The sequence below is a fragment of the Bufo gargarizans genome, chromosome 2 (genome assembly GCF_014858855.1).
Source record: "Bufo gargarizans isolate SCDJY-AF-19 chromosome 2, ASM1485885v1, whole genome shotgun sequence".
In the NCBI taxonomy this organism is placed as follows: Eukaryota; Metazoa; Chordata; class Amphibia; order Anura; family Bufonidae; genus Bufo; species Bufo gargarizans.
The window spans coordinates 685,902,725-686,046,903 of NC_058081.1; the positions used below are offsets into that span (position 1 = coordinate 685,902,725).

The following is a 144,179-nucleotide window of genomic DNA, read 5'->3' on the forward strand; positions in this document are numbered from 1 at the left end:
GTGCAGTTATATTCTGTAAAGCTTCTTGTGGCGTGTATAAGTGGAAAAATATAAGGGCCTGTTTGCTGTTCAGCGGTGCAGTTACATGTTCTAAAGCCCTTTTTGGCATGTATTAGTGGAAAAAGAAAAATATATTTGCCATTCCGTGCTGCAGTTATATGTTCTTAAGACTTTTGTAGCGTGTATGAGTGGAAAAAAAATATATATATTTGCCGTTCCGCGGTGCAGTTTTATGTTATAAAACCCTTTTTAGCTTGTATTAGTGGCTCCAAATAAGTATTTGTCGTGTGGTGAAGTGAGACAATTACAGTGCTTTTTATTTATTTATTAGATCTAACAGTATGTCAGACAGAGAATTGCCAGGCCCTTCACAGGGGTGTGGCAGAAGCCTTAATGTTTCTGGTGCAGGCAGAGGTCGCAGCTGGGTAAGAGGGCAAGGGAACAGGAGTCCCAGTGAGAGGCCTGAGCTCCCGGTGTCATCTAGCGGTCGTGTCTTGACCAGTAATCCATCAGTTCTTGAATGGTTGACTCTGTCATTCACTTTGTCCCACATGACATCAGACACCCCCAACAAAGAGTCGGTGGGTTTGTCAGCCACAACCCTTAGTTGGCCTGTCCTCAGCCTGCCCCAGTCCTTTTTCTGTTCACTCAGCCTGAGATGTATTATATGCTGTGGGCTCAGTTCCACTATACAGCAAGGACAAGCTACTAGAGGACAGTCAGCAGCTACTGCCCAGCCAAGATGTGGAAGAGACATCCACCGTTTCCTCCGCTAGGTGGGCAAGTAGTGATGAGGAGAGTGGCGTGGGAGCTGGTGTTGCAAGCGGTGAGGCTTCTGACCCAGAGACCACTGAGGAGGACATCAGCGACATGCAGACAATAATCGATGGTGATGTAGCTGATCACACTTGGGAGCCGGGTGACGAAGGGGCTTCATCATCGTGAAAAGGGAGTGACAGCTTGCCAGTGAGCTAGCAAGTCACTAACATGGCTGGGAGTCAGCATGGTGAAAGCAATGGGAGGTCGGTAGCCAAACGTGCCAGGGGTAGACCACCCGCTTTGCAGGAACGTACCTGCCCGTAAAGTAGTGGTGCACGGGTTCACAGAAGCATCGGCTGTAGCAATCTGTCTGTGCGTAGTATTGGGGGTAAAATCACCTACTCGGCGGTGTGGAAGTTTTTTGTTAAGCCGCTGGAGGATGTGAACATCGCCATATGTAGAATCTGTGGGCAGAAGGTGGAGAGTGGCCAGGGTGCCAGTTTTGGCACCACTGCCCTGTGTCAACATATGCATCGTCACCATAAAGTAGCCTGAGAGAACCAATGTTATGGTCCAGCCTCCCGCAGCAACTGCTGCATCACCCAGTGGTACGCACCCAGTTTCAGGCAGTCAAGGCTCCACCACTTCAGCTGAAGGGATCTGTCTGTCCTTCACATCATCTGCTGGTCCTGATTCTCCTGATTATAGGCAGAAAGTGTAGGAGAATCGCCACAATTAATAGTCAGGAACAATGGCAACATTTCTATAGCAATAGTAACATTTTAATAAATTACTAGCAGGCAGCAGTAGAATAAGTAGCAGTTCTACAAGAAAAGTAACGGAATCTATATACATGTGTGGAACTGAGTGTTGCAACATACAGCCACATTAATAAGGGCCAGACAAATAGTAGAAAGCAGTTAGTTTTAGAAGTAACTAAACTGCTCCAGCAATCAAACACCAGCCTCAAATGACTATAGTTCACAGTAAAAGGTTATAAATAAAGTACCTTTACAGCCATTAGTAACAACCATTAATGGTCAGCTACAAGAGAGTGACTGCAATCAATACACTACACTACACTACTGCAATAATAGTGCTAAAAGGGAACAAATAAATAATAGGGTGTCCAGGAGATAGTTTTATTATAGTAGGTTAGATAATAAAACGTCTATCATTTATTATTAAGAAAGTAAAAATAAAAGTTACATTTTAAACAAATAAAAATATAAATGTCAAGAGTAGGCAACCAGTAGTCTATGACTAAATGTAAATATAATAAAAGTGCCTCTACACGTGCAGGGTATATATGAATGTAATATATGTTCAACAGGTAAACTCATAATAAAATGAAACATTCCTTCACACATTATCACACGTTTTTCTAGAAAACCTCAATGTCTGGGGCTTGGTATGTGGTTCACTTACATATCATAGAGTCAGGGACATATTTATCGGATATTTATGAGAATAGTCAATCTGTGTCGAGGTGTGGGGTGGGGGCAGAGAAATTAATAAACTTAACTATGTAGCAAAGAATGTTTGGGCCCACACCTTTTTTGCAGCATAGTTAAAGGGTTTCTGTCACCAGATTTAACCCTATTAAGCGATGTGCTAATGTCAGCTAAACCTAACTAGCCTATTCCTACTTTTATCAGTGCCCCCGTTAAGCCAGAACTTTTATAATATGCTAATTAGCCTCTAGGATCGGGGGCGTTATTCCTGCTCCTAGAGGCTCCGTTCTCCCACCTCTGTCACCTCCTTCCATGTCCTGATTTCCAGGGCCAGGCAGCGCTCGCATCCGTCTGCCAGCCCTGTGCTCTGGTGAAATCTTGCGCCGTTCAGTATTCAGTGCAGGTGCGGTGAGGGAAAGACGCTCGCCGGCTGCCAGCTTCCTCACCGCGCCTGCGCCGAATACTGAATGGCACAAGATTTCACCAGAGCACAGGGCTGGCAGACAGATGCGAGCGCTGCCTGGCCCTGGAAATCAGGACATGGAGGGAGGTGACAGAAGTGGGAGAACGGAGCCTCTAGGAGCAGGAACAACGCCCCCCCCCCCCCCCCCCCGATCCTAGAGGCTAATTAGCATATTATAAAAGTTTGATTTCTGGCTTAACGGGGGCACTGATAAAAGTAGGAATAGGCTAGTTAGGTTTAGCTGACATTAGCCCATCGCTTAATAGGGTTAAATCTGGTGACAGAAACCCTTTAAGTAAATGTATTGTACAAGTATAGAATTGATATGATATTTAGGGAGGAATAACAGATATATGGCTTTTATGGATAATACATTGAAATTTGCATCTAAATCGCACCAGAAACGCATATGCGTTTTTCCATGATCTGATGCGTCTTCTTGTCTGTATACTTATGACCTTAAATTGGTATTATATATAAGATGCTCCCAATTTAGAAAGCTTTTTTACTCACCTTAAAAGCAGATTGAAAAGAAGACCTTCTGTTCCGCAACACGTGGGACGCCACGCCAGGCACCATAACCTTTGAAACCTTACCGCTTCAAACAGTGAGTAATATAGCTTGAATAAACCGCGGTGTATTAGCAGATGAATACGGTATAACTGCGAATATACGTAACATTTTATAGACGTATTGTTAATAGATTTTTATGTACCCAATAAACATCTAGCAGTATCATTGGCTAGCGTTCTGTGTGATCCGGATGTAGGTGTGCCCCTCTAATTAATGCTTGTAATTGTCTTCCTTTAAAGATTGGGGTGTATCTATTTTAGGTGGAGCACCCAACCCTTCAGAATACCTAATTGAATATAGTCTTATTGAGCAATACCAATTTAGGCCTCTTTCACACTACAGTATGTTGAATTCAGTGTTTTGCGTTCTGTTTTTAACGGATCCGTTGTTCCGTTTTTTTGCTTCCGTTGTGGTTCCGTTTCCGTTCCGTTGTTCCGTTCCGTTTTTCCGTATGGCATATACAGTATACAGTAATTCCATAGAAAAAATTGGGCTGGGCATAACATTTTCAATAGATGGTTCCACAAAAAACGGAACGGATACGGAAGACATACGGATGCATTTCCGTATGTGTTCCGTTTTTTTTGCGGACCCATTGACTTGAATGGAGCCACGGACCGTGATTTGCGGCCAAATATAGGACATGTTCTATCTTTTCAACGGAACGGAAAAACGGAAATACGGAAACGGAATGCATACGGAACACATTCCGTTTTTTTGCGGAACCATTGAAATGAATGGTTCCGTATACGGACCGCAAAAAACAGACCGCAAAACGGAAAAAAAAAAACGGTAGTGTGAAAGAGGCCTAAAAGGTCATAAGTATACAGACAAGAAGATGCATCAGATCATGAAAAAATGCATCAGATCATGGAAAAACGCATATGCGTTTCTGGTGCGATTTCAATGTATTATCCATAATAGACATATATCTATCACTGTGTGTCCTTCAATGAGGAGATTATATATATATATATATATATATATATATATATATTTTTTTTTTTATTATTATTCCTCCATAAATATCATATCAATTCTATACTAGTACAATCAATAGCACTACATACGTTATTATTCTGGAGAAATAAATTAACTTAAAAGGGTTTCTGTCACCAGATTTAACCCTATTAAGCGATGTGCTAATGTCAGCTAAACCTAACTAGCCTATTCCTACTTTTATCAGTGCCCCCGTTAAGCCAGAATTCAAACGTTTATAATATGCTAATTAGCCTCTAGGATCGGGGGGGGGGGGGGGGGGTTGTTCCTGCTCCTGAAGGCTCCGTTCTCCCATCTCTGTCACCTCCCTCCATGTCCTGATTTCCAGGGCCAGGCGGCACTCGCATCCGTCTGCCAGCCCTGTGCTCTGGTGAAATTTTGTGCCGGTCAGTATTCGGCGCAGGCGCGGTGAGGAAGCTGGGAGCCGGCGAGCGTCTTTCCCTTGCTGTACCTGCACTGAATACTGAACGGTGCGAGAATTCACCAGAGCACAGGGCTGGCAGACGGATGCGAGCGCTGCCTGGCCCTGGAAATCAGGACATGGAAGGAGGTGACAGAGGTGGGAGAACGGAGCCTCTAGGAGCAGGACCCCCCCCCCCACGATCCTAGAGGCTAATTAGCATATTATAAAAGTTAGATTTCTGGCTTAACGGGGGCACTGATAAAAGTAGGAATAGGCTAGTTAGGTTTAGCTGATATTAGCACATCGCTTAATAGGGTTAAATCTGGTGACAAACCCTTTAACTATGTTGCAAAGAGGGTGTGGGCCCAAACGTTCTTTGCTACATAGTTAAGTTTAATAATTTCTCCGCACCCACCCCACACCTGCAAGTATGCTCAAATATAGATGTAATTGCTGACACATGACACAGATTGACTATTCTCAGAAATATCCGATAAATATGGCCCTGACTCTATGATATGTAAGCAAACCACATACCAAGCCCCAGAGATCTAGGTTTTCTCGAAAAACGTATGATAATTTGTGAAGGAATGTTTCATTTTATTTTGAGTTTACCTGTTGAACAGGACGCCCCAAGAAGTACATGAGCTTCTTTGGGGCGTCTTGTCGCGCGTTCCCGTACATAGACTTTGGGTGTTCGCTTGTCTCTGTATGCGCGATTGCAAACGCCGGTACAATCGCGCAAACAGAGCGCTCCATCGCGAACGCTCAGGTGTGAACCCAGCGTCACAGGAACGTATTTTGTTTCAGGGTCTGTTCCTTTTTTTTCTTTTTGCGGATGGGAAGTGGATCTATTCATTTCAATGGGTCCACAAAAAATGCAGACAGCACATCTCGTGTTATCCACATCTGATTGTCCGTTCCATAGCCCTGCAAAAATAAATAAATGTCCTATTCTTGCTGGTTTAGGCATTGTTACAATGGATCATCATACGGACGTCATCTTTTTTTTTTTTTTTGGTGACCCGCAATTTGCGGGTCACAAAACACATACGGTCGTGTGAATGCAGCCTTGGGCTACTTTCACATCAGCGTTTTGGCAATCCAATATTTAGATTGGGCAGAGGATCTCAAAACTGACCCAGAAGGGATCGTTTTGTCCCCATTCATTGGCAAAGGGGACAAGACTGATCCGCATGCATCAGTTCCGTTTTGCAGTAGTGTTGAACCATTACAAAAAAATTAAAAAATAAAATAAAAACACAAACACCACACACGGATCTGTCACCCATTGACTTATAATTATTTTCATGATGGATCCGGTTTGTTCTGTTTTGATTTAATACAACCAATGGAACCAGGGCTGTGGAGTCAGAGTCCATTTTGGTGGAGTCGGAGTGGTTATAAAAATGGACTGACTCAGACTCCAAAAATATATAATAAATTGGTACAGTTAGTTCAATGCAGTATGTGCTGAATTTTGGGAGGTGACAGGTTCCCTTTAAAGAGGTTTTCTCACTAGTTACAAAGATTATCGTTCAACAGAAAGTTAAAAGAAGACATTTTCTAAATCCAGCTCTGACTGAGGTGGCAATTAGGATGAGTGGCTACAGGACTGCCAAGAGCAAGAGGAATTGGGTCCTGACAGTGCGACTGCTACCATATCTTCAGCCTCATCAGATGAGGAGTTTAACTTGACAAGTATTTGGATAACATAATTCTATTATATGGGTCACTATGAGTGATGGACGAACATCTGCCGGGACGGTTCGCAAACACAAGTTTGCGGCGGGTCCCATTCATTTTAATGGCAGGCAAACCTGAAAAACCTTCAGCTCATATTTGCAGTCAAGAAATAATTACTAGAAGAGCACAAATAGTCCCACAACATGGACAGCGACATATCAGATGTATTATTTGAACTTGCGATCTCCATAAAAAAAAAAATATATATATATATATTTTCAATGCGAAATATCAGCAATAGAATAAGGGATCGTATCTTATTCGGGGTCATTCTCAAAATGATCTTCATCGACCACAGGGTTAGGGGCCAAACATTGCTTTTATTTGACACCTCAGCAAAACCAAAACAAACAATACAAATAAAACACCTGCCCGGCTGGGCTCTAACTAAACCTGAGGACCCCCTACCTCACTGAAAGCCCCTTTCACACACGGGAAGAACATGCGGCTTTTCCCAGCCTAACAATCCAGCATATCCATGCTGTAACAAAGTCCAGTACCTTTTGGGGGATTGTGGCCCAGAAGTCCTCCTGACTCTGGCCTAGCGACTGTCTATTCCAAGACCTCATGGAGTCCCCCAAAGTTCAGGCTAACACCTAGCCCCGTGCCCCTCAGCCAGCTCGGCTGAGCCCCCTAGTACAGAGCCTTCCCAGGCCTCTGCTGCTCACAGACTCTCCAGAGTCAGACAAACCCAAGATCCAGTAGCAGGATTAAATAGGATCCCTGGACATGAGCATGCCTCAAGTCCCGGACTGGAACCTGGTGTAACAACACCTCAATGTTCACATTGCCTCAGCGCATACGCAAATGCACTATACAGAACCCAAATACACCATAAAGAAAGTATATTGTTATATAACACCCCGCTTCAATCAGTTTTTTGAGGGATGACTGGTATATCACACCAGTAGAAATTATTTGTTCCAATAACGCTTGTCCCTCTATATACCTGCAGTATCGCAGCAGAACCGCACACAACTGCCGCACAATACAAATGCACTATAATATACTGTCTAACATAGAAAGTATATTATAACATTGTACAAGGAAGGCAATTCATTAGAATACACATGAAGATAAAACATAACCTTTAATAATGTTACTATGAGGGTCCATTCACACGTCCGTTTGCAGATACGCACAACAAGGACACCGGCAAAGTGCATTCCGCAATTTGTGGACCGCACAGTGCCGGCACTATAATAGAAAATGCCTAATCTTGTCTGCAATTGTGGACAAGAATAGGAGATGTTCTATTTTTTTGCGGAAACGGAAGCACGGATGCGGAAGTGCGGAATACAGTAGTTTTGAGGACGCAGGTATATGGAAAACCTCTACCACTATTTTGTGGAAGCTGATAGATTGCAGCCCTCAATCAGTATTTTCTGGAAGCATACAAATGCACATAATATATTTTTTTATGTTAGAAAGTATATTATAAGTATATCAATGTTACCAGTCCTTAAAATGACTTTTGTGGCCCTATTAGCTAGTGTTTGGTGTCCCTAACAGCCTGTCCCTGCTCCACAAAGCAACTTCTCCCTACACTGGCAAAAGACAGAATGTAAAATGTCTGTCACGGATGGTGTAACAGAAAACAAGAAGTTACAAATAAGGATCTGACTGGCTTGATCCGAAACTAAGGGCCCCTATTAAAGCCCTGAAGCTCTCCCTTTCTCCTCAGCCCATGCAAAGATCTCTATGATAGATAATTGCATGCCCTCGTGCCTCGACTGTATGACACCTGAACACCCTATAATAGTGAGGGGACACGACCACTGGCTCCCTACACTTAATACGGAGGGAGTCAGGGTCACTTAGGATCAAGGCAACAGGAAAACACAAATAAATGAACAGACTTGTCTGTAGAAGCATCAGTTGCAGCATGAGCACACTCCAGGAAGTTGTATAAACCGCAAGGTGAGGCAGTATGGGGAGGAGATATATAGGGAGGCAATCACTGCTAATAGATGACAGCTGGGAGAGGGAGGAGAGATGTCAAAACAAAAGAAGATCATGCAGGAGGTACTGAAGAACGTCTATCAGAACTTCTCAAAAATCTGGTGGTGACAATGGCTGCCAGATCGGGTTCTTTTTATAGGGTGGTGTGTCCATGTGCTTACATGTCTCAATTAGCTGTCCTGTCCCACCTGATCGATGTGTCATGGATCAAAGTTCGGCACAATGCAAAAAATTGTTTTTGCATGTTCGGCGAATCACGAACGAGCAAAGTTCGCCACAAAGCGAATGCCAGGCAAACCACAAGGCCATCTCTGGTCACTATATTGGTGATAATGGCACACACATTTCCTTATATTTTCTCTCCTCCGGCTGCCTGTCAGATCTGCAGCTGCTCCCTCCTTCTCCTCCACACTGACAGGGGGAGGAGCTGCTTTAGCTGCTCATATCTCTGGTTTGGTACCAGCTAAAGATTTGTATTGGCTGAAATCTGACATTCCAATCTTTCCGACAATACCAGAATGACAGCCATATGTTCAGTACGGGGAAGATATCGCTGATACAAATCAGGATGCTGTGAATGAAGCTGAAAGTGAAAATAAAAGCAGGCTTTACCCGCCATTATTCCCGACTCAATTTCTAACAGCGATTTCTCCTCTGTTACTTGGACTTTAGCTGTCATTCTGATCTTGTATGAAAGCCTAGAACATTCAAACAAGACCAGTTGCATGTTTCTAGCTGCTACCATCCACGAGAAAGCAGCATCTAAAGCAGCTCCCCCCTCCACTTTCTGCCCAGTACTCAGGGCTGTGCTCCTCCTCCCAGTGCTCTCCACGCAGTGTCGGACTGGGGTACCTAGGGCCCACCAGTAAAATTTATTTTAGGGGCCCACCGTACGGATACATTCCAATATAATAAATAATTGAACAAGTTTTTTATATGAACATAGGCTGGTGGAGGTGCTGTACATTGACTATATGTATGTAGTGCAGTAAGTCTAATGTGTAATGTGCCACTTGTGCAGGGGGTGGGAGGCTATGGGCCCACTTTGCCCAGTGGCCCACCGGGGGAATCCCTTGTACCCCTGTGGGCCAGTCCAAGCCTGTCTCCCCGTCTCATGTTTATATCAGAGAGGAGATGGCTGCACGTGACAACGCTGTGAGGAGAGGCTGCTCAATGTGAATGTGACACATTTCTGGGTGTTATTATGAGATGAAACTGAAAAAGATTAAATTCGGGTACTTTCATACTAGCATTTTTCTTTTCCGGCACTGAGTTCTCTCATAGGGGCTCAATTCCGGAAAAGAACTGATCAGTTATATCCCATGCATTCTGAATGGAGAAAAATCCGCTCAGGATGCATCAGGATGTCTTCAGTTCATGCATGCTGCGGTTTTATCTCCGTCCAAAATTCCGGATCAGTTGCCAAATGCCAATGTATTAGTGCCGGATCCGTTTTTCCTGTCTGCGCATGCGCAGACTTTTAAAAATGTGGAAAAAAAAATGCCTGCCGGAATCCTCTGCCGCAAGTGTGAAAGTGCCCTAATAAAGCACAAAATCATTTATACAGCAGGGTGGACTATACCATTAGGGTATAGACCCTTGTGGCACCCAAAGACCCTTGTGGCACATAAGAAGACACTGGTATTATAGAAAGTGCATGCTCGTCTAATCACACTTCTAGCTGGAGGGAAGGGGTAGGTCATGAATTTGGCATGGGGGGGTGTCATTTTTCAATTTTTGCCTCAGGCAGCACAAAGGTAATATCCTTCCCTGCCTCTGGCCACAAAGTACTAAGAGTAGGGGGCCCAAGCTGAATTTCTGCACCAGAGCCCATGAGCCTTTAGCTATGATACAATGTACTAGGCTACAGGAAGTGGATATCTCAACTAGGAAAGCTGGGTGAGATATCAGAAATCCAGGAAAGATGGGTTGCCTTAGACCTCTTTCACAGGACCATATGGCTTTTTCAGTGTTTGCAGGCCGTTTTTAACAGATCAGTTTTTCAGTTTTTTTGTTTCTGTAGAATTTCCGGTTCTTTTCCGTTTTTCCGTTTGGTTTCCGTTTTTTTTTTGAAGATTGCAAATAGCAACGGAAGCATAGCATATACAGTATACAGTAATTACATAGAAAAATTGGGCATAACATTTTCAATAGATGGTTCCGCAAAAACGAAACGGATACGGAAGACATACGGGTGCATTCCATATGCATTCCATTTTTTTTGCGGACCCATTGACTTGAATGGAGTCAAAGAATGTGATATGCGGGCAATAATAGGACATGTTCTATCTTTCAACGGAAAGGAAATATGAAAAAAGAATGCATACGGAATACATTAGCTTTATTTTTGTGGAACCATTAAAATGAATGTTTTCGCATACGGACCGTATACGGAAAGCAATAATGGCCCGTAAACGGAAAAAAATAATGTTCGTTTGCAAGAGGCCTTAGCAAAACATTGTTTGCTGAGCACTTTGGTTAATGGTGTTGTCGGGCCTGGATTTTTATGGAATGGTGAGCAGGTTGGTAGTGGGGCTCCTCATTCCCTTCCTGTCCAGAACAGGTTTCCTATATAAGTAGCTCTCAGCCAGGTGATGGAGCTCAGCTCATTTCTGGGCTATAACGATGTGCACTATGAGCGTGTGTGTGGGGGGGACTGGTGGAATAGACTGTCTATCACCCTTACCGCTGAAGTCTGCTAAAATGACAAAAAGGACACTGTAAGTTTACTCTGTGTTGTGTCGTGTGGCTGGTAGTCGGCCGCCCGTATAGAAAGGGTGATCTTGAGTAGTGTTGATCACGAATATTCAAATTTTTATCGCAAAAATAGGTACACATGATCCCTCCCTGCTTCTATCTTGTGGGCCAATGAGAAGGATGCAGTATATTTGACTTTAGGAGTAGTGTTGTTTGCGAATTTTTGTAATGCAAATTTTCGTAATACGATTTTTTTATTGCAAATTTTTAAACTTGCAACTATTAGACAAAGAAGATTATAGCACAATATTAGCTAAATTGCTCTATATTCGACTTTTTTCGAATATTCGCTATATTGCTATAACTTTGTTTTTTCGAATAGTCGTAATATTCTAAAACAAGAATATATAGCAATATAGCGAATATTCGAAAAAAAACGAATATAGAGAAATTTAACTAATATAGTGCTACAATCTTTTTTTATAGTTGTAATTTTTTTCCAATCTGAACTTCAGATGAAAAGAGGATTATAGCACTATATTAGCTCAATTGCTCTATTTTCGTTTTTTTTTTGAATATTCGCTATATTGCTATATATTCTTCTTTTAGAATATTATAAATATTCGAAAAAACTAAGTTATAGCAATATAGCGAATATTTAAAAAAAAACGAAAATAGAGCAATTTAGCTAATATAGTGCTATAATCCTCTTTGTCTAATAGTTGTAAGTTAAAAAATTTGCAATAAAAGTTTGCATTACGAAAATTCGCATATTACGCGATTATTACCTTGCTGATTTTTCAAGTAAAAAAATCATAGAATATAACGAATATTCAAATTTGTGAATATTCAACAAGTATTCTACAAAATATTAGCGAAATATCGCGAATTCGAATATGACCCCTGCCACTCATCACTAATCTTGAGTTTAGTTAGTGCTAAGCCGAGAAAGAATTTATTTTCTGTTTTTGCCTGAATGTAAAGGCCTTAGATTTTTGCTTGTGGATGAAAATAAAGAAAACGGGCAAATCCCTGTGTGAACTGTGCCATTGTGTCACTGTCTCTGACTGCTGTGCCTACCACCACTGAGCTGTAGTGTTGATTGGCACTTCGAGAATTTGCGAAGATGTAGAATATAGTGCTATATATTTGTAATTGTGAATATTCTAGATTCTTTTTTTCAACAGTAACCTCCCTTCTTGCTTGTGGGCCAATGAGAAGCTGCAATATATTTGTCAGAGCTTAGCAACATCCCTAGCAACCAATAGGAAAGCTGCCTCCCCCTTACTATATAAGAACCTCCCCAGCAGCCATTTTCTGCTGTTTTTTTTCAGTTCTGATAGAGAGAGCAGTGACATTGCTGTGCTCTGCGCTTTCATCTGGATCCTATTCCTTATCCAATTACATTAGATAGTTAGTACGCTTATATATATATATTACATATAGTTAGTGGGAGATAGTCAGTGTAGGTTAGATAGTGATACAGTGCAGGGTGTTAGGTAGTGTGATAGGGATTACTGTTTCTCTGCTGTCCATACGTACATGCTACAGACATAGAGCTGTGATGTCACAACAATACTTAGTGCACCAATCAGTAATATCTACTCAGACCTGATAAAATGTGAAGTTGCATGTATTGCACCAACAAATATGCGCATCATTAGTGCCGATTTGCGCAATCGTGAAAATAATGACTGGAGATCGCAAATTTATTGTGAATATTAAGGGAAAAATTTGCAAAATATTGAGCAAACGAATATTGCCTATGCCGCTCATCACTACTGAGCTGACCCCCACAACACACATCAGTTTTTTACCACGGTCCGTGTTTTTAGCACGGAAACATGCTCTATTTATTCCATGTTCATGGATCCATCACGCCCTTTATAGTCTATGGGTCCGTGAAAACCACAGATGCAACACGGATGTCATCCATGTTTCACGGATCATTAGGAAGAGATGCTTGGAAAAATAAATTTCAGCCGGATGACACACCGACCGCAAAAAATGTACACACGGACCCAACACGGATCCATCACGGACATTTTCACGGAGGCGTCACTGACCGCCTTAACGGATTTAAATGAGGACGTGTGAATGAGGCTTTACAATAACATTTGTGTAAATGCAACTGTCTGCTTTACAAACGATGGAATATGTGATTGAAATTTAGATTTTGTGAAGGATAATGGGCGCATCTAAAGGGTGATTGTAAAAACATTCACTACACCTAACGACTCGTTTGTCGCTCATCGTACCTATCATCGCCTCATGTAAAGGAACCTTAAGTTAATGTTTTTGGCGACATTACTAATTACATGTGTTTGGTTCTCGAAAGAAACTCCAAATATTAATTTGTGGCTCAATATAGTGAATAAAGTGAAGCAATAGGAATGTATCCTTTATAATGAAAGAAACAACTTGAAAAAATATCAGTCTTTTTTTTTGGGAGGGGGGGATACAATTAGTGAGAGGGTTTTTTTTTTTTTTTTTTTTTTTTGTCTCTCCCCCTTTCTTTCGCTCTCTCTGGAGGAGCTAATCTTATTACTTTATGTTGTGCCGCTCCTTTATTATTTCTGCTAGAAGTTTATCTGAAAACGGGGATTCGGCTCACCTGTGTGCTCCTGGGGATGCACAGAACCACTGCAGACCTGCAGCCAGGGGCACAGCTATAGGGGGGGGCAGGGGTATCAGCCGCCTGAGGGCCCCAAATACTCTTGTGCCGCATAAAAAGACACTGGCATTCTCAAAAGTGCATGTTGGTCAAGTAACTCCTCTGGCTGGAGGGAAGGGGTTAGGTCAGGAATTTGGCATTTTTATTTTTGGCTCAGACAGAAGGAAGGCTATGTGCTCCCCTGCCCCTGGCCACAAATCACTGAGGGGAGGAGGGCCCAAGCTGAACTCTTGCACCATAAGCCTTTAGCAACACCCCTGCCTGCAGCAATGTCAGAATACAAAAAGAGAGATGATTGCAGCTTCCAGAAAAACAGCGTATTCTTTATTGGCTCCAACAGAACAAACACGTATACACATTGTCCCATTTCAGGCGGTGCTCTACCCCTTTTAACCCCTTGAGAACCCCCACCGTACATGTACTGAGGAAGTCTGGTCTTCAAACAGTCTTTTAAATAGCAGACAGCCGCGGCACATGTATGAGATCAGCAATAAGGCTAATCGCATACATTTTCCCTTTCAGATGCTGTGGTTAAATGTGACTGCGGCATCAGAGCAGTCCGGATGCGAAAGCCATGAGCTTCTGCTCAGGTAACAGCGTTCCCCGGCTGAGATGGGGGAACCTGTTACATTGTGCTAATAGACTAAACCCTCAAGCAGGCTTCAAAGTCCTATAGAGGAATATACCAATACAGGCCACTAGGTGGCAGCACTGTATTGTTATATTGAAAATTAAGTTTTCAATGATGGCTATATAGCCATCAATGAACACAGTGTGCAATGCCAGTTATAGTCACCCAGGGTGACTTTCAAAAAGTATAAAAAAAATCTTTTAAAAAAATAACCCCCTTTCCTTAAAAAATAAATAAAAAATACTTAAGCAAGAAAAAAAAAACATCATGGGCATCACCGCGTGCGAAAATGCCCATACAATTAAAACATAACAATATTAATGGCATAATGAAAATGGCGTAACAGGGGGAAAAAAACTAAAACAGCCAATTTGCCATTTTCTGTCACTTTAACTTCCCAATATTTTTTTAAAATAAAAAGTGATCAAAAAGTCGCACATGATTCAAATTGATATCACTGAAAAGGATAGAGCGTCCTGCAAAAAATCATTCCTCACATAGCCCTGTAAATATAACTACAAAAAAGCTATAGGGGTCAGAATATGGTGGTAATTTTTTTCCCTCAAAGTTTTTTTTTTTTTTTCAGTAATAAAATGCAAGAAAAATGATACAAATGATACAAGTGTGGTATCGTTGTAACCATACTGACCTGGAGAATGAAGATAACAGGTCAATTGTACTGCATAGTGTACAGGGTAAAAATAAAATAAATAAAAACCTTTGTGAGAATTGTGTTTTTTCACAAATTTACCCCATTCGTTTTTTTTTTTCTGGTTCCCACTACAATGTATGCAACCGTAAACTGCGCCATTAGAAACTACAACTTGACCTGCAAAAAATAAGCTCTCAGAAGGCTATGTGAACGGAAAAATTAAATAGTTAGAACTATGGGAAGGCAAGGAGTGAAAACGCAAAAATAAAAAATCTCAGGGTCCTCTAAGAGTTAACAATGACTAAGCGCTAGTATATAGCCCAAAATGCATCAGTTGTGTATACGTGTTACTGGCGCTAATAAACAATATGCTGTTTTTGTGGAAGCCACAATCTCCTCTCTTTTTGTATTCTAGAAGTTATATATGATTTACCAACAGTCTGCAATGAAGGTCCAGCTGAGTGATACCAGTTGGGGGTGTCCCTGCACAGTCTGACACTATACAATCAGTGCTGCCAGAGTCAGACTGTAGAGTCAATTTTACTTTAAAACCCAAAACTCATGCAAAACTAAAACCTTAGGGACACATACAATTGTATAGGGCTGAATTAACAAATCAATGTCCTGGAGGGTTCCCCTGAAACCGTACAGGAGAAATTCCTACCCACCCAGTAATTGAAATGCTAATTTGCCCAGCCCCAAACAGCTTCAGATTCATTTGACCAGAGAAGCAGAATTTAACATCGCAAGGTCCCCAAACCGGTTTCTTTCACATTTTAACCGTTCATTTTGTGATATAAAATCCGCTTCATTGATCCAAGACCTTGGCTATCCCTGGGTTCTCTGCCTTTGCAAAGAAGCATGCCTGGGACCATTACCCCACCTTGCTGAATAAACCACTTCACTTCTAGGTGTGGTTCTGGGGTACTTAACAAACCTGTGTCTGTTGCCATTAGCAATGTCACAATATCGTGCAACGTGCCCGTATTCCCTGCATGCAAAACAAAGGATAGCTCGCCTCCCTCCACAATAACTTGCACATGGCCATTTGAATTGGCGCACAACATTAACCATCCTAGCATGAGTAGCACCGACATTACGATCTGTATTGAGTCAACTTACCACGGACTCATCTGAGGAATCTTCTGGCCTTGTGTTAATACGTCCAACTTCAGGGTCAGACACATTGTCCATCTCCATCCCTGAGTCGGTTCCACTATGTGACCCACAGTCCTCAGACTTCTCCATGCTTTCAGACCATACATTGCCTCTAACCCCAGACACATTACTCTCCAACGGTTGTTTCAATAACTCTGGCAATTCCCTTACAGCACCCTGTGCAGGCCTCAGGCTTTCAGATAAACTTTCATTCTCCTTGCACAGCTCAGTATTACCCCTCACAGTACATTCATACTCAGGGCTAGCTTCAGCTGCCTGCTGGACAAGAGATCTCAATTTAACAATTTCCACTTTTAAATCTTCCACTTCTCCTTCCAAACTCAGCTTCAGCCTACAAGACTCCTGATATTTATCTGCTATCCACCCAGCAGCAAAAATCAGAACATACTTGCCTTTCCTTTTGCGCCATTTTTTTGTACTGTTCAGGTTTTCTACACAATTCTGAGCCTGCAGCCATGGATCAGTAGATCCCTGCATAGCCTGAAGAATGGCTGCCGTGTCCTTCAACTTTGCTACTTCTTTAAGAACACTTTCCATTGCACCAGAAAACAAATACCACAATGGTTGTTGCAAAAAAACAAAACACTAGTACCAATTTCTAGGAGTTGTCCCAATACTTTTGGCACAGAACCTTTCTACACTGTAGTACCCATATTAATTATGCCAAACAAGTCTACAATTCAGTGTAACAGCCACAGATATACAGACATTAAGCAGAATCATCAACCATAGGACGATTTCACCACTAAACTGCCACTAATGTTTACACAATGGTTCCTGTATCTAGTGGTGTCGCTAGAGGGGGGCGAGGGGGGGCAATTGCCCCCCCTATGTTGTTCCTTGCCCCCCCGCTGATTCCCCCGAGTGAATACTAATGAGCGCTTCCATTATGGAAGTGCTCATTAGTACAGAAGGACCAGGAAGTGGTGAACGCTCTGTACTCACCACTTCCTGGTCCTCGGCTGTCGGCTGTGCAGGGCTGCGCTCAGCGTGAGGTCGCTCTGTGACCTCACGCTGTGCGCGCCAGTTTAGAGCACAGTCGACTGAGGAGGGAGAAAATGGCAGGCGGCGTCCTTCCAGGAGCAGGAGAGGCAAGTGTGTTTTTTTTTTTATAAAAAATGTGGCTACTGGGGGCATTATGGGGGCTAATAGGAGGCATATGGGGCTAATTGGAGGCATATTTGGGGGCTAATTGGAGGCATATGGGGGCATTTGGAGGCATATTTGGGGGCTAATAGGAGGCATATGGGGCTAATAGGAGGCATATGGGGGCATTTGGAGGCATATGGGGCTAATTGGAGGCATATTTGGGGGCTAATTGGAGGCATATTTGGGGGCTAATTGGAGGCATATTTGGGGGCTAAATGGAGGCATATTTGGGGGCTAATAGGAGGCATATGGGGCTAATAGGAGGCATATGGGGGCATTTGGAGGCATATTTGGGGGCTAATTGGAGGCATATTTGGGGGCTAATAGGAGGCATATGAGGCTAATAGGAGGCATATGGGGGCATTTGGAGGCATATGGGGCTAATTGGAGGCATATTTGGGGGCTAATTGGAGGCATATTTGGGGACTAATTGGAGGCATATGGGGGCATATGGGGGCATTTGGAGGCATATTTGGGGGCTAATAGGAGGCATATGGGGCTAATAGGAGGCATATGTGGCTAATAGGAGGCATTTGGAGGCATATATGGGGGCTAATTGGAGGCATATTTGGGGGCTAATTGGAGGCATATTTGGGGGCTAATTGGAGGCATATGGGGGCTAATTGGAGGCATATTGGGCTAATTGGAGGCATATGGGGTCTATGGGGCTAATTGGAGGCATATGGGGTTAATTGGAGGCATATGGGGGCTAATTGGAGGCATATGGGGTTAATTGGAGGAATATGGGGGCTAATAGGAGGCATATGGGGGCTAATAAGAGGCATATGGGGGCTAATTGGAGGCATATGGAGCTAATTGGAGGCATAATGGGGGCTAATAAGAGGCATAATGGGGGCTAATTAGAGGCATAATGTGGGCTAATGAGGCATAATGGGGCTAATAAGAAGAATAATGGGGGCTAATGAGGCATAAGGGCTTATAATGGGGGCTAATGAGGCATAAGGGCTGATATGGGGGCTGATATGAGAGGCATAATGAGGGCTAATGAGAGGCATAATGTGTCATCCACAGATCCCCCATAACACTGCGCCTGCGCACTGACAGGAGACAGAAAGAAGGGGAAAGAATCCGTGGAAGCAAGCAGAGGACGGCACAGCAGACGACTGAACAGCTTCTTCTGTAAGTAAAATGCTTTATTATAACTGTATCCCTGCAGACCGCAATTCTCTCGTATTTTATAATCTTATTGATATATACTTATTTTGTTTTTGCCCCCCCAATTTTTGACTGTGGTATCTTTGTGCCCCCCCTATATATTGTTCCTAGAGTCGCCACTGCCTGTATCAGACTGGTCACCGAGCTATACCATAACCGAACACTAAACCGATATCCAGCACAAAACTTATCAAAACAAAATCAAACTGTACATAGAAAGGTTACAAAAAGACAAGATAACTATTCGACAAAACTAACATTTCAGGCAAAAATAATTAAATCGCTTTCCATAGCAAACTAACTAAGGTGGCCGACAAACTTAAAGATGGCCGACAAGCATGGTCAAGATGGCCAACAAGCACATGGTCATACACACACTAAAACCAATTGCTGCCTCTATAAAATCGCCTCTTACAAAATCACAGTAACATAAAAGTTAAGAAGTTACAAAAAACACAATACCCTGTACTGCTCATCATACAATCTCTGTACAATCAACACAATGGAAAAGCACTTACCTTACTCCTTACACCCCTTGATGCGGCAGACAACAACCACATAGGTTGTTTAAATAGATTTTTTTTCTTTTGATACCAGCAGATTGGAGTACACAGATTTCAGTTCACAAAGAGCAAAACTTTCTCAAAAATGAGAGTAAAGGAAAATAATATTACCTTTTGCTGGCATTTTTTGCTTTTTGAAAATTAAACTGTGTGTCTCCCTTAAGTTCTGCTGAAAACCGGGAAAAAAATTATTTCCTTCCCGAGCTCGCCATCTGTTGTAGACAAATTAATGGTTGCAATCAGCTCGCATCAAAGTTTGTGTAAGGAAAAAGGTAAATCCATCTTCCCTCAGCTGCAGCTAGAGAACGACCCAAGTGCTACCATCTTGATTGAAATCCTGAGCAACTCCCCCCGACCTGCTCAGTGTGTACACTTTTATTAACTTACAAAAGGTGTAAAATGGGCTGGCCCAAGACAAGGATACAGGAAGTGATGACATATCAAAGGACAGGGAGGGGCAGTCAATGTGGCTGGGCAGACAATGGACACACCCCATCCATGTATAACATAGCCAGCTGACAAACACATGTATACAATAATTACCTTTACCACTGAGAGACATGATGACAATCTATAAAACACACACACACATCCTAAGATAAAATGTCCGAATAATAAAATTTCCACAACACCTCCAATGTTTCATACGGTCTGCTCAGCTGTAGGCCCTAACCTACAATGTTTTATACGGTCTGCTCAGCTGTAGGCCCTCAATACAATATTGTATGGGGTATCCTCACCATAGAGTCTACACCTTCAATGTTTCATAGTCTGTTCAGCTGTAGGCCCTCACTACAATGTTTTATAGGGTTTGCTCACCATATGGCCCTCGCTACAATGTTTTATTTAGTTTGCTCACCTGTAGGCCCTTACCTACAATGTTTCATACAATTTGCTCATCTGTAGACCCTAACTCCAATGTTTCATACGGTCTACTCAGTTGTAGGTCATCACTCCAATGTTTTGTATGGTCTGTTGTGCTGTAGGCTCACCTACAATGTATCATACGGTCTGCTCAGCTGTAGGCCCTCACTACAATGTTTTATGGGGTTTGCTTACCATATGGCCCTCATATCCAATTTTTTTTTACATCTGCTCAGCAGTAGTCCCTCACTAGAATGTTTTATGGGGTTTGCTCACCTGTAGCCCCTAGCCTGCAATGTTTCATACAGTCTGCTCAGCTGTAGGCCCTCACTCCAACGTTAATAAACATCTGCTCAGCTGTAGGACCTTGCCTCCAATGTTGCATATGTTTTCTGAGCTGTAGGCCCTAACTACAATGTATTATGGGGTTTTCTCATCTTCAGGTCTTTAGCTCCAATGTTTCATACGGTCTGCTCAGCTGTAGGCCCTCACTACAATGTTTTATCGGGTTTGCTTACCATAAGGCCCTCATCTCCAATGTGTCATACGTGTGTTTAGCTGTAGGCCCTCACTACAATGTTTTATGGGGTTTGCTCAACATATGGCCCTCACTACAATGATTTCTTTGGTTCGCTCACCTGTAGGCCCTTACCTGCAATCAGTGGCGACTCTAGGAACAATATATAGGGGGGGGGGCACAAAGATAACACAGTCAAAAATGGGGGGGGGGGCAAAAACAAAATAAGTATATAGAAATAAGATTACAAAATACGAGAGAATTGCGGTCTGCAGGGATACAGTTTTAATTGTTAATAAAACAATTTACTTACAAAAGAAGCTATTCAGTCATCTGCTGTGCCGTCCTCTGCTCGCTTCCACGGATTCTTTCCCCTTCTTTCTGTCTCTCGTCAGTGCGCAGGCGCACTGTTATGGTGGATCTGTGGAAGACACACTGTTATGGGGGATCTGTGGATGACACATTATGCCTCTCATTAGCCCTCATTAGCCCTCATTATGCCTCTCATCACTCCCATATCAGCCCTTATGCCTCATTAGCCCCCATTATAAGCCCTTATGCCTCATTAGCCCCCATTATTCTTCTTATTAGCCTCATTAGCCCACATTATGCCTCATTAGCCCCCATATGCCTCCAATTAGCCCCCATATGCCTCCTATTAGCCCCCATATGCCTCCTATTAGCCCCCAATTAGCCCCCATATGCCTCCAATTAACCCCATATGCCTCCAATTAGCCCCCATATGCCTCCTATTAGCCCCCATATGCCTCCTATTAGCCCCCAATTAGCCCCCATATGCCTCCTATTAGCCCCCAATTAGCCCCCATATGCCTCAAATTAACCCCATATGCCTCCAATTAGCCCCATAGACCCCATATGCCTCCAATTAGCCCCCATATGCCTCCAATTAGCCCCCATATGCCTCCAATTAGCCCCCATATGCCTCCAATTAGCCCCCATAGACCCCATATGCCTCCAATTAGCCCCCATATGCCTCCAATTAGCCCCCATATGCCTCCTATTAGCCCCATATGCCTCCTATTAGCCCCCATATGCCTCCAATTAGCCCCATATGCCTCCTATTAGCCCCATATGCCTCCTATTAGCCCCCAAATATGCCTCCAATTAGCCCCCAAATATGCCTCCAATTAGCCCCCAAATATGCCTCCAATTAGCCCCCAAATATGCCTCCAAATGCCCCCATATGCCTCCAATTAGCCCCCAAATATGCCTCCAATTAGCCCCATATGCCTCCAAATGCCCCCATATGCCTCCTATTAGCCCCATATGACTCCTATTAGCCCCCATAATGCCCCCAGCAGCCACATTTTTTATAAAATTAAAAAAAAAACACTTACCTCTCCTGCTCCTGGATGGACGCCGCCTGCCATTTTCTCCCTCCTCAGTCGACTGTGCTCTAAACTGGCGCGCACAGCGTGAGGTCACAGAGCGACCTCACGCTGTGCGCAGCCCTGCACAGCCGAGGACTAGGAAGTGGTGAGTACAGAGCGTTCACCACTTCCTGGTCCTTCTGTACTAATGAGCGCTTCCATAATGGAAGCGCTCATTAGTATTCACTCGGGGGAATCAGCGGGGGGGCACCTGGGGGGGGCAAGGAACAACATAGGGGGGGCAATTGCCCCCCCTCGCCCCCCTCTAGCGACGCCACTACCTGCAATGTTTCATATGGTTTGCTCATCTGTAGACCCTCACTCCAATGTTTCATACGGTCTGCTCAGTTGTAGGCCCTCACTCCAATGTTTCATACGGTCTGCTCTGCTGTAGGCTCTCATCTATAATGTATTATATGGTCTGCTCAGCTGTAGGCCCTCACTACAATGTTTTATGGGGTTTGCTTACCATATGGCCCTCACATCCAATGTTTTTTTACATCTGCTCTGCTGTAGGCCCTCACTAGAATGTTTTATGGGGTTTGCTCACCATAAGGCCCACATTACAATTATATATGTGGCTCGCTCACCTGTAGGACCTCACCTCCAATGTTTCATACAGTCTGCTCAGCTGTAGGCCTTCACTCCAATGTTGAATACGGTCTGCTCAGTTGTAGGCCCTCATCTCCAATGTTGCATATGTTTGTTCAGCTGTAGGCCCTATCTAAAATGTATTATGGGGTTTGCTCACCTTCAGTCCCTTACCTCCAATGTTTGATTTGGTCTGCTTAGCTGTAGGCCCTTACCTCTAATGTTTCATACGGTCTGCTTAGCTGTAGTTCCTCGCTCTAATGTTTCATACGCTCTGCTCAGCTGTATGCCCTCACCTCCAATGTTTCATACGTCTACTTAGCTGTAGGCCCTCGCTACAATGTTTTGTTGGTTTTGCTCACCTTCAGGCCCTCACCTCCAATGTTTCATACGGTCTGCTCAGCGGTAGGCCCTTACCTCTAATGTTTCATATGGTCTGGTCAGCTGTAGTCCCTCACTACACTGTTTATACGTCTGCTTAGCTGTAGGCCCTAACTACAATGTTTTATGGGGTTTGCTCACTTTCAGGCCCTTACCTCCAATGTTTTATATGGTTTGCTCAACTGTAGGCCCTCGCCTCCAATGTTTCATACGGTCTGCTCAGCTGTAGGCCCTCACTACAATGTTTTATGGGGTTTGCTCAACATATGTCCCTCACCTCCAATGTTTCATACGCCTACTCAGCTGTAGGCGCTCACTCCAATGTTTCATACGGTCGTCTCAGCTGTAGGCCCTCACCTCCAATGATTCATACGTCTTTTCCTGTTCACACAACATGTACCCCTGGGTCTGTATGCAGTTCAACAGGCAGATATCACCATCATACTAGTTAATAAGATGAGACTTGTTTCTGTAGTCTGTGGTTTTTATTAACTGGCAGTAGATGAGGTAAACTATAAGAAAATGAACATACAAGAACTCAATATACAGCACAATGTACACAAAACTTATGCAAAAATATTAATTATTTACTTACTGACGATGCTTTAGTAAGAGACAAACAATGTGCAGCTGCTCCTTCCATAAGGTGAAGGGACAAGGAAGAAGGCGCCTATCTTTTTCCCAGAAAGCGCTGTGAGCAGGAAGTCAGGTGACCTAATGAATATGCATAGTTTACCAAGGCAGAAGATGCACTTACAGCTAAAGGTCACTAGATGGTGCTGAAGGCACACATATGAACACATATTAACAAACTATGCAATAGCAATTAGTGAAGAGAAGACAGTACACGTCTACTTAGCTGTAGGCCCTTACTACAATTTTTTATGGGGTTTGCTCACCTTCAGGCCCTTACCTCCAATGTTTTATACAGTCTGCTGAGCTGAAGGCCCTCACCTCCATTGTTTCATACGGTCTGCTCAGCTGTAGACCCTCACTAGAATTTTTTATGTGGTTTGCTTACCATAAGTTTCTCACCTCCAAAGTTTCATAAGGTCTGCACAGCCGTAGGCCCTCACTCCAAAGTTTCATACGGTCTGCACAGCTGTAGGCCCTCACTCCAATGTTTCATACGGTCTGCTCAGCTGTAGGCCCTCACTCCAATGTTCTTTTACGGTCTGCTTACCTGTAGGTCCTCACTCCAATGTTTCATATGGTCTGCTCACCTGTAGGCCCTCAATTCAATGTTCTTTTACGGTCTGCTCACCTGTAGGCCCTCAATCCAATGTTTCTTACGGTCTGCTAAGCTGTAGGCCCTCTCTACAATGTTCTTTTACGGTCTGCTCACCTGTAGGCCCTCAATCTAATGTTTTTTACGGTCTGCTCACCTGTAGGCCCTCACTACAATGCTTTATGGGGTTCGCTCACCTTTAGGCCCGTACCTCCAATTTATCATACGGTCTGCTCAGCTGTAGGCACTCACTCTAATGTTTCATACGGTCTGCTCAGCTGTAGGCCCTCACTCCAGTGTTTCATACTGTCTGCTCAGCTGTAGGCCCTCACCTCCAATGTTTCATATGGTTTGCTCAGCTGTAGGCCCTCACTACAATGTTTCATAAGGTAGGCTCAGCTGTAGGCCCTCAACTCCATTGTTTCATACGTCTACTTAGCTATAGGCCTTCACTACAATATTTCATACGGTCTGCTGAGCTGTAGGCCCTCACTCCAATGTTTCATACGGTCTACTCAGCTGTAGGCCCTCACTCCAATTTTTCATATGGTCTGCTCAGCTGTCGGCCTTCACTACAATGTTTTATGGGGTTTGCTCACCTTCAGGCCCTCACCTCCAATGTTTCATACGTTCTGCTGAGCTGTAGGCCCTCACCTCCAATGTTTCATACGGTCTGCTCAGCTGTAGGCCCTCACTACAATGTTTTATGGGGTTTGCTCACCATAAGGCCCTCACCTCCAATGTTTCATACGTGTGCTTAGCTGTAAGCCATCACTACAATGTTTTATTTGGTTCACTCACCTGTAAGCCCTTACCTCCAATGTTTCATAAAGTATGCTCATCTGTAGTCCCCTCGCTCAAATGTTTCATACGGTCTGCCTAGCTGTAGGCCCTCACTACAATGTTTTATGGGGTTTGCTCACCATAAGGCCCTCACCTCCAATGTTTCATACGTATGCTTAGCTGTAAGCCATCACTACAATGTTTTATTTGGTTCACTCACCTGTAAGCCCTTACCTCCAATGTTTCATAAAGTATGCTCATCTGTAGCCCCCTCGCTCAAATGTTTCATACGGTCTGCCTAGCTGTAGGCCCTCACTACAATGTTTTATGGGGTTTGCTCACCATAAGGCCCTCACTATAATGTTTTATTTGGTTCGTTCACCTGTAGAACCTCACCTCCAATGTTTTATACGGTCTACTTAGCTGTAGGCCCTCACTTCAATGTTTCATACGGTCGGCTCAGCTGTAGGCCCACAACTCCAATGTTTTATAGTCTGCTTAGCCGTAGGCCCTCACTACAATATTTTATGGGGTTTTCATACCTTCAGGCCCTCACCTCCAATGTTTCATATGGTCTGCTGAGCTGTATTCCCTCACCTCCAATGTTTTATACGGTCTGCTCAGCTGTAGGCCCTCACTACAATGTATTATGGGGTTTGCTTACCATAAGGCCCTTACATCCAATGTTTCATACGTCTGCTCAGCTATAGGCCCTCACTAGAATGTTTTATGAGGTTAGCTCACCATAAGGCCCACACTTCAATGCTTTATGGGGTTCGCTCACCTGTAGGCCCTCACCTCCAATGTTTTATACAGTCTGCTCAGCTGTAGTCCCACACCTCCAATGTTTCATACGTCTGCTCAGCTGTAGCGCCTCACTACAATGTTTTATCGTGTTTGCTCACCTTTAGGCCCTCAACCATAATGTTTAACAGGGTCAGCTGAGCAGCAGGCCCTCACCCGTAATGTTTTAGAGGTAACCAGCAGGCCCTTGCTCCTAATATTTTTTGAGGGTCAACAGCAGGCTATTATTAATAATTTTTAAAGGGTGTTTATGATACCCTCCTTCTGTTTAATAAAAGGTGCATTTGAGATCCTGTCCCTTGTAATTTTTGGCAGGCCTTTTACTTTGAGCATATGCTGTATGAGTGTAGGAGTCCCACTACTTGAGCAATTGTATCACCATGTGATTGAGGCTCTCCTTTATGTGATATAGAGACTGTTTCTCTTTTTCATTATAATTTTTGGCATCAGTTACACTGTATATACAATTGAATCTACAGGAAAGAATGTTTCTTAACAATGTTTCCTCTAAAAAGGATTTTTTTTTTTTTTTGTGGGGGCAGGGTTTTGGGTGTTTTTTTGTCAGTCTGTAAAAGTGGCATACAACTCGGACAACGTGGTTCTCAGCAGTGACATTGGTGTCCTAGATGCATCCAGACATGGTCCCCCTGATGTTCCTGATCGATTTCAGAGGTGTTTCCATCACTTTCAGAACTTTTCCTATGAACCAGGCACCCGCCACTCATCCGAGCAGGTGGTGCCTGGTCGCCTCCCATTGACTTCCATTATACTCGGTGCTCAGCCGAGCGAACGAATATCGCAATGTGTTGGGACCGAACACCCGAACACACGAACACTTTGGTGCTCGCTCATCACTAATATTTATACATAGTAATTAGATCTCCCCTCAGTCATCTTTTTTCTAAATTGAATAACCCTAATCTTGATAATCTTTCAGGGTACTGTAGTTGCCCCATTCCAGTTATTACCCTACTCTGGACCCTCTACAGCTATGTCTGCCTTGTTCACAGGAGCCCAGAACTGTACACAGTACTCCATGTGTGGTCTGACTAGCGATTTGTAAAGTGGTAGGACTATGTTCTTATCTCGGGTAGCCATCCCCTTTTGATGAAACCCATTATCTTATTGGTCTTGGAAGCAGCTGCCTGACACTGGTTTTTGCAGCTTAGTTTGCTGTGTATTAAAATTTCTAGATCCTTTTCCATGTCATTGTTACCGAGTGTTTTACCATTTAGTATGTACGGGTGACTTGCATTATTCCTTCCCATGTGAATAACTTTACATTTGTCAGTGTTAAACCTCATCTTCCCAAGCCACCAATCTATGGAGATCCCTCTGTAGTAGTATACTGTCCTCTTCAGTATTAATTACTTTACACAGTTTAGTGTCATCTGCGAAAATTGATATTTTACAATGCAAGCCTTCCACAAGATCATTAATAAATACTTTGAAGAGAATAGGGCCCAATACTGACTCCTGAGGTACCCCACTAGTGACACTGACCTACCCAATCTGAGTGTGTACTGTTAATAACCACCCTCTGTTTTCTATTAGTCAGCCAGTTACTTACCCACATACAGATATTTTCTTCCAGTCCAAGCATCCTCATTTTATATACTAACCTTCTATGTGGTACAGTGTCAAATGCTTTGGAGAAGTTCAGATATATACGACATCCATTGATTCACCGCTGTCAAGTCTAGAACTTACCTCCTCATAGAAACTGATTAAATTAGTCTGACATGACCGATCCCTCACGATGCCATGCTGATATGGTGTTATTTGCTTATTTCCATTGAGATCCTCTAAGATAGCATCTCTTAGAAAACCTTTAAACAGTTTACCAACAACAGATGTTAAACTTACCGGCCTATAGTTTCCACGCTATGTTTTTGGACCCTTTTTTAATTATTGGCACCACATTTGCCTATGCGCCAATCCTGTGGAACATTCCCTGTCAGTATAGAGTCCACAAATATCATAAATAAGGGTCTGGCTATGACATTACTTAATTCCCTTAGGACACGGGGGTGTATGCCATCCGGTCCTGGCGATTTGTCTATTTTAATCATTTTAAGTCGCTGTTGTACTTCTTCCTGGGTCAGACAGGACACTTTTTTTTTAAACTTGTTTTATTGAAAAAGAGTAACAAGGCATTTTTGTAATACAGTCATGTAAACATGATACGATGTTATACAACAGAGCAGATCATGCAGAATAAGAATAACATTCATACTCAAGTAATTCGGTACAGAGAGGGCAAATCATTTTCATTGCATATACAGTGGAAGTACAATTAAGATCCAATAGAATCTGCTGATCCCACTGAAGTCGTCAAATGAGAATCGCACCATAAACCCCATACTTTCTGAAATTTATCAGGACATTTTCTATTCGCATAGATCACCTTTTCAAAGGGAATTACCTGGTTAACTAGCCTTTTCCAGACCCCCAATGTTGGCAGATCTTCCGCCATCCACTTAAGAGCGATTATCTTGCGGGCTAGAAATAAAGCTTCGCTTAGAAATATCTTGTTATAGTGGGACCATCCATCATTATCCAGGATGCCTAATAAACATATCTTAGGGCATAATGGAATAGAGCCTAGGCCCAGTGATGAAAGTATCCCGAGTATCGCCTGCCAATATGATTTAATGTGTGTACAGTCCCACATCATATGCCAAAAATCTGCATTATCTTGAGAACATCTTAGACAGCTGGGTTGGGGAATCCTCCCCATCCTCTGTAATCTAGTGGGGGTTAGATAGCTGCGGTGTAACATAAATAGCTGAATTAACCTATTATTAATCGAGGGAGATACATTAGTGACCGCTGCTAGCGCTTCTGTCCAGTCCTCCGCTGAGAGATGTGGTATGTTCCCTCTCCACCTGACCTCAGCTAGTATAGGTTGCGCCGACATGTGATTCTCCAGAAGGTAGAGTGTAAAGTACAGATACTATACCTCTAGGTCTCTGTGATTTAATGACTCCAAGTGAGGGGATTAAGAAGAGATGGCCTTATTACCGTCCCTAAATTGTTCCTGAAGGGCGTGCCTAATCTGTAGGTACTTAAAAAACTGGTTGCGTGCTATCCCAAATTGCTCCTGGATTTGAGAGAATGATCGTAAGATACCTTCATGATATAAATCTTGCAGCGTAACAATCCCTGATGCTGCCCAAACATGTGTTCCCTCTATTCCTTGTAAGTGGGGGAATAATGGGTTATCCCATAGAGGTATGGCGTCGGCCCATATCCCGATATTGTCTCAATTTGGCGTCCCTCCAAACATTGCTGTGCTAACCTATGTACCTGCAGCAATTGTCTCGATAGGGATCCGACTCCCTCAAATACTGGCCATAAGTTGGATATACCCAGATGTTGTTGTAGATAATTCTCCATGTTCTGCAAGGGCCCGCCACTAATCCAATCTGCCAAGAACCTCAGTTGTCCTGCCAAGAAATACAAGTGAAACTTTGGCAGCGACGCTCCACCCTGCATTTTGGATCTCTGCAACGTGTGTAGAGCAAGTTTGTGTCTGTCCCTTGCCCAAATAAACTGAACCATTAGGGACTGAAGGCGATCAAACAAACTTTGTGGTATTGGGGTGCAATTGTGCTTCAGTATGTACAACCTTTTGGGTAAAAGGATCATTTTAACTAAATTGATCCTGCCCATGATGGACAAAGGAAGGGTTTTCCACACCTTGAATTTGTCAATGAATATGGTTTCTAAAGGGACGACATTCCTGGAGTATGAGTCTTTCAGTACTCTGGTAATAACAATCCCCAAATATTTAAAGTGGTCTGCCACTCTAAGGTTATGATAGACCTCGGGCCAATCAGAACACCATAACGGCATCAAGGCCGACTTGGCCCAGTTAACGTGTAGCCCAGAGAAGTGCCCGAATTGCTCTATAATCTTGATTGCATATGGCAAAGAGGTGTCTATTTCACTCATGTACAGTATGAGATCATCTGCATAAAGGCCCACTCTGTCCTCATCTCCCCCCTATCCCGACCCCTCTGACTGTCGAGTCTTGACGAATTCTTAAGGCCAGATGTTCAATAGCAATTGCAAACAACAGGAGGGAGAGAGAGCAACCCTGCCTCGTGCCCCTCTGCAGAGAAAAAGAGGGGGGGGGCCGTGCTATTAACTAAAATATTGGCTCTAGGATTTTTGTATATTATCCGGATCCATTGTAGGAACCTAGGACCGAAACCAAACTTTCCTAGTGCTCTCATCAGGTACGGCCACTCCAGCGAATCGAAGGCTTTGGCCATATCTAATGAAGCCATCGCCCACTGTCTCTCATGTTGGGTTCCAATTTGGGCTATGATTTGCGCTCTGCGAATGTTATTGGAGGTTGATCTACCAGGTATAAACCCAGTTTGATCGCAGTGCATCAAGCTAGTTATTATTGTATTCAAACTATTGGCCAATATTTTTGTCAGGATTTTGTAGTCCAAGTTAAGTAAGGATATTGGCCGGTAGGAGGCACAATTCATCGGGTCCTTGTCCGGTTTAAGAATCACTACTATGGACACTTCATACAGGGAGTCCGGAAGTCTGCCCATATGCCATGCCTCCCTGAACATCTCTTTCAATTGAGGCCCTAGGATATCAACATACCTGGAATATACCTCCAACGGTAACCCGTCAGAACCTGGAGACTTCCCATTCGCCAGTCCATTAATTGCATCCCGTATCTCTTCTAGAGTTATATCCCCCTTGATTAAGTTGCTGTCCTCCATCAAGAGTATTGGACAGGCTATCTCATATAAATAGTGTTCAAGTTATGCCTTCAGCGTTTCCCATAGAAGCAGAGCATCCGTGTCAGTGTTGTGCACCTCAAGAAAAATTTGTAACTGGCCCGGGACCCTATCTTGTTCTTTTAATAGGGTAAGCCAAAATAGATGTATCCTTGTTTTTAATCGAGGACTCAACCCCTGCAAGACATTGAACTGCTCTATCAGGGGTGCGTGGTCAGACTTTGAGGGGCATATGAAATAGTGGACAACTCCAGGTAAGCATTAGGGGACCCAAAGATGTAGTCAATCCTGGACAAAGCCCCATGAGAGGGAGTAAAACAAGAATATTCCAATACATCCAGATGTTTCTCCCTCCAGAAATCTAACCATCCCACCTCCCCGGTCCAAGCCAACAGCAAAGTGGGAGGGCTGTGAGCCGAGGAAGTCGGATGGGCACAAAAGCGATCCCTCCGGGGATCCATGACCATGTTAATATCCCCTACACATAATAGTTTTGCTTGCGGGTACTGAGCTGCAAATATGGTTGCAGAAGTGTCAAGTCAGCAGGAGGGGGGACAGTAAATGCTCAGAATTACAAATGGAGTAACATTCACATGTGCATAAACAAAAACGTACTTTCCCTCCGGGTCACTCTCAATCATATGTAACTCCCATCTAACAGAGTGGTTGATTAACAAATACACTCCCCTGGAATGTGAGGTACCGTACGAGTGATATGCACATTGAACCCACAACTTTTGTAATCTACCGGCAGTGTCAGCCATTAAGTGAGTCTCCTGCAAACTGAGTATGTGAGGGGCATACCTGCAGACGTGTGCAAAAACGGACATTCTCTTACCCGTGTCTCCTAGCCCCCTCACATTCCAGGCATTATCACTAGGGTGGCCATATCAATCGTATCTCATATCTGAATGCGAGTCTGCACTTCTGCTGCAATTTCGAATAGTTCCCTCCCACCGAATTATCCCCCAGAAATACATATCTACCTGCAGTTAATGATCCACCACATAATGCCCAAACAAAGTATACAAGGTTGAGGCAAAACAAAACATGCCATAACCGAACATTGAAATAGAATGCATATCGTCCAATGCGGGAAGGTGACTTCCCTGTGGCTACAGCGTCAGGGACCTGCATGTTACAAGGTGGTAAATAAAGACAGGACACTTTTAATGGGGAATTTATTTTTACATTCAGCATTTCATCTGACAGTTTATTTTCCCTTAGTGAATACATTGGAGAAAAAAATATTTAACAGCTTTGCTTTCTCCTCGTCGCTCTCTGCAACTCCCCCCTCATTACTGTTTAAAGGGCCGACACCTTCAGATTAATACTTTATATAATTGAAGAACATTTTAGGGTTAGATTTACTCTCTTTGGCAATTAATCTCTCGGTCTGTAGTTTGGCCGCTTTTATTTGTTTTTTAGTGCTTCCTCGCACCCTCCTGTTTTAGTGATTTATATGCTTTCTATTTGTCATTTATTGCTTTCTTTACAGTTATATTTATCCACATTGTTTTCTTTTTGTTCCTTAACCTTTTATTCCCATACAGTATGTACCTCTCACAATGAGATTTTAGGATGATTTTAAAGATATCCCTTTTTGTGGCTGTATTTTTATTTTTGAGGACTTTGTCCCAGTTAGTTAGGCCTATGGCCTCTCTTAGCTTTTTTGAAGTTTGGTATTTTTGTTCCTTCCCGTAGAAATGCTCTTTTGAATGATAATTCAAAGGTTATTACTTTATGGTCACTATTTCCCAGGTGTCCCCCAACCTGCACGTCTGTTTTTCTGTCAGGCCAATTGGTTAATACTAAGTCCAATATGGCTGTCCCTCTAGTCGGGTCCTGAACCAGTTGGGAGAGGTAAATGTCTTTGGATATTGCCAAGAACCTGCTTCCTTTATGGGATGTCCAGCTTTCAGTTTCCCAGTCTATATCTGGTTAGTTGAAGTCCCCCATAATAACCACCTCATTATGATTTGCTGCCTTGTCTATTTCGTTTAGTAGTAGATTTTCTGTGGACTCTGGAATATTAGGTGGTGATATTAGTGAGTAAAATAAAGTAATAAGTAATATTATTACATGGCCCTGTACATATGAAAAGGGGGTGCACATACATAATGCAGACAAGTGCACTGAGCATGAACAAGACAAGTTACAAACTGGTACAGAAGAAGAGAGGACTTTGTCCGCGAGGGCTTACAATCTACGAGGTATGGAGGAAGGAAAAGGTAGGTGAGGGTAAAGATAGTCATGGAGGTATAGCAGCAGCAGGGCCACTGGTTGTAGGCTTGTTTGAAGGGGTGGGTTTTTAGGTTTCTTTTGAGGGATTTTACTGTAGGTGAGAGTCTGATATATTGGGGTAGAGAGTTCCAATGTATAGGGGAAGCGCAGAAGAAAACTTGGAGGCGATTGTGGGAAGAGGGTATAAGAGGAAAGGAGAGAAAAAGGTCTTTTGGGGATTGGAGATTATGTGTGGGGATGTATCAGGAAAGTAGCTCAGAGATGCATGGAGGAGACAGGTTGTGGACGGCTTACATATTTGTTAGAATTTTAAACTGAATTTGATGGGCAATGGGGAGCCAGTGAAGGGATTTGCAGAGGAAAGAGGCAGAGGGGTAATGAGATGAGAGGTGGATAAGTCGTGCAGCACAGTTGAGGATAGATTGGAGGGGTGTGAGAGTGCTAGATGGAGGGCCACAGAGGAGAATGTTGCAGTAGTCTAGGCGAGAAATGATGAGGGCATATACAAGTATTTTCGCAGACTTAAAGTTGAGGAAAGCGCGAATGCAGGAGATGTTTTTGAGTTGGAGGCGGCAGGTGGTGGAAAGTGCTTGAATGTGCGGTCTGAAGGAGAGGGCTAAATCCAAGGTCACTCCAAGGCAGTGGACTTGGTTGACTGGGCAGAGTGTGCAGCCATTGATCGTGATAGTTTGGTCTATTGGGGGGGTTGAACAAGATGGAGGAAATATGATAAATTGTGTTTTATTCATGTTACATTTTAGAAAGCGAGAGGAGAAGAAGGAGGATATGAAATATAGGCATTGTGGGATTCTGGAGAGTAAGGTAGTGATGTCTGGACCAGAGAGGTAGATTTGTGTGTCGTCAGCTTAAAAGTGATACTGAAAATCATGGGACTCTATGATAAGATAGATAGAGAAGAGAAAAGCAGTGGTCCTAGGACAGAGCCTTGCAGGACACCAACAGAGAGGAAATGAGACAAAGTGGTGTGAGAGTGGGAGACGCTATATGTCTGGCCTGTGAGGTATGAGGTGATCCAGGAGAGGGCCAGGTCGGTGATGCCTAGAGATGAGAGAATTTTTAACAGAAGGGAGTGGTCAACGGTGTCAAAGGCAGAGGACAGGTGAAGGAGGAGGATAAAGTAATGTTTTTTGGTTTTGGCTGTTAGCAGGTCGTTGGTGACTTTGGTAAGGCCAGTTTCAGTTGAGTGGTGGGGTCGGAAGCCAGATTGTAGTCGGTCAAAGAGGGAGCAGGAGGAGAGTTGAGAGGACAGTTTAGAATGGAAATATTGTTCAAATTGCTTTGAGGCATATAGAAGAAGTGATATGGGGCAAGAACTGGAGAAAGAAGATGGATCAAGTGAATGTTTTTTGAGGATGGGTGAAATGTTAGCATGTTTAAAACTAGAGGGGAAGACACCAGAGGTTAGTGATAGGTTGAATAGATGAGTTAGGGCTGGGATAAAAACTGAGGTGAGTTTGGGGATGGGTGGAAAGTTGTTCTTCTGTAATGGTGGAGAAGAAGGTTTTGGGAGAAGAGGACTGAGTAGTTGTGTAGAGAGTCTGTGGGGAGTGTGCAATGAAGCTTTCTCTAATGTTGACCATCTTTTGTTTGATGTATGTGAAAAAGTCCTCAGCTGAGATGAGAGGTGAAGGTGGGGGCGCTGTGGGATGGAGAAGAGAGTTAAAAGTGTTAAAAATGAGTTTAGGGTTGTGGGAGAGGGAAGATATGAGAAATGAGCAGTAGGCCTATTTTGCATCAGCGAGTGAGGACTTGAAAATGAGAAGGGATTGCTTATATGTGGTAAAGTGATCCTTAGAATGGGATTTCTTTCATCGACGCTCAGCAGCAGTGGAAGCTTGTCTGAGCTTTTTGGTCAGGCTGGTGTGCCAGGGTTGTCTGTTGATTTTTGGGGTTTTGATGTGTGTGAGGGAGGCAACAGAATCCAGACCTGTACTTATTGTGGTGTTATACAGAGTGGTGGCAGCATCTGCGTCCTGGAGGGAACAAATGGTAGAGAGTGGCAGAAGAGAGTCAGAAAGCAAGTGGAAGATATATTCGATAGGAGTAACAAAATATGCAAAACCTCAATTCCATCAAATCCCCAGTTAGCCTTACTAAGTCTACCACCGTCTGATTCTACATCAATAATTCCTCCATTATTCCTCACCCTGCTCATGGCCGCACGCCTCCTTTTACCTTGTTTTTGGCTCACAGCTGAACTCCCGTCCCCTGATTTATGGAGGGAAAAGATTGATACAATATATAGATTCGATGAACTGGCGGCTGCTGAAGCGCGCAATTACAAAAAATTTAACAGTAGATGGGATAACTGGGTGAAATGCAGTCACTCCAAACACGGGCAAGCTACCTCTGCCAAATAGCCGACTTTTCCCAACAGAAATACACACAGTAACCTCCAATCAGTAAAGAGCAGTATTATATATACCTACCTAACTGTCATCTATTCAATATGTGAAATAAGTAAGGGTATGCAAATATATTCTTATGTTCTCATGTCAGATTCCAAGAGAAACTAGTGTTTCAGATTTTATCTAATAGCTAACACGTGTCCAAGTTACAGTTTCACCTCTGTTACTGTTTATATCAATCATTTACCTTGTACAATTTAGTATTGACTATGTACGATTCCTGCTTCTCTCATGATTGTACAATTACAAATAAAAAAAAAAAAAAAAAAAAAAAAAAAGCAAGTGGAAGTCAAGATGTTTAAAGTTCCTGCGGGGTGTGCTAGTGTGTGGACCGGGGGAGCAGTAGAAGAGACCAGTGAGGAGAAGGTGAGTAGGTTGTGGTCCGATAGGGGGAGAGGCAAATTAGAAAGGTTAGATAGGGAGCAGAGGAGGGTAAAAATAAGATCCAGAGTGTGACCATCTCTGTGGGTGGGAGAAGAGGACCACGGAGGAGGAGGTTGGAGTGGTAGAAGCTTGGAGGCATCTGAATGGCAAGTGTCAATGGGGATGTTGAAGTCACCCATGATGATAGTGGGGATGTCCGCAGAAAGAAAGTGTAGGAGCCAGGTGTTGAAGTGGTCAAAAAATATCGTGGCTGGGCCTGGGAAGCAGTAAATGACAGCTACTTGGAGGTTGAAGGGACAGTAGATGCAAACAAAGTGTACTTCAGATGAAGTGAGCTTAATGGAGGAAGACAGAGGAGTTGGGCTGTAGGAGCAGTTGTCTGTTAGGAGAAGACCAACTTCTCCACCATGGTGGGTGTGAGTGAAATTAAATCCGCTATAGGAGAGAGCAGAGACCATGTAGCTGGGTAAGTCTGACATTGATCGTCTGACTGATGTCAATGTAGGCAGCCAGTTATCATTCACCATTGAGAGCGGGGGAGTGCTCCACTCTGGAACAAGTGGCCCTGGCCCCCCATCTCTCTTAGGCCTCTTTCACACTACAGTATGTTGCATTCAGTGTTTTGCGTTCCGTTTTTCACGGATCCGTTGTTCCGTTTTTTGCTTCCGTTGTGGTTCCGTTTCCGTTCCGTTGTTCCGTTCCGTTTTTCCGTATGGCAAATACAGTATACAGTAATTTCATATTAAAAATTGGGCTGGGCATAACATTTTCAATTGATGGTTCCGCAAAAAACGGAACGGATACGGAAGACATACGGATGCATTTCCGTATGTGTTCCGTTTTTTTTGCGGCCCCATTGACTTGAATGGAGCCACGGACTGTGATTCTCGGCCAAATATAGGACATGTTCTATCTTTTCAACGGAACGGAAAAACGGAAATACGGAAACGGAATGCATACGGAACACATTCTGTTTTTTTGCGGAACCATTGAAATGAATGGTTCCGTATACGGACCGTATACGGAACGCAAAAAACGAACCGTATACGGAACGCAAAAAACTGTAGTGTGAAAGAGGCCTTAGTGAGACAGTTGCCCAAATACAAAAAAAAGGGTTTACCTCCATGAGACAGTAACGCTTTATAATACAACTTCTGCTGCTGTTATACAAACAGTCATTTCCTTAAAGGGGTTGGCCCATGAAAAATATTCTACAGTTTTCAAACCAGCACCTGGATCTAAATAATTTTGTAATTCCATGTAATTAAATATTTAGCATAGCCAATTAGTAATTCAATAAAATGTATAGCACCAACTGCAGTTTTTTAAAATTATTATTTCTTTGTCCCGCTTACTGATATGGCCGCACATGCTCAGTTTCATCCTTCAACTGCCTCCTGAGTTGTGATAGGGAGAAGATGGACACACCCCCTTAGCTGGAGCAGAAAAGACACGCCCCCTGTGCTGTCAGCTTGATATAAATCTAGCAGAACAATGAATGGGGAGATCTCTGGATCCATGTGAGGTACAGGACAGGTTCTAGCTTTGTTAGAAAGAGATTGTCATGTTCTATATGATTTTCATTTTTTTTATAAGTCATAGGATAATCCCTTTAAAGGGAACACGTAATTAGAAAATGGCCTACTGTTTAAAGCAGAAACCTCCGGCACTCCAGCTGTTCTGAAATTATAACTCCCTGAGTGCTGTGGGAGTTAGAAGAACAAGCGAGTATGTTTGCATGCTGGGAGTTGTAGTTTCACAGCAGCTGGAGTGCCAAAGGCTGCTGATCCCTGGTTTAAAGGGATTGACCAGGATTAGAAAAACATTGCTGCCTTCTTCCAGAAACAGTGTGTCACAACCAGACATCTGAGAAGCTCTGACAGATGCCTTTCAGAACCTCCTCCTTGAGCTTTCTTTGTTTTGGTTTTCAGTTCCTCATCTCGTTAGCCTCTCTCAGCTGTCTTGTAGTTGGACTGATTGCATCCCTTTAAATTCCTCCCCATAATGCATTAGTGTGCGGTTTATACAACTTCCTGGAGTGTGTGTGCATGCTGATCCTATTTCCCAGTCTTTTACAAGATAAGTGCTGTACATTCATTTGTGATTTTCTGTTTGCTGGATCCCAGGTGACCCTGACTCCCTCCGTGTCTAGTGTAGGGAGCCGGTGGTCGTGTCCCCTTACTATTGTAGGGTGTTCAGGTGTTATATAGTCGAGGTACGAGGATATGCGATCATCCACCATTGGGGTGTTTGCATAGGCTGAGCAGTCAGGGAGAGTGCCAGGTCTTATGCAGGGGTCTCCCTTTTGTTCCTTAGCTTTGGATCCAGTGAGTCATATATTCATTTTGCATTGTCTTGTTTCCTGTACACCTTCCGTGACATTATAAACCGTCAAAACCGTCTCAAGCATGGATCCGGTTTCACTTTTGACTGAACGCTTTCAGGGTCTTTCATTGGAGGTAGCTGATCTCCGTAAGACTCTTTCTCAGTTTCTAGTGACCGGTTCAGCTTGCGTTCATGGAGTTTGTTCTGAGCCTAAGATCTCGCTCCCGGATACGTTCTCTGGGGGTAGTGAGAATTTTGTGTGTTTCAGAGAGGCTTGCAAACTCCATTTTCGCCTTCTTCCCCATTCCTCTGGTGATGAGGAACGGAGGGTGGGGATCATTATATCACTGCTCAGGGGTAACGCTCAGTCGTGGGCCTTTTCGCTGCCGGTGGGGGCACGGCCCCTCCGTTCAGTGGATGAATTCTTTTTAGCCCTGGGTCAGATATATGATGATCCAGATCGTGTTGCTTTGGCTCAGTCTAGACTACGTCTGTTAAGTCAGGTTAAACAATCCGCAGAGATATACTGCTCAGAATTTCGGAGATGGGCATCTGATACTGGTTGGAATGATGCTGCACTCCGAAGTCAATTTTGCCATAGTCTTTCAGAGGGATTGATAGATGCATTTGCCTTTCATGAGAGGCCTTTCTCCTTGGACTCTGCTATGTCTCAGGCCGTTCGTATTGACAGGCGTCTTAGAGAGAGAGGAGAGATCTCTCCTTCCTGTCATACTCAGTCCCAGGACAGTGCAGCGGTCTCATTCTGTGCGCAGGGGTCTCAGTCGCTGTCAGCCCCTTCTGAGCAGGAGCCCATGCAGCTGGGGTTGATTGCCTCTGACAATAGAAGATTCAGCCCGCATGGGAAGGTTTGTTTTTGTTGTGGAGGTATAAATCATTTGGCAAATGTTTGTCTCTCTAGGAGATTCAGGCAGTTTTCTGGGAGCAATAAAGAAACAAAAAGGAAAAAATCTTTTAAAAATGTTCCACCTGTTACTATTCGCAGGGTTGAGGCGGAAATTGAAGGTTTTCCGTTTGCTTGTAGTTCCCGTTTTGTCCTGCCTGCCAGGGTGGCGCTAGAGAGCAAGAACATTTTTTGTGAGATTTTTGTAGATAGTGGAGCAGCTGTCTATCTCATTGATAATCATTTTGCGATGACTCATGGTTTCCAGGTATGCACTTTGGGAAAGGATATTCCTGTTTTTGCTATTGATTCCGCTCCACTTTCTCAGAAATCATTAAAGGGCATAGTTCACAATATTAGTTTAATTGTGAGTGATGCTCATGTTGAGGACGTGTCATGTTTCGTCCTTAGCGGATTACCTACTCCTCTTGTGTTGGGGCTACCCTGGCTCACTAAACATAACCCCACCATTGATTGGCAAGCGAGGCAAATAAATATTTGGAGTAACTTTTGCAGAGAGAATTGCCTCACGACATCTGTTTCTGAGGTTTCTACTAAGATTGTACCACATTTTCTCTCAGAATTTTATGATCTCTTCTCTGAGAGTGGAGTTCAGGATTTGCCCCCGCACAGGGAGTACGATTGCCCTATTAATCTCATCCCAGGCGCCAAGCTGCCTAAATCTCGTTTATACAATCTTTCCCAACCTGAAAGGGTCGCTATGCGTGTTTATATCTCTGAGAGTCTGAGAAAAGGACACATACGACCCTCAAAGTCACCTGTTGCCGCTGGTTTTTTCTTTGTTAAGAAAAAAGATGGTTCTTTAAGACCTTGTCTGGATTTCAGGGAGCTGAACAGTATCACTATTCTTGACCCTTATCCGCTTCCTCTGATCCCGGACCTGTTTAACCAGATTGTTGGGGCTAAAGTCTTTTCCAAATTAGATCTAAGAGGGGCATACAACCTGGTCAGGGTCAGAGAAGGAGACGAATGGAAGACGGCCTTCAATACCCCTGAGGGCCATTTTGAGAATTTGGTTATGCCTTTTGGTTTGATGAATGCCCCAGCCGTTTTTCAGCATTTCGTGAACAGCATTTTTTATCATTTAATGGGAAAATTTGTATTAGTGTATTTGGATGACATTTTGATTTTTTCTCATGATTTCAAAACTCATAAGGAACACTTACGTCAGGTCTTGCTCATCCTGCGGGAGAATAAATTATACGCGAAACTGGAAAAATGTGTGTTTGCGGTTCCAGAAATTCAATTTCTGGGGTTTCTTCTCTCCGCTTCTGGTTTTTGTATGGACCCCGAGAAGGTCCGCGCTGTGCTTGAGTGGGAGCTTCCTGAGAATCAGAAGGCGCTGATGCGTTTTTTGGGCTTTGCCAATTATTACAGGAAGTATATTTTGAATTATTCCTCTGTTAATAAACAACTCACTGATATGACCAGAAAGGGGGTAGATTTTTCTTCCTGGTCGGTAGAGGCGCGTAAGGCTTTTTCTAAAATCAAGGAGAGTTTTGCTTCCGCTCCCATCTTGGTACAACCTGATATTTCTCTACCCTTCATAGTTGAGGTTGATGCTTCTGAGGTGGGTGTGGGTGCGGTCTTGTCTCAGGGTTCCTCTCCTGCCAAATGGCGACCGTGTGCCTTTTTCTCGAAGAAACTCTCCCCCGCAGAGAGAAATTACGATGTGGGAGATAGGGAGTTGTTGGCCATCAAGTTGGCTTTTGAGGAATGGCGCCATTGGCTAGAGGGAGCCAGACACCCTATTACCGTGTTTACTGACCATAAAAATCTGGCCTACTTGGAGTCATCCAAGCGTCTCAACCCGAGACAGGCCAGATGGTCTTTGTTCTTTTCAAGGTTTAATTTTGTGGTCACGTTCCGCCCTGGGGTTAAGAATGTGAAGGCAGATGCCCTGTCACGTTGTTTTCCGGGAGGTGGGAATTTTGAAGACCCGGGTCCCATTTTGGCAGAAGATGTGGTGGTCTCTGCTCTTTTTCCTGAATTGTAGGCAGAGGTGCAGGCAGCCCAGTCAGAGGCTCCTGATCTTTGTCCTCCTGGGAGGTTGTTTGTGCCTCTCGCTTTAAGACACAAGATTTTTAAGGAACACCACAATACGGTCCTTGCTGGGCACCTGGGGGCAAGAGCCACAGTGGATCTCATCGCTCGGAGATTCTGGTGGCCTGCGCTTCGTAAGTCGGTTGAGGGTTTTGTGGCAGCCTGCGAGACTTGCGCTCGTACCAAAGTCCCTCTTTCACGGCCATCAAGTCCTCTCCTTCCCTTACCCATTCCTTCCCGTCCTTGGACACATCTGTCCATGGACTTCATAACGGACCTGCCTCGTTCCTCGGGGAAGACTGTGATTCTGGTGGTGGTGGACCGTTTTAGCAAAATGGTGCATTTCATCCCTTTTCCTGGTTTGCCCAATGCTAAGACCCTGGCGCAGGCATTTATTGATCACATTGTCAAATTGCACGGTATTCCTTCAGACATAGTCTCTGATAGGGGCACGCAGTTTGTTTCCAGATTCTGGAAGGCTTTCTGTTCTCGCTTGGGGGTTCGGTTGTCATTCTCTTCTGCTTTCCACCCGCAGTCGAATGGCCAGACAGAGCGCGTCAATCAGAATCTGGAGACATATCTGCGCTGTTTTGCGGCGGAGAATCAGGAGGATTGGTGTTCTTTTTTGTCCCTTGCTGAGTTTGCTTTAAATAACCGTCGTCAGGAGTCCTCTGATAAGTCACCATTTTTTGGTGCATATGGGTTTCATCCACAGTTTGGGACTTTCTCGGGAGAGGGGTCTTCTAGTTTACCTGATGAGGACAGATTCTCCTCGTCTTTGTCATCTATTTGGCAAAAGATTCAGGATAATCTAAAGAGCATGAGTGAGGGATATAAGCGTGTGGCAGATAAGAGACGTGTGCCTGGTCCGGACCTGAATGTTGGTGATCTGGTGTGGTTGTCTACCAAGAATATCAAATTGAAGGTTCCCTCCTGGAAGTTGGGTCCTAAGTTTATTGGGCCTTACAAAATCCTGTCTGTCGTCAATCCTGTTGCCTACCGTCTTGATCTTCCTCAGACTTGGAAGATCCCTAATGTTTTTCATAAGTCCTTATTAAAACCTTATGTTCAACCCATTGTACCCTCGCCTTTGCCTCCTCCTCCGATTATGGTTGATGGGAATCTTGAATTTCAGGTCTCTAGGATTGTGGATTCTCGTGTTGTCCGTGGTTCTCTCCAGTACCTCGTTCATTGGGAGGGTTATGGTCCTGAGGAGAGGATGTGGGTCCCAGTGATGGACATTAAGGCCACTCGTCTCATCAGGGCTTTCCATAGGTCCCATCCTGAGAAGGTGGGCTCTGAGTGTCCGGAGTCCACTCGTAGAGGGAGGGGTACTGTCACAACCAGACATCTGAGAAGCTCTGACAGATGCCTTTCAGAACCTCCTCCTTGAGCTTTCTTTGTTTTGGTTTTCAGTTCCTCATCTCGTTGGCCTCTCTCAGCTGTCTAGTAGTTGGACTGATTGCATCCCTTTAAATTCCTCCCCATAATGCATTAGTGTGCGGTTTATACAATTTCCTGGAGTGTGTGTGCATGCTGATCCTATTTCCCAGTCTTCTACAAGATAAGTGCTGTACATTCATTTGTGATTTTCTGTTTGCTGGATCCCAGGTGACCCTGACTCCCTCCGTGTCTAGTGTAGGGAGCCGGTGGTCGTGTCCCTTCACTATTGTAGGGTGTTCAGGTGTTATATAATCAAGGTACGAGGATATGCGATCATCCACCATTGGGGTGTTCGCATTGGCTGAGCAGTCAGGGAGAGTGCCAGGTCTTATGCAGGGGTCTCCCTTTTGTTCCTTAGCTTTGGATCCAGTGAGTCATATATTCATTTTGCATTGTCTTGTTTCCTGTACACCTTCCGTGACACAGTGCCCCATTTATCCACAGGTTGTGTCTGTTATTGCAGCTCAGTTCCACTGAAGTGAATTTGACTGAGATGAAATACCACACACAAACCATGGACAGGTGTGGCACTATTTTGGGGGGAAAAAGCTGTAATATTTTACTAATTCCAAACAATTGTTAGTAAATTATTTAGCTTTCCATGTCACTATCTATATTTTAAATTAGAGGCTAAGCCTAGAAATATGCTGATACTGTTCTGAATAGATCACTTTTCAGCAGTCATCTCATTATCATTACAGACAGGGTTACAATGACAGATAACACCTCTATATAGATAACTCAGGACCTGTCATTAACAGTAGGTGACAGTCAGAGCTTATCTACTCCCCCTACCTGCAGAGTGACCTCTGCAAAGGTCAAAGAGCATGCCCACAATACTCTCTTATAGAAGCCATCAAACATCTCATGTCTATCGGGCTTATGAGCTGTGTGGCTGCTGTAAAGCATAGCATATCTGTAAATGCTGCTAACAGCAACTCAGGCAAAATGGCCGCTCCCATAAACATGTTCAGAAAAAAATTACAATAAGAAAATAAAACATATTTGAAAAAAATATTTTATTACTATCTGGTTTCATTGGGAAAATACATGTAGGTGATACATTCCCTTTAACTCCCACAGACCAGAATGAGAGCGCGGCGCCCACCTCTCATCCCTCTCCATCCTCTCTGCCTGGATGTGGCAGCCTTTGGTCATCTCACCAAACAGGATAAGGTTTGAGGGCCACATCTGTCAGACATTTATGGCAGATCCTGTGGACTTTACTCTGCAAAACTGATATATTCTATTAGGGTGCTACTCTGGACGCGGCCACCAATCAGCTGATTGAGCGGGCTGTGGCGCTCTTGTAAACCCAATGTCCTCTTCATTGATTACACTCGTCCACAGTGCACAATGCTGTACTTTTAGCAGCGTCTTGGTATTGCATCTTTGTCCCCACAAACATATTATTGATGGACTATCCTAAGGACTGAGCATCAGTTTTTAAGAAAAGGACAAGTCTTTTATAGAAGCCAGACCAGGAGTGATCAACTGATTGTAATGGTGCTCACATATATTCTCTATCTCCACACTACAGTCTCTTTCCTTGTTTTAAACCTCCTTTATGTACATTTGCAGGTGGAATGACTTCTACAGTTTTCAGCAGTGGATGTGCTGCTGAATCTGAATGTAACTTCCAGGGAAATCTCGATGTGACTGAAGCTATAAAAAGGACGGCCAATACTTGCTGCTCTACTGACTACTGCATTCCTCCTGTTCCTCTTGTAAGTCGGTCACTTTGTGTTGATGACATTACGCAGATGATACTTGGTCATTCATGGTGGCTTACTGTTGGAAGTGAGAGAAGAGCTCCTCTCGCGAATCCAGTGGATTGGTAGTACATTAACAGTAGGTTTTATCTGTCCCCATACTATTGTGCTCTCAAATTGTAGTACACTATGCTGTAGATACTCCAATAATGACCAGATCACAGAAGGTCTGGCTATGCGGACTCTCAGTGGTCATCTGTTATCATTGCAAGAATTAAGACATATATATGACATGCACATGGTTAGCCATGCAATATGTTATTCTATGGGTTCTGCCAAGGCAAAAGCTTCTCCTCTAAGTAAATAAAAGTGACCCCCCCCCCCATCATCTAATATCCACATAACCTCAAAGGGGATATAGATAATGGTGATCGCTCATATTCAAAAAGATAACTTCCACCTACTTTCTCAGTGTCCTTATAACAATGCCTACTCAAATTGGCCAGGAAGGTGAGAAACATAAAGGGCTCCCAAAGGAAACAAAATCAGATGGGCCAAACCTGCCTGACTCTTGCTTTCCTGGAAGAGAGACATTCCTGCTTGAGCTCTTAGAATAAATGACCTGACATTGCATTACATGCCGACGTTACACACTACCCCTGGTTTATGCACATGTTGTATAGTGTTGAGCAAAGTTCTCTAAAATTCGATTCAGCTGCTTTAACAAATTTTTCCCAAAAATTTGCTACCTGACTAATTACTTCATCATGAAGCGATTTCTTTGTAAGTAGTGAGTGTAATGACCGGGAGCGGCGATTGCATCGTTCCCCGTCATTGTACCCGTCAGATGCAATGTTCATCGCTGATTGCGGCATTTGACTTTAATATTTAAGTCTATAATTGAAATAAATAAAATCATACTTACCTCATCCATTTTGAGCATGAAGAGCCCATCACCGCCATCTTGATTGAAGATCATCCACATCATACGTCGCTACATGGGGGATTTGGTGGGATCTTCAATCACGATGGCAGTGGTGGGCTCTTCATGCTCATAATAATGAGGTAAGTACAGTATGATTTTTTTGGGGATTTTTTTTTACCCAATTTCAGGGGAAATCGATTCGGTACCACTCACCACGAGGAAATTCAGCTTTGCAGTGAATCTAATGTTCACAGAAATTTGGATTGAAGTCCACTTCGTGCACTCTGATTCGCTCAACACTAGTTGCATCCATACAGCGCATTAGTTCAGTTTGATCACCCAGCACAACTTCTCCTTGTGCTTGCCGGCTGCAGCTCATCTGTACCTTTATAGCAGCATTGCTGGGTCTCTTAAATACATATTAGGCAGATCACTAACATATACTATCAATCATAGATAGGTGTTGGTCTCACCTTTTAGACCCACTCCCATCTCTAGAACGCACCCTCTGAAGTGAAGAAGAGCGCACAGTGCAAGCATGGTCTCTATTCACCTTTATGGAAGTGTTGGCTTGACTATTTCTGGCAGTTCCACAATGGTGAATGGAGAGGTGGCTGTCCATGCGTGGTGTGCTCTCCATTCGCTGCTATAGGATTTTTGAAAATAGCTGAGCTCACTTGCTTGGCTATTTTCAGAACTTCCATGGAAATGAATGGAGAACATGTAGCACGTTCTCCTTCACTTCAGGGCCCAGTTATGGAGAAAGGACAGGGTCCCAGAGGTAGGACAAGCACCTATCTGATATTGAGGGCATATCCTAGAAATATGCAATCAGTATCTGAGTTGGTGTAACCCTTTTGCTGATCCATCAATGCAGCACTAGCAGACAGTGATTGCAGTGCACTTGAATCTTCTCTGATTGGAGTTGTCTGTTTCTCAAATAAAGATCACAGTATCTTTTTTTTTGCAGTTCTATGTATGTACATGTGCACGAATATCCAACTTTAATTTACTTGGGCTGTAGATCCTGACATGAGTGAGACATTAGTCACATATACCACCCATACCACCACCACTGTAAGTAGCAGTAGTGGTAGAGTATAATCTCCAGCCCAGCTCAGCTGGACTCCCCTGCATAACGGAAACGGAACGGATCTGTTTTGCAGCCCATAGACTTTTATTATGACGGAGGCATTCCGTCATACAATTGTGTTATGGTCCATGGTAATGGAATCCATAACGCATTCAACTTTTACCAGTAAACAAAGCGTGAACAAATTTCAAAATATGAAATTCGCTCATCTCTTACAGGTAACCCTTGCAGCCAGCCGTCTGCCTTCTTCTCCACAGCTTCCATTCTTTGACTGTATACTGACCAACTGTTACTTTTGACATCAAAAGGTTCATGATCTTTTTTCTGATGCTGGAGAAAGTCCAACATCATAAATGTACCCCCCCTCGCCACCCCCCATCTCCTCCACTCCGATATATCCAACTTACCAGCTTTTGAATGCCAGACATCAAAGACAATCATAAAGGAGCCTGTTGGTTGTCCTGGCTTGTGAGCATTATCGCAACTACGACTGCTACAACACCGATAAGTCACGCCACAGATATTGTCCAATCAAACTATTTTTCAACTAGACCGGGCCAAGATGGTTTGGCATTTCTGTTTCCATTGTATATAATATCAGAGATGACTATAACATCCTGATTCTAATCCATGATTAGAATACTATATATGATACTTTATATACTGCAGCCATTATATATTACTATTTACTACTCTTTTCCACAACAGTATTATCCAGCAGTTCTGAGACCAATGGCCTGGTGTGTCCATCATGCGAGTCTGATTCTGTCTCCAAGTGTGACTCTTCAGCAACCGTAGCTTGTACTGGTAATAATACTAAAAGTCTTTTCCTGACAAGAAATACAACAGGTAAGTCTTCTTGAATCAATGATTTTAGGATTAATCATTATTATGTCTATTATTTTCTTAAATTAATTTAATTATTTGTCCATCTAGTTATTATTATTTTTTTCTCCCCCCAGATACAGAGATCCAACTCCTCTGTATAGACATCCTGTTTGCCTGCAGCCACCACTAGGGGGAGCTCACTGAGAATGTATCATTTTTTTTATAAAGGGGTTTCTGGGAGTTAAATATTGACATTGTATTAATAGAATAGGTCATCAATTGGTGAGGTTTACTGGCACCCCCACTTATCAGCTTTGGGCATGGGCGGACTGGGAACTTAAAGTAGCCCCGGAAAAAAAAAAAAAAACTTAAGCGTGGCCCCATGTTGTAGGCGGGCAACACAAGTAGGCAAGGTCAGTAGAGTTGAGCGAACACCTGGATGTTCGGGTTCGAGAAGTTCGGCCGAACATCCCGGAAATGTTCGGGTTCGGGATCCGAACCCGATCCGAACTTCGTCCCGAACCCGAACCCCATTGAAGTCAATGGGGACCCGAACTTTTCGGCACTAAAACGGCTGTAAAACAGCCCAGGAAAGGGCTAGAGGGCTGCAAAAGGCAGCAACATGTAGGTAAATCCCCTGCAAACAAATGTGGATAGGGAAATTAATTAAAATAAAAATTAAATAAATAAAAATTAACCAAAATCAATTGGAGAGAGGTTCCATAGCAGAGAATCTGGCTTCCCGTCACCCACTACTGGAACAGTCCATTCTCAGATATTTAGGCCCCGGCACCCAGGCAGAGGAGAGAGGTCCCGTAACAGACAATCTGGCTTCATGTCAGCAGAGAATCAGTCTTCATGTCATAGCAGAGAATCAGGCTTCACGTCACCCACCACTGTAATAGTCCATTTTCATAAATTTAGGCCCAGCACCCAGGCAGAGGAGAGAGGTCCCGTAACAGACAATCTGGCTTCATGTCAGCAGAGAATCAGTCTTCATATCATAGCAGAGAATCTGGCTTCCCGTTACCCACCACTGGAACAGTCCATTCTCAGATATTTAGGCCCCGGCACCCAGGCAGAGGAGAGAGGTCCCGTAACAGACAATCTGGCTTCATGTCAGCAGAGAATCAGTCTTCATATCATAGCAGAGAATCAGGCTTCACGTCAGCCACCACTGCAACAGTCCATTGTCATAAATTCAGGCCCAGCACCCAGGCAGAGGAGAGAGGTCCCGTAACAGACAATCTGGCTTCATGTCAGCAGAGAATCAGTCTGCATGTCATAGCAGAGAATGAGGCTTCACGTCACCCACCACTGCAACAGTCCATTTTCATAAATTTAGGCCCAGCACCCAGGCAGAGGAGAGAGGTCCCGTAACAGAGGATCTGGCTTCATGTCACCAGAGAATCAGTCTGCATGTCATAGCAGAGAATCAGGCTTCACGTCACCCACCACTGCAACAGTCCATTTTCATAAATTTAGGCCCAGCACCCAGGCAGAGGAGAGAGGTCCCGTAACAGAGGATCTGGCTTCATGTCACCAGAGAATCAGTCTGCATGTCATAGCAGAGAATCAGGCTTCACGTCAGCCACCACTGCAACAATCCATTGGCATATATTTAGGCCTAGCACACAGGCAGAGGAGAGAGGTCCCGTAACAGACAATCTGGCTTCATGTCAGCAGAGAATCAGTCTTCATATCATAGCAGAGAATCAGGCTTCACGTCAGCCACCAATGCAACAGTCCATTGTCAGATATTTAGGCCCAGCACCCAGGCAGAGGAGAGAGGTCCCGTAACAGAGGATCTGGCTTCATGTCACCAGAGAATCAGTCTGCATGTCATAGCAGAGAATCAGGCTTCACGTCAGCCACCACTGCAACAATCCATTGGCATATATTTAGGCCTAGCACACAGGCAGAGGAGAGAGGTCCCGTAACAGACAATCTGGCTTCATGTCAGCAGAGAATCAGTCTGCATGTCATAGCAGAGAATGAGGCTTCACGTCACCCACCACTGCAACAGTCCATTTTCATAAATTTAGGCCCAGCACCCAGGCAGAGGAGAGAGGTCCCGTAACAGAGGATCTGGCTTCATGTCACCAGAGAATCAGTCTGCATGTCATAGCAGAGAATCAGGCTTCACGTCAGCCACCACTGCAACAATCCATTGGCATATATTTAGGCCTAGCACACAGGCAGAGGAGAGAGGTCCCGTAACAGACAATCTGGCTTCATGTCAGCAGAGAATCAGTCTTCATATCATAGCAGAGAATCAGGCTTCACGTCAGCCACCAATGCAACAGTCCATTGTCAGATATTTAGGCCCAGCACCCAGGCAGAGGAGAGAGGTCCCGTAACAGAGGATCTGGCTTCATGTCAGCAGAGAATCAGTCTTCATGTCATAGCAGAGAATCAGGCTTCACGTCACCCACCACTGCAACAGTCCATTTTCATAAATTTAGGCCCAGCACCCAGGCAGAGGAGAGAGGTCCCGTAACAGAGGATCTGGCTTCATGTCACCAGAGAATCAGTCTGCATGTCATAGCAGAGAATCAGGCTTCACGTCACCCACCACTGCAACAGTCCATTGTCATAAATTCAGGCCCAGCACCCAGGCAGAGGAGAGAGGTCCCGTAACAGACAATCTGGCTTCATGTCACCAGAGAATCAGTCTGCATGTCATAGCAGAGAATGAGGCTTCACGTCAGCCACCACTGCAACAATCCATTGGCATATATTTAGGCCTAGCACACAGGCAGAGGAGAGGTTCATTCAACTTTGGGTAGCCTTGCAATATAATGGTAAAATGAAAATAAAAATAGGATTGAATGAGGAAGTGCCCTGGAGTCCAATAATATATGGTTATGGGGAGGTAGTTAATGTCTAATCTGGACAAGGGACGGACAGGTCCTGTGGGATCCATGCCTGGTTCATTTTTATGAACGTCAGCTTGTCCACATTGGCTGTAGACAGGCGGCTGCGTTTGTCTGTAATGACGCCCCCTGCCGTGCTGAATACACGTTCAGACAAAACGCTGGCTGCCGGGCAGGCCAGCACCTCCAAGGCATAAAAGGCTAGCTCTGGCCACGTGGACAATTTAGAGACCCAGAAGTTGAATGGGGCCGAACCATCAGTCAGTACGTGGAGGGGTGTGCACACGTACTGTTCCACCATGTTAGTGAAATGTTGCCTCCTGCTAACACGTTGCGTATCAGGTGGTGGTGCAGTTAGCTGTGGCGTGTTGACAAAAGTTTTCCACATCTCTGCCATGCTAACCCTGCCCTCAGAGGAGCTGGCCGTGACACAGCTGCCTTGGCGACCTCTTGCTCCTCCTCTGCCTTGGCCTTGGGCTTCCACTTGTTCCCCTGTGACATTTGGGAATGCTCTCAGTAGCGCGTCTACCAACGTGCGCTTGTACTCGCGCATCTTCCTATCACGCTCCAGTGCAGGAAGTAAGGTGGGCACATTGTCTTTGTAGCGTGGATCCAGCAGGGTGGCAACCCAGTAGTCCGCACAGGTTAAAATGTGGGCAACTCTGCTGTCGTTGCGCAGGCACTGCAGCATGTAGTCGCTCATGTGTGCCAGGCTGCCCAGGGATAAGGACAAGCTGTCCTCTGTGGGAGGCGTATCGTCATCGTCCTGCCTTTCCCCCCAGCCACGCACCAGTGATGGACCCGAGCTGCGTTGGGTGCCACCCCGCTGTGACCATGCTTCATCCTCATCCTCCTCCACCTCCTCCTCATCCTCGTCCTCCTCGTCCTCCAGTAGTGGGCCCTGGCTGGCCACATTTGTACCTGGCCTCTGCTGTTGCCAAAAACCTCCCTCTGAGTCACTTCGAAGAGACTGGCCTGAAAGTGCTAAAAATGACCCCTCTTCCTCCTCCTCCTCCTCCTCCTCCTGGGCCACCTCCTCTTCCATCATCGCCCTAAGTGTTTTCTCAAGGAGACATAGAAGTGGTATTGTAACGCTGATAACGGTGTCATCGCCACTGGCCATGTTGGTGGAGTACTCGAAACAGCGCAACAGGGCACACAGGTCTCGCATGGAGGCCCAGTCATTGGTGGTGAAGTGGTGCTGTTCTGTAGTGCGACTGACCCGTGCGTGCTGCAGCTGAAACTCCACTATGGCCTGCTGCTGCTCGCACAGTCTGTCCAGCATGTGCAAGGTGGAGTTCCACCTGGTGGGCACGTCGCATATGAGGCGGTGAGCGGGAAGGCCGAAGTTACGCTGTAGCGCAGACAGGCGAGCAGCAGCAGGATGTGAACGCCGGAAGCGCGAACAGACGGCCCGCACTTTATGCAGCAGCTCTGACATGTCGGGGTAGTTGTGAATGAACTTCTGCACCACCAAATTCAGCACATGCGCCAAGCAAGGGATGTGCGTCAAATTGGCTAGTCCCAGAGCTGCAACGAGATTTCGCCCATTATCACACACCACCAGGCCGGGCTTGAGGCTCACCGGCAGCAACCACTCGTCGGTCTGTTGTTCTATACCCCGCCACAACTCCTGTGCGGTGTGGGGCCTGTCCCCCAAACATATGAGTTTCAGAATGGCCTGCTGACGTTTACCCCGGGCTGTGCTGAAGTTGGTGGTGAAGGTGTGTGGCTGACTGGATGAGCAGGTGGAAGAAGAGGAGGAGGAAGCCGAGAAGGAGGAGGTGGCAACAGGAGGCAAAGAATGTTGCCCTGCGATCCTTGGCGGCGGAAGGACGTGCGCCAAACAGCTCTCCGCCTGGGGCCCAGCTGCCACTACATTTACCCAGTGTGCAGTTAGGGAGATATAGCGTCCCTGGCCGTGCTTACTGGTCCACGTATCTGTGGTTAGGTGGACCTTGCTACAGATGGCGTTGCGCAGTGCACACTTGATTTTATCGGATACTTGGTTGTGCAGGGAAGGCACGGCTCTCTTGGAGAAGTAGTGCCGGCTGGGAACAACATACTGTGGGACAGCAAGCGACATGAGCTGTTTGAAGCTGTCTGTGTCCACCAGCCTAAATGACAGCATTTCATAGGCCAGTAGTTTAGAAATGCTGGCATTCAGGGCCAGGGATCGAGGGTGGCTAGGTGGGAATTTACGCTTTCTATCAAATGTTTGTGAGATGGAGAGCTGAACGCTGGCGTGTGACATGGTTGAGACGCTTGGTGACGGAGGTGGTGGTGGTGGTGTTGGTGGTACATCCCCTGTTTGCTGGGCGGCAGGTGCCAACGTTCCTCCAGAGGCGGAGGAAGAGGCCGAGGCGGCAGCAGCAGAATAGGCCGAGGCGGCAGCAGCAGAAGAGGTAGCAGGGGGAGCCTGAGTGACTTCCTTGGTTTTAAGGTGTTTACTCCACTGCAGTTCATGCTTTGCATGCAGGTGCCTGGTCATGCAGGTTGTGCTCAGGTTCAGAACGTTAATGCCTCGCTTCAGGCTCTGATGGCACAGCGTGCAAACCACTCGGGTCTTGTCGTCAGCACATTGTTTGAAGAAGTGCCATGCCAGGGAACTCCTTGAAGCTGCCTTTGGGGTGCTCGGTCCCAGATGGCGGCGGTCAGTAGCAGGCGGAGTCTCTTGGCGGCGGGTGTTCTGCTTTTGCCCACTGCTCCCTCTTTTGCTACGCTGTTGGCTCGGTCTCACCACTGCCTCTTCCTCCGAACTGTGAAAGTCAGTGGCACGACCTTCATTCCATGTGGGGTCTAGGACCTCATCGTCCCCTGCATCGTCTTCCACCCAGTCTTGATCCCTGACCTCCTGTTCAGTCTGCACACTGCAGAAAGACGCAGCAGTTGGCACCTGTGTTTCGTCATCATCAGAGACATGCTGAGGTGGTATTCCCATGTCCTCATCATCAGGAAACATAAGTGGTTGTGCGTCAGTGCATTCTATGTCTTTCACCGCTGGGGAAGGGCTAGGTGGATGCCCTTGGGAAACCCTGCCAGCGGAGTCTTCAAACAGCATAAGAGACTGCTGCATAACTTGAGGCTGAGACAGTTTCCCTGGTATGCATGGGGGTGATGTGACAGACTGATGGGGTTGGTTTTCAGGCGCCATCTGTGCGCTTTCTGCAGAAGACTGGGTGGGAGATAATGTGAACGTGCTGGATCCACTGTCGGCCACCCAATTGACTAATGCCTGTACCTGCTCAGGCCTTACCATCCTTAGAACGGCATTGGGCCCCACCATATATCGCTGTAAATTCTGGCGGCTACTGGGACCTGAGGTAGTTGGTACACTAGGACGTGTGGATGTGGCAGAACGGCCACGTCCTCTCCCAGCACCAGAGGGTCCACTAACACCACCACGACCATGTCCACGTCCGCGTCCCTTACTAGATGTTTTTCTCATTGTTATGGTTCACCACAACAACAAATATATTATTTGGCCCAATGTATTGTATTCAAATTCAGCGGGATATAAATTTGAGGCCTAGTATTTAGGCGCTGGGTGACCGGTATGGATTTAGTGACAGAATTAGACTTGGAAATGCACAGAAGCGTGTGTGTGAAGTTATTCTGAATGACCCTATGTGCACCTTCAATATGATCTACCCTTTTAGGGATAGATTTCAAATAGCTCTGATATAGCAGAAACGACTAAATTATGAAATTGCTAAATTGGGAATTGTATTTCAACCCAGAACAAAAAATGTGCTTTGACGGACACTAAATAACTTTCCCAGCCACAACAGGACAGCGGTAACGAGAGATTTAGCGGGATATAAATTTGAGGCCTAGTATTTAGGCGCTGGGTGACAGGTATGGGTTTAGTGACAGAATTAGATTTGGAAATGCACAGTAGCGGGTGTGTGAAGTTATTCTGAATGACCCTATGTGCACCTTGAATATTATATACCCTTTTAGGGATAGATTTCAAATAGCTCTGATATAGCAGAAACCACTAAATTATGAAATTGCTAAATTGGGAATTGTATTTCAACCCAGAACAAGAAATGTGCTTGAACGGACACTAAATAACTCGCCCAGCTACAGCACTAGGGACAGATTTAGCGGGATATAAATTTGAGGCCTAGTATTTAGGCGCTGGGTGACAGGTATGGGTTTAGTGACAGAATTAGACTTGGAAATACACAGTAGCGGGTGTGTGTGAAGTTATTCTGAATGACCCAATGTGCACCTTGAATATTATATACCCTTTTAGGGATAGATTTCAAATAGCTCTGATATAGCAGAAACCACTAAATTATGAAATTGCTAAATTGGGAATTGTATTTCAACCCAGAACAAAAAATGTGCTTTGACGGACACTAAATATCTTGCCCAGCAACAACAGTACAGCGGTAACGAGAGATTTAGCAGGATATAAATTTGAGGCCTAGTATTTAGGCGCTGGGTGACAGGTATGGGTTTAGTGACAGAATTAGACTTGAAATACACAGTAGCGGGTGTGTGTGAAGTTATTCTGAATGACCCAATGTGCACCTTGAATATTATATACCCTTTTAGGGATAGATTTCAAATAGCTCTGATATAGCAGAAACCACTAAATTATGAAATTGCTAAATTGGGAATTGTATTTCAACCCAGAACAAAAAATGTGCTTTGACGGACACTAAATATCTTGCCCAGCAACAACAGTACAGCGGTAACGAGAGATTTAGCAGGATATAAATTTGAGGCCTAGTATTTAGGCGCTGGGTGACAGGTATGGGTTTAGTGACAGAATTAGACTTGAAATACACAGTAGCGGGTGTGTGTGAAGTTATTCTGAATGACCCAATGTGCACCTTGAATATTATATACCCTTTTAGGGATAGATTTCAAATAGCTCTGATATAGCAGAAACCACTAAATTATGAAATTGCTAAATTGGGAATTGTACTTCAACCCAGAACAAAAAATGTGCTTTGACGGACACTAAATATCTTTCCAAGCAACAACAGTACAGCGGTAACGAGAGATTTAGCAGGATATAAATTTGAGGCCTAGTATTTAGGCGCTGGGTGACAGGTATGGGTTTAGTGACAGAATTAGACTTGGAAATACACAGTAGCGGGTGTGTGTGAAGTTATTCTGAATGACCCAATGTGCACCTTGAATATTATATACCCTTTTAGGGATAGATTTCAAATAGCTCTGATATAGCAGAAACCACTAAATTATGAAATTGCTAAATTGGGAATTGTACTTCAACCCAGAACAAAAAATGTGCTTTGACGGACACTAAATAACTTTCCCAGCTACAACAGGACAGCGGTAACGAGAGATTTAGCGGGATATAAATTTGAGGCCTAGTATTTAGGCGCTGGGTGACAGGTATGGGTTTAGTGACAGAATTAGACTTGGAAATACACAGTAGCGGGTGTGTGTGAAGTTATTCTGAATGACCCTATGTGCACCTTCAATATGATATACCCTTTTAGGGATAGATTTCAAATAGCTCTGATATAGCAGAAACCACTAAATTATGAAATTGCTAAATTGGGAATTGTATTTCAACCCAGAACAAAAAATGTGCTTTGACGGACACTAAATATCTTGCCCAGCAACAACAGTACAGCGGTAACGAGAGATTTAGCAGGATATAAATTTGAGGCCTAGTATTTAGGCGCTGGGTGACAGGTATGGGTTTAGTGACAGAATTAGACTTGAAAATACACAGTAGCGGGTGTGTGTGAAGTTATTCTGAATGACCCAATGTGCACCTTGAATATTATATACCCTTTTAGGGATAGATTTCAAATAGCTCTGATATAGCAGAAACCACTAAATTATGAAATTGCTAAATTGGGAATTGTACTTCAACCCAGAACAAAAAATGTGCTTTGACGGACACTAAATATCTTTCCAAGCAACAACAGTACAGCGGTAACGAGAGATTTAGCAGGATATAAATTTGAGGCCTAGTATTTAGGCGCTGGGTGACAGGTATGGGTTTAGTGACAGAATTAGACTTGGAAATACACAGTAGCGGGTGTGTGTGAAGTTATTCTGAATGACCCAATGTGCACCTTGAATATTATATACCCTTTTAGGGATAGATTTCAAATAGCTCTGATATAGCAGAAACCACTAAATTATGAAATTGCTAAATTGGGAATTGTACTTCAACCCAGAACAAAAAATGTGCTTTGACGGACACTAAATAACTTTCCCAGCTACAACAGGACAGCGGTAACGAGAGATTTAGCGGGATATAAATTTGAGGCCTAGTATTTAGGCGCTGGGTGACAGGTATGGGTTTAGTGACAGAATTAGACTTGGAAATACACAGTAGCGGGTGTGTGTGAAGTTATTCTGAATGACCCTATGTGCACCTTCAATATGATCTACCCTTTTAGGGATAGATTTCAAATAGCTCTGATATAGCAGAAACCACTAAATTATGAAATTGCTAAATTGGGAATTGTATTTCAACCCAGAACAAAAAATGTGCTTTGACGGACACTAAATAACTTTCCCAGCTACAACAGGACAGCGGTAACGAGAGATTTAGCAGGATATAAATTTGAGGCCTAGTATTTAGGCGCTGGGTGACAGGTATGGGTTTAGTGACAGAATTAGACTTGAAAATACACAGTAGCGGGTGTGTGTGAAGTTATTCTGAATGACCCAATGTGCACCTTGAATATTATATACCCTTTTAGGGATAGATTTCAAATAGCTCTGATATAGCAGAAACCACTAAATTATGAAATTGCTAAATTGGGAATTGTACTTCAACCCAGAACAAAAAATGTGCTTTGACGGACACTAAATAACTTTCCCAGCTACAACAGGACAGCGGTAACGAGAGATTTAGCAGGATATAAATTTGAGGCCTAGTATTTAGGCGCTGGGTGACAGGTATGGGTTTAGTGACAGAATTAGACTTGAAAATACACAGTAGCGGGTGTGTGTGAAGTTATTCTGAATGACCCAATGTGCACCTTGAATATTATATACCCTTTTAGGGATAGATTTCAAATAGCTCTGATATAGCAGAAACCACTAAATTATGAAATTGCTAAATTGGGAATTGTACTTCAACCCAGAACAAAAAATGTGCTTTGACGGACACTAAATAACTTTCCCAGCTACAACAGGACAGCGGTAACGAGAGATTTAGCGGGATATAAATTTGAGGCCTAGTATTTAGGCGCTGGGTGACCGGTATGGATTTAGTGACAGAATTAGACTGGGATATGGCCAAAAAATAACCACACTATTGCTGGTTAAATGCACTTGGTGACGGGCGCAGCTTGCCCCTGATGTAGTATATGGCCAAAAAATGAACAGACTATTGCTGGTTAAATGCACTTGGTGTCACAGCTTGACCAACCACACTACTGAGGGTTAAATGCACTTGGTGACGGGCGCAGCTTGCCCCTGATGTAGTATATGGCCAAAAAATAAACAGACTATTGCTGGTTAAATGCACTTGGTGTGACAGCTTCACCCTGATGTAGGCTTTAGCCAGAAAACAACCACACCATTGAGGGTTAAATGCACTTGGTGACAGGCGCAGCTTGCCCCTGATTTTGTATATGGCCAAAAAATGAACAGACTATTGCTGGTTAAATGCACTTGGTGTGACAGCTTCACCCTGATGTAGGCTTTAGCCAAAAAACAACCACACCATTGAGGGTTAAATGCACTTGGTGACAGGCGCAGCTTGCCCCTGATTTTGTATATGGCCAAAAAATGAACAGACTATTGCTGGTTAAATGCACTTGGTGTGACAGCTTCACCCTGATGTAGGCTTTAGCCAAAAAACAACCACACCATTGAGGGTTAAATGCACTTGGTGACAGGCGCAGCTTGCCCCTGATTTTGTATATGGCCAAAAAATGAACAGACTATTGCTGGTTAAATGCACTTGGTGTGACAGCTTCACCCTGATGTAGGCTTTAGCCAAAAAACAACCACACCATTGAGGGTTAAATGCACTTGGTGACAGGCGCAGCTTGCCCCTGATTTTGTATATGGCCAAAAAATGAACAGACTATTGCTGGTTAAATGCACTTGGTGTGACAGCTTCACCCTGATGTAGGCTTTAGCCAAAAAACAACCACACCATTGAGGGTTAAATGCACTTGGTCGCAGCTTGTGCTGGCGCACCACAAGACACAAAATGGCCGCCGATCACCCCAGAAAAATGTGACTGACAAACGGTCTGGGCAGCCTAAAAACAGTGAGCAATTGAGGATCAGCAGCTCAATGATCCACAGCTGCAGATCGATCAGTTAATCAAGTCCTTTGGAGGAGTTAATCTGCCTAATCTCGCCCTACTGTCGCAGCCGCAACCTCTCCCTACGCTAATCAGAGCAGAGTGACGGGCGGCGCTATGTGACTCCAGCTTAAATAGAGGCTGGGTCACATGGTGCTCTGGCCAATCACAGCCATGCCAATAGTAGGCATGGCTGTGATGGCCTCTTGGGGCAAGTAGTATGACGCTTGTTGATTGGCTGCTTTGCAGCCTTTCAAAAAGCGCCAAGAAAGCGTCACAAAAGCGCCAAGAAAGCGACGAACACCGAACCCGAACCCGGACTTTTACGAAAATGTCCGGGTTCGGGTCCGTGTCACGGACACCCCAAAATTCGGTACGAACCCGAACTATACAGTTCGAGTTCGCTCATCCCTAAAGGTCAGCAATACCATAGCGCAAAATACCATCCCATTATATACCACCGTGCAACACAATTTATTGCGCCAAAATCTGAACCACTGTGATGACCATCAGTAGATGACATTTTCTATCCTACTCCTGAAGTTTTCTCAGATTAAGATATGGAGCAGGGTGCTTAGGAGGGGAGATGGGGGGGGGGGGGGTTACAGCAGTTGAATTCAGGAGGGCATGTGTGGTCGCTGCCCGGGTACAAAGGTATCTCATTCTCACAGAATTAATTAACACTGACAGCTCATTGTGAGGAGTGAGGAGGGCTTGGGCAGCCTCCTGGGCATTAGCCCACAGGGAAATTTCCCTGTAAGGTCTATAGCCAATCTGCCAACCTCTTCCTTGGCCTGAGATGTCATGTCCATCAGTCACATCACCTGTTGGTGAAGTCAATAGCATTTAGATGCAATACGCACAGCCACTATACAAAGCATGACACTGGGCTTGGTATACTCCGATGCCAGAGACCTTGTGAGAGCACTGGAATCCCTTCAAAGAGTACATTGGCAGGAGGAAGGAAGGTGGATCCCCCATTGATCAGATATTGATAACCTATCGTGAGGGTAGAACACTGATGTTTAAATACCGGTAAACCTATTTAAATTAAAAGTGTGACCATAAAATTACTTATTGTTTAAACCATGTATTATGTTAAATCATTTTTTTTAGAATTTTTGATTTTTTTTTCCATGTTGCTAACCATAGATTTACTCTTCAGTAGCCATCTCATAGCATGATAGTACAGATTACAATGACAGATATCACCTTTGTATAGATAACATCACAATAGGTTTTATACACCGTCTATCTACTCCACCTACCTGCACAATTACCTCTGCACAGGTCACAGAGCAAGCCTACACAAATCTCCCATAGAAGTCTATGAGGTCAGCTCCAGTCTTTGGCCCATGTGGCTGCTGTCAAAGAAGAGGAAGTATTGATATATTTTAAGCCTAATGGTCAGTGTGAAAATTGTATGAGTTATAGGATATTATAAATATAGACAGTGACATGAAAAATTAAAAAATATCATAAAAAATTCTAAACAAAAACTATAATGATACTATTTCAGCAGGAGAATACTCAAGGTTATCAATCACTAAGGGATGTGCAACAGAAAGCTACTGTGTCCTTGGGAACTACTCCTATATAGAGTTGAGCAAACACCTGGATGTTCGGGTTCGAGAAGTTCGGCCGAACTTCCCGAAAATGTTCGGGTTCGGGATCCGAACCCGATCCGAACTTCGTCCCGAACCCGAACCCCATTGAAGTCAATGGGGACCCGAACTTTTCGGCACTAAAACGGCTGTAAAACAGCCCAGGAAAGGGCCAGAGGGCTGCAAAAGGCAGCAACATGTAGGTAAATCCCCTGCAAACAAATGTGGATAGGTAAATGAATTAAAATTAAAATTAAATAAATAAAAATTAACCAAAATCAATTGGAGAGAGGTCCCATAGCAGAGAATCTGGCATCCCGTCACCCACCACTAGAACAGTCCATTCTCAGATATTTAGGCCCCGGCACCCAGGCAGAGGAGAGAGGTCCCGTAACAGACAATCTGGCTTCATGTCAGCAGAGAATCAGTCTGCATGTCATAGCAGAGAATCAGGCTTCACGTCACCCACCAATGCAACAGTCCATTTTCATAAATTTAGGCCCAGCACCCAGGCAGAGGAAAGAGGTCCCGTAACAGAGGATCTGGCTTCATGTCAGCAGAGAATCAGTCTTCATATCATAGCAGAGAATCAGGCTTCACGTCACCCACCACTGCAACAGTCCATTGTCATAAATTTAGGCCCAGCACCCAGGCAGAGGAGAGAGGTCCCGTAACAGACAATCTGGCATCATGTCAGCAGAGAATCAGTCTTCATGTCATAGCAGAGAATCAGGCTTCACGTCACCCACCACTGTAAGAGTCCATTTTCATAAATTTAGGCCCAGCACCCAGGCAGAGGAGAGAGGTCCCGTAACAGACAATCTGGCTTCATGTCAGCAGAGAATCAGTCTTCATGTCATAGCAGAGAATCAGGCTTCACGTCACCCACCACTGTAAGAGTCCATTTTCATAAATTTAGGCCCAGCACCCAGGCAGAGGAGAGAGGTCCTGTAACAGACAATCTGGCTTCATGTCAGCAGAGAATCAGTCTTCATGTCATAGCAGAGAATCAGGCTTCACGTCACCCACCACTGCAACAGTCCATTGTCATAAATTTAGGCCCAGCACCCAGGCAGAGGAGAGAGGTCCCGTAACAGACAATCTGGCTTCATGTCAGCAGAGAATTAGTCTGCATGTCATAGCAGAGAATCAGGCTTCACGTCACCCACCACTGCAACAGTCCATTGTCAGATATTTAGGCCCAGCACCCAGGCAGAGGAGAGAGGTCCCGTAACAGAGGATCTGGCTTCATGTCAGCAGAGAATCAGTCTTCATATCATAGCAGAGAATCAGGCTTCACGTCACCCACCAATGCAACAGTCCATTTTCATAAATTTATGCCCAGCACCCAGGCAGAGGAGAGAGGTCCCGTAACAGAGGATCTGGCTTCATGTCAGCAGAGAATCAGTCTTCATATCATAGCAGAGAATCAGGCTTCACGTCAGCCACCACTGCAACAGTCCATTGTCATAAATTTAGGCCCAGCACCCAGGCAGAGGAGAGAGGTCCCGTAACAGACAATCTGGCTTCATGTCAGCAGAGAATTAGTCTGCATGTCATAGCAGAGAATCAGGCTTCACGTCAGCCACCAATGCAACAGTCCATTGTCAGATATTTAGGCCCAGCACCCAGGCAGAGGAGAGAGGTCCCGTAACAGAGGATCTGGCTTCATGTCAGCAGAGAATTAGTCTGCATGTCATAGCAGAGAATCAGGCTTCACGTCACCCAACATTGGAACAGTCCATTGGCATATATTTAGGCCCTGGCACCCAGACAGAGGAGAGGTTCATTCAACTTTGGGTAGCCTCGCAATATAATGGTAAAATGAAAATAAAAATAGGATTGAATGAGGAAGTGCCCTGGAGTCCAATAATATATGGTTAAGGGGAGGTAGTTAATGTCTAATCTGGACAAGGGACGGACAGGTCCTGTGGGATCCATGCCTGGTTCATTTTTATGAACGTCAGCTTGTCCACATTGGCTGTAGACAGACGGCTGCGTTTGTCTGTAATGACGCCCCCTGCCGTGCTGAATACACGTTCAGACAAAACGCTGGCCGCCGGGCAGGCCAGCACCTCCAAGGCATAAAAGGCTAGCTCTGGCCACGTGGACAATTTAGAGACCCAGAAGTTGAATGGGGCCGAACCATCAGTCAGTACGTGGAGGGGTGTGCACATGTACTATTCCACCATGTTAGTGAAATGTTGCCTCCTGCTAACACGTTGCGTATCAGGTGGTGGTGCAGTTAGCTGTGGCGTGTTGACAAAAGTTTTCCACATCTCTGCCATGCTAACCCTGCCCTCAGAGGAGCTGGCCGTGACACAGCTGCCTTGGCGATCTCTTGCTCCTCCTCTGCCTTGGCCTTGGGCTTCCACTTGTTCCCCTGTGACATTTGGGAATGCTCTCAGTAGCGCGTCTACCAACGTGCGCTTGTACTCGCGCATCTTCCTATCACACTCCAGTGCAGGAAGTAAGGTGGGCACATTGTTTTTGTAGCGTGGATCCAGCAGGGTGGCAACCCAGTAGTCCGCACAGGTTAAAATGTGGGCAACTCTGCTGTCGTTGCGCAGGCACTGCAGCATGTAGTCGCTCATGTGTGCCAGGCTGCCCAGGGGTAAGGACAAGCTGTCCTCTGTGGGAGGCGTATCGTCATCGTCCTGCCTTTCCCCCCAGCCACGCACCAGTGATGGACCCGAGCTGGGTTGGGTGCCACCCCGCTGTGACCATGCTTCATCCTCATCCTCCTCCACCTCCTCCTCATCCTCGTCCTCCAGTAGTGGGCCCTGGCTGTCCACATTTGTACCTGGCCTCTGCTGTTGCCAAAAACCTCCCTCTGAGTCACTTCGGCGAGACTGGCCTGAAAGTGCTAAAAATGACCCCTCTTCCTCCTCCTCCTCCTCCTGGGCCACCTCCTCTTCCATCATCGCCCTAAGTGTTTTCTCAAGGAGACATAGAAGTGGTATTGTAACGCTGATAACGGCGTCATCGCCACTGGCCATGTTGGTGGAGTACTCGAAACAGCGCAACAGGGCACACAGGTCTCGCATGGAGGCCCAGTCATTGGTGGTGAAGTGGTGCTGTTCTGTAGTGCGACTGACCCGTGCGTGCTGCAGCTAAAAACTCCACTATGGCCTGCTGCTGCTCGCACAGTCTGTCCAGCATAGAGGCTGGGTCACATGGTGCTCTGGCCAATCACAGCCATGCCAATAGTAGGCATGGCTGTGACGGCCTCTTGGGGCAAGTAGTATGACACTTGTTGATTGGCTGCTTTGCAGCCTTTCAAAAAGCGCCAAGAAAGCGTCACAAAAGCGCCAAGAAAGCGACGAACACCGAACCCGAACCCGAACCCGGACTTTTACAAAAATGTCCGGGTTCGGGTCCGTGTCACGGACACCCCAAAATTCGGTACGAACCCGAACTATACAGTTCGAGTTCGCTCATCCCTACTCCTATACTATTTTTGATGAAACAACCAAAATTACCACAGTCTGCTCCAGTGACCAGACTACAACCGCTACTCCAACTCGTGTCCAGACTACAGCCGCTACTCCAACCAGTGTCCAGACTACAGCTGTTAATAAAATCTGCTTCAATTGAGGCATAAGTGTCCAGAAAATTGTCCTGACTCTGGCCGTAAGCGAGGCATAAACGTTCTTAACCTGAGCACAACCTGCATGACCAGGCATTTAAGTGCAAAGCACGAGCTGCAGTGGAGTAGACACCTCAAAAACCAAGAAAGGTCTCTGGCTCCTCCTGATTCCTCTTCTATGGCAGTCACGGCCTCTTCATTCACCTCTGGAGTGACAGTGCCACCTGGCACCCTGCAAACAGAGGATCTGCCAGCAACACCAACACCTGGGTCACCAAGCATCTCCACAATGTCTCACGGTAGCGTTTAGCTCTCATCTCCCAAACGCCGGAGAGGAAGAGGATGTACCCCCTACCCACCCGCGATCCCTAGCCCTGAATGCCAGCATTTCTAAATTACTGGCCTTTGAAATGCTGTCATTCCGTCTGGTGAAGACGGATAGTTTTAAAGGCCTTATGGCGGTGGCTGTCCCACAGTACGCCGTGCCCAGCCGCCACTACTTTTCAAGGCGAGCCATTCCTTCCCTTCACAACAAAGTAGGGGACAAAATCAGGTTTACACTGCGCAACGCCATCTGTGGCAAGGTGCACCTGACTATGGATACGTGGACCAGTAAGCACGGTCAGGGCCGTTATATAGATCTCCATAACAGCACACTCATTCCCAAGTGGCTCCGAGGGTGGGTTCCTGCACCCACAAACCCAAGGTACACAATTGTCCAGCCAGGCCACAGTTCTGGTGGATGAGGAGGTGGAGGATGAGGAGGCGGAGATGGAGGAACCATGTTCACAGTAGGGTGGCACTCAGACTAGCTCATGGCCACAACTGGTGCATGGATGGGGGGATACAGAGGACACAGATGAATCACCTCCCACAGAGGACAGCTTTATGTTGCCTCAGGGCAGCCTGGCACACATGAGCGATTGCATGCTGCAGTGTCTCTGCAACGACCGCCGAGTTGCCCACATTCTAACTTGTGCTGATTACTGGGTGGCCACGCTGCTGGATCCCCATTACAAGGACAACGTACCGTCCTTAATTCCATTACTGGAGCATGATCGTAAGATGCGCAAGTACAAGCGCACGCTGGCAGACGCGCTGCTTGTGGCATTACCACCTGACAGCGGGGGCACAGGTGAAGGCAGAGGACGAGGAAGAGGTCGCCAATGCAGCTGGGGCACCGCCAGCACCTGAGAAGGCAGGGTTAGCATGGCCGACATGTGGAAAAGCTTTGTCAGCACGCCACAGCAACCAGCACCTCCAGCTGATATGGAACGTCTTAGCAGGAGGCAGCATTTCACTAACATGGTGGAGCAGTATGTGTGCACACGCCTACACGTACTAAATGATGGATCTGCCTCCTTCAACTTCTGGGTCTATGGCCTGAGCTTGCCCTTCACGCCTTGGAGGTGCTGGCCTGCCCTGCAGCCAGTGTGTTATCTGAATGTGTATTTAGCAAGGCAGGAGGCGTCATCACAGACAAGTACAGCCTTCTGTCCACAGCTAACGTGGACAAGCTCTCGTTCATTAAAATGAACCAGGCTTGGATCCCACAAGACTTGTCTGTACCTTGTACAGAATAGACATTTATACCACCATCAAAAATACATTCTTGTACTCAAGTCAAGTGCAATGATTCTTTGTTTTCTTTTTTTTTATTTGTCACAATATTTTGGGGGCTACCTACCCCAGGGCTACTTACCCCAATAAAAAAATAAAAAAATAAACATTGTTGGCTTCCTCCTCCTCCTCCATTGCTGCCTCCACCTACAACACCACATTCACCGCCTCCTCAACCTCCGACTCCATATCCACCTCCTTCTCTGAGTTGCAGGTTAATAATTTGTAATTTTTAGGTATTTTATTTTACATTATTTCCCTATCCACATTTGTTTGCAGAGCAGTTGCCATGCTCTTAACCACATTTTACTGCCTTTTACATCCCTCTAGCCTTTTCAAGGACTATTTTATAGCCATTTTAATGTAAAAAAATGCCAATTCTAGTGCCGTAAATTGAAAAAAAATCTTATTTTCAATTGTCAGGTGACATTTTATAATTTTTGGCATATACAAACCCCTGCTGAGCTGGGTGACAGGGGCCTAAATCTCTCAAAATCCTCTGTTCTATTGCTGGGTGACATGAACCCCCTTTTGCCGTGAATGAACCCCTGCAGTGCCTGGGTGACAGGGGCCTAAATCTCTCAAAATCCTCTGTTCTATTGCTGGGTGACATGAACCCCCTTTTGCCGTGAATGAACCCCTGCTGTGCCTCGGTGACAGGGGCCTAAATCTCTCAAAATCCTCTGTTCTATTGCTGGGTGACATGAACCCCCTTTTGCCGTGAATGAACCCCTGCTGTGCCTCGGTGACAGGGGCCTAAATCTCTCAAAATCCTCTGTTCTATTGCTGGGTGACATGAACCCCCTTTTGCCGTGAATGAACCCCTGCTGTGCCTCGGTGACAGGGGCCTAAATCTCTCAAAATCCTCTGCTCTATTGCTGGGTGACAAGAACCCCCTTTTGCCGTGAATGAACCCCTGCTCTGCATTGCTGACAGGGAACTAAATTTAGTGAAAACATCTGTTACTGATCGGAAGATGTGCGACTACAAGCGCACGCTGATGATGGCATTCCCACCTGACAGCGGGGGCACAGTGGAAGCACAAGGTGAAGGCAGAGGAGGAGGAAGAGGTCGCCAACGCAGCTGGGGCACCGCCAGCACCTGAGAAGGCAGGGTTAGCATGGCCCAAATGTGGAAAAGCTTTGTCAGCCTTGGAGGTGCTGACCTGCCCTGCAGCCAGTGTATAGTGTGACCGTGTGTTTTGAAGAGAGCATTATCACAGGCCGCAGCCAATGTGGACAAGCTTACGTTTATTAAAATGAACCAGGCATGGATCCCACAGGACTTGTCCGTACCTTGTGCAGAATAGACATTTATACCAGCCTCAACCATCCATTCTTGTACTCAAGTGCACTTAATATTTGTTTTATTTTGTTACATGTCCCAATATTTTGGGATTTGCAATTGAAAAATAGCGATGTCCCGAACTATTCGCCAGCGAATAGTTCCCGGTGAACATCGCTTGTTCGCGTTCGCCGCTGCGGTCAAACATATGCGATGTTCGGTCCGCCCCCTATACATCATCATTGAGTAAACTTTGACCCTCTACCTCACAGTCAGCAGACACATTCCAGCCAATCAGCAGCAGACCCTCCCTCCCAGACCCTCCCACCTCCAGGACAGCATCCATTTTAGATTCATTCGGAATCTGCTTTCACAGAGACAGGAGGGAGAGTGTATCTGCTGCTGATTCAATAGGGAAAGCGTTAGCTAGGGAATTGTTCTGTGTCCACAGACTCATCTGCTGTAAGGACAGCGTCCAGACAGAACCCCAAAAAGCACTTTTCAGTGCTGGTACATCAGTCTGCTTTTTTTTTTTTTCATATATATATTTTGCAGTTGCCTGGCTGCCCGTGTGTGAGAGGCTGCAGGCTCAGTCATAGACAGTAGAGTTGAGCGAACACCTGGATGTTCGGGTTTGAGAAGTTCGGCCGAACTTCCCGGAAATGTTCGGGTTCGGGATCCGAACTCGACCTGAACTTCGCCCCGTACCCGAACCCCATTGAAGTCAATGGGGACCCGAACTTTTCGGCACTAAAAAGGCTGTAAAATAGCCCAGGAAAGGGCTAGAGGGCTGCAAAATGTAGGTAAATCCCCTGCAAACAAATGTGGATAGGGAAATGAATAAAAATAAAAATAAAATAAATTAAAAATAACCAATATCAATTGGAGAGAGGTCTCATGGCGGAGAATCAGGCTTCATGTCACCCACCACTGGAACAGGCCACTGTCAGATATTTAGGCCCCGGCACCCAGACAGAGGAGAGAGGTCCAATAGCAGAGATTCAGGCTTCATGTCATAGCAGAGAATCAGGCTTCACGTTACCCAACACTGGAACAGGCCACTGTCAGATATTTAGGCCCCGGCACCCAGACAGAGGAGAGAGGTCCCATTGCATAGAATCAGGCTTCATGGCATAACAGAGAATCAGGCTTCATGTCATAGCAGAGAATCAGGCTTCATGTCATAGCAGAAAATCAGGCTTCATGTCATAGCAGAGAATGAGGCTTCAAGTCATAGCAATGAATCAGGCTTCATGACATAGCAGAGAATCAGGCTTCATGTTACCCAACACTGGAACAGGCCATTGTCAGATATTTAGGCCCCTACACCCAGACAGAGGAGAGAGGTCCCATAGCAGAGAATCAGGCTTCATGTCATAGCAGAGAATCAGGCTTCATGTCACCCAACACTGGAACAGGCCATTGTCAGAAATGTAGGCCCCGGCACCCAGACAGAGGAGAGAGGTCCCATAAAAGGGAATCAGGCTTCATGTCATAGCAGAGAATCAGGCTTCATGTCACCCACCACTGGAACAGGCCATTGTCAGATATTTTTAGGCCCCGGCACCCAGAAAGAGGAGAGAGGTCCCATAACAGAGAATCAGGCTTCATGTCATAGCAGAGAATCAGTCTTCATGTCACCCAACACTGGAACAGGCCATTGTCAGATATTTTTAGGCTTGTCAAATGTGGCCCGCACTTTATGCAGCAGCTCTGACATGTCGGGGTAGTTGTGAATGAACTTCTGCACCAGCAAATTCAGCACATGCGCCAAGCAAGGGATGTGCGTCAAACCGGCTAGTCCCAGAGCTGCAACCAGATTTCGCCCATTATCGCACACCACCAGGCCGGGCTTGAGGCTTACCGGCAGCAACCACTCGTCGGTCTGTTGTTCAATACCCCGCCACAACTCCTGTGCGGTGTGGGACCTGTCCCCCAAACATATGAGTTTCAGAATGGCCTGCTGACGTTTACCCCGGGTTGTGCTGAAGTTGGTGGTGAAGGTGTGTGGCTGACTGGATGAGCAGGTGGAAGAAGAGGAGGAGGAAGCCGAGTAGGAGGAGGAGGCTACAGGAGGCAAATAATATTTCCCTGCGATCCTTGGTGGCGGAAGGACGTGCGCCAAACAGCTCTCCGCCTGGGGCCCAGCCGCCACTACATTTACCCAGTGTGCAGTTAGGGAGATATAGCTTCCCTGGCCGTGCTTACTGTACCACGTATCTGTGGTTAGGTGGACCTTGCCACAGATGGCGTTGCGCAGTGCACACTTGATTTTATCGGATACTTGGTTGTGCAGGGAAGGCACGGCTCTCTTGGAGAAGTAGTGGTGGCTGGGAACAACATACTGTGGGACAGCAAGCAACATGAGCTGTTTGACGCTGTCTGTGTCCACCAGCCTGAATGACAGCATTTCATAGGCCAGTAGTTTAGAAATGCTGGCATTCAGGGCCAGGGATCGATTGTGGCTAGGTGGGAATTTACGCTTTCTCTCAAATGTTTGTGAGATGGAGAGCTGAACGCTGCCCTGTGACATGGTTGAGATGCTTGGTGACAGAGGTGGTGGTGTTGGTGGTACATCCTCTGTTTGCTGGGCGGCAGGTGCCAACGTTCCTCCAGAGGTGGAGGATGAGGCCGAGGCGGCAGCAGCAGAAGAGGTAGCAGGGGGAGTCTGAGTGAGTTCCCTGTTTTTAAGGTGTTTACTCCACTGCAGTTCATGCTTTGCATGCAGGTGCCTGGTCATGCAGGTTGTGCTAATGTTCAGAACGTTAATGCCTCGCTTCAGGCTCTGATGGCACAGCGTGCAAACCACTCGGGTCTTGTCATCAGTACATTGTTTGAAGAACTGCCACGCCAGGGAACTCCTTGAAGCTGCCTTTGGGGTGCTCGGTCCCAGATGGCGGCAGTCAGTAGCAGGCGGAGTCTCTTGGCGGCGGGTGTTCTGCTTTTGCCCACTGCTCCCTCTTTTGATACGCTGTTGGCTCGGTCTCACCACTGCCTCTTCCTCCGAACTCTGAAAGTCAGTGGCACGACCTTTATTCCATGTGGGGTCTAGGACCTCATCGTCCCCTGCATCGTCTTACACCCAGTCTTCCTCCCTGACCTCCTGTTCAGTCTGCACACTGCAGAAAGACACAGCAGTTGGCACCTGTGTTTCATCATCAGAGACGTGCTGAGGTGGTATTCCCATGTCCTCATCATCAGGAAACATAAGTGATTGTGCGTCCTTAGAACGGCATTGGGCCCCACCAAATATCGCTGTAAATTCTGGCGTCTACTGGGACCTGAGGTAGTTGGTACACTAGGACGTGTGGCTGTGGCAGAATAGCCATGTCCTCTCCCAGAACCAGAGGGTCCACTAACACCACCACGAGCATGTCCGCGTCCCTTACTAGATGTTTTCCTCATTGTTACCCTTCACAACAATAAGAAAAACATTTATTTGGCCCAATGTATTGAATTCAAATTTAGGCCTTTTTTACAGGCACCTAACACTATCTGGCTATCTATTTAGGTACCGTATTACACTAATACAGGCACAGCATCAACCACAGATTTGGCTGATTAAAAATTGTAGGCCTAGTATTTAGACCCTGGATGACAGGTATACGTTTACGGACAGAATTAGACTTGGAGATGCACGGTAGCGTGTGTGTGAAGTTATTGAGGATGAACCTATCAGCACCTTCAATGTAATATACCCTTTTATGGATAGTTTTAAACTTGGCCTGATACAGCAGAAACCACTGATTTAGGGAATTGCTAATTTGGGAATTGTATTTCAACCCAAAAAAAAATATATCCTTTGCCAGACAGTAGACAGTATTACAATTGGCTAGCCACAGCTGAAACACCAGATTTAGGGTACTGCTATTTTGGCAATTGTATTTCACCCCTCAATAAAATAGTAAGCACAGCCAAGCCCCTGATATAGGATATAGCAAAAAAAAAACAAAAAAAACACTATTTGTTAAATGTACTTGGTGGCGCCGATCACCCCAGAAAAAAGTGACAGAAAAACGCTCTGGGCAGCCTAAAAACAGTGAGCATTTAAATAGCAGAGGTTGAATGATTCACAGCTGTAGATCGATCACTTCATTAAGTGTTTTGGAAGAGTAAATCCCTGCCTAATCTCGCCTAACAGCAGCAGCTGCATCCTATCTCTACACTGATCAGAGCAGAGTGACGTGCGACGCTACGTGACTCCAGCTTAAATAGAGGCTGGGTCATATGCTGCACTGGCCAATCACAGCGATGTGACGGCCTCTTGGGGCAAGTAGTATGACGCTTGTTGATTGGCTGCTTTGCAGCCTTTTAAAAAGCGCCAAGAAAGTGTCGAACACAAAACCCGAACTTTTACGAAAATGTTCGGGTTCGGGTCCGTGTCACGAACACCCCAAAATTCGGTACGAACCCGAACTATACAGTTCAGGTTCGCTTATCCCTAATAGAAAGCACTGTGTGCACAGTGCACACCATTCATACAGGGTGTGACAGAAAATACCTTGCAGATAAAAAAAAATTCTATTTAATATTTTTCTGTGATCTAATCACATTTGCAAGCCCGTGTGTGTCAGGCGCCCAAACATACTGTATTGTGGCCACTGGCTAGTGGCTGGCTAGGCCTGCACTCATACCATTACAGGGTGTCATTCACCCAAATACCTTTCATTAAAAAAAATTCTATTTAAATTTAACTGTGATATAATCACATTAGCAAGCCCGTGTGTGTCAGGCCCCCACACATACTGTATTGTGTCCACTGGCTAGTGTCTAGGCCTGCACTCATACCGTTACAGGGTATCATTCGCCCCAAATACCTTTCAGAAAAAAAAAAAACAATTTAAAATTTAACTGTGATCTAATCACATTAGCAAGCCTGTGTGTGTCAAGCGCCCACACATACTCTATTGTGTCCACTGGCTAGTGGCTGGTTCGGCCTGCACTCATACCGTTACAGGGTGTCATTCAGTCAAATACCTTGCAGAAAAAAAAATTATATTTAAAATTTAACTGTGATCTAATCACATCAGCAAGCCCGTGTGTGTCAGGCGCCCACACATACTGTATTGTGTCCACTGGCTAGTGGCTGGTTCGGCCTGCACTCATACCGTTACAGGGTGTAATTTGCCCAAATACCTTTTAGAAAAAAAATTATATTTAAAATTTAACTGTGATCTAATCACATTTGCAAGCCTGTGTGTGTCAGACCCACAAACCTACTGTATTGTGTCCACTGGCTAGTGGCTGGTTCGGCCTGCACTCATACCGTTACAGGGTGTTATTCGCCCAAATACCTTACAGAAAAAAAATATATATTTAAAATTTAACTGTGATCTAATCACATTTGCAAGCCCGTGTGTGTCAGGCCCCCACACATACTGTATTGTGGCCACTGGCTAGTGGCTGGTTCGGTCTGCACTCATACCGTTACAGGGTGTCATTCGCCCAAATACCTTTCAGAAAAAAAAATTATATTTAAAATTTAACTGTGATCTAATCACATTTGCAAGCCCATGTGTGTTAGGCCCCCACACATACTCTATTGTGTCCACTGGCTAGTGGCTGGTTCGGCCTGCACTCAAACCGTTACAGGGTGTAATTTGCCCAAATACCTTTTAGAAAAAAAAATATATTTAAAATTTAACTGTGATCTAATCACATCAGCAAGCCCGTGTGTGTCAGGCCCCCACACATACTGTATTGTGTCCACTGGCTAGTGGCTGGTTCGGCCTGCACTCATACCGTTATAGGGTGTCATTCGCCCAAATACCTTTCATTAAAAAAAATCTATTTAAATTTAACTGTGATATAATCACATTAGCAAGCCCGTGTGTGTCAGGCCCCTACACATACTGTATTGTGTCCACTGGCTAGTGTCTAGGCCTGCACTCATACCGTTACAGGGTATCATTCGCCCCAAATACCTTTCAGAAAAAAAAAACAATTTAAAATTTAACTGTGATCTAATCACATTTGCAAGCCTGTGTGTGTCAGGCCCCCACACATACTGTATTGTGTCCACTGGCTAGTGGCTGATTCGGCCTGCACTCATACCGTTACAGGGTGTCATTCGCCCAAATACCTTTCAGAAAAAAAATATTCTATTTAAAATGTAACTGTGATCTAATCACATCAGCAAGCCCGTGTGTGTCAGGCGCCCACACATACTGTATTGTGTCCACTAGCTACTGGCTGGTTCGGCCTGCACTCATACCGTTACAGGGTGTTATTCGCCCAAATACCTTACAGAAAAAAAAAATATATTTAAAATGTAACTGTGATCTAATCACATTTGCAAGCCCGTGTGTGTCAGGCGCCCACACATACTGTATTGTGTCCACTGGCTAGTGGCTGGTTCGGCCTGCACTCATACCGTTACAGGGTGTCATTCGCCCAAATACCTTTCAGAAAAAAAAAATCTATTTAGAATGTAACTGTGATCTAATCACATTTGCAAGCCTGTGTGTGTCAGGCCCCCACACATACTGTATTGTGGCCACTGGCTAGGCCTGCACTCATACCGTTACAGGGTGTCATTCACCCAAATACCTTTCAGGAAAAAAAAAACTATTTTAAATTTAACTGTGATCTAATCACATTTGCAAGCCAATGAGTGTGTCAGCCAGGCCCACACAGACTGTACTGTGCCCACTGCCCACCACTTATATAGAGTGGCACAGTACCTTGCACGCATAGTAACACTTATCTAATAAAAAATGACAGGCAGAGATAGGCCACGCCGCAGGGGCCGTCGTGTTCGTGGTGCTGTGATTTCCACTGGTCCTGGAATAATCACGTACCCTGAACCCAAAAAATTCTGAGAAAATAGTTGACTGGCTTACACAGGACACCCAATCTTCAACAGCTTCCGCTAAGAACCTTGACGCACCATCCTCCTCCAGCTCAGCTTTGGTCACCACTCTCCCGCCCGCCGCCACCTCCACCACTACCACCACAGCCACCACTGCCGCTTCACTTGATCCCTTAGAGGAGTTATTTACACATCAGTTGGATGAAATTAGTGATGCGCAACCATTATTGCCAGGGGATGTAGATAACAGGGATATGTTAGGCAGCAATACACACATGGACGTACAGTGTGATGATGATGATGATGATGTTGTACCCGCTGCTGCTTCCTTTGCTGAGGTGTCAGATACAAGTGAAGCGGTTGATGATGACGATGTGTCCGTGGATGCCAAATGGGTGCCTGCTCGAAGAGAAGAAGAAGAGGGGGAAAGTTTAGAAGGGGAGACAGAAAGAAGAAGGAGACGAGTTGGAAGCAGGGGGAGGTCGTCGCAAGGAGCTAGTGGCACAGTCAGACAACATGTATCGGCACCTGGGGTCAGCCAGACAGCACGCCAATCAACACATGCTGTTGCCACCACCAGAATGCCGTCATTGCAAAGCTCAGCCATGTGACATTTTTTTTGTGTGTCTGCCTCTGACAACAGCGATGCCATTTGCAACCTGTGCCAAAAGAAACTGAGTTACAACTGCTTTGCAAAGGCACATGATGGCACATCACAAACGCCTACGGGATCAACACATGATGACGAGTAGAAGCAGCACACAAGCTCAAAGCCACCATCCTCCTCCTGGTCCAGCATCTTCAGCCACGTCAACCACTGCTGTCCTTCTTGCCCCCTCTCAACCACCCGCCACTCCGCCTCTCACCTTGAGCAATTCCATCTCATCTGCCCACAGTCAGGTGTCTGTTAAGGAAATGTTTGAGCGTAAGAAGCCAATGTCACAGAGTCACCCGCTTGCCCGGCATCTGACAGCTGGCTTGACAGAACTCTTAGCCCGCCAGCTTTTACCATACCAGCTGGTGGAGTCTGAGGCCTTCAAAAAATTTGTCGCTATTGGGACACCACAGTGGAAGGTACCCGGACGAAATTTTTTTTCTAATAAGGCAATCCCAAACCTTTACTCGGTGATTGAAAAGGAAGTCATGACATCTCTGGCATACAGTGTTGGGGCAAGGGTCCATCTGACCACTGATACCTGGTCTGCAAAGCCCGGTCAGGGCAGGTATATCACCTACACTGCGTATTGGGTCAACCTGCTGACGGCTGCCATGCATGGAATGCGTGGCTCTGCAGCAGAGTTGGTGACACCGCCACGACTTGCAGGCAGGCCTACTGCCAACTCCTCTACTCCTCCTGCTCCATCCTCTTCCATAACCTCCTCGGCTGAGTCCTCTTCTGCTGCGATGTCTGGCTGCACATCAACTGAACCCCCCAGCTCCCCAGGGGCTATTCCACATCCTGGATACGACAGTGTCACGCTGTCTTGGGGTTGACTTGCCTGAAAGCAGAGAGCCACACCGGACCAGCACTCCTGTCCGCCCTGAACGCACAGGTGGATCAGTGGCTGACCCAGCACCAACTGGAGATCGGCACAAAGTGGTGTGTGACAAGGAAAGCAATTTGTTGGCGGCAATGAATTTGGGCAAGTTGTCACATGTGCCGTGCATGGCACATGTGTTGAAGCTCATCGTACAATGCTTTGTGTCTAAGTACCCAGGCTTACAGGATATCCTCAAGCAGGCCAGGAAGGTGTGTGGCCATTTCAGGCGTTCCTACACGGCCATGGCGCACTTTTCAGATATTCAGCGCCGAAACAACATGCCAGTGAGGCACTTGATTTGCGACAGCCCGACACGTTGGAATTCAACACTCCTATTGTTCGACCGCCTGCTCCAACAAGAAAAAGCCGTCAACGAGTATTTGTATGACCGGGGTGCTAGGACAGCCTCTGCAGAGCTGGGACTTTTTTTGCCACATTACTGGACGCTCATGCGCAATGCCTGTAGGCTCATGCTTCCTTTTGAGGAGGTGACAAACCTAGTCAGTCGCACCGAAGGCACCATCAGCGACCTCATCCCATTTGTTTTCTTCCTGGAGCGTGCCCTGCAAAGAGGCTGTAGATGAGCGGGAAGAGGAAGAGTTGTGGTCACCATCACCACCAGAAACACCCTTGTCATCATCGCTTGCCGGACCTGCGGCAACGCTGCAAGAGGAGTATGAGGAAGAGGAGTCAGAGGAGGAATGTGGCTTTGAGGAGGAAGAAGACCAACCACAGCAGGCATCCCAGGGTGCTCGTTGTTGTCACTTATCTGGGACCCGTGGTCTTGAACGTGGCTGTGGGGAAGAACAGACCGTCAATGACATCAGTGAGGAGGAGGAACGGGAATTTAGTAGCTCGGCATCCAACCTTGTGCAAATGGGGTCTTTCATGCTGTCATGTCTGTTGAGGGACCCTCGTATAAAAAGGATGAAGGAGAACGACCTGTACTGGGTGGCCACGCTACTAGACCCCCGGTATAAGCAGAAAGTGGCGGAAATGTTACCAAATTACCGGAAGTCAGAAAGGATGCAGCAGTTCAAAACCAAACTAAAAAATATGCTTTACACCGCTTATAAGGGGGATGTCACAGCACAACGGGAATCTAACTGGGGAAGAGGTCAAAGTAATCCTCCTCCTACCACGACCACGGCAGCAAGGACAGGACGCTTTACAGATGTGTTGTTGATGGAGGACATGCAGAGCTTTTTCAGTCCTACACATCGCCACAGCCCTTCGGGATCCAGCCTTAGAGTTGACCGACAAGTGGCAGACTACATCGCCTTAACTGCAGATCTCGACACTCTGAGGAGCGATGAACCCCTTGACTACTGGGTGTGCAGGCTTGACCTGTGGCCTGAGCTATCCCAGTTTGCGATAGAACTTCTGGCCTGCCCCGCTTCAAGTGTCCTGTCAGAAAGGACCTTCAGTGCAGCAGGAGGCATTGTCACTGACAAAAGAAGTCGCCTCGGTCAAAAAAGTGTAAACGTGTTGATTACCTCACCTTCATTAAGATGAATGATGCATGGATCCCAAAGGGACTGACAGTAGGGGATACGTTTAACTAACAAAAGGCCTGATGACATGCCTTGGCCTCAAAATGGTCCCCACGCTGCTGTATTTAATGTCTGTATACCGGATGACTTTCGTGAATTCTCCGCCACCAACTAGGGTTCAAGCCGCAATGTTTTAGTCACCTTTCTGCCTTGAAAACATCAATTTTTTCGGCCGCTGCTACAACAGCGGCTGCAACAATAACATTGTTTTTCAGGCATGTGTACATGCCTAATTTTTCTTGCCTCTGGTGCTGCACTGTGGCTGCAAAAACAAAACAAAAAAAGGCACATACAAGTGTCAATTCCCCTTCGTGATCGGTACCTTGTTGTGGTGAAGGGGCTTGCGTATCACAATGAAGCGATCATCACCTCTATGAGTGTGTTGGCACTGTCGGCGTTCGGGACGGCTGGATGTTTTTTCATAGAAAAAACTTAATTTTTTTTATTTATCTTTTTTTAAGTTGTATGGGTGGGTTTTTAATACATAAAATAAAATAAAAATCATAATAAAGTCTCTTAATAGTTTATTAGAAATAATGCAGACAATTTAAAAAATCCCCAACAATTCCAATACAAATCAAGTACAGAGCTCAGAACTAAATTATTCCAGGATGTCGTAATGAAGGGGGTAGATTTACTTAATGTTATTTCAATAAGACATTTATAAAGTGCGGCACTGTAACGCTGGCAGGGCCGGCCTTTGGGCTGTGCGTTTTGTGCGGCCGCAAAGGGCTCCAGAGCAACATGGGACCTTATCCGTGCGTCTGGCACATCTGCAATGCAGCATTTCACAGTTCACACTGGCCAATCTGCATTTTTCAGTGCAAAAATCCTGCTGTTGATTTGCAAGTGTGTAGGACTGGAGCAGCAGGGGCTCTGTTTGCATCCCAAGTCATCCCTGTGTTCAACTCACTCACGTCCCGTTCTGACGACTACAGGCCGCACCAGCACAGACTGAAGGCCTGTATCGGAGTCTAACCGGACCATAAGGTAACTACTAGGATGGATAGCCAGCCTATGCCATGATGACAGCATCAATCATTTATATTTTATTTTATTTTTTTGTGGGGGGTGGGGGTTAAGAGAGGACTCAGGTGGATAATAGAGGACAGGGGGTGGAAAGTGTGCTTTTATGCTACTACCTTTACCCCCCCTAACCATGATTTTGCGCACCATTAAGCCTTGGACTTTAAAAACTTTCTGCTGATGTTGAGTGTGCACATAGCCACCAATTATATCACCCTCCCCCCAGCACATCAGTTACCTATAGGAGGGTGGGGTATATGTTTGGTGGCTATGTGCACCCTCCGCAAGCTCTATTTTGTTGAGGTGCGTAAGGATTTAACGGTACACCGTAAAGCACTCCTTAGTGATTCAGTAGTGTTCCGTTCGGAAGCTCATGATTTTAGGACAAATCTAAAAGAATGGGTCTGCATCTGTGATCCGGAACTGCAACTGACCAATGCCGGTACAGTGCTAATCCGCTAATGCAGTCTGCAATACTGTGACGGGCATCATATGCCCGTTTGAAACCGGCCTTATTGTGCGAAAAATATCTATATTTTTTTTGCTTATGTTGTACGTCCCAAGTAGAGTTGAGCGAACACCTGGATGTTCGGGTTCGAGAAGTTCGGCCGAACTTCCCGGAAATGTTCGGGTTCGGGATCCGAACCCGATCCGAACTTCGTCCCGAACCCGAACCCCATTGAAGTCAATGGGGACCCGAACTTTTCGGTACTAAAAAAGCTGTAAAACAGCCCAGGAAAGGGCTAGAGGGCTGCAAAAGGCAGCAACATGTAGGTAAATCCCCTGCAAACAAATGTGGATAGGGAAATGAATTAAAAAAAAAAATTAAATAAGTAAAAATTAACCAAAATCAATTGGAGAGAGGTCCCATAGCAGAGAATCTGGCTTCACGTCACCCACCACTGGAACAGTCCATTCTCAGATATTTAGGCCCCGGCACCCAGGCAGAGGAGAGAGGTCCCGTAACAGAGAATCTGTCTTCATGTCAGCAGAGAATCAGTCTGCATGTCATAGCAGAGAATCAGGCTTCACGTCAGCCACCACTGCAACAGTCCATTGTCATAAATTTAGGCCCAGCACCCAGGCAGAGGAGAGAGGTCCCGTAACAGACAATCTGGCTTCATGTCAGCAGAGAATCAGTCTTCATGTCATAGCAGAGAATCAGGCTTCACGTCACCCACCACTGTAACAGTCCATTTTCATAAATTTGGGCCAAGCACCCAGGCAGAGGAGAGAGGTCCCGTAACAGACAATCTGGCTTCATGTCAGCAGAGAATCAGTCTTCATATCATAGCAGAGAATCAGGCTTCACGTCACCCACCACTGTAAGAGTCCATTTTCATAAATTTAGGCCCAGCACCCAGGCAGAGGAGAGAGGTCCCTTAACAGAGAATCAGGCTTCACGTCAGCCACCACTGCAACAGTCCATTGTCAGATATTTAGGCCCAGCACCCAGGCAGAGGAAATAAGGTCCCGTAACAGACACTCAGGCTTCACGTCAGCCACCAGTGCAACAGTCCATTGGTATATATTTAGGCCCAGCACCCAGGCAGAGGAGAGAGGTCCCGTAACAGACAATCTGGCTTCATGTCAGCAGAGAATCAGTCTTCATGTCATAGCAGAGAATCAGGCTTCACGTCAGCCACCACTGCAACAGTCCATTTTCATAAATTTAGGCCAAGCACCCAGGCAGAGGAGAGAGGTCCCGTAACAGACAATCTGGCTTCATGTGAGCAGAGAATCAGTCTTCATGTCATAGCAGAGAATCAGGCTTCACGTCAGCCACCAATGACACAGTCCATTGTCAGATATTTAGGCCCAGCACCCAGGCAGAGGAGAGAGGTCCCGTAACAGAGAATCTGGATTCATGTCAGCAGAGAATCAGTCTTCATGTCATAGCAGAGAATCAATGAAGAAATTCGTGGCACACCACAGTAGTTTTGATGCACTTTAATTATAGGTTGATGTTTTACATCTCATATATTCATATGTTCACATATATAATCGATACATCTGGATAGAAGCAAATTAAACTTGCATAGCATGTCCCAACGTTTCGGCCATATGTCTGGCCTTTGTCAAGGGATCTATAAGAAATTATATAAATTGGAATCATTTGTAAGTTCATATAAATGAAATGAGGATCATGAAAAAATTGTAGAAAAATCAATTAAGGGTCCAGTATATGTCAAAGCAAGAACAAAGCCAATTAAAAGAAAAACAATTCCAAGGGTATCATCATTGCAGCAAGACACAGTGAGGCATTGACGGACAGCATATAAGGGGTAGCAATAGTGGCGTCATATATCAGCATGATAATTATAAGTCAGTGGAACCCCTGAATATATACATATAAGTGAAGTATTATCATATAAATCAAGAAGTCTGGCTATGAGTCCCCTGATATGGTGTCCATAGATGCCTGTTTGTAATGTACATGCCTATTAAATAGTCTGTAAAGGAAGAGGGAAGAGACCAGTGATTACCTGAAGTTGTTAGCTGTGGAGAATTCGACCGGATGTGAACGCTGTGTGGGGCGCGCTGGGATTTATAAAGGAGGCTAGAGTGTACTGTCTAGATGGTGGCTGCGTGCGTCCGCGATGACGTCATGTCGTTGGCGCATGCGCAATGGTCAGTGTTAGTCAGATGAGGGCATATATGTTGCCCTTACTGTGGATATCATAAGATGGAACCTGCGATGTATGAATGGCTCTACTATAGTGTGTGGCTATGTGAAGGGCACTACTGGTTCACTATTGTTATATGATCTAATTGATATGTGTAGTTATAAAGGCCGCAAGTATCACACAGAAAGAGATCACATAGATGAGGACATCACATTGATGGATTTTGGATCACATCATATTATGGATAACATCATATTATGGATGACATCATATCATGGATAACAACTATTTATGATAGTCACAGATAATAATATATAGTAATGATAATATATACTGTTAATATCTAATGATTACTAGGTTATATGGATGAGGGGGGAAGGAAAGGGGATGAATGGGGTAAAGGGAGGGAGGGAAAAAGGGAAAGGGCAAAGGACAAGGAAGGGGGGGGGGAGGGAGGTGGGGGGGGGGGGGTTTGAGGGTTGGGGGGTTTCTCACCCATATGGTCTAGATCTATATTCCAATTCTATTGAATCTGTGAGGAGAAACATATAATAATCATTGTTAATGAAATAGACAAATAAGGTACAACAATAATAACATAAAGTCCATTATATATTAAAGAAGAAATCGCATTCCCGATTTAATCCTTTGGGGCTCAATGTGTCCAGGCGATGGATCCAGTATGATTCCCGTTGTTTGAGCAATAGTATCTGGTTTCCACCCCTACGTGGGGTTTTAATATGTTCTCATACCTGGAATCTCAAAGATGAGATCTGGTGGTTCCGTTCCTTGAAATGGGCAGGGATTGGTAAAAGTAGTTGGTTGGTTCTTATGGTGGACTTGTGTTTCGATATCCTATCTCTGATATGCTGGGTGGTTTCACCCACATAACATAGTCCGCAAGGGCATTTGATAAGATAAACCACATTCGTGGAATCGCATGTAAAAAAGTCATTGATTGTGTAGCGTTTGCCCGAATGTGGGTGTGTCACTGTGTTCCCTTTAATCACACTGGAGCACTGTGCGCAATGGAGGCAGGGAAAGGTGCCCGTTTGTGGGGGACCTAGGAACCTCTGGCGTGGGAGTTTTGTCAGTGGTCCAATGTCTGCTCGGACCAATCCATCCCTTATGTTTTTAGTACGTTTGTAGCAGGTTAATGGCGGAGTTTGGAACTCTGTTATCCCTGGATAGGCTTGTGTCAGTATATGCCAGTGCCGTTTAAGTATATGTTGCATTTTTGGTGTTAGAGGATGGTATGTGAGTATACTGGGTATACGTCTGGAGGATTGTGACTGTGAGTTAGTCGTATCTGAAGGTTTTGATTTCTGTGTAAAGGAATGATCGGGGTAACCTCTCTCAGCAAATTTCTTGGTCATTTCGTCTAGTCTCTTTACCTTTGTGGAGGAATCGCTGACGATGCGTTCTACCCGAGTTAATTGGGAGCGTGGTAGTGATTTCTTGGTGGCTTTTGAGTGGTTACTGGAATATAGTAGGAGGCTGTTTCTATCAGTCGGTTTAATGTATAGATCAAAAGTTATGTTGCCAACTTCATAGAAACATAGAAACATAGAAACATAGAATGTGTCGGCAGATAAGAACCATTTGGCCCATCTAGTCTGCCCAATATATCTGAATCCTATGAATAGCCCCGGCCCTATCTTATATGAAGGATGGCCTTATGCCTATCCCATGCATGCTTAAACTCCTTCACTGTATTTGCAGCTACCACTTCTGCAGGAAGGCTATTCCATGCATCCACTACCCTCTCAGTAAAGTAATACTTCCTTATATTACTTTTAAACCTTTGCCCCTCTAATTTAAAACTGTGTCCTCTTGTGGTAGTTTTTCTTCTTTTAAATATGAGTACTAGGGTGTCCAGGAAATTAATTTGATTATTATCAATTTGCAAGCTTAATTCAGGATATATGTTGTTAAGGTACTGAGGAAAGGCTTCTGCACTAGATGTGGGTCCGCTCCATAGACAAAAAATATCGTCAATGAAGCGTAACCACACACGAGCATGTTGCTGAAAAAGAGGATGTTGGTACACGTATGTCTCCTCAAAATGGGTCATGTAGGCATTTGCATACGGGGGGGCCACATTCGCCCCCATCGCGGTACCACGTTTCTGCATATAGAACGTGTCGCCAAAAAGAAAAAAATTCTCAAATAGTACTGTGGAAAGAAGGGCTAGACAGAATGCTTGTTGTTGGTTGGATTCTCCACAGCTAACAACTTCAGGTAATCACTGGTCTCTTCCCTCTTCCTTTACAGACTATTTAATAGGCATGTACATTACAAACAGGCATTTATGGACACCATATCAGGGGACTCATAGCCAGACTTCTTGATTTATATGATAATACTTCACTTATATGTATATATTCAGGGGTTCCACTGACTTATAATTATCATGCTGATATATGACGCCACTATTGCTACCCCTTATATGCTGTCCGTCAATGCCTCACTGTGTCTTGCTGCAATGATGATACCCTTGGAATTGTTTTTCTTTTAATTTGCTTTGTTCTTGCTTTGACATATACTGGACCCTTAATTGATTTTTCTACAATTTTTTCATGATCCTCATTTCATTTATATGAACTTACAAATGATTCCAATTTATATAATTTCTTATAGATCCCTTGACAAAGGCCAGACATATGGCCGAAACGTTGGGACATGCTATGCAAGTTTAATTTGCTTTTATCCGGATGTGTCGATTATATATGTGAACATTTGAATATATGAAATGATGTAAAACATCAACCTATAATTAAAGTGCATCAAAACTACTGTGGTGTGCCACGAATTTCTTCATTGTACTACGTGACGATCCTTCATCCTCCGTGGGCACCCATTACCCAATAGGGTGTGCGGATCTCATTATCCCCTATAGCAGAGAATCAGGCTTCACGTCACCCACCACTGCAACAGTCCATTTTCATAAATTTAGGCCCAGCACGCAGGCAGAGGAGAGAGGTCCCGTAACAGACAATCTGGCTTCATGTCAGCAGAGAATCAGTCTTCATATCATAGCAGAGAATCAGGCTTCACGTCAGCCACCAATGCAACAGTCCATTGTCAGATATTTAGGCCCAGCACCCAGGCAGAGGAGAGGTTCATTCAACTTTGGGTAGCCTCGCAATATAATGGTAAAATGAAAATTAAAATAGGATTGAATGAGGAAGTGCCCTGGAGTACAATAATATATGGTTAAGGGGAGGTAGTTAATGTCTAATCTGGACAAGGGACGGACAGGTCCTGTGGGATCTATGCCTGGTTCATTTTTATGAACGTCAGCTTGTCCACATTGGCTGTAGACAGGCGGCTGCGTTTGTCTGTAATGACGCCCCCTGCCATGCTGAATACACGTTCAGACAAAACGCTGGCCGCCGGGCAGGCCAGCACCTCCAAGGCATAAAAGGCTAGCTCACGTGGACAATTTAGAGACCCAGAAGTTGAATGGGGCCGAACCATCAGTCAGTACGTGGAGGGGTGTGCACACGTACTGTTCCACCATGTTAGTGAAATGTTGCCTCCTGCTAACACGTTGCGTATCAGGTGGTGGTGCAGTTAGCTGTGGCGTGTTGACAAAACTTTTCCACATCTCTGCCATGCTAACCCTGCCCTCAGAGGAGCTGGCCGTGACACAGCTGCCTTGGCGACCTCTTGCTCCTCCTCTGCCTTGGCCTTGGGCTTCCACTTGTTCCCCTGTGACATTTGGGAATGCTCTAAGTAGCGCGTCTACCAACGTGCGCTTGTACTCGCGCATCTTCCTATCACGCTCCAGTGCAGGAAGTAAGGTGGGCACATTGTCTTTGTAGCGTGGATCCAGCAGGGTGGCAACCCAGTAGTCCGCACACGTTAAAATGTGGGCAACTCTGCTGTCGTTGCGCAGGCACTGCAGCATGTAGTCGCTCATGTGTGCCAGGCTGCCCAGGGGTAAGGACAAGCTGTCCTCTGTAGGAGGCGTATCGTCATCATCCTGCCTTTCCCCCCAGCCACGCACCAGTGATGGGCCCGAGCTGCGTTGGGTGCCACCCCGCTGTGACCATGCTTCATCCTCATCCTCCTCCACCTCCTCCTCATCCTCGTCCTCCTCGTCCTCCAGTAGTGGGCCCTGGCTGGCCACATTTGTACCTGGCCTCTGCTGTTGCAAAAAAACTCCCTCTGAGTCACTTCGAAGAGACTGGCCTGAAAGTGCTAAAAATTACCCCTCTTCCTCCTCCTCCTCCTCCTCCTCCTCTTCCTCCTGGGCCACCTCCTCTTGTGATGTGATGTGATGTGCCATCATCGCCCTAAGTGTTTTCTCAAGGAGACATAGAAGTGGTATTGTAACGCTGATAACGACGTCATCACCACTGGCCATGTTAGTGGAGTACTCGAAACAGGGCACACAGGTCTCGCATGGAGGCCCAGTCATTGGTGGTGAAGTGGTGCTGTTCCGCAGTGCGACTGACCCGTGCGTGCAGCAGCTGAAACTCCACTATGGCCTGCTGCTGCTGCCACAGTCTGTCCAGCATGTGCAAGGTGGAGTTCCACCTGGTGGGCACGTCGCATATGAGGCGGTGAGCGGGAAGGCCGAAGTTACGCTGTAGCGCAGACAGGCGAGCAGCGGCAGGATATGAACGCCGGAAGCGCGAACAGACGGCCCGCACTTTATGCAGCAGCTCTGACATGTCGGGGTAGTTGTGAATGAACTTCTGCACCACCAAATTCAGCACATGCGCCAGGCAAGGGATGTGCGTCAAACCGGCTAGTCCCAGAGCTGCAATGAGATTTCGCCCAGTATCGCACACCACCAGACCCGGCTTGAGGCTCACCGGCAGCAACCACTCGTCGGTCTGTTGTTCTATACCCCGCCACAACTCCTGTGCGGTCTGGGGCCTGTCCCCCAAACATATGAGTTTCAGAATGGCCTGCTGACGTTTACCCCGGGCTGTGCTGAAGTTGGTGGTGAAGGTGTGTGGCTGACTGGATGAGCAGGTGGAAGAAGAGGAGGAGGAAGCCGAGAAGGAGGAGGTGGCAACAGGAGGCAAAGAATGTTGCCCTGTGATCCTTGGTGGCGGAAGGACGTGCGCCAAACAGCTCTCCGCCTGGGGCCCAGCTGCCACTACATTTACCCAGTGTGCAGTTAGGGAGATATAGCGTCCCTGGCCGTGCTTACTGGTCCACGTATCTGTGGTTAGGTGGACCTTGCTACAGATGGCGTTGCGCAGTGCACACTTGATTTTATCGGATACTTGGTTGTGCAGGGAAGGCACGGCTCTCTTGGAGAAGTAGTGGTGGCTGGGAACAACATACTGTGGGACAGCAAGCGACATGAGCTGTTTGAAGCTGTCTGTGTCCACCAGCCTAAATGACAGCATTTCATAGGGCAGTAGTTTAGAAATGCTGGCATTCAGGGCCAGGGATCGAGGGTGGCTAGGTGGGAATTTACGCTTTCTCTCAAATGTTTGTGAGATGGAGAGCTGAACGCTGCCGTGTGACATGGTTGAGACGCTTGGTGACGGAGGTGGTGGTGGTGTTGGTGGTACATCCCCTGTTTGCTGGACGGCAGGTGCCAACGTTCCTCCAGAGGCGGAGGAAGAGGCCGAGGCGGCAGCCGCAGAAGAGGCTGAGGCGGCAGAAGCAGAAGAGGCCGAGGCGGCAGCAGCAGAAGAGGTAGCAGGGGGAGCCTGAGCGACTTCCTTGTTTTTAAGGTGTTTACTCCACTGCAGTTCATGCTTTGCATGCAGGTGCCTGGTCATGCAGGTTGTGCTAAGGTTCAGAACGTTAATGCCTCGCTTCAGGCTCTGATGGCACAGCGTGCAAACCACTCGGGTCTTGTCGTCAGCACATTGTTTGAAGAAGTGCCATGCCAGGGAACTCTTTGAAGCTGCCTTTGGGGTGCTCGGTCCAAGATGGCGGCGGTCAGTAGCAGGCGGAGTCTCTTGGCGGCGGGTGGTCTGCTTTTGCCCACTGCTCCCTCTTTTGCTACGCTGTTGGCTCGGTCTCACCAATGCCTCTTCCTCCGAACTGTGAAAGTCAGTGGCACGACCTTCATTCCATGTGGGGTCTAGGACCTCATCGTCCCCTGCATCGTCTTCCACCCAGTCTTGATCCCTGACCTCCTGTTCAGTCTGCACACTGCAGAAAGACGCAGCAGTTGGCACCTGTGTTTCGTCATCATCAGAGACATGCTGAGGTGGTATTCCCATGTCCTCATCATCAGGAAACATAAGTGGTTGTGCGTCTGTGCAGTCTATGTCTTCCACCGCTGGGGAAGGGCTAGGTGGATGCCCTTGGGAAACCCTGCCAGCAGAGTCTTCAAACAGCATAAGAGACTGCTGCATAACTTGAGGCTCAGACAGTTTCCCTGATATGCATGGGGGTGATGTGACAGACTGATGGGGTTGGTTTTCAGGCGCCATCTGTGCGCTTTCTGCAGAAGACTGGGTGGGAGATAATGTGAACGTGCTGGATCCACTGTCGGCCACCCAATTGACTAATGCCTTTACCTGCTCAGGCCTTACCATCCTTAGAACGGCATTGGGCCCCACCATATATCGCTGTAAATTCTGGCGGCTACTGGGACCTGAGGTAGTTGGTACACTAGGACGTGTGGATGTGGCAGAACGGCCACGTCCTCTCCCAGCACCAGAGGGTCCACTAACACCACCACAACCATGTCCACGTCCGCGTCCCTTACTAGATGTTTTCCTCATTGTTATCGTTCACCACAACAACAAAAATATTATTTGGCTCAATGTATTGTATTCAAATTCAGCTGAATATAAATTTGAGGCCTAGTATTTAGGCGCTGGGTGACAGGTATAGATTTACTGACAGAATTAGACTTGGAAATGCACAGTAGCGTGTGTGTGAAGTTATTCTGAATGACCCTATGTGCACCTTGAATATTATATACCCTTTTAGGGATAGATTTCAAATAGCTCTGATATAGCAGAATCCACTAAATTAGGAAATTGCTAAATTAGGAATTGTATTTAAATCCAGAACAAAAAATGTGCTTTGACGGACACTAAATAACTTGCCCAGCCAGAACAGTACAGCAGTAACGACAGATTTAGCGGGATATAAATTTGAGGCCTAGTATTTAGGCGCTGGGTGACAGGTATAGATTTACTGACGGAATTAGACTTGGAAATGCACAGTAGCGTGTGTGTGAAGTTATTCTGAATGACCCTATGTGCACCTTGAATATTATATACCCTTTTAGGGATAGATTTCAAATAGCTCTGATATAGCAGAAACCACTAAATTATGAAATTGCTAAATTGGGAATTGTATTTCAACCCTGAACAAAAAATGTGCTTTGACGGACACTAAATAACTTGCCCAGCCAGAACAGTACAGCGGTAACGACAGATTTAGCGGGATATAAATTTGAGGCCTAGAATTTAGGCACTGGGTGACAGGTATAGATTTACTGACGGAATTAGACTGGGATATGGCCAAAAAATAACCACACTATTGCTGGTTAAATGCACTTGGTGTGACAGCTTGATCAACCACACTACTGAGGGTTAAATGCACTTGGTGACGGGCGCAGCTTGCCCCTGATGTAGTATATGGCCAAAAAATAAACAGACTATTGCTGGTTAAATGCACTTGGTGTGACAGCTTCACCCTGATGTAGGCTTTAGCTAAAAAACAACCACACCATTGAGGGTTAAATGCACTTGGTGACAGGCGCAGCTTGCCCCTGATGTAGTATATGGCCAAAAAATAAACAGACTATTGCTGGTTAAATGCACTTGGTGTGACAGCTTCACCCTGATGTAGGCTTTAGCCAAAAAACAACCACACCATTGAGGGTTAAATGCACTTGGTGACAGGCGCAGCTTGCCCCTGATGTAGTATATGGCCAAAAAATAAACAGACTATTGCTGGTTAAATGCACTTGGTGTGACAGCTTCACCCTGATGTAGGCTTTAGCCAAAAAACAACCACACCATTGAGGGTTAAATGCACTTGGTGACAGGCGCAGCTTGCCCCTGATGTAGTATATGGCCAAAAAATAAACAGACTATTGCTGGTTAAATGCACTTGGTGTGACAGCTTCACCCTGATGTAGGCTTTAGCCAAAAAACAACCACACCATTGAGGGTTAAATGCACTTGGTGACAGGCGCAGCTTGCCCCTGATGTAGTATATGGCCAAAAAATAAACAAACTATTGCTGGTTAAATGCACTTGGTGTGACAGCTTCACCCTGATGTAGGCTTTAGCCAAAAAACAACCACACTACTGAGGGTTAAATGCACTTGGTGACAGGCGCAGCTTGCCCCTGATGTAGTATATGGCCCAAAAATAAACAGACTATTGCTGGTTAAATGCACTTGGTGTGACAGCTTCACCCTGATGTAGGCTTTAGCCAAAAAACAACCACACCATTGAGGGTTAAATGCACTTGGTCGCAGCTTGTGCTGGCGCACCACAAGACACAAAATGGCCGCCGATCACCCCAGAAAAAAGTGACTGACAAACGGTCTGGGCAGCCTAAAAACAGTGAGCAATTGAGTATCAGCAGCTCAATGACCCACAGCTGCAGATCGATCAATAATCAAGTCGTTTGGAGGAGTTAATCTGTCTAATCTCGCCCTACTGTCGCAGCCGCAACCTCTCCCTACGCTAATCAGAGCAGAGTGACGGGCGGCGCTATGTGACTCCAGCTTAAATAGAGGCTGGGTCACATGGTGCTCTGGCCAATCACAGCCATGCCAATAGTAGGCATGGCTGTGATGGCCTCTTGGGGCAAGTAGTATGACGCTAGTTGATTGGCTGCTTTGCAGCCTTTCAAAAAGCGCCAAGAAAGCGTCACAAAAGCGCCAAGAAAGCGACGAACACCGAACCCGGACTTTTACGAAAATGTCACGGACACCCCAAAATTCGGTACGAACCCGAACTATACAGTTCGAGTTCGCTCATCCCTACCTAAGGATGCTCCCACCCGACACCGCCGCAACCTCTTGCGGCGGTGTTGGGTGGAAGCCAGAGCGAAGCTTCCACCCGCGCGAGGCCTTAAAAGGCGGCCTAAGTGGCCTAATGGAAGAGCCGCCTCTGCTTTGCAACATAGTTAAAGGGTTTCTGTCAAGAGATTTTACCCTATTAAGCGATGTGCTAATGTCAGCTAAACCTAACGAGCCTATTCCTACTTTTATCAGTGCCCCCGTTATGCCAGAACTCTAACTTTTATAATATACTAATTAGCCTATAGGAGGGGGGGGGGGTTGTTCCTGCTCCTAGAGGCTCCGTTCTCCCACTTCTGTCACCTTCCTCCATGTCCTGATTTCCAGGGCCAGGCAGCGCTCGCATCCGTCTGCCAGCCCTGTGCTCTGGTGAAATCTCGAGCCGTTCAGTATTCAGCGCAGGCGCGGTGAGGGAAAGACGCTCGTCGGCTGCCAGCTTCCTCACTGCGCCTGCGCCGAATACTGAATGGTACAAGATACACCAGAGCACAGGACTGGCAGACGGATGCGAGCGCTGCCTGGCCCTGTCAATCAGGACATGGAAGGAGGTGACAGAGATGGGAGAACGGAGCTTCTAAGATCAGGAACCCCCCCCTCCGATCCTAGAGGCTAATTAGCATATTATAAATGTTAGATTTCTGGCTTATCGGGGGCACTGATAAAAGTAGGAATAGGCTAGACTGTTGGTAATAACAAAGGGCCACTGACCACGTTCTTTCTTTTAACCTCTTTATTGCTGGGTGGTAGTCGGCCACAGCTATATTTATTATTGACAAAAACGGCAACAGTATAAAACCGTGCGATCTGCCAGCCGCTGGCCTCCCAACAGGCAGTTCCGCCAAACCCATCATTAACAACTTTTCAGTTACAGTCTCTTGCCGCAAGCTGTGACTTATAAAATTATTCAAATGCCTGCATACTGCTCCCCCTGAGGGCATAACACACTGACAAACATACATATAGAAAATAACATTAAAACCATCAAATATATTAACCAAAAAAGGGAGGGAGGGGCACCGCGCTTCCGATAAAGAGGGAGAGAATAGGCGGGACCAGCACATAAGTACCCTCCCGCTACCCGCCTCCTCTTTCTGCCGTACAAGCTATTAACCCTTCCCTGACAACTAAACACTTAAAGGGTTTCTGTCACCAGATTTAACCCTATTAAGCGATGTGATAATGTCAGCTAAACCTAACTGGTGGCTGCCCGACTGTTTAGGGAGGGTAGACATGAACTGGGGGTCCCCTCCCCGCCCCCTTGCTATTTCCTTGTAGGGCACTTGTCTGGCCCTGGTTTGGAGTTTAACCACTTCAACCCCCCTAGCTGAAACCCCCTTAATGACCAGGCCACTTTTTACACTTCTGCAATACACTACTTTCACCGTTTATTGCTCGGTCATGCAACTTACTACCCAAATGAATTTTACCTCCTTTTCTTCTCACTAATAGAGCTTTAATTTGGTGGTATTTCATTGCTGCTGACATTTATGCTTTTTTTGTTATTAATCGAAATATAACGATTTTTTTGCAAAAAAATGACATTTTTCACTTTCAGTTGTAAAATTTTGCAAAAAAACGACATCCATATATAAATTTTTTGCTAAATTTATTGTTCTACATGTCTTTGATTAAAAAAAATGTTTGGGCAAAAAAAAACTATGGTTTGGGTAAAAGTTATAGCGTTTACAAACTAGCGTACAAAAATGTGAATTTCCGCTTTTTGAAGCAGCTCTGACTTTCTGAGCACCTGTCATGTTTCCTGCGGTTCTACAATGCCCAGACAGTTCAAACACCCCACAAATGACCCCATTTCAGAAAGTAGACACCCTAAGGTATTCGCTGATGGGCATAGTGAGTTCATAGACCTATTTATTTTTTGTCACAAGTTAGCGGAAAATTATGATTATTTTTTTTTTTTCTTACGAAGTCTCATATTCCACTAACTTGTGACAAAAAATAAAAACTTCCATGAACTCACTATGCCCATCACAAAATACCTTGGGGTGTCTTCTTTCCAAAATGGGGTCACTTGTGGGGTAGTTATACTGCCCTGGCATTTTAGGGGCCCATATGCGTGAGAAGAAGTTTGAAATCAAAATCTGTAAAAAATGACCGGTGAAATCCGAAAGGTGCTCTTTGGAATGTGTGCCTCTTTTCCCACCTAGGCTGCAATAAAGTGTCACACATCTGGTATCGCCATACTCAGGAGAAGTTGGGGAATGTGTTTTGGGGTGTCATTTTACATATACCCATGCTGGGTGAGAGAAATATCTTGGCAAAAGACAACTTTTCCCATTTTGTTTATGCAAAGTTGGCATTTGACCAAGATATTTATCTCACCCAGCATGGGTATATGTAAAATGACACCCCAAAACACTTTACTTAACATCTCCTGAGTACGGCAATACCAGATGTGTGACACTTTTTTGCAGCCAAGGTGGGCAAAGGGGCACACATTCCAAAGAGCACCTTTCGGATTTCACAGGCCATTTTTTACACATTTTGATTGCAAACTACTTCTCACACATATGGGCCCCTAAAATGCCAGGGCAGTATAACTACCCCACAAGTGACCCCATTTTAGAAAGAAGACACCCCAAGGTATTCCGTGAGGGGCATGGCGAGTTCATCAATTTTTTTATTTTTTGTCACAAGTTAGCGGAAAATTATGTTTTTTTTTTTTCCTTACAAAGTCTCGTATTCCACTAACTTACGACAAAAAATAACAAATTCTAGGAACTCGCCATGCCCCTCACGGAATACCTTAGGGTGTCTTCTTTCCAAAATGGGGTCACTTGTGGGGTAGTTATATTTCTCTCACCCAGCAAACAAGAAAAAGGGGGAGGGATTCCCTTAATGCCCTGCTGCTTTAGTGAATAAAGCATTGGGGGGAAAACGTGAGGAGCTATCACCATGGGAAACAGGGGAAGATATTTTGGCATGGACAAAGGGAAATGGCAAAACCCTGGATGAAAAAGGCCTTAAAGAAAAACGGCCATGTCATTTTTGTCGTTCAAGCCATGTGGTCCCATGGCGCCCGTTCTGATGATCCATCAAGCCTCCCGCTGTAACAAGAGGCGGTGGCGGTCCCCACCCCGTGGGATGGGTCCCACCGCCTCAATCCTAGCAAAAGAGAGGCTGGATGGATCACCATTATGGGTCGAACAAACATGGTCAATGAGGCGGGGCGACCCTCGTCCCGTCCTCATTGAGCCAAGATGCTCCCGTATTCGCTCGAACAGGGGCCTAATGGTTTTGCCAATATAAAACCTGCATGATACGACATAGACGACGTAGGAGGTGCGACACGTAATGAAATCGTGCGTTTGTTCTGGACCATTAAGTCCCTCACCTCTTATAAAGAGAGTAACCGCGTCCCTCGTGGTTTAAGAATATACAAGGAGATACATCAGTATGAAGACGATGAGAATTTCGTGGAGATGTGGAAACAAATGCATGCTGATTTTTCCCTACGAATACTTAATGCGGTATTAGCACGCAATTACAAAGAATACGAACAGGTCAGTCTTGATCTGGAAAAAGCACAAGCAGAGCTAAAAATGCGCATGACAGAGCTACAGTATGCAAATTTTGAGAAAGCGGCTAAGCAAGAAACTGACCTGTAACTCAGAATTCGAAGTAAAGGAAAGGAAGAGAGACAAGTTCCTCCGCGACAAGAATGATTATGAGAGCGACAGAGTTTTCGATTGGAACAAGAACCGAGGCCACCCTTGCCGCAATCCACGCCACGCCCGCAGTGACTTTTGGACAAACGACTCCGATTCTAGTCAATCTGAGAATGGAGTCTTTGTTGCTCCCCCTTTAGGAAAAGAACCAGAAGGGGTCGAGGACGGCGCAAGAGGAAGAAATACCCAGGTCCGCAAGTCCATGAGGAGACGGCGCAAGTCACCTGGAAGCAGTAGAAATATATCAACCACCCCCGTCTACACAGGACTTTCCTAGCATTGTCATTAATCTGACTGCCCATGTTTTGCCCCCGAGCTGTATCTCACTCCTCTAACGAGGATTGAGATACAGCTTAGTGGAACAATTTAACCCTGTCGATTTTGAGGTGGACTTATACAAGGCGGTACGCAAATTGTTCTTGAGAAAGATGTTCTTAGAACGCAGTCCTATCCACCCCCAATTGCTACCAGGCGAGATCCCTGCACAAATGACATGCACCGCTTTTCACCTCAGGCCCCGCTTTGACACTGAGGAGATCTTGTGTATTCAGTTCCTAGCGGACCTTGATAGCGACAGTGCCCAGGTTTTGGAGCCCTCACCATCTTTTTCAGGTGGCATCAGGTCCACCTTTTCTTCCCCCTATGCCGGCAGGCTCGGCCATCGACCTCGTTCATAAAAGAGTACTTAGGGATGTACGTGCACTGATTTATCCGGTTGCACCCCCTAATATTGCTCGAGAGGAGAAGGCAGCGTTACGGTGGCCTTGACGACGTTGTAATTAAGCCTGCCGACAAGGGGGGGAACGTGGTCCTGATGACCAAGGTGTTTTACTTGGAGGAAGCTTCTAGGCAGCTGGGAGATGCTGAAGTATATAAGAAGTTGGGTGACAACCCTGTTCCGTTAATACTGGACAGAGTGCGGTCACTTCTTTCAAAATTTGTGGATGCACAGTTTCTCCCTAGGAGTATTCTAGACAAATTAATCCCCAAGTTCCCTAAGAACCTGGCCTGGTATTTTGTGCCTAAGGTGCACAAATCGCTGTCCCATCCCCCGGGACGACCCATCGTCTCAGGGATGGGGTCAGCGACTGAACCACTTTCCAGGTATGTAGACTGGTTACTTAGGCCCTTATTGCAAGGGACCCCCACGTATCTGAAGGACACCGGGGACTTCCTCTGTGCCCTCAACTCCGTTGAGTGGCGGGAGGAATTCCACCTTGTGTCTTTAGACGTGGAGAGCCTATATACCAGGATTCCACACGATGCAGGGTTCAAAGCCGTGGCATCAGTTCTCAGCAGCTCCAACAAGGGCATTGTCTTTTCACAGTTCATACAGGAGTCCCTCGACTTGATACTAACCAATAATGTTTTTCAGTTTGGTGGTCAATGGTACCGCCAGATACTAGGTACAGCGATGGGTACACCGGTGTCGTGTACCTTCGCTAACCTGTATCTGGCGGTATTTGAAGAGACCTTTGTTTTCTCAATGCAGAACCCCTTTCTCAGGTACGTCCACCTGTACCTGCGGTATGTGGATGATGTTTTTCTGGTCTGGTCAGGCAGCGAAAGTCAGTGCAGGCAGTTCGTGCAATACATGAATGAAACAAATAGAATGAACATGAAGTTCACCCTCAACTTCGGTGGCAATAGTCTAGATTTTCTAGACGTGAAGGTCACCGTGGTTGACGGCACTTTGCAGACCACGGGCTTTCGCAAACCCACTGCAACCAATTTGCTGCTCCACCAGACCAGCTTCCATCCCCCTACCGTCAAGGAAGCTATCCCTTTTGGGCAGTTCATACGCCTTCGTAGGATCAACAGCACCGATTAAAACTATTTCAGGCAGGCCCGCCAACTCAAGGACAGGTTACTTGAAAGGGGTTACCCTAAAAGGGATGCGATTGATGCGCTACGTCGAGCAGCTCTTTGTCCCCGGCACAGTATCCTCAGTGATCAAGTTCAAAATGACAACAAAGATAGATTCACTTTCATCTTCAAATTCAGTCCAGCCGCAGATATAGTGAAACAAGCAGTGTCTAATAACTGGGATCTCTTAAAAGGTGATCCAGCCTTGGGAGATCTGGTTTCTCAGCGCCCCTTGATCACTTTTAGAAAGTGTCACACTCTAAAAGACAGGTTGGTCCACAGCGTGCTGAGGCAGAGCAAGCAGTCTAACTGGCTCCGAAGTAGGAGACCTCAGGGCAATTTTAAATGTGGGACGTGTTCCTTCTGTTCCTACAACTCGCAGGGAAAGTCTCTGTCTTTAGGGGGCGTTACACACAGGGTCAACGATTTCATTACGTGTCGCACCTTCTACGTCGTCTATGTTGTATCATGCACCTGCAGCAGGTTTTATATTGGCAAAACCATTAGGCACCTGTTCGAGCGAATACGGGAGCATCTTGGTTCAATGAGGACGGGACGAGGGTCGCCCCTCCTCATTGACCATGTTCGTTCGACCCATAATGGTGATCCATCCAGCCTCTCTTTTGCTGGGATTGAGGCGGTGGGACCCATCCCACAGGGTGGGGACTGCCACCGCCTCTGGTTACAGTGGGAGGCTCGATGGATCATCAGAACGGGCGCCATGGGACCACATGGCTTGAACGACAAAAATGACATTTTTCTTTAAGGCCTTTTTCATCCAAGGTTTTGCCATTTCCCTTTGTCCATGCTAGAATATCTTCCCCTGTTTCCCATGGTGATAGCTCCTCACGTTTTCCCCCCAATGCTTTATTCACTAAAGCAGCAGGGCATTAAGGGAATCCCTCCCCCTTTTTCTTGTTTGCCCTCATCTTCTGAGGGCGGCCATTTTGCTAGTCCTATGTAGCTTTAAGTGAATAGCATTCATGTGCATCTCTCTTATCGTATCTTCTTTTGTTTTTTAGCATTTCCCTGTACGCTATTGTAACTTGTCTCCTCCATTAGCTGACAAAGTGTTGCTTCATGCTTTATGTAGCGATTTGCTATTTGTATTGTAACATTGCAATGTTCCCTTTCTGTTTCTGTCTCAGCGTGCACCTGGGGAGTGTCCAGGGTTGTCATATTGATGACCCAGGGTTGCCCTTAAATGCACGCTAGTAGCGGCCCGAGGAAGCACAATTCATCGCGAAACAGCCGTCAATGCTTTTCCACACCTAGGCTGTCCCGCTCCCCAGCCTGTGCAGCTGATGCATACTTGCTAGCCAGCAATAAAGTTTTGTTGAAGACTCGACCCTGGTGGGTGCAGCGTTTTCCTGTTACCTACCTCCCATGCTGATCTCTTAGTTCCAACAGGTTCTGGATTTAACAGCAAAGAGACCAAGATTGAAATCATTTGATGGCTCTCTGATAAGTGCAGCTGGAGACACTTTGCATGTAAAAGGTACATCATGGTTGACATTCAAAATTGGCAAGAAGACAATAAAGCACCCCACACTGATTGTGGACCTTCCATATGATCGGCTAATCATAGGAATTGACCTTCTGAAAAGGTTGAGTTCCATAATAGACTTCATTAATGAAGCAGTTTGGACTCAGGTAAAGGCACCCATTGCCTATGATTATTCTTGCAATGCACAAACCCAACGTAGTTGTCATGTGATTGAAGAAAGGCCTAACTCTGTTGAAGTTCATTTTAGGAACAGTCAAACGCCGGATGTCACGATCCTCAAAAATGGTAAGCCTGAGGAAGCTGTCAACGGTGCCGCTCATATCATTACCATCCAGAAGGACAGAATCGAGAAGATAACCCTGGATGAGGATGTATTGACTATTTCCCTTGAAGGGGGAAGTCACAAAGTCACGGACCTGGGCAAGTATACTCAATCCATGGTACAGATTGAAAAGGTCAATGACAATTTATTGATTCTCATACAGGTGAACAATATAGCCCGGGAGAAATATGCAAAGTTGGATCTGAAATCCGAAGCCAGATACATAAGCTTAGGACTCTTAAAACAGGTCACCAGTCCTAAAATGACATGATCTGGATGGAGATTCCCAGAGTCATAATGTGGTTGCAAAATGTCTTTTGTCTATCTCCATAGAAAGTAAGACTACAGAACACGTTTTCATCGTGTTGAATGAACCACAGCATCAGATGTATATGGGTAATGACCTTCTGCACCGATTTGCCGTGCAGATTGATCTGGTCAATAATACCCTCTGGTCCAGATTACCGGGAGACCCAGAGGGATTCCAGGTTGTGAAGCAAGCCTTGAGATGGGGACAACAGATGCCCCATGCCGTGAGTATCATGGTTGCCGAGGAGGTTAAAATCCCTGAAGGATGTAAACCATTTCTTCTTCCCATTCAAGTGAAGAAGGGACAAACTCTGAAGAACGCAAACGCTTTGATCTGTTTGTCCAACCGTATGCAGCAACTCAGTCTACAGGTAAAACCCACTCCTATAATCCATCAGGATCCATTGCACATGATAATCCATAACGTGGCTCCCCATAGCATATCCCTGCAAAAGAACACAGTAATTTGTCTAGCTATGGATTCGGAATACTATACTTTTGGATTCCAGAATGATGTAATTGGACTTATTCCTGATGAATACCTAACAGAAGAACAGGTAGTGGAACAATGTTTTTCCTCAACACCTGAGGGGTTATTCAATATCCACTCTGTTTATCCTTTCAGTTCTGAAGAAGGTACATGCCACATCGAAGCGTCATCATTGGTTTTCAACCAGGAGATCGATGAAAAGGAGTACGAGTCATGCCAACAAGCGTACCGCTACACCCAAAATTATTTAACCAGTGAGCTTGAAGAAACTTACAAGTTAAGTCAGCCTGAAATCTTTCCAGAATTTCAGGAACGGGTAGAAGAGCAAATATCTATATATAATGCGTGCTCCAATGAGTCAGAGCATCAACAGCTAAGGGAGCTCTTCACAGAATTCCAGGACATGTTTTCCAAGGATTCTAATGATTGTAGGGAATCAGACCTGCATGTCGCAAGAATCCAGACAGATCCTGATGCACCCCCTGTCTTTGTCAAACAATAGCAACTTCCAGTGGCGGCTTACGAGTCCCTATCGGAAATCGTCAAAACCCTGGAGAGGAGGGGCATCATCCGTCCGATGCATTGCTTGTTCAACCATCCTATACTTGGAGTCCTCAAACCCAACGGTCAGTTTCGTCTCTGCTTGGACCTAAGACAATTAAACAAACGTGTTTACATGTCCGGATGGCCTTTGCCATACATCAACCAGTGTTTGGAGCAAATTCAAGGATCCTAAATTTTCACAGCCCTTGACTGTGCACAAGGATATTGGACAATTAAAGTGGACGAAAGGGATCAGTACAAACTGGCCTTTACATTTGGAAAGACACAATATGCAGGGACCCGACTGCCCTTCGGGTACATAAATGCTGGCCATGAATTTGCTGTGTTCATGCATAAGACAATGCCTGATGCCACTGAACGAGGTACCTTATCCTATGTGGATGACATTCTAATCAAAAGCACGACTTTTGAGAAACACATTGTAGAACTGAGATATGTACTAACCCAACTGAGAAAAGCTGGTGTGAAGGCTCAATGGTGTCGTGTCAAGGTAAATTTCTTAGGTCAAAATTTGGAAAAATTAGCAAACTTCAAAGTTTCACTTTTTCTACTTCTGTAATACATAGTAATACCCCCAAAAATTGTGATGATTTTACATTCCCCATATGTCTAATTCATGTTTGTAGCATTTTGGGAATGATATTTTATTTTTGGGGGATGTTACATAGCATTGAAGTTTATAAGCAAATTTGGAAATTTTTCAGAAATTGTTCAAATCCCACTTTATATGGACCAGTTCAGGTCTGAAGTCACTTTGTGAGGCTTACATAATAGAAACCATCAAAAATGACCCCATTCTAGAAACTACACCTCAAGGTAGGTATTCAAAACTGTTTTTACAAACTTTGTTAACTGTTTAGGTCATCCACAAGACTTCATGGTAAATGGACATAAAATGTAAGAATTGTGATTTTTTGGAAAATTTTCCAATATAATCATTTTTTTCAAGGGTTAACTGCCAAACAAAACTCAATATGGGTTGCCCTGATTCTGTATTTTGCAGAAACACCCCATATGTGGTCCTAAACTACTGTTTGGCCAAACGGTAGGACATAGAAAGAGGGGAACGCCATATGGGTTTTCGAAGACAGATTTTGCAGGACTGGTTTTGTTTATACCATGTCCCATTTCAAGCCCTCCCTTGCACCCCTAAAATAGAAATTTTAAAAAAGTGACTCCATCTAAGAAAGTAAACCCCTTAAGGTATTCAAAACTGGGTTTACAAACTTTGCTAACCCTTTAGGTGTTCCACAAGAGTTAATGGAAGATGGAGAAACAATTTAGGGTTGCTCTGATTTTGTAGTTTGCAGAAACACCTCATATGTTGCCGTAAACTACTATTTGGCTAAACGGCAGGACATAGAAGAAGGGGAACGCCATATGGTTTTTGGAAGGCAGATTTTGCTGGACTGGTTTATTTACACCATGTACCTTTTCAAGCCCCCTGATGCACCCCTAGAGTAGAAACTCCATAAAAGTGACCCAATCTAGGAAACTACGGGATACGGTGGTTGTTGTTTTGGGACTATTTTAAGGTAAATATGATTTTTGGTTGCTCTTTATTACACTTTTTTGAGGCACGGTAACAAAAAATCTAAATTCTAAAATTGTTTCTACATTCGCTATTTAGTTTTGTGGAACACCTAAAGGGTTAACAAAGTTTGTAATGTAACTTTTGAATACCTTGATGGGTGTAGTTTCTTAGATGGGATACATTTTTTGGAGTTTCTAGTCTATGCTACATCAGGGGAGGCTTCTAATGGGACATGGTGTAAATAAACCATTCCATCAAAATCTGCCTTCCAGACACCATATGGAGTTCCCTTCGTTCTATGCCCTGCCGTGCGGCTATATAGCCATTTACGACCACATATGTGGTGTTTCTGCAAACTAAAGAATCAGGGCAATAAATATTTAGTTTTGTTTGGCTGTTAACCCTTGCTTTATTACCGTAAAAAAGGATTCAAATGGAAATTTTGCCCAAAAATGGTTGTTTTGGCACCGTCTTTATTTTATATTTTTAATGCTGTTCATCCGAGGAGTTTGGTCAAATATTATTTTTATAGGGCAGATTCTTACGGACGCGGTGATACCTAATATGTCTACATTTTAAAATTTATTTAGATTTTACACTATATTATAATTTTAGGAACCAAAAATATATATTTTAGTATCTCCATAGCATGGGAGCTACAGTTTTTTTTTTTTTTTGTTGGGTGACTATCTAATGTAGAGGCTCATTTTTTGCGGGATGAGATGGTGGTTTTATAGGCACTAATTGGGGGTGCATATCACATTTTGATCGCTCGCTATACACTATTTCTGATGTTAGGTGACAAAAAAATGGCTTTTTTTACCCGTTTTTTTTTTTTTTTTTAACGCTGTTCATTCGGGGGGGGGGGGGGGTTGGGTTAAATGTTATTTTCATAGAGACATTTTTTACGGACGCGACAATGCCCAATATGTATGGCTCTCAGACTTTGGAGACACTTAGCAGGCATCCTGGGGGGGGGCTTGTGGGGGGGGCTGGTGGTGGGGCTAGTGGTGGGGGGGTTGGTGGGGAGCTGGTGGGGGGCTGGTGGTGGGGATTTTGGGCAAGTGGCAGGGGGGTCTAGGGTCTGAAAAGCTGAAACAAAAAAAGTTTAGAATAAAGGTGCTTTTTTTTTTCCTAACTAACTTTTCCCTTCTATCCCTGCCTAACGGTGCCTCTCCCTCACTGACCCTAACCTACCTGGAGGGCGACGGATGCAGGAGGGTGATGGATGGCGATTAGGGGGGACTCAGGAGCTGGTACTAGACGGTGCTTCAGGGTGCTCGTGCAGAACAGGAAGAAGAGGGGAGAGAGGAGCGCAGGAAGTTTGAATCTTGCGCCTCTCTCCCGTGCACCAATCAGATCAGCACCCTGGACAGCAGCATTCAGCACCAGGGCCAGCACTGCCTCTCCAAATCTTCGGACTGTGATTGGTGGTGTGCAATCACGCCACTGATCGCGGTCTTTTTCCTGTTCATCGGGTCACAGGAGACCCGAATGGACCGGAAATGCAGCAAACCGCAGGTCTGAATTGGCCTGCGGTTTTCTGCGATCGCCAATATGGGGGGGTCACATGACCCCCCCGGCGTTGTGACAGGATGCCGGCTGAATGATTTCAGCTGGCATCCTGTACCGATTAACCCCACGGTAAGGACTCGGGAAACATGTCGTACATGCTGGGGGTAAAAAGTAAGCTACACATAGCTTATCGGCCAGCCTTTATTGTTGGAGTGGAATGCTACAACCAATCCATTGTGAACATTCTAAAAAAGTTTGTCAATGAATCCGGTAAGGACTGGGATGTCAAATTGTCTTTGGTTCTTATGGCCATCAGAGCCACCCCAAGCGCAGCAACCAAACTTTCTCCCTTCGAAATGATCACAGGCAGCAGGATGGTGTTACCCCAACATTTGCTATACCGGACGACAGACCACAATTTAATAAATGCTACAACATCTCATGCAAGCACCTTCAGCATGCTTTTGCATTCGCCCATAAGAATATAGAGAAAGCCGCGATAAGTGCTAAGACATACTACGATCTGAAGACCACACAGAAGGAATATCAAATTTCGATCAGGTTTATCTCTATAACTTCACTCGGGATCAAGTGAAGGAGAGAAAATTCTTACCTTCCTGGAAAGGACCTTGTGTCATTACTGACAAGTTGTCACCTGTGGTCTACAAGATAAAAATCCCTAAGGGGGATGAATTTATAGAAAAATGGGTGCACATTAACCAGTTACGTGTTTGTCATCCTAGCTCACGACTTCGCGAGATAGAAGGAGTTGGATGAAGAGAGGTGGAGAGATTTTACGGTTCCAGCTAAAGACAGAAACCAGGATTGAAAAAAATCGTAAATCGAATACAGCGGCTCACCCCTATTACGTATGGGTAGGTGCTCACCCTCTGGTCCTACCCTCAGGACCCCAAAAGATTGAAAAGGTAATAGGTGAAATGAGGGGGCACACACACCAGGGAAACAATTGATGGATGAATAATTATTATTTATTACTCTAAAAACACTCCCCTAAAAAGATATATAAAACAAACATAAAAGGTATTAATAGCAACCTATATCTAAATCCACTGGTATAGATGATGATGTCCACTGTTTAGCTGCAGTGCTTTGGATACTGCTGTGGGTGCAATAAAATAAAGTAAAGTTCATCCAAATAATATCCCAGTTCGTACGGTGCTATAGAAATGTGTAGTAGCACAAAATGGTACGGAGCATCCAGAAGATGGCACCAACGGGTGTATTCAATTCAGATGCAATGGAACAATACTGCTGACTGAATGACCATGTCCAGTATTAGGAATAACATGTGTGAATATTTGCACAGATCCACAGATTACTCACAGTCTCCAGCCGCTTGCAGTCTCCCGGTCTCACCCGGTCTCACCCCTCCTTGTTGCACGGCTGTAGCGCTGATTTTCCAGGTAGCCGAGCACGGCCGTCTGTGGCGTCCCACGTGACCTAATGCTCTGGGGTTCCGGGCGGACGCTTAGATGACGTCACTGCTATGCGGCGGTAATTTCCAATCTGATAGCGGATCTCATGTGCTGGCGACTTGGTATTCTGTTTCTTTATTCTTTGTTCTTTTGCTTTCCTTGAATCCACGCTCACTCCACAATGCCAGACGCGTTTCGGGGTCTTACGCCCCTTCCTCAGTGAGTAATCTGTGGATCTGTGCAAATATTCACACATGTTATTCCTAATACTGGACATTGTCATTCAGTCAGCAGTATTGTTCCATTGCATCTGAATTGAATACACCCGTTGGTGCCATCTTCTGGATGCTCCGTACCATTTTGTGCTACTACACATTTCTATAGCACCGTACGAACTGGGATATTATTTGGATGAACTTTACTTTATTTTATTGCACCCACAGCAGTATCCAAAGCACTGCAGCTAAACAGTGGACATCATCATCTATACCAGTGGATTTAGATATAGGTTGCTATTAATACCTTTTATGTTTGTTTTATATATCTTTTTAGGGGAGTGTTTTTAGAGTAATAAATAATAATTATTCATCCATCAATTGTTTCCCTGGTGTGTGTGCCCCCTCATTTCACCTAGAAACCAGGATTGGTATTGTATGAAAAACATGTATATTAACCATCCTTATGTGTGTTTCCTTCGTAACTAAGGAATTCTGAGAGACGCGTTGACTGAAAATAAAAAAGTATTGTGTTAACAATACCTACCTGTCTCTGACTCCTGCTGACAGTGCCATCAAAAAGGTTCATTCTATTTCTTCTTCGTAACTAAACATCTCTTAAATTACCTCTAAAAACTTACTCTGTTCAAGAGAAGAACCTATGCCAATCAAAGATACGTGATAGCATTTACCCTTTTCTTGCAGGATAAAAAGTGAAATATGTATGTACTCATATGTGTCATACAATTTTATAGGTACAAGATGCCGACTAAGATGATTGCCATCGTTTATGTCATCCTAATCTTGGGGAAGGAGTTCTACGCCGAGCCGATTGCTGTGCCAGGTCCTTCATCCAGGATCATGCTGCAGGACACCGCAGGATTCATACTGACGAAGAAGAGGATTCTATCCCAGAAAATCTACATCAGCCTGGATCCACACGTTTTCGCTGAAAGACAATTCAACGTGTCTGAGATCATGTCGCCGGAAATTCAAGCTTGAAGCTCTTTATTTTACAACATATGTTAATCAATAATTCATACAGTCCTGATTAAAAGTTTAAGACCACTTGAAAAATGGCAAACAAATCATATTTAGCATGGCTGGATCCTAACAAGGTTCCAAGTAGACTTTCAACATGCAACAAGAAGAAATGGGAGTGAGACAAAACATTTTTTGAGCATTCAATTTAATAAAAACAATGAATAAACTGAAACTGGCTGTTTTTCAGCTGATCAAAAGTTTAGGACAACATGCCTTTAAATGGCCAAATCTGTGCAAAGATGTGGATTCATTGTCATTTTCTGTCAGGTAGTCACACGTTGTGATGGCAAAGGCAAAAAAACTATTTTTGAACGTGGTTGGGTTGTTGAACTGCATAAGCAGGGTCTCTCACAGCGAGCCATCGGTGCTGAGGTGGGACGCAGTAAGACAGTCATTTGGAATTTCTTAAATGATCCTGAGGGTTATGGAACAAAAAAGTCAAGTGGAAGACCCAAAAAAAATTAGCCAGCACTGAGCTGGAGGATCCAATTGGCTGTTTGTCAAGACATTGGACGATCCTCGACCCAAATTAAGGCCCTTTCTGGTGCTGACTGCAGCCCCATAACCATCAGATGGCATATGAGACTGAAGAGCTTCCAAAACAAAAACGTCTTCAAAGACCTTGCCTCCTTGAACGCCACAGAACTGCTTGTTTGGACTTTGTAAGAGAGCACCAAACATAGGACATTGAAAGGAGGAAGAAAGTTTTATTCTCTGATGAGAAAAAATTTAACCTTGATGGTCCTGATGGTTTCCAACATTACTGGCATGACAAGCAGATCCCACCTGAGATGTTTTCTACGCTCCACAGTGGAGGGGCGCCATAATGGTCTGGGGTGCTTTTTCCTTAAGTGGAACAATGGAGCTTCAGGAAGTGTAGGGGCGTCAAATGGCCGCTGGCTATGTCCAGATGTTGCAGAGAGCATTCTTCATGACTGAGGGCCCTCGTCTGTGTGGTAAAGACTGGGTTTTTCAACAGGACAACACTACAGTACACAATGCCCGCAGGACAAGGGATTTATTCCAGGAGCATAACATCACTCTTTTGGCCGATCCTGTGTGTTCCCCTGATCTAAATCCAATTGAGAACCTTGGGGGATGGATGGCAAGGGAAGTTTACAAAAATGGACAACAGTTCCAGACAGTAGATGGCCTTCGTGTGGCCGTCTTCACCACTTGGAGAAATGTTACCACTCACCTCATGGAAACGCTTGCATCAAGCATGCTGAAACAAATTTTTTAAGTGATCAACAGTTTTTTGGTTGTTTTCATTAAATGGAATGCTCAAAAAATGTTTTGTCTCACTCCCATTTCTTCTTGTTGCATGTTGAAGCTCTACTTAGAACCTTGTTAAGATCCAGCCATGCTAAATATAATTTTTTGCCATTTTTCAAGTGGTCTTAAACTTTTGATCAGGACTGTATAATGTATTATCTATGTGTAACAATGAATCGATTTATATAGCTATTATACCATGTATTTATCATTTAGAAGGTATTGTAGATGGTACAGAAACATTGAAGTAAGTTTATGTTAATTGGATTTCTGAGAAGAGTAAATGTTATTTCAAAACAATAGTTATTCATGGATGTAGATAAGTGAAATGCACAAGTTCCGATGCCAAGCATCAAAGCCGTTATATAACATTTCCATCAAGTCAACCTATATTTCAAAAAGATAGGAGAAGACAGCCAACTCCAACAAGTCCAGGATATAGGTAATTAAAAGTGTCAGGAAAAGACAAGAGTTCCCATACAGTTGGAATATATAGTGTTAGGTGCCTCCATAATGCTGATTATTCTCTTAGCAAAGATGCATATTGTTAACGGAAGATCTGACATTATTTGAAAAGAGGACTAAAACCCTTGGAAAGTTATTTTCCATAGTCTGATTGCCGAGCTGAATATTTAATCATATTAATATCATATATTTTTGATTGGTCATAGGTAGGGATGAGCGAACTCGAACTGTATAGTTCGGGTTCGTACCGAATTTTGGGGTGTCCGTGACACGGACCCGAACCCGGACATTTTCGTAAAAGTCCGGGTTCGGGTTCGGTGTTCGTCGCTTTCTTCGCGCTTTTGTGACGCTTTCTTGGCGCTTTTTGAAAGGCTGCAAAGCAGCCAATCAACAAGCGTCATACTACTTGCCCCAAGAGGCCATCACAGCCATGCCTACTATTGGCATGGCTGTGATTGGCCAGAGCACCATGTGACCCAGCCTCTATTTAAGCTGGAGTCACATAGCGCCGCCCGTCACTCTGCTCTGATTAGCGTAGGGAGAGGTTGCGGCTGCGACAGTAGGGCGAGATTAGGCAGATTAACTCCTCCAAAGGACTTGATTAACTGATCGATCTGCAGCTGTGGATCATTGAGCTGCTGATCCTCAATTGCTCACTGTTTTTAGGCTGCACAGACCGTTTGTCAGTCACATTTTTCTGGGGTGATCGGCGGCCATTTTGTGTCTTGTGGTGCGCCAGCACAAGCTGCGACCAAGTGCATTTAACCCTCAATGGTGTGGTTGTTTTTTGGCTAAAGCCTACATCAGGGTGAAGCTGTCACACCAAGTGCATTTAACCAGCAATAGTCTGTTCATTTTTTGGCCATATACAAAATCAGGGGCAAGCTGCGCCTGTCACCAAGTGCATTTAACCCTCAATGGTGTGGTTGTTTTTTGGCTAAAGCCTACATCAGGGTGAAGCTGTCACACCAAGTGCATTTAACCAGCAATAGTCTGTTCATTTTTTGGCCATATACAAAATCAGGGGCAAGCTGCGCCTGTCACCAAGTGCATTTAACCCTCAATGGTGTGGTTGTTTTTTGGCTAAAGCCTACATCAGGGTGAAGCTGTCACACCAAGTGCATTTAACCAGCAATAGTCTGTTCATTTTTTGGCCATATACTAAATCAGGGGCAAGCTGCGCCTGTCACCAAGTGCATTTAACCCTCAATGGTGTGGTTGTTTTTTGGCTAAAGCCTACATCAGGGTGAAGCTGTCACACCAAGTGCATTTAACCAGCAATAGTCTGTTTATTTTTTGGCCATATCCCAGTCTAATTCTGTCACTAAATCCATACCGGTCACCCAGCGCCTAAATACTAGGCCTCAAATTTATATCCAGCTAAATCTGTCCCTAGTGCTGTAGCTGGGCGAGTTATTTAGTGTCCGTTCAAGCACATTTCTTGTTCTGGGTTGAAATACAATTCCCAATTTAGCAATTTCATAATTTAGTGGTTTCTGCTATATCAGAGCTATTTGAAATCTATCCCTAAAAGGGTATATAATATTCAAGGTGCACATTGGGTCATTCAGAATAACTTCACACACACCCGCTACTGTGTATTTCCAAGTCTAATTCTGTCACTAAACCCATACCTGTCACGCAGCGCCTAAATACTAGGCCTCAAATTTATATCCAGCTAAATCTGTCCCTAGTGCTGTAGCTGGGCGAGTTATTTAGTGTCCGTTCAAGCACATTTCTTGTTCTGGGTTGAAATACAATTCCCAATTTAGCAATTTCATAATTTAGTGGTTTCTGCTATATCAGAGCTATTTGAAATCTATCCCTAAAAGGGTATATAATATTCAAGGTGCACATTGGGTCATTCAGAATAACTTCACACACACCCGCTACTGTGTATTTCCAAGTCTAATTCTGGCACTAAACCCATACCTGTCACCCAGCGCCTAAATACTAGGCCTCAAATTTATATCCCGCTAAATCTGTCCTTAGTGCTGTAGCTGGGCGAGTTATTTAGTGTCCGTTCAAGCACATTTCTTGTTCTGGGTTGAAATACAATTCCCAATTTAGCAATTTCATAATTTAGTGGTTTCTGCTATATCAGAGCTATTTGAAATCTATCCCTAAAAGGGTATATAATATTCAAGGTGCACATTGGGTCATTCAGAATAACTTCACACACACCCGCTACTGTGTATTTCCAAGTCTAATTCTGGCACTAAACCCATACCTGTCACCCAGCGCCTAAATACTAGGCCTCAAATTTATATCCCGCTAAATCTGTCCTTAGTGCTGTAGCTGGGCGAGTTATTTAGTGTCCGTTCAAGCACATTTCTTGTTCTGGGTTGAAATACAATTCCCAATTTAGCAATTTCATAATTTAGTGGTTTCTGCTATATCAGAGCTATTTGAAATCTATCCCTAAAAGGGTATATATTATTCAAGGTGCACATTGGGTCATTCAGAATAACTTCACACACACCCGCTACTGTGTATTTCCAAGTCTAATTCTGGCACTAAACCCATACCTGTCACCCAGCGCCTAAATACTAGGCCTCAAATTTATATCCCGCTAAATCTGTCCTTAGTGCTGTAGCTGGGCGAGTTATTTAGTGTCCGTTCAAGCACATTTCTTGTTCTGGGTTGAAATACAATTCCCAATTTAGCAATTTCATAATTTAGTGGTTTCTGCTATATCAGAGCTATTTGAAATCTATCCCTAAAAGGGTATATAATATTCAAGGTGCACATTGGGTCATTCAGAATAACTTCACACACACCCGCTACTGTGTATTTCCAAGTCTAATTCTGGCACTAAACCCATACCTGTCACCCAGCGCCTAAATACTAGGTCTCAAATTTATATCCCGCTAAATCTGTCCTTAGTGCTGTAGCTGGGCGAGTTATTTAGTGTCCGTTCAAGCACATTTCTTGTTCTGGGTTGAAATACAATTCCCAATTTAGCAATTTCATAATTTAGTGGTTTCTGCTATATCAGAGCTATTTGAAATCTATCCCTAAAAGGGTATATAATATTCAAGGTGCACATTGGGTCATTCAGAATAACTTCACACACACCCGCTACTGTGTATTTCCAAGTCTAATTCTGGCACTAAACCCATACCTGTCACCCAGCGCCTAAATACTAGGCCTCAAATTTATATCCCGCTAAATCTGTCCTTAGTGCTGTAGCTGGGCGAGTTATTTAGTGTCCGTTCAAGCACATTTCTTGTTCTGGGTTGAAATTCAATTCCCAATTTAGCAATTTCATAATTTAGTGGTTTCTGCTATATCAGAGCTATTTGAAATCTATCCCTAAAAGGGTATATAATATTCAAGGTGCACATAGGGTCATTCAGAATAACTTCACACACACGCTTCTGTGCATTTCCAAGTCTAATTCTGTCACTAAATCCATACCGGTCACCCAGCGCCTAAATACTAGGCCTCAAATTTATATCCAGCTAAATCTGTCCCTTGTGCTGTAGCTGGGCGAGTTATTTAGTGTCCGTTAAAGCACATTTCTTGTTCTGGGTTGAAATACAATTCCCAATTTAGCAATTTCATAATTTAGTGGTTTCTGCTATATCAGAGCTATTTGAAATCTATCCCTAAAAGGGTATATAATATTCAAGGTGCACATAGGGTCATTCAGAATAACTTCACACACCCGCTACTGTGCATTTCCAAATCTAATTCTGTCACTAAACCCATACCTGTCACCCAGCGCCTAAATACTAGGCCTCAAATTTATATCCCGCTAAATCTCTCGTTACCGCTGTCCTGTTGTGGCTGGGAAAGTTATTTAGTGTCCGTCAAAGCACATTTTTTGTTCTGGGTTGAAATACAATTCCCAATTTAGCAATTTCATAATTTAGTCGTTTCTGCTATATCAGAGCTATTTGAAATCTATCCCTAAAAGGGTAGATCATATTGAAGGTGCACATAGGGTCATTCAGAATAACTTCACACACACGCTTCTGTGCATTTCCAAGTCTAATTCTGTCACTAAATCCATACCGGTCACCCAGCGCCTAAATACTAGGCCTCAAATTTATATCCCGCTGAATTTGAATACAATACATTGGGCCAAATAATATATTTGTTGTTGTGGTGAACCATAACAATGAGAAAAACATCTAGTAAGGGACGCGGACGTGGACATGGTCGTGGTGGTGTTAGTGGACCCTCTGGTGCTGGGAGAGGACGTGGCCGTTCTGCCACATCCACACGTCCTAGTGTACCAACTACCTCAGGTCCCAGTAGCCGCCAGAATTTACAGCGATATATGGTGGGGCCCAATGCCGTTCTAAGGATGGTAAGGCCTGAGCAGGTACAGGCATTAGTCAATTGGGTGGCCGACAGTGGATCCAGCACGTTCACATTATCTCCCACCCAGTCTTCTGCAGAAAGCGCACAGATGGCGCCTGAAAACCAACCCCATCAGTCTGTCACATCACCCCCATGCATACCAGGGAAACTGTCTCAGCCTCAAGTTATGCAGCAGTCTCTTATGCTGTTTGAAGACTCCGCTGGCAGGGTTTCCCAAGGGCATCCACCTAGCCCTTCCCCAGCGGTGAAAGACATAGAATGCACTGACGCACAACCACTTATGTTTCCTGATGATGAGGACATGGGAATACCACCTCAGCATGTCTCTGATGATGACGAAACACAGGTGCCAACTGCTGCGTCTTTCTGCAGTGTGCAGACTGAACAGGAGGTCAGGGATCAAGACTGGGTGGAAGACGATGCAGGGGACGATGAGGTCCTAGACCCCACATGGAATGAAGGTCGTGCCACTGACTTTCACAGTTCGGAGGAAGAGGCAGTGGTGAGACCGAGCCAACAGCGTAGCAAAAGAGGGAGCAGTGGGCAAAAGCAGAACACCCGCCGCCAAGAGACTCCGCCTGCTACTGACCGCCGCCATCTGGGACCGAGCACCCCAAAGGCAGCTTCAAGGAGTTCCCTGGCATGGCACTTCTTCAAACAATGTGCTGACGACAAGACCCGAGTGGTTTGCACGCTGTGCCATCAGAGCCTGAAGCGAGGCATTAACGTTCTGAACCTGAGCACAACCTGCATGACCAGGCACCTGCATGCAAAGCATGAACTGCAGTGGAGTAAACACCTTAAAACCAAGGAAGTCACTCAGGCTCCCCCTGCTACCTCTTCTGCTGCTGCCGCCTCGGCCTATTCTGCTGCTGCCGCCTCGGCCTCTTCCTCCGCCTCTGGAGGAACGTTGGCACCTGCCGCCCAGCAAACAGGGGATGTACCACCAACACCACCACCACCACCTCCGTCACCAAGCGTCTCAACCATGTCACACGCCAGCGTTCAGCTCTCCATCTCACAAACATTTGATAGAAAGCGTAAATTCCCACCTAGCCACCCTCGATCCCTGGCCCTGAATGCCAGCATTTCTAAACTACTGGCCTATGAAATGCTGTCATTTAGGCTGGTGGACACAGACAGCTTCAAACAGCTCATGTCGCTTGCTGTCCCACAGTATGTTGTTCCCAGCCGGCACTACTTCTCCAAGAGAGCCGTGCCTTCCCTGCACAACCAAGTATCCGATAAAATCAAGTGTGCACTGCGCAACGCCATCTGTGGCAAGGTCCACCTAACCACAGATACGTGGACCAGTAAGCACGGCCAGGGACGCTATATCTCCCTAACTGCACACTGGGTAAATGTAGTGGCAGCTGGGCCCCAGGCGGAGAGCTGTTTGGCGCACGTCCTTCCGCCGCCAAGGATCGCAGGGCAACATTCTTTGCCTCCTGTTGCCACCTCCTCCTTCTCGGCTTCCTCCTCCTCTTCTTCCACCTGCTCATCCAGTCAGCCACACACCTTCACCACCAACTTCAGCACAGCCCGGGGTAAACGTCAGCAGGCCATTCTGAAACTCATATGTTTGGGGGACAGGCCCCACACCGCACAGGAGTTGTGGCGGGGTATAGAACAACAGACCGACGAGTGGTTGCTGCCGGTGAGCCTCAAGCCCGGCCTGGTGGTGTGTGATAATGGGCGAAATCTCGTTGCAGCTCTGGGACTAGCCAATTTGACGCACATCCCTTGCTTGGCGCATGTGCTGAATTTGGTGGTGCAGAAGTTCATTCACAACTACCCCGACATGTCAGAGCTGCTGCATAAAGTGCGGGCCGTCTGTTCGCGCTTCCGGCGTTCACATCCTGCTGCTGCTCGCCTGTCTGCGCTACAGCGTAACTTCGGCCTTCCCGCTCACCGCCTCATATGCGACGTGCCCACCAGGTGGAACTCCACCTTGCACATGCTGGACAGACTGTGCGAGCAGCAGCAGGCCATAGTGGAGTTTCAGCTGCAGCACGCACGGGTCAGTCGCACTACAGAACAGCACCACTTCACCACCAATGACTGGGCCTCCATGCGAGACCTGTGTGCCCTGTTGCGCTGTTTCGAGTACTCCACCAACATGGCCAGTGGCGATGACACCGTTATCAGCGTTACAATACCACTTCTATGTCTCCTTGAGAAAACACTTAGGGCGATGATGGAAGAGGAGGTGGCCCAGGAGGAGGAGGAGGAGGAGGAGGAAGAGGGGTCATTTTTAGCACTTTCAGGCCAGTCTCTTCGAAGTGACTCAGAGGGAGGTTTTTGGCAACAGCAGAGGCCAGGTACAAATGTGGCCAGCCAGGGCCCACTACTGGAGGACGAGGAGGACGAGGATGAGGAGGAGGTGGAGGAGGATGAGGATGAAGCATGGTCACAGCGGGGTGGCACCCAACGCAGCTCGGGTCCATCACTGGTGCGTGGCTGGGGGGAAAGGCAGGACGATGACGATACGCCTCCCACAGAGGACAGCTTGTCCTTATCCCTGGGCAGCCTGGCACACATGAGCGACTACATGCTGCAGTGCCTGCGCAACGACAGCAGAGTTGCCCACATTTTAACCTGTGCGGACTACTGGGTTGCCACCCTGCTGGATCCACGCTACAAAGACAATGTGCCCACCTTACTTCCTGCACTGGAGCGTGATAGGAAGATGCGCGAGTACAAGCGCACGTTGGTAGACGCGCTACTGAGAGCATTCCCAAATGTCACAGGGGAACAAGTGGAAGCCCAAGGCCAAGGCAGAGGAGGAGCAAGAGGTCGCCAAGGCAGCTGTGTCACGGCCAGCTCCTCTGAGGGCAGGGTTAGCATGGCAGAGATGTGGAAAACTTTTGTCAACACGTCACAGCTAACTGCACCACCACCTGATACGCAACGTGTTAGCAGGAGGCAACATTTCACTAACATGGTGGAACAGTACGTGTGCACACCCCTCCACGTACTGACTGATGGTTCGGCCCCATTCAACTTCTGGGTCTCTAAATTGTCCACGTGGCCAGAGCTAGCCTTTTATGCCTTGGAGGTGCTGGCCTGCCCGGCAGCCAGCGTTTTGTCTGAACGTGTATTCAGCACGGCAGGGGGCGTCATTACAGACAAACGCAGCCGCCTGTCTACAGCCAATGTGGACAAGCTGACGTTCATAAAAATGAACCAGGCATGGATCCCACAGGACCTGTCCGTCCCTTGTCCAGATTAGACATTAACTACCTCCCCATAACCATATATTATTGGACTCCAGGGCACTTCCTCATTCAATCCTATTTTTATTTTCATTTTACCATTATATTGCGATGCTACCCAAAGTTGAATGAACCTCTCCTCTGCCTGTGTGCTAGGCCTAAATATATGCCAATGGACTGTTGCAGTGGTGGCTGACATGAAGCCTGATTCTCTGCTATGACATGCAGACTAATTCTCTGCTGACATGAAGACAGATTCTCTGTTACGGGACCTCCCTCCTCTGCCTGGGTGCTGGGCCTAAATATATGCCAATGGACTGTTGCAGTGGTGGGTGACGTGAAGCCTCATTCTCTGCTATGACATGCAGACTAATTCTCTGCTGACATGAAGCCAGATTGTCTGTTACGGGACCTCTCTCCTCTGCCTGTGTGTGTGCTGGGCCTAAATATATGCCAATGGACTGTTGCAGTGGTGGCTGACGTGAAGCCTCATTCTCTGCTATGACATGCAGACTAATTCTCTGCTGACATGAAGACAGATTCTCTGTTACGGGACCTCTCTCCTCTGCCTGTGTGTGTGCTGGGCCTAAATATATGCCAATGGACTGTTGCAGTGGTGGCTGACGTGAAGCCTCATTCTCTGCTATGACATGCAGACTAATTCTCTGCTGACATGAAGACAGATTCTCTGTTACGGGACCTCCCTCCTCTGCCTGGGTGCTGGGCCTAAATATATGCCAATGGACTGTTGCAGTGGTGGGTGACGTGAAGCCTGATTCTCTGCTATGACATGCAGACTAATTCTCTGCTGACATGAAGACAGATTCTCTGTTACGGGACCTCTCTCCTCTGCCTGTGTGTGTGCTGGGCCTAAATATATGCCAATGGACTGTTGCAGTGGTGGCTGACGTGAAGCCTCATTCTCTGCTATGACATGCAGACTAATTCTCTGCTGACATGAAGACAGATTCTCTGTTACGGGACCTCCCTCCTCTGCCTGGGTGCTGGGCCTAAATATATGCCAATGGACTGTTGCAGTGGTGGCTGACGTGAAGCCTCATTCTCTGCTATGACATGCAGACTGATTCTCTGCTGACATGAAGCCAGATCGTCTGTTACGGGACCTCTCTGCTCTGCCTGTGTGCTAGGCCTAAATATATGCCAATGGACTGTTGCAGTGGTGGGTGACGTGAAGCCTCATTCTCTGCTATGACATGCAGACTGATTCTCTGCTGTCATGAAGCCAGATTGTCTGTTACGGGACCTCTCTGCTCTGCCTGTGTGCTAGGCCTAAATATATGCCAATGGACTGTTGCAGTGGTGGGTGACGTGAAGCCTCATTCTCTGCTATGACATGCAGACTGATTCTCTGCTGTCATGAAGCCAGATTGTCTGTTACGGGACCTCTCTGCTCTGCCTGTGTGCTAGGCCTAAATATATGCCAATGGACTGTTGCAGTGGTGGGTGACGTGAAGCCTCATTCTCTGCTATGACATGCAGACTGATTCTCTGCTGACATGAAGCCAGATTGTCTGTTACGGGACCTCTCTCCTCTGCCTGTGTGCTAGGCCTAAATATATGCCAATGGACTGTTGCAGTGGTGGCTGACGTGAAGCCTCATTCTCTGCTATGACATGCAGACTAATTCTCTGCTGACATGAAGCCAGATTGTCTGTTACGGGACCTCTCTCCTCTGCCTGGGTGCTGGGCCTAAATTTATGACAATGGACTGTTGCAGTGGTGGCTGACGTGAAGCCTGATTCTCTGCTATGACATGCAGACTGATTCTCTGCTGACATGAAGCCAGATCCTCTGTTACGGGACCTCTCTCCTCTGCCTGTGTGTGTGCTGGGCCTAAATATATGCCAATGGACTGTTGCAGTGGTGGCTGACGTGAAGCCTCATTCTCTGCTATGACATGCAGACTGATTCTCTGCTGACATGAAGCCAGATTCTCTGTTACGGGACCTCTCTCCTCTGCCTGTGTGTGTGCTGGGCCTAAATATATGCCAATGGACTGTTGCAGTGGTGGCTGACGTGAAGCCTCATTCTCTGCTATGACATGCAGACTAATTCTCTGCTGACATGAAGACAGATTCTCTGTTACGGGACCTCTCTCCTCTGCCTGTGTGTGTGCTGGGCCTAAATATATGCCAATGGACTGTTGCAGTGGTGGCTGACGTGAAGCCTCATTCTCTGCTATGACATGCAGACTAATTCTCTGCTGACATGAAGACAGATTCTCTGTTACGGGACCTCTCTCCTCTGCCTGGGTGCCGGGGCCTAAATATCTGAGAATGGACTGTTCCAGTGGTGGGTGACGGGAAGCCAGATTCTCTGCTATGGAACCTCTCTCCAATTGATTTTGGTTAATTTTTATTTATTTAATTTTTAATTTAATTCATTTCCCTATCCACATTTGTTTGCAGGGGATTTACCTACATGTTGCTGCCTTTTGCAGCCCTCTAGCTCTTTCCTGGGCTGTTTTACAGCCTTTTTAGTGCCGAAAAGTTCGGGTCCCCATTGACTTCAATGGGGTTCGGGTTCGGGACGAAGTTCGGATCGGGTTCGGATCCCGAACCCGAACATTTCCGGGATGTTCGGCCGAACTTCTCGAACCCGAACATCCAGGTGTTCGCTCAACTCTAGTCATAGGAAAACAGAGTCAAAGGATAACAGTTATTTCCCTGTATAATACGTGTTTTATTGTTATAGCCTGTTTGATAAACAGAAGATCCTAAGTTTCTCTTGGTATATGAGTCTGTTTGTTAAAAGTATGACACTGGTTGTCATAAATCACTATATCATACTGTGCTAATCAGATAGGGGTGTGTTAACACCACTGTGTGGTAAGTTTTGGGTATTATTTCGTAACTTCATCATTTGTTTTGCAATTGTATTGATTTTATATTCTTTGATTTTATAATAAACAATTATATATTTTTGAATATACAATTGTCCCTTTGTTTCACTGCTTGCACAAATCAAATTAAGATACTTGATAAAAAGAACTTAGAGGCGTGTTTATGTCTGCCCGAAAGATAATATAATTTTATGTTTTTTTATTTATTTATCCTGTCTTTTATATGAAGATTCTTTTATACGAAGATTCTTTTATACAGAAGATATATGACAATATGCCCATGCCATCAGTGAAGAACAAATCCATTGATAGAATAACCTGGTCATTCAGTATGTTCAGGTAGTCACTAGTCAGCTGACCTCATTCTTGGAGCACATACTGTAGCTGAACCTAGACCTGACCAACTGCAGCAACCCCAGATCATAGCACTCCCCCCACAGGCTTGTACAGTAGGCACTAGGCATGATGGATGCATCACTTTTTCTGCCTCTCTTCTTACCCTGATGTGCCCATCACTCTGGAACATGGTAAATCTGGACTCATCAGCCCACATTGCCTTCTTCCATTGCTCCAGAGTCCAAACATTATGCTCCCTAGCAAATCAAAGACTTTTTCTGATTTGCCTCACTGATTAGTGGTTTTCTAAAGGCTACACAACTGTTCAGTCCTAATCTCTTGAGTTCTCTTCACATTGTGTGTGCGGAAATGCTCTAACTTTCACTATTTAACATAGCCCTAAGTTCTACTATTGTTTTTCTTCGATTTGATTTCACCAAACGTTTAAGTGATCACGATCATTCAGGATTTTTTCCCGCCATATTTCTTCCTCAAATACGATGGGTCCCCACTATCCTATATAGGAAGAAAGGAGACAGTAAGGTCGAATGTGGTGTGGTCCCACCCAATGCAACCTACTCCAATAACTCTAAACAAGCGCCAGTTCACTATAGGTAGTTAGGTTCTCGTTATGGCGTTAGTGGTATTTACCCCAGTCTGTGGAAACACCTTGTGGGAGGAATAAAACGCTTGCTTGTGCCCAGGGGATATGTGCCCGTAGGTGAGGGAAGCAAACAGCTTTATGTGTCACATAAAAGCTAGAGTACTGTAAAAACTAGCATAAATGGTATAAAATTATGTAAAAGATAAATGCATAAAATATATACATATATTATGATAAGCATATACTCACATCATGTTGGGGGGTTATCTGGATAAGCATAAAACACCAGTAACCCTAGTACCCCCCAACCTGGATCGCCTCTAGGATGTTTAAGGATGAAGGCAGCCAATCACTCAGGGCTTCTGTTCAACTTTCTTTATTATAGTCAAATCTGGCTATAAGCATTTCGGGACAACAAGTCCCTTCATCAGGAGAATTTTACAAACAGTGTACATACATGGGAAATATATACCTGGAGGGTAATTAGGAAAAGACCACCAAAAAATAGTGGGAGTGTTCTTCCTATCTGCGTCTAAGACTATCGCCTGTCTGGCGGACTCAAGGCGGCCAGGAAACGGAAGCGCTGGGTGGCGGTGGTGCGCAGAAACGGAAGGGTCGGCGTGATGCGTTCCAGACTGAGACGCATCTGTGACCAATGCGCATGTCCGGAAGCGGGGTTCCATTGCAGTGCACTCCAAGCTGGAACGCATGTTAGAGCAATTGGATCGCTTGCTTCGGCGGTTGCCAGGGTACCAGCAGGGCTGGTTCACAGTGTTTCATGATGTAGTTTCACCCTAGAAATAAGTCTTTATAGGATGAGCCTATGTGTAAAAAGGTAGTTGGAGCGCAATACCTCATATTTATTCATATGTATAGGGGCTTACTATCTAATATTTATTCGATGTTTATCAGTAAACATTATGTCTATATAAAGTGGTAGTGGTGACTTTGGCACAGTCCTATCATGATAGCAGTGGGCGTCATACCAGACAGGGAATTTGTTTGGAGTATACAGAAAGGGAAAAGATATGTCGATATATACATAAATACATAGATACATAGATATCTATACATAAAGGGGGATGGTTGGGTTCTGTTTTAGGGCGGGGATAATAGATGTAGATATTAAGATATTTAAGTATTTATATATAGTAAAATACTAAAATATAAAAATGTTAAAACATTGGGATATTTCATTAGAAAATTGAGATAAGTGACCAATTTAAAACTTAACTTTTAGTAATCTAATCATTGAAAATTGGCCCCAAGATAAAAAGATAACAACATAGAAGATACAACAAAAAAGAAGCAATGCGGAAGGTCACCCCACAAATAGTTGTGGCACTCGGTGACCAGAACACACTTAGTTTTCCGCGCGGGTGCAATGCGCGAGTTGAATCCGGACCCATTCATCGGCCTGTGCACATGAGCGGTGATTTTCACGCATCACTTTTGCAGCATGTTCTATTTTGTGCGTTTTTCACGCAACGCAGGCCCCCAAGCAGATGCAGTGCGATTTTCACGCACGGTTGCTAGGAGACGATCGGAATGGAGACCCAATCGTTATTATTTTCCCTTATAACATGGTTATAAGGGAAAATAATAGCATTCTGAATACAGAATGCATAGTACAATAGGGCTGGAGGGGTTAAAAAAAAATAAAAAAAATTTGAACTCACCTTAATCCACTTGTTCGCGCAGCCGGCATCTTATCTGTCTTGTTGTGTGAATAATAGGACCTTTGATGACGTCACTACGTTCATCACATGGTCCGTCACATGATCTTTTACCATGGTGATGGATCATGTGACTGACCATGTGATGAGCGTAGTGACGTCATCAAAGGCCCTCTTCCTCACACAACAAGACAGAAGAGATGCCGGCTGTGCGAACAAGTGGATTAAGGTGAGTTAAATTGTATATTTTTTTTAACCCCTCCAGCCCTATTGTACTATGCATTTTGTATTCAGAATGCTATTATTTTCCCTTATAACCATGTTATAAAGGAAAATAATACAATCTACACAACCTTGAACCCAAACCTGAACTTCTGTGAAGAAGTTCGGGTCTGGGTACCACATTTAGTTTTTTATCACGCACGTGCAATACGCATTGCACCCGCGCGATAAAAACTGAACAACGGAACGCAATTGCAGTCAAAACTGACTGCAATTGGGTACGTACTTGCGCAGGTTTGCCGCAATGCACCGGGACGCATCCGGACCTAATCCTGACACGCTCATGTGAAAGAGGCCTTAGATAACAAAAGGTGCTCGGCTGCACCCAAAAACTAACCAGGTGGTCATACCGCTCTGATGAGATGCTCCTTGGTACAGCAAATGCCTTACCGGTGTTAGATGATGAACGCACACCGTTGCTAGAGGCAGTTGCCAAACACAGGGTTAGGGATGCTAGGCGATCTAGCCCTAGTGATGCCCTAGGGGACCTACACTGGCCTAGGTGACCTGATCACGGATCCCCGTGACCAAGCACAGTCAGGAACCTAACCCCGGAATTAGTGCGCCCTATAAAGCCCTCTCCTGCCTAGTCCCTACACGCATGTTTCGCTACAAAGATGAGTGTAAATCTGATCAGGGGAAACAAGGGAGCTTGGGCTATTTAGCTGAGCCGGGGAAAACTGGCAATGGTGTCAGCCGTGTCCCCTAAACAGCAACGAAGTATGTCCACGATCTTGGATTCAAATGGACAGACTAGCAGTAGAAAAAGGAAGAGGACCCCTGATACTGGACCCCTCTCCTCCTACCAAAGTACTGGCGCATGGACTGATGTAGCCTGAGTTAGCGGCAAGTACCGCCACCTTTTGAAATGCCGGCCTCAGAGTGAGGCTTGGCTAAGAGACTCCTAATTCACCTGATGGTGCGGATCACATCCGCGCATGCGCGGGGAAGTATATCGCATTGCAAGAAGGGGAGGTCGCTGGGCGGACGCTCGTGAGTATGGCAACGTCACTGCGTCCAATCTTGTCCATTCTCGCGAGATGACGTGACAGTTGCCAGGCGATTGGAATGCTACCCCTGGGTCCTGTCAAGATGCACAGCTACTGATGTGCAGTTGCACTTTATTAATGTGAAAGGCATTTTTGGCATAAAACATAATCAAAGTAGAATAAATATGCTGGCCATCCAGAGACACCTGCCCAAGGGGAGAAGGATGGAAAAGGTGGAACATAACAAATGGTAGCTGATTCCAGACCTGGACAGGTGGAGGGGAAGGGAGGGGAAAGGGGATAAAATAAAATAAAACTTGTATAATTTGATGCAAATGTTAATAAGATGATAGAAATGCAGATACACAAGCAGGCAAGGAATTATAGTATGCCCGTGGGTATGGGCAACCTAGATGAAGCGGCTGAAGTTAAGCTGCTCATTCAGGCCCATGGGTGAGACCGTACGCAATGTATAAATCCATCGTGAGTCGCGCTGGAGTAGAGTACGGTCCCAGTCCCCACCGCGGATTGGGCACACAACTTTTTCTATTCCCATGGGCCTTTATGCATCTAGGAACCCCATAACATAACAAGACTGACTCTTCAACGCCATTTCTGTATAAAGGATTCTCTTGTTAATGCTATTGGAATTTTCTTAAAATAAAGAAAAAATTTACAAGAAAAAAAATAAAACACAATCTGTCATCCCCCAATAGAAGATTGTATGGCTTCTACCTCATCAACACAAGATGCAGACACTACAACCTCTTTAGTAACAATGAGTACCATAAAACCACAGTTAAAAAGCAGATCCTCTTTCTACCATCTAGAGAGCAGAGGCCCTCATTCGGAAAGCTACTATAACATGGTTTTCGATTACCTTAAAGAAGCCTTCCCCACCTTTAATCAAAAAGACCCACCCCCCAGTAAAAAGAGAAAATTAACATTTCTCGAACCAGAATCGGGCGACCTTAAACTTAACCTCAAAAAAGCCCTAAAAAACCTTAAAGAAAAACAGAAATATAGCTGACAAGGGGGATGGAATAGTCATTGTCAATACCAGTTACTATGAAAAAGAAGCTCTAAGAATCCTATCTGATACCGATTTGTATAGACCCCTCATAGATGACCCCATGAAAGACTATAAGACCCAACTCCATGACCTCATCATGGATGCTCTATAGCGGTCCTAGACAAAAAAGAAAATAACTATCTAAAAGTAACACACCCCACTGTTGCACGTTTTTATTTTCTCCCCAAAATTCCTAATGAACACCTCCAGAAGACCCATAATGTCTGGTATTAATTCTCTCACTTCAAACCTATCAGAATACATTGAAGGCATCCTCCAAAGATATGTAAACACACAACCTTCATACTTCAGAGATTCGACACAATCTAGAAGATGTAACCTGGCAAGATGACTTCATCTGGGCAACTTTAGATGTCACGGCACTGTATAGTAATAATGTAGAATCAATAGGCCTAAAAGCCACTGAAGATTTTTTAGATGCTGATATCCTCATGCCCCCCCCCCCCACAATTTTTTTTTTATTAATATTAATTAATATTACGCCACAATCCTTGAAAAAGGAACAGCAATGGGTACAAAATTTGCTTTTGAAAACCACTTTGACTTACTGAAACACCCTAATGTTGCTTGTTACAGAAGATACATTGACGACATTATCCTTATTTGGCAAGGGAGCAATGACGATCTGAGGGCATACATTGAGACATTAAATTAGAACGATTAGAACCTAAGCTTCACCCTCGAGTCCCACCCCAAATCAGCAATTTTTTTTTACCTCTATCTTAACAGTATTAATAACACCATCTCCACCAGTACACTTTTTAAAAATGTTGATGCAAACAGTTTCTTAGATTTTAGAAGTTGCCACTATCACAAATGGAAGACCAACATACCATTTATCCAGATGAAAGAAATTAGACACAACTGTACAAACAACGACACTATGAAAAAACAACTAGGCGTCCTCGGTATAAGGTTTATAGATAAGGGGTATCCCCTACAGCTTATTAAAGACTCGAAAAAAAAGATCTCACAAATTGATCAAAAACAAAGCCTCCAAGTAAAAAAAAACTACAGAAATTCCATTCAGACCAGGCCTTATAACAAGGTACAACCACAACCATAAACTAAGGCTACTTTCACACTAGCGTTCGGGGCTCCGCTTGTGAGTTCCGTTTGAAGGCTCTCACAAGCGGCCCCGAACGGATCCGTCCAGCCCTAATGCATTCTGAGTGGATCCGCTCAGAATGCATCAGTCTGGCACCGTCTGTCCTCCGCTCCGCTCAGCAGGCGGACACCCGAACGCTGCTTGCAGTGTTCGGGTGTCCGCCTGGCCATGCTGAAGCAAACGGATCCGTCCAATGGAGTTACAATGGAAGTCAAACATCAGCGGATCCGTTTAAAGGTGACACAATATGGTGCAATTTTCAAACGGATCCGCCCCCCGTTGACTTTCAATGTAAAGTCTGGACGGATCCGTCTGAATACAAATCACACTTAGACTTTTTTCAGAAATATAATGCAAACGGTTCCGTTCTGAACGGATACCATCGTTTGCATTATAGGAGCGGATCCGTCTGTACAGATACCAGACGGATCCGCTCCAAACGCAAGTGTGAAAGTAGCCTAATTAGACAAATAATAACAAACCATTGGACCGTATTTTTAAAAGACCCCATACTGGGCAAAGAGTTACCAAAACAACCCAAACTTACTTTCTTGAGGCCTAAAACTCTCAATAAAATGTTTTCCTCTTATGTACTGTGTTTCGGGGTGCCGTTGGCGCGGGACAAGACTGAGGGTCCTTCCACGGTGCTGCGTTTTTTGGGGATTGAGATAGATAGCGGGGCAGTGGAGTGCCGCCTGACGGGCGATAAGGTGCAGGATTTGGTTGCGGAGTTGGTTTTTATGGTTCGGGCCAGGAGGGTGCAATTGAGGAGGGTGCAGTCGGTTTTGGGCAAGTTGAACTTTGCGTGTAGAATATTGTCCATGGGGCGCGTGTTCTGTGGTCGGCTGGCGCAGGCCACTGCGGGGGTTTCTGCCCCTTTTCATTATTTGCGGTTGCCAAGGGAGGTAAGAGAAGATTTGCGGGTTTGGCAGGTGTTTTTGGCGGATTTTAATGGTCGTGCGCTGTGGATGGAGGCTCCCGTTTCCAACGTGGACTTGGAGTTGTTTTCGGATGCTTCAGGTTCATGTGGGTACGGCGTTTATTGCCGGGGGCAGTGGAGTGCTGGGCCCTGGCCGGCTGAGTGGAGGGAGGCAGGTTTTCTGGGGAATCTGGTCTTGTTGGAGCTTTTCCCGATCGTACTGGCTACGGTTCTGTGGGGAGACAGGTTGCGGAATAAGCGAGTACGTTTCTACTGCGATAATTTGGGTGTGGTGCAGGCGATCAATAGTCAATCTGCGTCTTCTCCTCCGGCGTTGCTTTTGCTTCGGTTGTTGGTGTTGAATGGTTTGAGATTGAATGCTGCATCTTCTGTGCATCTTCCGGGGGTGGAGAATTCGATTGCTGACGCCCTTTCTCGTTTTCAGTGGCAACGGTTTCGGGAGTTGGCACCGGAGGCGGGGTGGACGGGCTGTCATGCCCCCAGTGGCTCTGGAGCGTGGCCTTGGGGTCTCGGCGGAGTTGATTCGGCGGTCCGTGAGTAGTGTGACGTGGTCGGCTTATTCTGCGGTTTGGTCTTTGTGGGAGGAGTTGGTGGAACGGACGGGGGGTGGTGGTGCGGTTGCGGACCATCAGACCCTGTTGATATACTGGTTGGGGACGATGTTTGGCGAGGGAGTTTCGTTTTCGGTTGCCTCTAAGTGTGTTGCGGCTGTATCTTTCTGGTTGCGGTTGCGGGGATTGGTGGATGGGACGAAGGGGTTTTTGGTGCGGCAGGCCTTGAAGGGTTATCGGCGGGGGAGGATGCATCGGGATGCACGACGTCCGGTTTCTTTCGAGGTATTGTTGCAATTGTGGGGACAGCTGGGGGTTATCTGTGTGTCGTATGGTGAGGTTCTTTTGTTCCGGGCTGCTTTTTCTTTGGCCTTTTTTGGGGCGTTTCGGATATCCGAGTTGGTTTCGGCTACTCGCAGGGGTACCGGGGGTTTGTTGCGGGAGGATGTTGATATACAGGGCAGTGTTTTGAGGTGTCGGTTGTGGAGGTCAAAAACTGACCAGGAGGGTAAGGGCGCGGTGTTGTGGTTGCGGTCTTTGGCGGGCTCGGCGTTGTGCCCGGTGCGGTGTGTGGAGGAGTTTTTGGCGGTGCGGCCGGCTGGGCCTATCCCGTTGCTAGTGCATCAGGACGGTTCCAGTTTGTCGGTTTTCCAATTTGTTGCGGTGTTTCGGAAATGTTTGAGGGCGGCGGGTTTGCCGTCGTTGGAATATGCGTCGCATTCCTTTTGCATAGGCGCAGCGACGGAGGCAGCAAGATGGGGGTTGGAGGAGAAGGTGATAAAGAGAATATGTCGATGGGAGTCATCGTGTTTTAAAGCGTATGTGCGGCCCCATTTGCTTTGAGGGTGGTGAGATGGGCTGTTTCTGTTGGGGTCTTTTGTTTGTTGATTCATCATAGGGGTAGTTTTTAAGCAAATGTTCTTATTTTGTTTTGTAGGTTCGGCGACCTGCTTGGCGTGGATATTTGGCCATTCGTACGTCTACTGAGGTGCCCTAAGGGCTGACGTGCGGCGGAATGGTAGGCAGCTGGGTTTTTCCCCGGCTGTGCTAAGGGTCCGGTGGATTGGTTTGCGGGGCCTCCCATGGGGGTGGGTGCTGCCTGAATTTCACGCCAATGTCGCGTTGGACCGGGTGCCCGACGTTGTCGTGCTCCATGTGGGTGGGAACGACTTAGGTGTTCGTAGGTCCCGGGACGTTATTCGGGATATAAAGTTGGATGTTCTCTGTTTGCTGGCGGAATTTCCAGATTTGACCGTGGTTTGGTCGGACGTGGTGGCTAGGAGGAGTTGGCGGTTTGCGCGGTCCGTCGATCGCATTAACAAAGCGCGGGCGAAGCTCAATAAAGAGGTGGGGCGTTTTGTCCGTCGTCAGGGTGGATTGGTGGTGCATCATCAAGAGCTGGAGGCTGCTTCGTCTCATTTTTTGAGGGCGGATGGGGTGCATCTGAATGGGGATTGATATGTGGGCCCTTGGGATTCAGGAGGGTTTGGAATTGGCTCTCAAGGTGTGGCAGGACGCCCGCAGGTGAGGTGTCACCGGTGGTCGTCGGTGGCAGTGTTGGATATCGGGATCCTGGGGGGCAATTCATGGCTAAGAGATGCGTTATATAGTGTAATACGCGTCTCTTGGAGGTAAATATGGTGGGTGCGGCTCCTGTGGGCTAAGAAGGCCTAGGGAGTTGAATACTTGGAAGTTTGTGGAACAGGTGTCCTTGGGTCGGTGAAATGCGGCCAAGGGCAAGGAAAGTCATAAGGAATTGGATGAGGGAATACAACGTGTTTGGGGTTGCCTCCCAGGATCTCTCGAATAGGTTAACAGCGGTTTTACATGTTTAAATGATGATCTGTTATTTATTATGGTTGAAAATGTGTATTATGTTAAATAAAAGGTATGTTTTATATAAGTTAATAAAGGTGGCCGTTACGGCCATATTTTACCACTATAACGGCTGGTGTGTTATTTAGGGGAAGTTGGGAGGTTTAAGTGGGAAGCCGGAAGGTGATTCTTCCATCCCATTAAGTCAATGAAAGAATACCTAATGTTGAATTTTTTTCTTATTTTAAAAAGCTAATTGAAGTGAAAGAAAGAACCAAGAAGTTTGCTGACCTGTTTTATATGGTCACAGAAGTGGCATTTAGAAAACTGTATATAATTTTAGTTTTATAGAGCAACAAAGATGGAACTCTGTGCTGGAAACAAAAATTCTGAAAGGCCTATGATTGATTTTCATCTGGTGGCATTTATTTATTGTAATGCGATAATTGTAATTGATAAAAATCAAAACATATATTTTTTTTACATTATATTTATAGATTGAAAAGAAAGGCTGCTTATCGCTCATTCACCGCATGGATTCATGGTTATTTGGGCATCGGCAACCGTCGACCTATTCCTTGTGTAGTAGTTGTCAGTAAGGGGTTAAAATCTGAAATAGACAGAGTTGCACATGGAGCTTTTTTTTCCATTATGGCGGCTTGACAAGGACTAGTAAAGCCCCTACCGTGGAACACAACTTAAGTGCTGAATGGCCCGGCACCTACCATTTGACAGCCTAAGGGGGTTTGATTTCACATTTGCTTGAACTGGTCCATAATTTCTCCATTCAACCCAAAAATATAGCATTCTCTATATTTTTGTGTTGCTGAATCATGGAACAGAATCCAGGAAAGCAATCCGTAGTGCTCGGTTCCACATCTCAGGATTTGCGGACCAATTTAAATAAATGGGTCCACATCCTTGATGTGTCCTGTGGGAGAGATTGCAGACTTGTTAAAGTGAATGGGCCCGCAAAACCACTGGTGCAGGATCACGGTCGGTTTCCCAGCCCTTCAGGACAGAAAGTTGTGTTCTGCGGCTCAGCCACGATCACCATACGCCCTTGTGAATTATTCCTCTCTAGAACCAAACAGACGGTTAGATAAAGACACCTGGAATAACAAGGGCAGACACATGTTCTAGTCTAATCGCGGACATATTTTTATAAGAGAAGAGTTGGCTTGGGACTAGGGATGAGTGAAATCGAACTGTATAGTTTGGGTTCGTATCGAATTTTGGGGTGTCTGTGACACGGACCTGAACCCGGACATTTTCGTAAAAGTCCGGGTACGGGTTCGGTGTTCGTCGCTTTCTTGGCGCTTTTTGAAAGGCTGCAAAGCAGTCAATCAACAAGCGTCATACTACTTGCCCCAAGAGGCCGTCACAGCCATGCCTGCTATTGGCATGGCTGTGATTGGCCAGAGCACCATGTGACCCAGCCTCTATTTAAGCTGGAGTCGCATAGCGCCGCCCGTCACTCTGCTCTGATCAGCATAGGGAGAGGTTGCGGCTGCGACAGTAGGGCGAGATTAGGCAGATTAACTCCTCCAAAGGACTTGATTAATTGATCGATCTGCAGCTGTGGATCATTGAGCTGCTGATACTCAATTTCTCACTGTTTTTAGGCTGCCCAGACCGTTTGTCAGTCACTTTTTTCTGGGGTGATCGGCGGCCATTTTGTGTCTTGTGGTGCGCCAGCACAAGCTGCGACCAAGTGCATTTAACCCTCAATGGTGTGGTTGTTTTTTGGCTAAAGCCTACATCAGGGTGAAGCTGTCACACCAAGTGCATTTAACCAGCAATAGTCTGTTTATTTTTTGGCCATATACTACATCAGGGGCAAGCTGCGCCTGTCGCCAAGTGCATTTAACCCTCAATGGTGTGGTTGTTTTTTGGCTAAAGCCTACATCAGGGTGAAGCTGTCACACCAAGTGCATTTAACGAGCAATAGTCTGTTCATTTTTTGGCCATATACTACATCAGGGGCAAGCTGCGCCCGTCACCAAGTGCATTTAACCCTCAGTAGTGTGGTTGGTCAAGCTGTCACACCAAGTGCATTTAACCAGCAATAGTCTGTTCATTTTTTGGCCATATACTACATCAGGGGCAAGCTGCGCCCGTCACCAAGTGCATTTAACCCTCAGTAGTGTGGATGGTCAAGCTGTCACACCAAGTGCATTTAACCAGCAATAGTCTGTTTATTTTTTGGCCATATACTACATCAGGGGCAAGCTGCGCCCGTCACCAAGTGCATTTAACCCTCAGTAGTGTGGTTGGTCAAGCTGTCACACCAAGTGCATTTAACCAGCAATAGTCTGTTCATTTTTTGGCCATATACTACATCAGGGGCAAGCTGCGCCTGTCACCAAGTGCATTTAACCCTCAGTAGTGTGGTTGGTCAAGCTGTCACACCAAGTGCATTTAACCAGCAATAGTGTGGTTATTTTTTGGCCATATCCCAGTCTAATTCTGTCAGTAAATCCATACTGGTCACCCAGCGCCTAAATACTAGGCCTCAAAATTATATCCCGCTAAATCTGTCGTTACTGCTGTACTGTTCTGGCTGGCCAAGTTATTTAGTGTCCGTCAAAGCACATTTTTTGTTCTGGGTTGAAATACAATTCCCAATTTAGCAATTTCATAATTTAGTGGTTTCTGCTATATCAGAGCTATTTGAAATCTATCCCTAAAAGGGTATATAATATTCAAGGTGCACATAGGGTCATTCAGAATAACTTCACACACACGCTACTGTGCATTTCCAAGTCTAATTCTGTCAGTAAATCCATACCGGTCACCCAGCGCCTAAATACTAGGCCTCAAATTTATATTCAGCTGAATTTGAATACAATACATTGGGCCAAATAATATTTTTGTTGTTGTGGTGAACGATAACAATGAGGAAAACATCTAGTAAGGGACGCGGACGTGGACATGGTCGTGGTGGTGTTAGTGGACCCTCTGGTGCTGGGAGAGGACGTGGCCATTCTGCCACATCCACACGTCCTAGTGTACCAACTACCTCAGGTCCCAGTAGCCGCCAGAATTTACAGCGATATATGGTGGGGCCCAATGCCGTTCTAAGGATGGTAAGGCCTGAGCAGGTACAGGCATTAGTCAATTGGGTGGCCGACAGTGGATCCAGCACGTTCACATTATCTCCCACCCAGTCTTCTGCAGAAAGCGCACAGATGGCGCCCTGAAAACCAACCCCATCAGTCTGTCACATCACCCCCATGCATACCAGGGAAACTGTCTGAGCCTCAAGTTATGCAGCAGTCTCTTATGCTGTTTGAAGACTCCGCTGGCAGGGTTTCCCAAGGGCATCCACCTAGCCCTTCCCCAGCGGTGAAAGACATAGAATGCACTGACGCACAACCACTTATGTTTCCTGATGATGAGGACATGGGAATACCACCTCAGCATGTCTCTGATGATGACGAAACACAGGTGCCAACTGCTGCGTCTTTCTGCAGTGTGCAGACTGAACAGGAGGTCAGGGATCAAGACTGGGTGGAAGACGATGCAGGGGACGATGAGGTCCTAGACCCCACATGGAATGAAGGTCGTGCCACTGACTTTCACAGTTCGGAGGAAGAGGCAGTGGTGAGACCGAGCCAACAGCGTAGCAAAAGAGGGAGCAGTGGGCAAAAGCAGAACACCCGCCGCCAAGAGACTCCGCCTGCTACTGACCGCCGCCATCTGGGACCGAGCACCCCAAAGGCAGCTTCAAGGAGTTCCCTGGCATGGCACTTCTTCAAACAATGTGCTGACGACAAGACCCGAGTGGTTTGCACGCTGTGCCATCAGAGCCTGAAGCGAGGCATTAACGTTCTGAACCTTAGCACAACCTGCATGACCAGGCACCTGCATGCAAAGCATGAACTGCAGTGGAGTAAACACCTTAAAAACAAGGAAGTCGCTCAGGCTCCCCCTGCTACCTCTTCTGCTGCTGCCGCCTCGGCCTCTTCTGCTGCTGCCGCCCCGGCCTCTTCAGCTGCTGCCGCCTCGGCCTCTTCCTCCGCCTCTGGAGGAACGTTGGCACCTGCCGTCCAGCAAACAGGGGATGTACCACCAACACCACCACCACCTCCGTCACCAAGCGTCTCAACCATGTCACACGGCAGCGTTCAGCTCTCCATCTCACAAACATTTGAGAGAAAGCGTAAATTCCCACCTAGCCACCCTCGATCCCTGGCCCTGAATGCCAGCATTTCTAAACTACTGGCCTATGAAATGCTGTCATTTAGGCTGGTGGACACAGACAGCTTCAAACAGCTCATGTCGCTTGCTGTCCCACAGTATGTTGTTCCCAGCCGCCACTACTTCTCCAAGAGAGCCGTGCCTTCCCTGCACAACCAAGTATCCGATAAAATCAAGTGTGCACTGCGCAACGCCATCTGTGGCAAGGTCCACCTAACCACAGATACGTGGACCAGTAAGCACGGCCAGGGACGCTATATCTCCCTAACTGCACACTGGGTAAATGTAGTGGCAGCTGGGCCCCAGGCGGAGAGCTGTTTGGCGCACGTCCTTCCGCCGCCAAGGATCGCAGGGCAACATTCTTTGCCTCCTGTTGCCACCTCCTCCTACTCGACTTCCTCCTCCTCTTCTTCCACCTGCTCATCTAGTCAGCCACACACCTTCACCACCAACTTCAGCACAGCCCGGGGTAAACGTCAGCAGGCCATTCTGAAACTCATATGTTTGGGGGACAGGCCCCACACCGCACAGGAGTTGTGGCAGGGTATAGAACAACAGACCGACGAGTGGTTGCTGCCGGTGAGCCTCAAGCCCGGCCTGGTGGTGTGTGATAATGGGCGAAATCTCGATTGCAGCTCTGGGACTAGCCAGTTTGACGCACATCCCTTGCTTGGCGCATGTGCTGAATTTGGTGGTGCAGAAGTTCATTCACAACTACCCCGACATGTCAGAGCTGCTGCATAAAGTGCGGGCCGTCTGTTCGCGCTTCCGGCGTTCACATCCTGCTGCTGCTCGCCTGTCTGCGCTACAGCGTAACTTCGGCCTTCCCGCTCACCGCCTCATATGCGACGTGCCCACCAGGTGGAACTCCACCTTGCACATGCTGGACAGACTGTGCGAGCAGCAGCAGGCCATAGTGGAGTTTCAGCTGCAGCACGCACGGGTCAGTCGCACTACAGAACAGCACCACTTCACCACCAATGACTGGGCCTCCATGCGAGACCTGTGTGCCCTGTTGCGCTGTTTCGAGTACTCCACCAACATGGCCAGTGGCGATGACGCCGTTATCAGCGTTACAATACCACTTCTATGTCTCCTTGAGAAAACACTTAGGGCGATGATGGAAGAGGAGGTGGCCCAGGAGGAGGAGGAGGAGGAGGAGGAAGAGGGGTCATTTTTAGCACTTTCAGGCCAGTCTCTTCGAAGTGACTCAGAGGGAGGTTTTTGGCAACAGCAGAGGCCAGGTACAAATGTGGCCAGCCAGGGCCCACTACTGGAGGACGAGGAGGACGAGGATGAGGAGGAGGTGGAGGAGGATGAGGATGAAGCATGGTCACAGCGGGGTGGCACCCAACGCAGCTCGGGTCCATCACTGGTGCGTGGCTGGGGGGAAAGGCAGGACGATGACGATACGCCTCCCACAGAGGACAGCTTGTCCTTACCCCTGGGCAGCCTGGCACACATGAGCGACTACATGCTGCAGTGCCTGCGCAACGACAGCAGAGTTGCCCACATTTTAACCTGTGCGGACTACTGGGTTGCCACCCTGCTGGATCCACGCTACAAAGACAATGTGCCCACCTTACTTCCTGCACTGGAGCGTGATAGGAAGATGCGCGAGTACAAGCGCACGTTGGTAGACGCGCTACTGAGAGCATTCCCAAATGTCACAGGGGAACAAGTGGAAGCCCAAGGCCAAGGCAGAGGAGGAGCAAGAGGTCGCCAAGGCAGCTGTGTCACGGCCAGCTCCTCTGAGGGCAGGGTTAGCATGGCAGAGATGTGGAAAAGTTTTGTCAACACGCCACAGCTAACTGCACCACCACCTGATACGCAACGTGTTAGCAGGAGGCAACATTTCACTAACATGGTGGAACAGTACGTGTGCACACCCCTCCACGTACTGACTGATGGTTCGGCCCCATTCAACTTCTGGGTCTCTAAATTGTCCACGTGGCCAGAGCTAGCCTTTTATGCCTTGGAGGTGCTGGCCTGCCCGGCGGCCAGCGTTTTGTCTGAACGTGTATTCAGCACGGCAGGGGGCGTCATTACAGACAAACGCAGCCGCCTGTCTACAGCCAATGTGGACAAGCTGACGTTCATAAAAATGAACCAGCATGGATCCCACAGGACCTGTCCGTCCCTTGTCCAGATTAGACATTAACTACCTCCCCTTAACCATATATTATTGGACTCCAGGGCACTTCCTCATTCAATCCTATTTTTATTTTCATTTTACCATTATATTGCGAGGCTACCCAAAGTTGAATGAACCTCTCCTCTGTCTGGGTGCCGGGGCCTAAATATATGCCAATGGACTGTTCCAATGTTGGGTGACGTGAAGCCTGATTCTCTGCTATGACATGCAGACTAATTCTCTGCTGACATGAAGCCAGATCCTCTGTTACGGGACCTCTCTCCTCTGCCTGGGTGCTGGGCCTAAATATCTGACAATGGACTGTTGCAGTGGTGGCTGACGTGAAGCCTGATTTTCTGCTATGACATGCAGACTGATTCTCTGCTGACATGAAGCCAGATCCTCTGTTACGGGACCTCTCTCCTCTGCCTGGGTGCTGGGCCTAAATATATGCCAATGGACTGTTGCAGTGGTGGCTGACGTGAAGCCTCATTCTCTGCTACGACATGCAGACTAATTCTCTGCTGACATGAAGCCAGATTGTCTGTTAGGGGACCTCTCTCCTCTGCCTGGGTGCTGGGTCTAAATATCTGACAATGGACTGTTGCAGTGGTGGCTGACGTGAAGCCTGATTTTCTGCTATGACATGCAGACTGATTCTCTGCTGACATGAAGCCAGATTGTCTGTTACGGGACCTCTCTCCTCTGCCTGGGTGCTGGGCCTAAATTTATGAAAATGGACTCTTACAGTGGTGGGTGATGTGAAGCCTGATTCTCTGCTATGACATGAAGACTGATTCTCTGCTGACATGAAGCCAGATTGTCTGTTACGGGACCTCTCTCCTCTGCCTGGGTGCTGGGCCTAAATTTATGAAAATGGACTGTTGCAGTGGTGGGTGACGTGAAGCCTGATTCTCTGCTATGATATGAAGACTGATTCTCTGCTGACATGAAGCCAGATCCTCTGTTACGGGACCTCTCTCCTCTGCCTGGGTGCTGGGCCTAAATATTTGACAATGGACTGTTGCAGTGGTGGCTGACGTGAAGCCTGATTCTCTGCTATGACATGCAGACTAATTCTCTGCTGACATGAAGCCAGATTGTCTGTTACGGGACCTCTCTCCTCTGCCTGGGTGCTGGGCCCTACATTTATGAAAATGGACTCTTACAGTGGTGGGTGACGTGAAGCCTGATTCTCTGCTATGACATGAAGACTGATTCTCTGCTGACATGAAGCCAGATTGTCTGTTACGGGACCTCTCTCCTCTGCCTGGGTGCTGGGCCTAAATTTATGAAAATGGACTGTTGCAGTGGTGGGTGACGTGAAGCCTGATTCTCTGCTATGATATGAAGACTGATTCTCTGCTGACATGAAGCCAGATCCTCTGTTACGGGACCTCTCTCCTCTGCCTGGGTGCTGGGCCTAAATATCTGACAATGGACTGTTGCATTGGTGGCTGACGTGAAGCCTGATTCTCTGCTATGACATGCAGACTAATTCTCTGCTGACATGAAGCCAGATTGTCTGTTACGGGACCTCTCTCCTCTGCCTGGGTGCTGGGCCTAAATATCTGAGAATGGACTGTTCCAGTGGTGGGTAACGGGAAGCTAGATTCTCTGCTATGGGACCTCTCTCCAATTGATTTTGGTTAATTTTTATTTATTTAATTTTTATTTTAATTCATTTCCCTATCCACATTTGTTTGCAGGGGATTTACCTACATGTTGCTGCCTTTTGCAGCCCTCTAGCCCTTTCCTGGGCTGTTTTACAGCCCTGTTTGTGCCGAAAAGTTCGGGTCCCCATTGACTTCAATGGGGTTCGGGTTCGGGACGAAGTTCGGATCGGGTTCGGATCCCGAACCCGAACATTTTCGGGAAGTTCGGCCGAACTTCTCGAACCCGAACATCCAGGTGTTCGCTCAACTCTAAACAACACCCATTTTGGGCAAAATACTGAATTGTCGGCCTTGGCTGCATCTGTCAGTGTGAGATACACGCGTTAGATACTTCTGTCATATTCTATAAAAAAAAACTTTTGGGCTAAATACAAAATGTTAAACAGCCCTGGTTGCATCTTTCAGTGTGAAATGCAAGCGTTAGATACCGCTGTCATATTCTGTAAGTAAAAAAAAAAAACATTTTGGCAAAAAAAAAAAAATGCAGCCTTCGCTGCATCTGTCAGTGTGAGATACACGCGTTAGATAGTGGTATTCTATTCTGTTATGAAAAAAACACCCATTTTGAGCCAAACACAAAATTTGCAGCATTGGCTGCATCTGTCAGTGTGAGATACACGCGTTAGATAGTGGTATTCTATTCTGTTATGAAAAAAACACCCATTTTGAGCCAAACACAAAATTTGCGGCATTGGCTGCATCTGTCAGTGTGAGATACACGCGTTCGATAGTGGTGTTCTATTCTGTTATTAAAAAAACACCCACTTTGGACCAAATACTAAATTTACGGCTTTGTCTGCATCCGTCAGAGTGAGACACAAGCTTGAAATATGGAGAAGAAGAGGTTTTGTCCAGCTTGTGTTTGTGGTAATAGAAAGGCTTTTATTCAATAGTCGGTAAAATCCAGGTACAAAAATGCAGATCTACATGTTTCGGGCACAATACAATTTTAGCCCTTACTCATGAGAATTTCAAATACACTGTGAGTTGTTCTTGTAGAGAGGAGGGCGAGGCTCCCCCACCTGAGGCAATCAGGCTGAGGGTCAGCCCCCCCCCCCCTCCACAAGTGTGCACATAGCTAAAAAAACATAGCAAAGTGAATTCATATAATTCATAAAAACAGGTTGAAGGGATAAAGAAAGGGAGGAAGAGATAAAGAAAAGAAATAAATGAGGAATAGTTTGTAAATAATACTGTAGAATAAGATCCAGTTGTTTATTTAGACCTTGTGGCTGGCGGCTTTCTAATCGGAAAATCCAGTAAGATTCTCTGTTTAAAAGTTTCCTTTTTCTGTCGCCACGTCTTATTGTTTTTTTTTAACCTTTTCAATGCCCTGTACTGACATATCGGAGACATCACCACCATGTATCATAGCAAAATGAAGACTTGCCGCATATACAGTATATTGCGGTTCTCATGGTGCGGTATGTCTGATATATGTTTTCTGATGCGTGTTTTTATTGCATTTGTTGTGCATCCTACATATTGCAGCCTGCACTTTGTGCATGTAATACAATAATACAATAAATCACATGGGTAGTATTACAACTGAGGAAAGATTGTATTTTAAAAACCTGGCCATTAACGCTGGATTCAAAACTCTGACAGATTTTCATATGTCTACAGCAAGTGCAAATGCAGTGACCACACTTATAATTCCCTTTTGTTGACCGCCAGGTGCTCTGGGTTATACGAGACTTGTCTTGTTTAAAGAGAGATGGACTCATTTGATTGTCATTGCTGCCCATTTTTTGTCACATGTCACATGCTAGCACTGGGAAGTGCTTTTTGACAATGTTACAAATTTGAGTATATTCATTACTGTATTGTGTGACAAAAATATTTTTTTTTTCAAGGTTAGATGTCTCTCTGATATTTTGTCTCTTTGTTTTTACATGTGTAGCCAATAGTAAATTCCTATTGGTGTTTAGGATATCTTTGTTACATTTTTCCATCATTTTTTGTGAATATGTTCTATGTGTCAATCTATTTATAATATTTTGAGTCTCCGCTGTATAGGTTGACTCGTCACTGCAATTTCTTTTGGCCCTGATTAATTCTCCTTTGGGTATATTTCTAATAGTGTGTGTGTGGGATGGCATGATTGCGCATGTAATAATGTATTTCCTGCTGTTGGTTTTCTGTATGTGCTAGTATATGTGGAGGCGGTGGCGGAGTCCCCCCTGAGACGGAGGTTCAGGAACTCGATGTCACTGGTGCTGTGTTGAACGGTAAATTGGATACCGTTCACACATGCGTTCAGATAGTCAGTGAAAAGTAGTATGGCCGCCGCATCGCCCGACCAAATAAAGATCAGGTCATCGATGTAGTGACCATACCACCTTATGCAATCTGAAAAGGGATTGGTGTCGATGAGGAGAAAGCCCCTCTCCCACCATGCCTTAAAGATATTAGCAATGGAGGGAGAGAACTTGGCCCCCATTGACACCCCCGATGTCTGCAGGAAAAACTTTCCATCAAACATGAAGTAATTTCGTCTCAGGAGGAAGTCAACCACAGCCACCACATATTCTGATAGCACCGCAGAAAAATGTCAAAAATTCTCCAGGAACCACACTAGAGAAATATTCACCATATCATGGGGCATACTAGGGTAAAGAGCAACTACATCCGCTGTTACCCATAAATATTTTTGGGACCATTCAAAATTTTGTATTGCTTGTAGAACCGATTTAGTGTCCCTCAAGAAGCCAGGGATATTTGGAATCAGGGGTTGCAGTAGTGAGTCAACCCACTGGCAGAGGCGTTCTGAATATGACCCTATACCCGAGACAATTGGTCTCGGTGGGGAATTGATTTGTGCACCTTTGGTAAAGCGTGTAAAATTGGGGTACCTGGAAATGCAACAAAGATATAGTCATATTCTTTTTGATTGAGGACACTTAGATGAAGTCCATGTAACAGCAAATTTTTTTATTCTTTCTGGAAAGAGGGGAGTGGGTCACCCGGTAAGGCTCTGTAGATCCTATCATTATGTAACATTTGGTGAATAAGGGATCTGTATAGGGGATCCGAAATACAGCAATATTATTCTGGGTTTAAAAAAACACCCATTTTGGGGAAAAAAATAAATTTACAGCCTTTGCTGCATCTGTCAATGTAAGTTACACGCTTTAGATACTGGTGTTCTATTCTGTTATTTAAAAAACACCCATTTCGGGCAAAGTACTTCATTTGCGGCCTTGCCTGCATCTGTCAGTGTGAGATACATGCGTTAGATACTGCTGTCATATTCTGTTTTAGAAAAACACAAATTTTGGGCAAAATGCAAAATTTTACAGCCCTTGTTGCATCTTTCAGTGTTAATTGCAAGCGTTAGATACTGCTGTCATATTCTGTTTTTTTATTTTAAAAACACCCTTTTTGGGCAAAATACAAAATTTTACAGCCCTTATTGCATCTGTCATTGTGAGATACAAGCGGTGGATACTGCTGTAATATTCTGTTATTAAAAAAAACAAAATTTTTAGGCAAAACACTAAGTTTTACAGATCTTGTTGCATCTTTCATTGTGAAACACAAGCGTTAGATACTGCTGTCATATTCTGTTATTAATAAAACACCCTTTTTGGCCAAGATATTAAATTTTGCAGCCTTTGCTGCCTCTGTCATTGTGAGATACACGCGTTAGATACTGCTGCTCTAATCTGTTATTTAAAAAAACACCCATTTTGGGCCAAATACTAAATTTGCGGCCTTGTCTGCATCTGTCAGTGTGAGATACAAGCTTAAAATACAGCAATAATTTTTTGGGATTAAAAAAAAACATTTTGGGCAAAATTCTGAATTTTGCAGCCTTAGCTCCTTCAATATTAGATACAGCCGTTAGATAGTGGTATATTCTGTTATTGAAAAAACACCCATTTTGAGCAAAATACTAAATTTGAATGCATCTGTTAGTGTGAAATAAAATCTGTAGATACTGCTGTCATATTCTGTAAATTTGGAAAAAATATTGAATTTTGCAGCCTTTGCTGCATCTGTCATTGTGTCAGAAACCATCCTGATATAGTTTACTTTGCCCTCAAGTTTGCCCTCAGTCAAGATGGTGGATTATGTGTTTCCTGGTTGCCATCTCACTTCCTGTTCCTGTTCCTTTTTAAACTGGCCAGACCTTCCTGTCTTTGCTAGAGTATTGTGTTTGGCTTTTAGTCTGCAATCCTCTTGCTGGAACTCACTCCTCCGTGTGTTCTGTGCCCTAGCGGTTCTCCCTGCTACCTCCTGTTGCTGACCCGGACTGTTCTTGGACCTTCGTACCTGCTTGCTGCCTGCCCTGACCTTCTGCTCGTCTACCTTCCTGCCAGCTTGCCGCCTGCCCTGACTTCTGCTATCCTGACCTCGGTTCTCGTCTACAGACTCTGTCTCACCCTGTGCGGAGCACAACAACGTGGGTTCTGCTACATCCGTGTTATATATACTCTGCTCCTAAGTCCTGGCCATCGGATTCCAGTTCTGTTGCACCAGTATCGTGACAGAATACTCTAGCCACCATGGATTCCGCCGGGACTGCGGCAGAGACCCGTATTAAGCAGTTGCAGACTGCGGTATCTAGTATGCACGCGGAGTTGCAAACCTTAAAGAAGAAATACGATGCCTTTGAGGGCCAGACCGGCCCCAGCATGCAGTTTTATGGACAAACGATCCACGAACTCCGTGATACAGTGCAAGCACTGGCTGCTCGCATAACACAGGTGGAGAATGCAGCTCCTGCACCATCTACTACATCAACTCCTAAATTACCTCCATTCCGATTTGGCGGAGACCGCGACAAATTCCGGGGGTTTATCAATCAGTGTCGCCTCTACTTTGACGCAAACTCCTCCCAGTTTTCTACTGATCGATCTAAAGTGCTATGCATCATTATGCTACTAACACACAAGGCTATCGCCTGGGCGAGTCCGTTGATCGAAACTGGGGATGCCCGACTAAACAATCTGGAGGATTTCCTTGGGGCCATGAGCCAGATGTTCGGTGACCCTAACCGAGGTACTACAGCAGAGGCAGCCTTACTAGCCTTGCGCCAGGGCAGACGTCCCGTCACGGAATATGCTATGGACTTTAAAAGATGGTCCGTTGACACTAACTGGAATGATGCAGCAAAATTATCTTTTTTCAAGAAAGGACTGTGTAGTTCCCTAAAGGACGAGCTGGCCCGTGCAGAAGCCCCCTTAGAGCTTGATGCCTTTATCAACCACTGCATCCGAGTTGATACACGACTAGCTGAACGACGGCAAGAAAGATGGGCCACACTGAACTATACTACGAAGCAGGCACTTTCTTCATCTGCCCAGACTTCAAAAGAAGTTCCAAAAAGAATCTACAAGGAACCAGAAAGTGAACCAATGCAAATAGACTCCATCTTAAAACGTGAAAATATTGATCGCAAGGAACATAGACTCCGAGAGAACTTATGTCTGTATTGTGGAAGAGCCGACCACTTCCTGATTAATTGTCCCAGACGTCCTCGAAAACTGGTGGCAGCCATTACAGACCCCGATCTCTCAGATGAAGACTCTGTGACATCTGAAGCGGAATCATTGGAAGAAACAACCATCCGCTCCATCTCTTCAGTGGCCCCTCGTATTAAGAAGGATAACAGAAACTCTCATTGTTTCCTCCCCATCAAATTTTCAATTAATTCCCAGTGGATATCCACCTCTGCGATGGTGGATTCCGGGGCTGGTGGCAATTTTATGGACTATTCCTTTGCAAGGAGACATGGGGTAAAGATTCATAAAAAACTCTCACCTATGATTATGGAAACGGTAGATGGTACCCCTTTAAATTCGGGCCCTGTAGATCAAGAAACAGAACCCCTCGACATCTGTATAACACCACAACATCACGAAGTTCTATCGTTTCTTTTGATCTCCTCTCCTCATTTTCCTGTTATCCTAGGCTTGCCCTGGTTACAGGCACAGAACCCTAACATCAACTGGGAGACCAAAGAGATAACGTTTCCAGAGAAAGATGCTATGCCTACAAAACAGTCAGAACAAGGGGGGGAAGCCACATCCCAGGACGATAAGGTGGTGGAACTACCCCTCATATATCAGGATTTTATGGACGTTGGTGATAAACAAAAGGCAGACAAACTTCCCCCACATCGACCCTATGACTGTCCCATAGAATTGCTCCCTGGTGCTTCCATCCCCTTCGGGAATATCTACCCCTTGGCAGGTCCGGAACTGAAGGCCCTCAAAGAATATATAGAAGAGAATCTGGCTAAAGGGTTTATCCGTCCCTCCTCCTCACCAGCAGGGGCTCCCATATTCTTTGTCAAAAAGAAGGATGGGTCTCTAAGACCATGCATTGACTACCGCGAACTTAATAAAATCACAATTAAGAATCGCTACCCCCTACCACTAATCCCAGAGTTATTGGAGAGAGTACGTCATGCCAAAATTTTCTCAAAGTTGGACCTACGAGGCGCCTATAACTTGGTCCGTATCAGATCGGGAGATGAATGGAAGACAGCATTTAGATCACGGTACGGACACTTCGAATACCTTGTCATGCCTTTTGGTCTTTGCAACGCTCCAGCCACCTTTCAACACCTGGCCAACGACATTTTCAGGGATCTCCTGGACCAATTTGTAGTCATCTATCTGGATGACATTCTGATCTTCTCTAACTCAACAGAAGAACATCAGCAACATGTAAGACTCGTTTTGGAACGTCTTCGGAAAAATAAATTATATATCAAACTTGAAAAGTGTGAGTTTCATCGAACTGAAATCCAATTTCTCGGCTACATAATTTCACCCCAAGGCTTACACATGGACCCCAACAAAATTAGAGCAATAGTGGACTGGCCTGTCCCCAGTAACTTAAAAGAGGTCCAACGCTTCATAGGCTTTGCCAATTTTTACAGACGCTTTATCAAAAAATTTTCAACAATAGTCACCCCAATTACACAACTAACCAGGAAAACGAAAAAGGAATTTGTTTGGTCACCTGAAGCACAAGAATCCTTTTGTTTATTAAAGACCAGGTTCACCACAGCCCCTGTATTGGTTCACCCCAACCCGGAATTGGCGTTCATCGTGGAAGTAGATGCTTCAGATTCTGCTATAGGAGCCATTTTATCACAGAGAACAGGAGACAAAGGATTGTTACACCCTTGCGCTTTCTTCTCCCAACGTCTATCTCCGGCTGAGAAGAATTACGACGTGGGAAACAAAGAACTACTGGCTATTATAGCAGCCTTTAAAGAATGGAGACATCACCTTCAAGGAGCCTCCCAGCCAATAATAGTTCTCACTGACCATCGCAATTTGGAGTTTGTTAGATCAGCAAAATGTCTTTCTCCTCGCCAGGCCCGCTGGACTCTTTTTTTAAACCAATTCAACTTTGTGATTTCATACAGGCCGGGTTCTCGGAATGGCAAGGCAGATGCCTTATCCAGAATCTTTTCCAACGATGCTGTATCTACAACTCTACCTAAGACCATCATTCCAGAGTCTAGATTCATGGGGGTAATCCTTAATAAGGACCTACTTGAAGAAATCAAAGAAGCCTATGTCACTGACTCCCTCCTGGCGCAACCTCCCGATGATCTGCAATTAATATACAAAAACAAGGTATGGACTCATGGACAACAGATATATATACCCGAGGTTATAAGACTTAAGGTTCTAAGACTAGTCCATGACTCTAAGGTCGCAGGTCACAGGGGTGTGCAGAAGACTCAGGAATTCTTATCTCGTTTCTTTTGGTGGCCTAATTCTCGACAGGATGTGAAAAAATATGTCCTGTCATGTGATATCTGTGCTAGATGCAAGACTCCACGCTCCCTCCCAGTAGGTTTACTACAGCCTTTGCCGGTCCCCTCCCGTCCTTGGGGCTCCATTTCCATGGACTTTATTGTGGATCTACCTACATCCAAGGGACAGAATACAATCTTAGTAGTGGTAGACTGTCTCACTAAGGCTGCACACTTCATTGCATGTAATGGCCTACCATCTGCTAAAGAAACTGCAGACCTTATAATACAAAATGTGTTTCGTCTACATGGGGTGCCAGATGAAGTTGTCTCGGATCGTGGAGTACAGTTTACTTCAAAGTTTTGGCGCAGTTTTTGCACATCTTTAGAAATCAATATCAATCTATCAACCGCCTTTCACCCTCAGTCTAATGGACAGACCGAACGCACAAACCAGACTTTGGAACAATACCTTCGATGTTATATCTGTCACTTGCAGGATGACTGGGTTGACCTTCTTCCAGTGGCTGAATTTTCTTACAATAATTCCCAAAATGCATCAACCAGACAGACCCCCTTCTTTGCAAATCTCGGGTACCATCCGAACATTCTCCCCAAATTTCCTGTTACTTCGCCTATACCAGCAGTGGCGGAAAGAATTTCCAAGCTTCAACAAAATTTGCTACTACTAAGAGAGACCTTAGAGAGTGCTCAGGAGAATTATAAGAGGGCCGCTGATAAATTCCGTAGACCAGCACCAATGTTTAGAGTGGGCGACAAGGTATGGCTTTCTACGAGGAATTTAAAACTTAAGGTCCCCTCACCGAAGCTGGGACAGAAGTTTATTGGACCCTATAAAATCATGGGCATAATCAGCCCAGTGGCCGTTCGACTTAAACTCCCACGATCCATGAGGATACATCCTGTCTTCCATGTGTCATTACTCAAGGCTGCAGTGCCCAATCCGTTTCCTGAACGTACCCTTCCTCCTCCTGAAGCATTAGAGATAGATGGACAGGAGCAGTTTGTGGTAGAAGAGATTCTGGACTCTCTGGATTCTGAATGCTCCTCAAATGATTAGACAATTCCATCAAACACATCCTGGAAGACCAAGTCAGGTCCCGTCCAGAGGCCGCTGTTGAGGTGGGAGTAATGTCAGAAACCATTCTGATATAGTTTACTTTGCCCTCAAGTTTGCCCTCAGTCAAGATGGTGGATTATGTGTTTCCTGGTTGCCATCTCACTTCCTGTTCCTGTTCCTTTTTAAACTGGCCAGACCTTCCTGTCTTTGCTAGAGTATTGTGTTTGGCTTTTAGTCTGCAATCCTCTTGCTGGAACTCACTCCTCCGTGTGTTCTGTGCCCTAGCGGTTCTCCCTGCTACCTTCTGTTGCTGACCCGGACTGTTCTTGGACCTTCGTACCTGCTTGCTGCCTGCCCTGACCTTCTGCTCGTCTACCTTATTGCCAGCTTGCCGCCTGCCCTGACTTCTGCTATCCTGACCTCGGTTCTCGTCTACAGACTCTGTCTCACCTGTGCGGAGCACAACAACGTGGGTTCTGCTACATCCGTGTTATATATACTCTGCTCCTAAGTCCTGGCCATCGGATTCCAGTTCTGTTGCACCAGTATCGTGACACATTGTGAGATACATGTGTTAGATACTGCTGTTCTATTTTGTTATTTATAAAACACCCATTTTGGGCAAAATACAAAATTTGCCGCCTTGGATGCATCTGTCAGTGTGAGATACAAGCTTGAAATACAGCAATAACATTCTGAATTAAAAAAAACACCCAATTTGGTGCAAAATACTAAATTTTGAAGCCTTAGCTGCATCTGTCAATGTGAGATACACGCATTAGATACTGCTGTTCTATTCTGTTATTAAAAAAACACATATTTAGGGCAGAATACTTAATTTTGCAGGCTTGTCTGCATCTGTCAGTGTGAGATACAAGCTTGAAATACAGCAATAATATTCTGGGATTGAAAAAACACCCAGTTTGGGTAAAATTCAGAATTTTGCAGCCTTAGCTCCATCTGTCAATGTGAAATACATGCATTAGATAGTGGTTTTCTATTCTATTATTAAAAAAACACACATTTTTGACCAAATACTAAATGGTCGGCCTTGGCTGCATCTGTCAGTCTGAGATACACACCTTTAGATAGTGGTGTTCTATTCTGTTATTAAAAACAACACCCATTTTGGACTATATACTAAATTTGCGGCCTTGTCTGGATCTGTCAGTGTGAGATACAAGCTTGAAATACAGCAATAATAGTCTGAGTTTAAAAAAACACACCCAATTTGCTGCAAAATACTGAATTTTGAAGCCTTAGCTGCATCTGTCAGTGTAAGATGCACGCGTTAGATACTGGTGTTCTATTCTGTTATAAAAAAAAACACCCATTTTGAGCAAAATACTAAATTTTACAGCCCTTATTTCATCTGTCAGTGAGAATCACAAGCGTTAGGTACTGCTGTCATATTCTGTGCTAAAAAAAACCACCCTTTTTGGGCAAAATACAAAATTTTACAGCACTTGCTGCATCGTTCAGTGTGAATAGGAAGCGTTAGATACTGCTGTCATATTCTGTTATTACAAAAACTAAATTTTTGGGCAAAATACTAAATTTTACAGCCCGTATTGCATCTGTCAATGGGAAACACAAGCGTTAGATACTGCTGTTCTAGTCTGTTATTAAAAAAAAAACATTTTGGGCCAAATACTAAATTTGCGGCCTTGGCTGCATCTGTCAGTGTGAGATACAAGCTTGAAATACAGCAATAATATTCTGGGATTGAAAAAACACCCATTTTGGGCAAAATTCTGAATTTTGCAGCCTTAGCTCCAACTGTAAATGTGAAATACATGCATTAGGCTACTTTCACACTAGCGTTGTTTAAATCCGGCGTTTTGACACGGGAACTGCCCGCCGGATCCGGAAAAACGTGTGAAAACGGATTACATTTGAATCCTGATCAGGATTTTGATCTCAATGAAAAAATACATTGGAAAAAACGGATCCGCCATTTATGGACTTGAACTTTTTTTTCACATTTTTCAGGTTTAGAGCCTACAATAACCCAAAAACAGTACCTCAATCCCCAACCTACTGCAACTTGTACAAAAAAAGAGCAAGGATCTTTACAAGGTAAAAAATCTCATTTTATTCAATCTAAATCACATGATCATTACAGGTAATGCTCAAATAGGACAGGTATAGCTCCTGACGAAGCCTACGTGGCGAAACACGTGTCGAGGATGAAGCAGTGGGGGAGTCTTGTTACCATTCTATAGCAGCAACATGGGTAGGTAACTTGGTCGCTGGATCAGGGTGGGACGAGAGGTTTGCAGTTCATTGTCATATGCCATCTTGATTAGTAGTACTGCACCGTCCATTGACACCTCACAGCATCCTCGGACAGAGGTTGTGAGCAATAGTCAGTAGTTGTTTTATATTAGGGGATTAGCAATTGCACCCGCAACTACACTGTTGCTCACGGCCTCTGGTAAATTGTTGTTCTCTGCTGGGTATGGTCACATTATCCCCCATTGTGATTCTCCACATTGTATAGCCCTATGTGGCTCAGTCTCCACGTCCCATTTGAGCATTACCTGTAATGATCATGTGATTTATATTGAATAAAATGAGATTTTTTACCTTGTAAAAATCCTTGCTCTTTTTTTGTACAAACATTTTTCGGGTTTAACATGCAAAAGCCGGATCCAGTTTGACTGAACACACAGCGCAGGATCAGGCGTTAATGCAAGTCGATGGGAAAAAAGCCTGATCAGGCGTTCAGTCAAAGTGTTCAGGATTTTTGGCCGGAGGTAAAAATACAACATGCTACGGTTTTCTGAAAAGC

At 45.4% G+C, this 144,179-nt stretch overlaps 1 long non-coding RNA gene across 1 annotated transcript; it reads left to right on the plus strand.

The window, feature by feature from the left end:
* The first annotated feature begins 35,365 nt into the window (after nucleotides 1-35,365).
* LOC122926979 lies at nucleotides 35,366-102,907 on the plus strand. Its single transcript, XR_006387740.1, has 4 exons — nucleotides 35,366-35,447; nucleotides 43,780-43,925; nucleotides 46,637-46,777; nucleotides 102,733-102,907. It is a non-coding gene; the product is annotated as an uncharacterized LOC122926979 (long non-coding RNA).
* Nucleotides 102,908-144,179: the final 41,272 nt, after the last annotated feature.